This window comes from Ovis canadensis, chromosome 2, assembly GCF_042477335.2.
Source record: "Ovis canadensis isolate MfBH-ARS-UI-01 breed Bighorn chromosome 2, ARS-UI_OviCan_v2, whole genome shotgun sequence".
NCBI classification, from domain to species: Eukaryota; Metazoa; Chordata; class Mammalia; order Artiodactyla; family Bovidae; genus Ovis; species Ovis canadensis.
In genome coordinates, this window is record NC_091246.1 from 33,523,057 (window position 1) to 33,667,235 (window position 144,179).

The 144,179-nt window shown below is 39.9% G+C and overlaps 2 protein-coding genes and 2 long non-coding RNA genes across 37 annotated transcripts in view; 2 read left to right on the plus strand and 2 right to left on the minus strand.

Moving 5' to 3' along the window:
• The window catches only part of LOC138433332 (uncharacterized), a 974-nt gene extending 763 nt beyond the window's left edge, over nt 1–211 (minus strand). The window contains exon 1 of the long non-coding RNA XR_011254263.1: nt 139–211. This is a non-coding gene — a long non-coding RNA (uncharacterized lncRNA). The remainder of the gene's footprint in view (nt 1–138) is intronic.
• A 42,112-nt stretch (nt 212–42,323) lies between these two features.
• Nucleotides 42,324–100,874, plus strand: TUT7 (terminal uridylyl transferase 7). 33 transcript variants are annotated; one of them, XM_069575762.1, is made up of 30 exons: nt 42,324–42,815; nt 43,970–44,520; nt 48,720–48,901; nt 49,238–49,354; nt 49,841–50,018; nt 51,724–51,812; nt 53,949–54,000; nt 54,996–55,065; nt 55,858–55,984; nt 57,347–57,466; nt 64,318–64,470; nt 67,226–67,406; nt 68,817–69,913; nt 70,257–70,407; nt 71,503–71,589; nt 72,137–72,237; nt 74,029–74,086; nt 78,171–78,274; nt 78,892–78,981; nt 79,778–79,891; nt 80,066–80,143; nt 80,763–80,940; nt 83,490–83,537; nt 83,623–83,714; nt 84,923–85,038; nt 86,486–86,811; nt 89,503–89,579; nt 89,920–89,983; nt 91,115–91,201; nt 99,871–100,874. In XM_069575762.1, exons 2-29 carry the CDS (start codon nt 44,001–44,003, stop codon nt 91,195–91,197), a joined length of 4,653 nt encoding a protein of 1,550 aa, XP_069431863.1. In that variant the 5' UTR covers nt 42,324–42,815; nt 43,970–44,000; the 3' UTR covers nt 91,198–91,201; nt 99,871–100,874. The 33 variants fall into 33 exon arrangements, 31 of the variants coding, with proteins under 31 accessions (XP_069431863.1, XP_069431869.1, XP_069431864.1 ...); XM_069575768.1 differs by having other exon boundaries at nt 89,518–89,579; XM_069575763.1 differs by lacking the exon at nt 99,871–100,874 and adding an exon at nt 94,575–95,579.
• A 3,625-nt stretch (nt 100,875–104,499) lies between these two features.
• LOC138433336 (uncharacterized) lies at nt 104,500–106,194 on the minus strand. The gene is made up of 2 exons (XR_011254266.1): nt 105,536–106,194; nt 104,500–105,111 (listed from the first exon to the last, which is right to left on the minus strand). It is a non-coding gene; the product is annotated as an uncharacterized lncRNA (long non-coding RNA).
• On the plus strand, nt 105,633–119,945 carry ISCA1 (iron-sulfur cluster assembly 1). Of its 2 annotated transcripts, XM_069575796.1 has the most exons (5): nt 105,675–106,612; nt 110,027–110,131; nt 112,897–112,950; nt 116,897–117,002; nt 118,112–119,945. In XM_069575796.1, exons 2-5 carry the CDS (start codon nt 110,111–110,113, stop codon nt 118,258–118,260), a joined length of 330 nt encoding a protein of 109 aa, XP_069431897.1. In that variant the 5' UTR covers nt 105,675–106,612; nt 110,027–110,110; the 3' UTR covers nt 118,261–119,945. The 2 variants fall into 2 exon arrangements, with proteins under 2 accessions (XP_069431896.1, XP_069431897.1); XM_069575795.1 differs by lacking the exon at nt 110,027–110,131 and having other exon boundaries at nt 105,633–106,612.
• Nucleotides 119,946–144,179: the final 24,234 nt, after the last annotated feature.

The following is a 144,179-nucleotide window of genomic DNA, read 5'->3' on the forward strand; positions in this document are numbered from 1 at the left end:
TTGCTCAGCCCACCGCCCTGTTGCTAGGGGAGAATAACCCTGCGGGAGTGAGTCAGGCAAGAAAGGAGAGAACAGGAGGCGTCCTATCTCTGCTAAGTCAGCTGTGGAGATAAAGTAGCCCAGACACTGGAGACTCACGGAATGGAAGCTGATGAGCCAGAGGGGAAGAATGCATCCCAGCTCCCAGTCAGCAGCCACATCAAAGATTTCAAGGATTAGCAAAAATGCCCAACCCATTACGCAAGCAATCCTGGATACCCAGAATCTAATCTGGTTGATGAGTTTAATCAGGCCAGTTTTTTGTGGACTTGGTACAAAATGCTCAAATGACTTTTCACCAGGGAAGCAAAACAGAAAAACAGTCTTCATAAAGCACCCTCCTCAGCATTCTCCAATGGTAATAAAACAATTATATATATTTGCTAATTCCTGAACATAAAATCGAGATCACCAAGGACCAAATCATAGTCCCAGGCTCCTTTCTCTCTAGATGAAATGAAGTCTTGTTCATCTAGGCTATTTGAGGAGTATCCAACCTATGCACTTATTTGCAATCCCAGAAATCAAGGGATAGGTACACTGCACCCTCTACTGGCTTTGCAACTGCAGTTCAGTTCAGTTCAGTTCAGTCACTCAGTCGCTCCCACTCTTTGCGACCCAGTGGACTGCAGCTCACCAGGCTTCCCTGTCCATCACCAACTCCCGGAGCCTGCTCAAACTCATGTCCATCGAGTCGGGGATGCCATCCAACCATCTCATCCTCTGTCGTCCCCATCTCCTCCTCTGTCGTCCCCATCTCCTCCCAACTTCAATCTTTCCCAGCATCAGGGTCTTTTCAAATGACTCAGTTCTTCACATCAGGTGGCCAAAGTATTGGAGTTTCAGCTTCAACATCAGTCCTTCTAATGAATATTCAGGATTGACTTTCTTTAGGATTGACTGGTTTGATCTCCTTGCAGTCCAAGGGACTCTCAAGAGTCTTCTCCAACACCACAGTTCAAAAACATCAATTCTTTGGTGCTCATCTTTCTTTACAGCCCAACTCTCATATCCATACATAACTACTGGAAAAACCATAGTTTTGACTAGACAGACCTTTGTCAGCAAAGTCGGCAAAGCAATTGCAGTTAAAGAGAAATTTAACCTCAACTCTCAGTCTTTAGCTAGATTCCTTTCTCCAGTGGCCAAGAAATCAAAGGATGAAGCAAGTTTTTTTATACAACATAAAATTTATAAATATACAAGATTTATACAAGATTTATCTAATTAAAGAGTTAACATAAAAATGTTCAAACGCTTAAAAATAAACTCTATTCATGTATTTTTGCTGATATTTGCTGGAATTATTGAAGTTTTCTGCTGCTGATGACCCTGGAGAGTCAAGGACTAGAAAGTGAATTAAAGAAAGGAAAGTAATAATAGAGCCATTTCAGATTTTTCAAAGCAGTGTTCCCACGTATTTCTTATTATCTCTCTTCTCAATATTTGCAGAAATTTTGTCACCCTATTCTTCTATCACTGAAATTTACAGACACAAAAGTATCTACCTTCAATTTCTCTGAACTCCCAGAAAAGAGTTTAGAGTACAGGTTTTAAGTAAAAGTGAAAATTTTCCAGTGTCCCTAATAATTGAAAATGAATAGGCTATTTCCCTCTTATCAATTACCTAGCAAATAGTCCAAAGGTGATGTTTCAGAATGTATCATCTCTCTTCCAAGGTTGCAGTTACACCCCTAACTGACGTATGCAACCAAATTCACTCATTTTGTCATCTGGTCAATATTTACTAAGCACCTATAATGTGTCAGGCAATGTTCTGGGTGCTACAGACAAACAGTAAACAGATAGACTCATCCCCTGTATCACTGAAAAGACAGAAGACAGCTTAGAGAGTTCCCATTCATTCTCCTCACATTTCAGTGAGTTGTTCACCTCCACACCTACTAGACCAAATTCCAGCTCCTTAAAGTCTTTGATCATCTTCACACCAACTCTGATTTTCCTGAAATGTCCTATTATTAAGCCACTACACATTTCCTATCTAGACATGTGTAGGTGTACAACTGTAGGTCAATAAGTTAGTTGTTACTCATGTCTGTTATTGTCTTAAATTAATATTTAAATATTTCATTGTCACTGGGTTTGACATATATCTGTGTTTTTTCCTCAACTAAATTAAAAGTTCTTTGAGGCAAGACATATATGACTTGACATGGAATTATATAAGAAATGTTAAAAGAATATAAAAATAAATCATATTTAACAACTCATGTGTTTCGAAAAAAATATTACATTAAATACAATCCATCAGCAGGGTTTTATATACTGTGAAAAGTAAGCTGGTTATTAATAAAAATTAGATTGTTTTATGCTAAGATGTTAACTATAATCTTCAGGGCAACTTCTAATAAAATAATGCATCAGTTCAGTTCAGTTCAGTCACTCAGTTGTGTCCGACTCTTTGCGACCCCATGAATCACAGCAGGCCAGGCCTCCCTGTCCATCACCAACTCCTGGAGTTTACCCAAACTCACGTCCATCGAGTCAGTGATGCCATCCAGCCGTCCCATCCTCTGTCGTCCCCTTCTCCTCCTCCCCCCAATCCCTCCCAGCATCAGGGTCTTTTCCAATGAGCCAACTCTTCGCGTGAGTTAGCCAAAGTACTGGAGTTTCAGCTTCAGCATCAGTCCTTCCAAAGAACACCCAGGACTGATCTCCTTTAGGATGGACTGGTTGGATCTCCTTGCTGTCCAAGGGACTCTCAAGAGTCTTCTCCAACACCATAGTTCAAAAGGGTCAATTCTTCAGTGCTCAGCTTTCTTCACAGTCCAACTCTCACACCCATACATGATAATGCATAAAACATAGTAACAGAAACAACAGCAAGAAAATTTAAATGGGATACTAGAATCTATCTACTTAATACAAAGAAGGCAACAGAGAAATTAGAAGAACAGAAAGGATATAAGATGTATAGAAAGTGAAAGTGAAGTCGCTCGGTCGTGTCCGACTCTGCGACCCCGTGGACTGTAGCCTACTAGGCTTTTCTGTCCATGGGATTCTCCAAGCAAGAATACTGGAGTGGGTTACCATTTCCTCCTCCAGGGGATCTTCCCGACCCAGGGATCGAACCCAGGTCTCACACATTGGAGGCAGACTCTTTAACCTCTGAGCCGGCATAAATCCTAACTTAGCAGTAATTGTATTAAATGCAAATGGACTAAACATTCCAATCAAACCCACTGGATTTTTTTAATGATCCAATTATATTGTGCCTACAAGAGACATTTTATCCAAAGACACAAATATATTAAAAGTTTAAAAATGGAAAAATGATATAGTATGCAACCAGTAACAAAAAGAGAGCTGGAATCCTATATTAATATTACATAAAATTGACTTTAAGAGCTGGAGGAATCAACCTTCCTGACTTCATATTATACTACAAGTCATCAAGACAGTATGGTACTGGCACAAAAACAGAAATATAGACCAGAGGAACAAAATAGAAAGTCCAGAAATAAACCCATGCACCTATCGGTACCTTATCTTTTACAAATGAGGCAATAATATACAATGGGGCAAAGACAGTCTCATCAATAAATAATGCTGGGAAAACTGGACAGCTACATGTAAAATAATGAAATGAAAACACTTCCTAACACCATACACAAAGATAAACTCAAAATGGATTAAAGACCTAACTGTAAGAGGAAAACATAGGCAGAACACTCAATGACATAAATCAAAGCAAGATCAACTATGGCCCACCTCCTAAAGTACTGGAAATAAAAACAAAAGTAAACAAGTGGGACCTGATTAAACGTAAAAGCTTTTGCACAGCAAAGGAAACTATAAGCAAGGTAAAAAGACAACCTTCAGAATGGGAGAAAGTAATAGCAAATGAAACAACTGACAGAAGATTAATTTCCAAAATATACAAGCAGCTCATACAACTCAGTCCCAGAAAAACAAACAACCCAATCAAAAAGTGGGAAAAAGACTTAAAACAGACGTTTCTCCAAAGAACACATACACATGGCTAACAAACACAAGAAAAGATGCTCAATATCGCTCATCATTAAAGAAATACAAATCAAAACTACAGTGAGATATCACCTCATACCAGTCAAAATGGCCATCATCAGAAAGTCTACACACAATAAATGCTGGAGAGGGTGTGGAGAAAAAGGAACGCTCTTGCACTGTTGGTGGGAATGTAAACCGACACAGCCATTATGGAAGATGGTATGGAGATTCCATAAAAAACAAGGCAAAAAAACACCATATGACCCAGCAATCGCACTCCTAGGCATATAACTTGAGGAAACCAAAACTGAAAAAACACACGTATCCCATTGTTTACAATAGCTAGAACATGAAAGCAACTAGATGTCCATCCACAGATGAATGGATAAAGAAGTTGTGGTACATATGCACAATGGAATATTATTCAGCCATAAAAAGGAATGTATTTGAATCAGTTCTGATGAAGTGGATGAACCTAGAACCTATTATATTATATACAGTGAAGTGAGTCAGAAAGAGAAAGATAAAGATCCTATTCTAACACACATATATGGAATCTAGAAAAATGGTACTGAAGAATTTATTTACAGGGCAGCAATGGAGAAACAGACATAGAGAATAGACTTATGGACATGGGGAGAGGGGAGGAGAGGGGAAAAGGGTAACATGGAAACTTACATCACCATATGTAAAACAGATAGGCAACAGGAATTTGCTGTATGACTCAGGAAACACAAACAGGGGCTTTGTATCAACCTAGAGGGGTAGGATGGGGAGGGAGATGGGAGAGAGGTTCAAAAGGGAGGGGATATATGTATACCTATGGCTGATTCATGTTGAGGTTTGACAGAAAACAATAAAATTCTGTAAAGTAATTATTGCCCAATAAAAAATTTAAATATTAAATAAATTTATTTTTAAAAATTTTTAATTAATAACAATAAGAAAAATACTCTAGAATGAACTTAATAAAAGAAGTGCAAGAATCGTACACTGAAAACTACAGAACATCATTTAAAAACTTTAAAAACACCTAAATTAATTGAAACACATCCTGAAGTCATGAATCAGAAGACTTACTATTATAAGGTGACAAAACTCCCCAAACTGATCTACAGGTTCAACACAATCCCTTTCATAATCTCGCTATCTCGTTTTGCAGAAATTGATGAACTGATAGTACTAAGACTCAAATGGAAATGCAAGAGACCCAGAGCAGCCAAAGTAACATTGGAAAAAAATAAAATTAAAGAACACATGTTGCCCAGTTTCAAAACTTACTACAAAGAATTCCCTGGTGGTCCAGTGGTTAGGATTCTGTGCTTTTACTGCAGGAAGCAAAGATACAATAGCCAAAACAATGATATTTGGAACAAAGCTAAACATATAGATCAGTTGGATAAGTAAACCAATACCTGTACTGTCTGGTTTATATACCAGAAATAAACCTATATATCTATAGCCAACTGATTTTCAATAAGAATGCCAAGGCCATTCTTTCAGAAAAGAATTGCCCCTTCAACAAATGATCTTGGACAGTTAAATGTTCACGGGCAAAAGAATAAAGTTGGACCCTTACCACACACAATACACAAACATCAACTAAAAATGGATCAATGTCCCAAAGAGCTGAAACCATAAAACTTTTAGAAGAACACCAGGGGGTTACAAAGAGTCGGACATGACTTAATGACTAAACAACGACAATAACAACAATATTGACATATACATGAAAGCATTATGCTAAGTGAAAGAAACCAGGCATGAAATGTCCCATATTGTACTTTTTAAAGATATTTTGGCTGTTCTGGGTCTCTTAATTTTCCATGACTCTTAAGATCATCAGTTTGGCCATTTCTGCAAATAGAATAGATTTCATAAACATGAAATCCGTTTATCAAATAGGCAAATCTAGAGATAGAAAGTAGATTAGCGGTTGTCAGGGGCTCAGTGAATTGTCAGGGGGAAGGAAAAATGGCCACTGATGGGTGAAAGATTTCCTTTTGGGGTGATGAACATGTTCTAAAATTATCTAGTGGTAATCAAGATTGCTGGGAGAAATATCAATAACTTCAGATATGCAGATGACACCACCCTTATGGCAGAAAGTGAAGAGGAACTAAAAAGCCTCTTGAAGAAAGTGAAAGATGAGAGTGAAAAAGTTGGCCTAAAGCTCAACATTCAGAAAACTAAGATCATGGCATCTGGTCCCATCACTTCCTGGGAAATAGATGGGGAAACAGTAGAAACAGTGGCAGACTTTATTTTGGGGGGCTCCAAAATCACTGTAGATGGTGACTGCAGCCATGAAATTAAAAGACCCTTACTCCTTGGAAGAAAAGTTATGACCAACCTAGATAGCATATTCAAAAGCAGAGACATTCCTTTGCCAACAAAGGTCCGTCTAGTCGAGGCTATGGTTTTTCCAGTGGTCATGTATGGATGCGAGAGTTGGACTGTGAAGAAAGCTGAGTGCCAAAGAATTGATGCTTTTGAACTGTGATGTTGGAAAAGACTCTTGAGAGTCCCTTGGACAGCAAGGAGCTCCAACCAGTCCATTCTAAAGGAGATCAGTCCTGGTGTTCTTTGGAAGGACTGATGCTGAAGCTGGAACTCCAATACTTTGACCACCTGATGCGAAGAGTTGACTCATTGGAAAAGACTCTGAAGCTGGGAGGGATTGAGGGCAGGAGGAGAAGGGGACAACAGAGGATGAGATGGCTGGATGGCATCACTGACTCGATGGACATGAGTATGAGTGAACTCCGGGAGTTGCTAATGGGCAAGGAGGACTGGTGTGCTGCAATTCATGGGATCGCAAAGAGTCGGACACGACTTAGTGATTGAACTAAACTGAATGGTTGCAGAACTCTGTGAATGTGCTTAAAACTGCTGAATTGCACTTTCAAAGAGTGATTTTTATGGTGTATGTGAATTTTATGGTATATGAGTATATTGCGTATTTTAATAGAGCTGTCATTTTTTAAAATCCAGTCCATCCCAGAAAATTGGGATATCATAGTTACTTCATTTTTCTTTCTAGCCCTTGGAATTTACACAAGATGCCTTGTATATAGAAGTGCCAAAAATACATACATTAAAAAAAATACATACATTTATGAGTGTCTATTATTTCACATTGCTCATGAAATGCTCCATATATTAGTTGGAGTTTCTCAAGTGGTTCAAGCTACTTGAGGCAAAGTTCATGTCTTAGATTTCATGAATATTCACCATAATCATTAGACGCAATGATTACATTGGGGGCTTCCCAGGTAGCTCAGTGGCAAAGACTCCACCTGCTACACAGAAGACATGGGTTCAATCCCTGAGTCAGGAAGATTCCCTGGAGAAGGAAATGGCAACCCACTCCAGTATTCTTACCTGGGAAATCCCATGAACAGGGCAGCCTGATGGGCTACATCTATGAGGTCACAAAAGAGTCAAATGTAACTTAGTAACTAAACAACAACCAATGATTACATTGAGCATGGAAATACATAGAGTAGGTAGAAATGCTCAACATCTTGATCCAGCTGTAACTCATGATTATTCAGGAGGCTGTACTATCATGGGATGTACCAATCCCAAAGAAAGCCAATGCCAAAGAATGCTCAAACTACCACACAGTTACGCTCATCTCACACACTAGTAAAGTAATGCTCAAAATTCTCCAAGCCAGGCTTCAACAGTACATGAACAATGAACTTCCAGATGTTCAAGCTGGTTTTAAAAAAGGCAGAGGAGCCAGAGATCAAATTGCCAACACCCGTTGGATCATCGAAAACACAAGAGAGTTACAGAAAAACATCTATTTCTGCTTTATTGATTATGCCAAAGCCTTTGACAGTGTGGATCACCACAAACTGTGGAAAATTCTGAAAGAGATGGGAATACCATATCACCTGACCTGACTCTTGAGAAATCTGTATGCAGGTCAGAAAGTAACAGTTAGAACTGGACATGGAACAACAGACTGGTTCCAAATTGGGAAAGGAGTACATCAAGGCTGTATATTGTTATCCTGCTTATTTAACTTACATGCAGAGTACATCATGAGAAACACTGGGCTGGATGAAGTACAAGCTGGAATCAAGATTGCCAGGAGAAATATCAATAACTTCAGATATGCAGATGACACCACCCTTATGGCAGAAAGTGAAGAGGAACTAAAGAGCCTCTTGAAGAAAGTGAAAGAGGAGAGTGAAAAAGTTGGCCTAAAGCTCAACATTCAGAAAACCAAGATCATGGCATCTGGTCTTCAGTTCATGGCAAACAGATGGGGAAACAGTGGAAACAGTGGCAGACTTTATTTTGGGGGGCTCCAAAATCACTGCAGATGGTGATTGCAGCCATGAAATTAAAAGATGCTTACTCCTTGGAAGAAAAGTTATGACTAATCTAGACAGCATATTAAAAAGCAGAGACAGGGGGGTTCATGTTTGGGAATGCATGTAAGAATTAAAGATTTTAAAATTTAAAAAATAAAAAACTAAAAAAAAAATAAAAAATAAAAAAAAATTAAAAGCAGAGACATTACTTTGCCAACAAAGGTCCGTCTAGTCAAGGCTATAGTTTTTCCAGTAGTCATGTATGGATGTGAGAGTTGGACTATAAAGAAAGAATTGATGCTTTTGAACTGTGGTGTTGGAGAAGACTCTTGAGAGTCCCTTGGACTGCAAGGAGATCCAACCAGTCCATCCTAAAGAAAATCAGTCCTGAATATGCATTGGAAGGACTGATGTTGAAGCTGAAACTCCAATACTTTGGCCACCTGATGCAAAGAACTGACTCATTTGAAAAGACCCTGATGTTGGGAATGATTGAAGGTGGGAGAAGAAGGAGATGACAGAGGATGAGATGGTTGGGTGGCATCACCGACTCAATGGACATGAGTTTGAATAAACTCCAGGAGTTGGTGATGGACAGGGAGGCTGCAGTCCATGGAGTTCCAAAGAGTTGGACACAACTGAGTGACTGAACTGAACTATCAAGGGAGGACTCTGAAGTCAGACTATCTATGTTGAAATCCAACTTCTACGGGTTAATAATGCTATGGTCTTAGATGAATAGCTTATCCTCTGTGAGGCTTGTTTTCTCTAAGGACAGGATTAATGTTAATAGTAACCACCTTCTAGGGCTGTGTGAGGCTTAAATGAGGCAAGGTGTATAAAGCACTAACATGGCCTTATTCATCATAGAGCTGCTCAACGTTCATTGGATATTGAATGTAATGTTCTGTCCTCAAAGGACAGAAGTAGAAGATATGTAAATCAATGCAGTGAAGCACTCTAACTCTGAAAGACATCCAAAGAACACAGGAGGGGTTCCCAAGGGGTGAGAGACCCTGTGTGTAAGTGGGATGGTCAGGGGCACAGGATATAGGAGTTTTATGGAGGAAGTACCACTCAAACAGAGCATTTATTTAACTTCAAAGGAAATTATTCATTCCCCAGGTTGAGAGAAATAGGGAGATATAGGACATTTCAAGTGAATGGAGGGAGTGATAAGAGGAAATCACCATTTGTTCAGGGGGCTGTTATTAGCTCAGCATAAAAACAGATCCAAGGTGAAGAGCAGTCACTCTTTGTGACCCCATGGATTGTAGCCTGCCAGGTTCCCATGTCTGCAGGATTCTTCAGGCAAGAATACTGGAGTGGGCTGCCATTTCCTTCTCCAGGGGATCTAAGGGATCGAACCTGGGACATCTGCATTGCAGGCAGATTCTCTACTGTCTGAGTCACCAGGAAAGCCCCAAAGGCTAGGTAAGCAGGAGCTAAAGTGCTTGTTTTCCCCCTCACGAGGGCAAAATGAATCAGCTCTTTCCCACTCCAACAGAGGCGTTTTCTTTGGCTGGTTTCTTTCCAAAGATCAGAGAGCAAAACAGAGGAAGGACCAAACCTGGAGACAGCTTGTGCATTTCCAGAGTGTTCTGGTTATGTCAGTGCTGATAAGGAGAGTCATTTGTTGGCCTGTCATCACTGAGCGTTCAAAGGCCACAGGACAATGCTTACGGGTGACAAATTGCCTTGATCAGTGCGTCTGCACTTTGCACAGTCCCCAGTTTCCCTTGTGCGTTTCCAGCATGCACTGCTTCCACCAGACACCAGAGGTTGAGACAAGATGGCAGCTCCCAGAGGAGGGCCTTCAGTTACCGACAGCAAATACCTAGGCATAATCATGGGTGATTACGGCCACAGGTCAACCCAGCGGTTTCTCCTAACTAATAGCTTGGAGTATTGAAGAAGCCAAAACTGACCGCAACTCTCCAAGTTTTTGGGAAAGCCCAGCTGGCTGAGTGTCAGCCTTCTGCAGACCTAAGCCTCAGTGTGTGTTTTAACCACATCACCCTTTCCTGGAATCTGGCCCTTTGGCTGACACTCCTCTGTGGAGACACAGTGTCCCTCTTGTGGTTCAGAAATGCCATTTAGGTTTTTCTTCTGCCTCAGCATTCCCAGTTCTCATTCTTTCGATTTCTTCCAACCCATTCTTCTCTCAGAAATAAGCTCAGTCTTTTCTCACTCATTTCTTCAGACTTGCTTTATTTTTTTCTTTTCCCTCAAAAGACCTTATGTCCCACTCTTTTCTGACTCTGATTTTTCCATTTCTCTTTCCCTCTGCCCTCTCTCTCACTTACCATTTTTGTTTTGCTTTTTTTCTAAACTGACCTCAGATGAAAACAAATAGATTATGTTATATGTTTCATGACACTCTCAGCACATTCTATGTACAGCCCTCTTTTTTTTTTTTTGGCTCATGCTTTTTCTAATTTCTTGTTTTTAATAATGTAATAAGCACCAGTGAATCTAATAACTGCTGAAACAAAAAGGGGGAATCTCACGGTATTCTACAGGACAACATTTGGTAGCCTTCTATCCTACCCCTTGGTTCCCCAACCCAGAATGGCGGCCATACCAAATCCTGGCCATCATGCCTTCCTTTAATACAGTTTTATTGTTTCTACATGTAGTTCTTCTTTAGAACATCTTACTCTAGTATCTTAAGTCTATGGAAGGTATAGTGCTATATCTACTTTTTTGTTTTAGCTTTATTTTATAGATTTTTCCTTTTTATTTTGAAATAAGTTCAAAATTACAAAAACATTTCAAGGAAAGCACAAAGAACTCCCCATATAGCCCTAATATACTTTATTTATATTTGACTTATATATTTGTTTATAGAGAGTTATTATTCTCCAACTCTTTTGAAAGTAAGTTGCATGTATCTTGCCTCTTCACCCCCTAACATACCAGTGTGTATTTCCTAAGAACAAGGCAAATCTCCTACATAACCACAAATGAGAACATGTAACATTGATTCTATACTTATATTTTAGCAACAGTCCATTTTTAAGTTTTCTCAACTGTCCCCACAATAGTGTTTATAGCAATTTTTTCAAGTACAAAAATCTGATCCAGATTCCAACAGCGTTCAGTTGTGTGTCTCTGGTCTTCTTTAATCTCAAACATTTCCTTCACCATTCTTTGCTTTTCATGACATTTAATATTTGTCTGGTATTTTATTAACATCACTCAATTTGGGTTCTCCTGATGTTTCCTTTCTATTGCATTCAGGATTTATATTTTGGCAGGAATATCACAGAAGTGATGCTATGTGCTATGTTTTTCTCAGTAAATCACATTCAGAGGCCCCTCACTGGTGACATTAGGTGCCGTGTTTCTCCAGATGATATGTTAGCATATATTCTTTGGGAAATCACTATTGCACTTAATATTATACTGCTAAGATTCACCCACAATGATACATGTCACTTTTCTCTTTCTCTCCCACACACACCTATTTTCTTATCTTCTTTCTCCCTGTCTTTCATTTTCCAGCCACATTCTTACTCAAAATCAGTTTGGAAGTATACAACTCTTAGTTGAAGTATGTACATTCTGTTATTCAATTACTACAGACTAAATCTCCAAAGATTGGTATATAACATGCCAAAGATATGTGTTGTTATGAAAACAGGTGGCTTAGCAAAGCAACAGATGACAAAGAGATCAAAACCTGTCAACATTTATTAACTGAGTAACTATTATATTCCCAGCACCATGCTTGACTACAAGGGGGCATATAAGGCACAAAACCACAAAGGGCTTAGAAGTCCACTGTGTTGTGCACCTCCTGCCACCAGCATGCACCATGGATGCCTTTCTCACACGTCAAGGCTCAGCTCAAGGCTTTCTCCATGAAACTACCCATCCCCGCACCAATCCTGGGTACGTAACTGAGAACCTACTACTTGCCAAGCATAGTATTACCATATATGCTTTCCTCACAACAGTTTAAGAGGGCTCTGCCTTATTTCAGCTTTCATAATACAAACTGTGTCCTTTTCTGGGTCTATGTAGTGCCATGATTTTCACAACTTTTTGCTTTTTGTTAATGCTTTCACTGTTTAAAATGACCCCTGAGCATAGTGCAGAAGGGCTGTCCAGTATTCCAAAGTGCAAGAAGGCTGTGATGTACCTTACAGAGAAAGAATATGTGTCAGATAAGCTTCCTTCAGGCATGAGTTTTAGTGCTATCAATGTGAATTCAATTTTAATAAATCAATAATAATATATTAAATAAAATCTCCTTAAACAAAAACACACATAAAACAAGTTTATGTATTGACCAATTTACCTAGTTGTGTAAATATTATGACCAGAGATTGTTAGGACCCTGTATTTTTCCTAAGAGTAATGCTTTGGTATTGCTAATTCAGTGTTCCTGGTGACTGTAGAAATTAACAAACAATACTGTAATAAAAATAAAAGATGAAAACATGAAGAAAAGAAGCCATTTGTTGGAGAAATGACATTAATAGATGAAAAGTTGCTTTATGAACCCACACAAAGCCCAACATATATAGATTTTATTGTTGATATGATAAAGAAGTGTCAGAAAGTGGATTATCATATAATAAAGAAAACATACAAAGGGGAAGGAGTACATGTCCTACTCAATGGGAAGAAAATATTCTGTAACAATTTCTTTCCTAAAGAGTGAATATTTATCATGCAAATTGAAGTATATCTGGCTGCCCTGAATTTAACACTCCATAATTAACAACTTTTCTCTTTGTATCTCATTGAGCACATTAGAAATCTGAACGTTTCACATTTGCAAGAATATAATAGCACCACACTTTTAACCACAAGTATTTTCAAGGGCCCACTATAACTCTCTCCCAAATTTTTATGAGTACTTTTTTCTTATGAAAAAAAATCAACAAGATTATCTCTGTTGTTTTAAAAACAATGCACTGGAATATTTATCTCTGACCTCTTCATAAAGCAAGAAGAGAGTTTTCCATTGACTTTGTAAAGCAGATTCTACATTGTGGCATGATGGGAGAGGGCCTGACCTGACAGTTCCTTATCCATATGATTGTGGTAAAAGCAGACATAACATTATGGATCAAAGAGAACAAAGACGAGCTTCCAAAGTACATGGTTTAAATAATTCCAGAGCTTTGGGACACAGATCTCTTTTTTTTAAGACACGAATCTCATGTAACCATAATCATGGTTGGTGGTGGGGAAGTTTAAAAACAGAGTGTCCCCCAAAACCTCCAGACTTAGTTATACCACAGCTAAATCAGGTGATTCCAACACATGATTCACATCCCACAAAAAATGAAATGTTTACAAAAAAAGGCTCCCAAAGTAGCCTTTTCTCAAAATCCATTCAAATTTTTAAGCCAATCTTTCTATATTTTGTTTGCCATAACTACCATGTTTCCTATTCTAAAATAAAAGGTTCATTCAAACACACACACACACACACACACAATTTTCACATCTAAGTTTTAGCATTCTGACATATTTTAAAAGCAAATTTGCAGATGTAGGTCGCAAGTCAAGCCTATTGCTATAGTGATGTGTATACACATACATTTTTTTATCATGGAAACTTTTCAGTTCAGTTCAGTCGCTCAGTCGTGTCCGACTCTTTGTGACCCCATGAATTGCAGCACGCCAGGCCTCCCTGTCTATCACCAACTCCTGGAGTTTACCCAAACTCATGTCCATTGAGTTAGTGATGCCATCCAGCCGTCTTATCTTCTGTCATCCCCTTCTCCTCCTGCCCTCAATCCCTCCCAGCATCAGGGTCTTTTCCGATGAGTCAATTCTTCGCGTGAGGTGACCAAAGTATTGGAGTTTCAGCTTCAGCATCAGTCCTTCCAACGAACACCCAGGACTGATCTCCTTCAGGATGGACTGGTTGGATCTCCTTGCAGTCCAAGGGACTCTCAAGAGTCTTCTCCAACACCACAGTTCAAAAGCTTTACACATACACAAAAATGGAAGAGGGAATAGGATAGCAAATTTCCATACACCAATCACCCAGTTTCAAAAATTATTAGCGATATTAGCAATTATATTTTTAAATGCAAAGAAAAAAATCTCATAGCATCATACCTTTTCCTACCTGCAACTGTAGAAACAATAACATGATCACCAACACTGAATGCTTTGCAGAATATGAGCTGTATTTGACCTGCAAACACATTAAATTTTGACATGAAATGCCCAAGGGAATAGCTGCAGAGAGCAATTTTCCTAAATCCTTTATATAAAATTCCTTAAATCCCTTGTATAAAATTAATGCTAAAAATTCATGTTTACTCTAACAACATCCGATTTTTTAAAGAAATTTTTTAGTGTTACAAAGTTATGCATTTTCATTTTGTGAAGTTTGCAAATCCAATTACACAAATTTGCATATAGATGGGTATTCTATGGTATTATAAAATAATTGTTCATTTCTTGGTACAATAATATTACATTTAAGTAAGTACTGTTTTGTTCTTAGGAGATGCATTAATAAAGTAACTGAGGGAGCAATGTTATAATGTCTGCAACTTGCTTTTCAAATGATTCAGCAAAACTCTGCTTGTGTGTGTGTGTATATACATGTGTCTGTAGATCCAAGGCTGGCAAACTTTTTCTGTAAAGGACCAGATAGTAACAGTTTTAGGCTTTGTAAATCAAAAGACAAAATCAAGGATGTTTTGGAGGCAACTGTGTAACTAGTTAAAATGTTGCTGCTTAAAAATGTAATAAACTTTCATTAATTCAGGGTTGTACAAAAACAAGTAATGAGCCAGAACTGGCCTTGACTTTAGTTTGCCAACCTGACACACAGATACACACAGATAGATACAGTTAGGGCAAACATGAGAGAGCTAACTATTGTTGAAATTATGAATACATGGGGGTGTTCATTGTATTAGTCTTTCAAATTTTCCAAATGTTTGAAGAATTCCATAATAAAAAGTTGGAAAAATGCAAATACATAAAAACACAATGAAAATAAATCTCTTCCACAGTATAAGCACCTAGAGATTAACATCATGGTAAAGTAGCTTTTATTTTTAGTTCCTGGAATGTGTGTTCTTGCAACTATAATGAGATCCTACTCCATATAAAGTTTTATAGCCTGCCATTTTCATTCACCATTTAGTCATAAGCATTTTCACATATTATCCACTTCAGTCATGTCCGACTCTGTGCGACCCCATAGACAGCCTCCCACCAGGCTCCCCCATCCCCGGGATTCTCCAGGCAAGAACACTGGAGTGGGTTGCCATTTTCTTCTCCAATGCATGAAAGTGGAAAGTGAAAGTGAAGTCGCTCAGTATGTCCAACTCTTAGCGACCTCATGGACTGCAGCCTACCAGGCTCCTCTGTCCATGGGATTTTTCAGGCAAGAGTACTGGAGTGGGGTGCCATTGCTTTCTCCAATTATCATATGACATATATTCTATTGAACAAATGTTTTAAGATGTTTTAACTATCTCCCAATTATTGAACATTCTACCCACACTAGTTTGTTTTTGTTTTGTTTTGTGTTTTCTATTTTCTACTCTTTGAAAAATTTTAAAGCTCTGGAAAAGTTATAAGAGCAATATAACCAATGAACATCATATACCTTCCACCTGGGTTCACCAACTACTAACAGTTTAACAAATTTGCATTATCTCCACTCTGTATAATTATTTTTATTGCTATTTTGAGACTCAGTAAATTACTCTTAAATTTCTTACTAAAATATTTGAAAACCACTGAGGAGCTGATTTCCTCAGGGTTTCCAATGTTCACATTAAATGTCCTCTGAGACCTAACTGATCTCGCGGGAAGAAGAGTCGAAAATACCCATATATATTAACAAACCCAGGAACTATTTTTAAAGGCAAACTCAAAATCTTCACCTTGCCAACCAAAAGTTACATCATGATTTAGGAGTTAGATTTAACAGGTCTCTAATGCTTTACTTACTCTGTAAAGAGACACGGCCCCAAACATATTTTTCCAGAATGAGCATGTGACATGTCAGAGTGTCATATCACACCTCTGTAGTAATTTAACTTTCTCTTTATACTATTTGTCTTGGTCCCCATCTTCATCCCAGCCTTGTGGAAAAATTCACCTAAACTGCTTTGAATGTTTCTCTTTGACTCTACTGCCACCTAGCGTTGAGAAAAAAGAATTCTGGGCTCTGTAAAAAGAGAAACTGAATGTGTACTATTTGCTTGTCTGGATTCAAAGCCTGTTTTAGTGCAGAATAAATTCTTGGGAACTAAACCCACCATGGTCTTCTTGCTTTGCATCATGTAAAATTTCTAAGAAAAAAGTCACACTTGAAAAATTAGACTATATTTCACATTATGGTGCGGAGAAGGAAATGGCAACCCACTCCAGCACTCTTGCCAGGAAAATCCCATGGATGGAGGAGCCTGGTAGGCTACAGTCCATGGGGTCGCGAAGAGTCAGACACGACTGAGCGACTTCACTCTCACTTTTCACTTTCATGCATTGGAAAAGGAAATGACAATCCATTCCAGCGTTCTTGCCTGAAGAATCCCAGGGAGGAGGAGCCTGGTGGGCTGCCGTCTATGGGGTCGCACAGAGTCAGACACGACTGAAGCGACTTAGCAGCAGCCGCAGCACACTATGGTGAGACAATTTAGATGATAAGGCTTTGTTTTTCCAATGTCATGTGGCCTGTTTGGCCCTTTCACTCCAATCATGTACTTGTGCCTTTCAGATGGTATTTTCCTTCTTTACAGTGTAACAAGTTGGAAGGAGGGAGGAGAAAAGAGGGAAAGGAGAAATTCAAAGGAAAGAGAAGAATGAGATAGGGACATAGATGACAGGAAAAAATAACACTAAAGATGGGGTATAGACACAGGAAAGAAAATGGGAGAGGGAAAATACAGGAGAAAATGCCAAAGAGCCAAGGTATAAAGAGGAAAGGAAAGAAATGGAGAGGGCGAGGGGGCCAAGGTCAGGTGATCATTCACTGATCAGCCTTGGGAAGGACCACAGGGCCAGGCCTGCACACACTGGACAGTTTAGAGAGCTCAGGCCTCGCTGAGGCCCCATATCCCACCCCAGCGCACACTGGCTCCTGCTCCCCCTGACTCTGCTCCATCCTTTCCCTCCCCACCTCCTTTCCCACAGGACAATGGTATTATTTGTTACACATGCTGTCCTCCTGCAAACTAAAATGCAAATTCCAGGAGGGCAGAGATCTTGGCCTTCTTTTTCTTCCTGTTTTGTTCTTTGATGTATCCCAAGTGTGTAGAGCAATGGATGCTACATTATGACATGATTTAATAAACATTTATTAAATAAATGAAGACATGGGGAGCACTCTAGAAATGGACAAGATGTATTTATAACATTTGTTTTGCTTTATGACAGTGATACCTGTTCTCCTGAGTAGACCACATTTTCCATCACAGGTTACCACCTAGTTTTTAACACATCCTGCTACAGACTGAATATTTTTGCCCCCATCTCCCATTTATATAATGAAACTTAATGCCCAACGTGATGGATGGTATTAGGAGGTGGGGCCTATGGGAGGTGCTTAGCTCATGAGGGTGGAGTCCTCAAGAATGGGATTAGTGCCCATATGAGTGACCTCACAGAGCTCCCTCGGCCATTCCACCACGTGAGGACACAGCGAAAGTCTGCCCCACCATGCTGGTGCTTTGATCTTGGGCTTTCAACTCCAGAACTGTGAGAAATAAACTAACTATTTTTCATAAGCCACACAGTATATCACTATAGCAGTCCACATTTCCCTTCTGAGGAGATAAGCACTTCCTAGAAATTATCTTTGGAACATTGTTTTTAGTCACTAAGTTGTGTCTGACTCTTTTGCAACCCCATGAACTGTAGCCCACCAGGCTCCTCTTGTCCATGAGATTTCCCAGGCAAGAATACTGGGGTGGGTTGCCATTTCCCCCTCCAGGGGATCTTCCTGACCCAGAGATCAAACCCACCTCTTCTGCATAACAGGTGAATTCTTTACCACTGAGCCACAAGGAAGTCCAATTGGAAACATTAGGAGCAGCTGAATTCACAAGTCAAAAATCAATGAAAGAATGTTTTCAAGTATCTCATGGGTGGATATTCACTAGATAGATATACAAAGGCTGATCTGGAAATGTGGCCCTTGAGGCATGCTTGTAAAATGATGCTGACTCGACAAGTGCTCACACAAGAAAGTCTTGCCAGCCAGATGCTAACGCTACTTTCAGATCGCACATCATAATTTTCAGCTGCACTGTTTTGTGGCTTTAAAGGAGGGGAAACTGGATTTACCCTATTTCTCCCTTTCCATCTTGGCCTCCCATGTCATGGACATGATAGTCTTGACAGCCCAGGGCCAGGGGTCTCTCCCACCTTCCACCAGACCACTGTGGGTCCTGCAGCAACTATCATGGTGTTACCAATCCTAGTGGGTGAATATAGTGGGGTTCTATAACTCAAATGGGACTTGTAAACAGTTTGGATGAAACTGCCAGCAGAGTTTGGCAACTGTCTGTGACCATGTGCAAGTTAAGTAAACTCTTTAGGCTTCTTATTTCTCATTTGTAAAGCAATCATGTAGTTCTGTGTGGTTTTTAAGATAGTGGATTCCAGACAATGAGTCCATTGGTCAGTTAGAAAAAAAGGTTTTTTTTAACTTTAAGGATTCATATGGGCTTGCCAACCCTTTATGTTCAAAATAGATTAAAGATGTCGACAACTACAATCATCTATCACCCTTCCTCTCACCCTCACTCTCAACCAGTGAAGAACTGACAGAGATCCAGAAGAGGACCCAAAAGTAATTTTATTAGGGGATTGGTTAAGTGCCAATGCCCCACATAGTAACAGGGAGCCTCACAAAGCTGAATAAGGGGATACTGGCTGGCATCTCTGGAGGAGCTGGGCTTAGCAACCACACCTGATGCCAAATTAGAAGCAGCGCAGCCTATCAGATAAGTGCCTCCTTTGCCCAGACAAGCTGGGCCTTGCTCTCCACACCTGCCCTAGGGGCTATAAAGTGGGCACCTCAGCTACTGCCCCAGATGACCCCAAAACAGGTCAGAACAGAGTGTTAAGATAACTTCAACGCCACACACACTGTAAACCAAAATTCATTGCCTTTTCTGTTTTCCATTCCACATGATATTCCATTTAATGCTCAACATCACTCACCAGATGTCCTGCAATGAACATCAGACAAAAGTCTAAAATACTCTAAATAACACAAAGCCTGTGACACAAAAACACCCAAATATTAACATAAGCCTACATTAATGATTCAGAGAAAGCAATGGCACCCCACTCCAGCACTCTTGCCTGGAAAATCCCATGGACAGAGGAGCCTGGTAGGCTGCAGTCCATGGGGTTGCTAAGAGTCGGACACGACTGAGCGACTTCACTTACACTTTTCACTTTCATGCACTGGAGAAGGAAATGGCACCCCACTCCAGTGTTCTTGCCTGGAGAATCCCAGGGACGGGGGAGCCTGGTGGGCTGCCATCTATGGGGTCGCACAGAGTCAGACACAACTGAAGCGTCTTTGCAGCAGTAGCAGCAGCACATTAATGATTACATATCCAGAGAGGTTGAATTGTTCTGTGGTAGGAATCTTCTCAAGAACTGAATCCTGACAGCAGAACTGTCCCTTTCATGAGTGTTACAGACAAAAGGTCCTGGATCCCAGTAGCACAAAAGGCACTTTTAGGTCAAGTCAGAAGTTAGAGGTACCATCCACATGCTAGCTTCCCAAGGGATAGATCCTGAGAGAGGAACCATAGAAATGGTGGCACCTCTGTATCTCCTTGATCACTCTGTGCTTCTCAGTTGAGGGAAAGAATGTATGTTACATTGGGTTTTTTAGGTCACATGAGGCACCTTTGCTCATGACCTAAGCATTGTGATATACAATGTGTGATACATGAGTGATATTATAATATACCAGTGTGTTGGGAATGAACTGTCACAGGTGGTGTTCCTGGCCCTGAAGAGTGTTTCAAGACAGCAGGTGTTGATGGTGGACAGTGTAAATGTGGGTGCTGTGATTCAGAGACCATGTCAGTATGCAGGGTCGTCTTCCACTGTTCTCTGAGCCACAGGTCCACGCAACACCATCCATCCAAACAGGAGCCAGATCACAAGACTGAGATCTGCACCTGGATGACAAGGACTGGAGGGTAGATCCCATGGGTGCTTCCGTATTTAGCCTGACAAGTATTGTCATTTTTGCTTTTATACATGAATATATCCATGTAACCACAATTCAGATCAAGACAGAACATTTTCACCAATCTAGAAACCTTTCTGCCCCTTCCCATTCCATATATCCCGCCAGAGTAGCCACTATTCTAAATTCTACCACTGTATATTATGTTCTCTGTTCTTAATTTTCTCAGCAATGAAACCATATAGTAACTCTCAGAAAAAATAAAAATGTACCCTACAACTCCCAGTCCCCAGCTCTATGCTCAGGAAGATGCTAGGACTCTGGCATTTTTAAGCCATTCCTAGAACTATTGGTTCAACAGGTACCAGCTGCCAGGTTGAGGGTCTGGCTCAACAGAGAACAGTCAGTTAAATACATACAATGGAATTATTCAGTTCAGTTCAGTTCAGTTCAGTCGCTCAGTCGTGTCCGACTCTTTGCGACGCCATGATCGCAGCACGCCAGGCCTCCCTGTCCATCATCAACTCCCGGAGTTCTCTCAGACTTGCATCCATCGAGTCAGTGATGCTATCCAGCCATCTCATCCTCTGCCATCCCCTTCTTCTCCTGCTCCCAATCCCTCCCAGCATCAAAATCTTTTCCAATGAGTCAACTCTTCACATGAGGTGGCCAAAGTACTGGAGTTTCAGCTTTAGCATCATTCCTTCCAAAGAAATCCCAGGGTTGATCTCCTTCAGAATGGATCTGAAGGAGGATCCCGGGTTGGATCCCAGGTTGGATCTCCTTGCAGTCCAAGGGACTTTCAAGAGTCTTCTCTAACAACACAGTTCAAAAGCATCAATTCTTCAGCACTCAGCCTTCTTCACAGTCCAACTCTCACAACCATACATGACTACTGGAAAAACCATAGCCTTGACTAGACAGACCTTAGTCGGCAAACTAATGTCTCTGCTTTTGAATATACTATCTAGGTTGCTCATAACTTTTCTTCCAAGAAGTAAGCATCTTTTAATTACATGGCTGCAATCACCATCTAGGCTTAAAAAGGAAGGAAATTCCAATACCTGCTACAGTAGAAACCAGCCTTGAAGACATTATGCTAAGTGAAAGAAGCTACTGACAAGAAGATATACAAGGAGCAGCTGAACTGAACTGAACTGAACTGATAGGGCATTTGGCCACCTGATGCGAGGAGCTGACTCATTTGAAAAGACCCTAATGCTGGGAAAGATTGAGGGCAGGAGGAGAAGGGGATGACCGAGGATGAGATGGTGGGATGGCATCATCAACTCAATGGACATGAGTTTGGGTAGACTCCAGCAGTTGGTGATGGACAGGGAGGCCTGGCATGCTGTGGTTCATGGGGTCACAAAGAGGTGGATAAGACTGAGCAACTGAACTGAACTGAGAAGAAATATACATGATTCCTCTTACATGTGGTACTTATAATAAGCAACTTAATAGAGACAGAAAGTAGAACAGTGGTTGTCAGGAACTGGAGGGAGGAATGAGTTATTGTTTCATTGGTTCAGTTCAGTTCAGTCGCTCAGTCGTGTCTGACTCTTTGTGACCCCATGAACTGCAGCACGCCAGGCCTCCCTGTCCATCACCAACTCCCAGAGTTCACTCAAACTCATATCCATCGAGTCAGTGATGCCAACCAGCCATCTCATCCTCTGTTGTCCCCTTCTCCTGCCCTCAATCCCTCCCAGCATCAGGGTCTTTTCCAACGAGTCAACTCTTCACATGAGGTGGCAACTCTTCACATGAAGTATTGGAGTTTCAGCTTTAGCATCATTCCTTCCAAAGAACACCCAGGACTGATCTCCTTCCAGTCCAAGGGACTCTCAAGAGTCTTCTCCAACACCACAGTTCAAAAGCATCAATTCTTCAGTGCCCAGCTTTCTTTATAGTCCAACTCTCACATCCATACATGACTACTGGAGAAACCATAGCCTTGACTAGATGGACCTTTGTTAGCAAAGTAATGTCTCTGCTTTTCAATATGCTATCTAGGTTGGTCATAACTTTCCTTCCAAGGAGTAAGTGTCTTTTAATTTCATGTCTTCAGTCACCATCTGCAGTGATTTTGGAGCCCCAAAATATAAAGTCTGACACTGTTTCCCCATCTTTCCCCATGGAGTGATGGGACCAGATGCCATGATCTTCGTTTTCTGAATGTTGAGCTTTAAGCCAACTTTTTCACTCTCCACTTTCATTTTCATCAAGAGGCTTTTTAGTTCCTCTTCACTTTCTGCCATAAGGGTGGTGTCATCTGCATATCTGAGGTTATTGAGAGTTCTCCCAGCAATCTTGATTCCAGCTTGTGCTTCTTCCAGTCCAGCGTTTCTCATGATGTATTCTGCATATAAGTTAAATAAGCAGGGTGCCAATATACAGCCTTGACGTACTCCTTTTCCTATTTGGAACCAGTCTGTTGTTCCATGTCCAGTTCTAACTGTTCCTTCCTGACCTGCATATAGTTTTCTTAAGAGGCAGGTCAGGTGCTCTGGTATTCCCATCTCTTTCAGAATTTTCCACAGTTTGTTGTGATCCACACAGTCAAAGGCTTTGGCATGGTCAATAGTTTCATTGGTACAGAGTTTCAATTTGAAAAGTGAAAAAGTTCTAGAGATAGATGATGGTTATGGTTACCCAGCAATGTGAATATACCTAATATCACTGAACTGTGCACTTAAAAATGGTTGAGTCTGTAAATTTCATATATATTTTACAATTTTAAAATTTTTAACTATGAAAAATCTCTTACTCTGATTGTGGAACTACAAACTCCATTCTATGATTCTCTTCTATGATTCTCTCCAACTCTCAGCTATGCAGTAATGCCAGACGCAATGAAACTGTCAAAGCATTGAGGCTCTTTCAGTAAATTCTATAGCCAGCCCCGCCCTCCTGAACTCTCCATTTTGGCTCATGGAGGATCTTCCTCCAACATTTCCACATCTAGGCCAATGCTGGAAAGAGAGTTTCCACTCCACACTCATGCCATCCAAAAGGAAAAGCACCAACAGATGAGCTGACATTTACTGGGCATGGCTCATTGGTGGGCGAGGTCTGGGTAAGAGTTCACTGCACCTATGTCTCTTTCAGTGGTTAAGCAGGCTAAGCCCAGCCCATTATGTTGTTGTTTAGCTGCTAAGTCATTTCCAACTCTTTTGTGACCCCATGGACTGTAGCCCATCAGGCTCATTTGTCCATGGGATTTTCCAGGCAAGAACACTGGAGTGGGTTGCCATTTCCTTCTCCAGATCATCTTCCCAACCCAGGGATTGAACCCACATTTCCCACACTGCAGGCAGATTCTTTACCACTGAGCCCCCTGGGAAGCTTGGCCCACTCTATCAAGCCATAATTCTGTCTCTGCTCCACCTCCTCTGATTGTGACTGGGTATGAGTCAGATTCGCCTTGTGGAGAGGATCTGGTTGAATCTGGTTGCAAAGGAGGGAGAAGGAGACTGCCCTCTGGACTGGATTTACAGTGTTACTGAGCCCTTGCGCAGCCCAGGGCCAAAGTGATACTTTGGGTCTGACCCACTTGGGTCTCAGTTTCTTGAGCCTCTTCTCCTCTGACAGGTGCAAGAGAAATAAAACTTTACCTCTATCCATCTTAGGTTTTTAGCTGGGGCTCTTAACAACAACAACAAATTAACAAGAGAAAAACAAAGCATGCAACTCACATCAGTCAGGAGAAACCTAAAAGAAGAGTAACTCAAAGCAATGGCTTAGAACTCCAGATTATATAGCAACTTCAACAAAGCACAGTCTTTAGAGAAATGGGACAAAAGAAAGTAGTTTTAGGCTTCAAAAGTGGCAAGCTGAGGGGAGGTAACTGTATGGGAGGGCACTAGTGGAGTAAGGTTTGTTCCTACATTTCTCTGGTGTCTCTGGGCTGCTAAGAGCCCATCTCCAGTAAAAGGAGAATTTATACCCTGACTTTAGGCACAAAAGGCGGAGGCTTTCCTACATTTGTGCTTAATTGCTTTCAGCTTAAAATAATTTTTCCTGTCAAAGAGACATATTTTGGGGTGACATATTCTAGTTTCATTCACAGAAAAGGGGGCAGCAAAGAAAAGGTAGAAGATGAAGGTTTCATTCCCCCCAAACTAGAAAAGTAGGACAGATATTTTCTTTAATCTTCTTTTAAATTGAATACATGTTGCATTACACAAAATATACTTTATTTGCTTTTCATTTTGTTCAAATGCTGAAAATCTAATTATCATCAGTTCATGAACATACATCTGAGGGACATTTGAGGAGTATTTCCTCTGAAGCACACTTTGACCTAAAATTCTGTGATACTAATATTGTTGCCTCTTCTTCCACTGGGGCTTCCCTTGTAGCTCAGATGGTAAAGAATCTGCCTGCAACACAGGAGCCCCAGGTTCAATTCCTGGGTTGGGAAGATCCCCTGGAGAAGGAAGTGGCAACCCACTCCAGTATTCTTGCCTGGAGAGTCCTATGAACAGAGAAGCCTGGCAGGCTACAGTCCAAGGGGTCACAGAGTCGGACACAACTTAGCGACTAAACCACAACCACCTTTTCCACCACTCCTCCCAGAATCCCAGGAAATGAGGTGGTCATAAAACATGGTGGAAACCAGGATTTAGTGCCTTACAGAATGCTTTAGTAAAGACGAACACTTGACAAACAGAAGAATAAGCTTTTCTCCTGTGCTAGCACAATCTAGGACCTCATCTGATTTATCTAAAAAGAAACCGTCTGTTTATCTAAATCCAGGATCTGCTTGGACTGGGACACTCTTATGTAGATGGAAAAAAATACCAGGAGTGACACAGCCCTGGGGCATACTGCACCAAAAATGATTTCGCAATAGATACCCGGTTTATTTTTGCTTCACAAGACTATTCGCAAATTCAGGTTTCTCTGGTTCATCTCCTTTGTGTTAGTATTTATCTATTAAAGTGAAATAACCATGTCTTCATCACTTTATACACCCCAGGACTAAAGTTAAAATGAAATGACTTCATTTCATGAAGTTCTCTAGGTATCTGGGTTCATAAGAACTCATCTATTTCTCTGAGAATTATTAACTCATTCTCATCACCATGTTCCCACATGGAGAGGAAGAAAGAGAACTCTGTGTCCCCATCCCCGCATAAAAAGTATGTGCAAAGTACTCTCTGCAAGTAACTTTTCTTTCAGCTGACATGTACTAGATTGTTCTAAAAAGAGCAATGGCATAAGAAAATATAAGAACAGATGATTCAAAGACTCCCTGGGAATTGCCACAGCCTGCTCCTAACTTCAAATGCAAGGGTAGGCGAAACATCTGTATTCTGAGTCATTCCATTTTTCAAGAAGGGAGCCTGTCATTAGCCATCCCGTTGCATAAATCTTTGTGGTCTGTAAGTGGGCTCCAGAGCTGGTTCACAGTGTGCTCGATCTTGACACTGCAACTGACCCCCACTCCGCTCTTACACAAACTCAACGTATTTTGAAGTCATTTTAATAGACTAACTGAACCCAAGAGTTTTTAAGTCTATATTTTTAATAATAACTATGCAAAGGTAGTGTGGGTGTGTGTGCGCACGCACGCACACACACGCACAAACACACATGTATGGGGGGGAGGCGGGGAGAAAGAAGTCATTTACCTTAAAAACCAACACAGGTTTCTCTTGTAAAAGAATGAAACTAGATCACTTTCTAACACCACACACAAAAATAAACTCAAAATGGATTAAAGATCTAAATGCAAGACCAGAAACTATAAAACTCCTAGAGGAGAACATAGGCAAAACACTCTCTGACATAAATCACAGCAGGATCCTCTATGATCCACCCCCCAGAATTCTGGAAATGAAAGCAAAAATAAACAAATGGGATCTAATTAAAATTAAAAGCTTCTGCACAACAAAGGAAACTATAAGCAAGGTGAAAAGACAGCCTTCTGAATGGGAGAAAATAATAGCAAATGAAGCAACTGACAAACAACTAATCTCAAAAATATACAAGCAACTCCTGCAGCTCCATTCCAGAAAAATAAACGACCCAATCAAAAAATGGGTCAAAGAACTAAATAGACATTTCTCCAAAGAAAACATACAGAGAGCTAACAAACACATGAAAAAATGCTCAACATCACTCAGTATTAGAGAAATGCAAATCAAAACCACAATGAGGTACCACTTCACACCAGCCAGAATGTCTGCGATCCAAAAGTCTGCAAGCAATAAATGCTGGAGAGGGTGTGGAGAAAAGGGAACCCTCCTACCCTGTTGGTGGGAATGCAAACTAGTACAGCCACTATGGAGAACAGTGTGGAGATTCCTTTAAAAATTGCAAATAGAACTGCCTTATGACCCAGCAATCCCACTGCTGGGCATACACACCAAGGAAACCAGAATTGAAAGAGACACATGTACCCCAATGTTCATCGCAGCACTGTTTATAATAGCCAGGACATGGAAACAACCTAGATGTCCATCAGCAGATGAATGGAGAAGAAAGCTGTGCTACACATACACAATGGAGTATTACTCGGCCATTAAAAAGAATACATTTGAATCCATTCTAATGAGATGGATGAAACTGGAGCCGATTATACAGAGTGAAGTAAGCCAGAAAGAAAAACACCAATACAGTATACTAACACATATATATGGAATTTAGAAAGATGGCAATGATGACCCTGTATGTGAGAGAGCAAAAGAGACACAGATATGTAGAGTGGACTTTTGGACTCTGAGGGAGAGGGAGAGGGTGGGATGATTTGGGAGAATGGCATTGAAACATGTATACTATCATGTAAGAAATGAATCGCCAGTCTATGTCTGATGCAGGATACAGGATGCTTGGGGCTGGTGCACGGGGATGACCCAGAGAGATGTTATGGGGAGGGAGGTGGGAGGGGGGTTCATGTTTGGGAATGCATGTACACCCGTGGTGGATTCATGTCAATGTATGGCAAAACCAATACAGTATTGTAAAGTAAAATAAAGTAAAAATAAAAATTTAAATTAAAAAAAAAAAAAGGAAAAAACAAAACAAAAAAAAAACCTACACAGGTTTCTGACCCTGGTTCACTAATGCCAGGAATGATACAAATTCAAGGATTTTGCCTTTTGTGGGAAGAGACCTTAGAAAAAAGTGAAAAGGGAAGCAGATTTTTCTCTAGAAAACTATAGACAGTTTTTCCAGATGAGAGCTTGGTTGAGACACTTTGATTGACAAACAAAAAAAGATGATGGCAAAAGAAAAGACACTGATGCACAAACAAAGCTAATAGCAGTTAAGACAGTCAAGTTCACCAGTGTGCTTTTAGGACTTACTGCCTCTTCTGATGTGACTCCTATGGGGAAATTGCACTGTTTATATGGAGAGTGCAAACATATCTGTTGACCTAACAAAATACTGGTTTTCATTCCTCATCCCCTCCTCCCCCAACCATGGTAAATACCTTCACATTTAGGCTCACAGCCTTTGGGGTGAGTTGGAGGTTCATAACCTGGCTGTGCTATTAATAGTTGTGTGTCTTAGAACATGATTACTATCCCCTCTGAGTCCCAGTTTCCACCCCTATATGATGGGGATAATGGTCGGGTCTATCTTGAAGGGCAGTTGTAAGGATATAAGGAGATAACGCAGGTAACCACCACAGTTCAGCTCTTGGCACACAAAAAGGGCTCCATGATGGTTTAAAGTGGAGTGAGATGGCAGTTGTTGATTTGTCTAGATAAAGGCTCACTCTTACAAGCACCTGGAACAGAATAAAACTAAAGCTCTCCAGGGTAGGCACCAAAACCTCAGACCCTAAAGTGACAGTAACACAAGACATGCTTATTAAGATCGCTTTGGATGAAGAAATGCAACAAAACTTGAAAGAAGAACTGAGGATGGCAGAAACACCTACTTTGAAAATTCCAGCAGGCTCAAATGATTGCAAAAGGAAGATGGAACATTACTGCCTCAGCAGTACCTGAACCAAGAATTATCAGAGGTACAAGCTGGGTTTTGAAGAGGCAGAAGAACCAGAGATCATATTGCTAAGATTCACTGGATCATGCCAAACACAAGGGAATTCCAGAAAAACAACTACTTCTGCTTCATTGACTACCCTAAAGCTTTTGACTGTGTGGATCACAACAAACTGTGGAAAATTCTTAAACAGATGGGAATACCAGACCATGTTACCTGTCTTCTGAGAAACCTGTATGCTGGTCAAGAAGGAACAATTAGAACTAGACATGGAAAAATGGATTGGTTCGAAACTGAGAAAGGAGTATGACAAGGCTGTATATTGTCACCCTGCTTATTTAACTTATATGTAGAGTACATCATGAGAAATGCCAGGCTGGATAAGTCACAAGCTGAATCAAGATTGCTGGGAGAAATATCAATAACCTCTGATATGTAGATGATACCGCTCTAATGACAGAAAGTGAAGAGGAACTAAAGAGCCTCTTGATGAGAGTGACAGATAAGAGTGGAAAAGCTGGCTTGAAACTTAACATTAAAATAAACTATCACTTCATGGCAAACAGAAGCATAAAAAGTGGAAACAGTGGTAGATTTTACTTTCTTGGACTCCAAAACCACTGAAGACAATGACTGCAGCCATGAAATTAAAAGATGCTTGCTCTCTGGAAGGAAAGCTATGACAAACCTAGACATCATATTAAGAAGCAGAGACATCACTTTGCCAACAAAGGTCCATAGAGTCAAAGCTATGGTTTTTCCAGTAGTCATATACAGATGTGAATTGGACCATAAAGAAGGCTGAGTTCCAAAGAACAAATGCTTCGAATTGTAATGCTGGAGAAGACTCTTGAGAGTCCCTTGGACTGCAAGGAGATCAAAGCAGTCAATCCTAAAATAAACCAACCTGAATATTCATTGGAAGGACTTTTGCTGAAGCTCAATACTTTGGCCACCTAATGCGAGGAGCCAACTCACTGGAAAAAGACCCTGATGCTGGGAAAGATTGAAGGCAAAAGGAGAAGGAAATGGCAGAGTGTAAGACTGTTAGATACCATCACTGGCTCAATGGACATGAATTTCAGCAACTCTGGGAGTTAGTGGAATACAGAGGAGCCTGGCGTGTTCCAGTACATGGGGTTGTAAAGAGTCAGACATGACTTAGTGACTGAACAAGAAAGAACACGTTTTAGGAAGTGTGAGTTATTCACTACCCTCACTTCCTCTCATCCTCCCTTCCACCAATCTCTCCCCAGATGCCACGGGCTACAGCACTGGACAGTCTTCGAACTTTGACCAGAAATGATATTCTAATATAGCATAGCAACATTGTATTTCTTTGTTATTACTTACTTTTAATAGCTGGTACTAGACTTCATCTTGCACCTTTGTTGGGAAAGGGTCTGGGGGGTCACAGATGTTGGTTGGTATCATGGCTTCTGCTAAATGACCCTGCATGGGGTGAGATGCCTGTTACACTGCTGGAGTGGAAGAAGAGTCAGGAGGGAAGAGGAAACTGGGATAGAGAGAGAATAAAGAAGAGTCAGTGGAATGATGCGAGGGTAGGTAGCCATGGAAGAGATAGCTCCTCAAATTCTCACCAAGACGGCTAAATCTGTGAAAGCTTATGAGTGGGTTATGGTATGTATGGGGTTTATGTCTGAGTTGAGAAGTTACAAAAGAGAATATATCTGCAGAATCAGGAGCTAGAGAGGCAACATGGTTACACAAACATGTATCTACTAAAGACCATGTCTTGAGCAGATATGCAAAAGTCAAAAAGACCTAGAGAAAATGAAAATGAAAAGTGAAAGTGAAGTCGCTCAGTCCTCCAACTCTTTGCAACCCCATGGAACATAGCCTACCAGGCTCCTCTGTCCATGGGATCTTCCAGGCAAGAGTACTGGAGTGGGTTGCCATTTCCTTCTTCAGGGGATCTTCCCAATCCAGGGATCGAACTCTGGTCTCCTGCATTGCGAGCAGACGCTTTACCATCTGAGCCACCAGGGAAGATGGGAAGGTATGAAAGTGGTGCATCAACCAAGGGAAGTGCCCAGGTTCATGCATGCATGCAACCATGCACACCATCACTGATACATCAGTACTGGCTGAACTCTCTATTATGTGCTGGGCACCGCACCAGGCTGTGGAGCACCATGGAGACAAAACCAGAGTTCTTGTTCTCCTGGTGTCTGTGCACAAGTGGCAAAGATGGACATTGACCAAGTAATTGCAAACTTTGGTAACATTGTGACTATGAGAGGACCTATAAAGGAGGAGGACACGACACTATGAGAGAAGATAACAGAGAGACTGGCCCAGCCAGAGAAGTCAGAGAAGCTTCCCTGAACAAGTGATCTTACTGATGTGAGCATTGAGTGATGAGACATTAACTTGGTGAAGAAAGGAGAGAAAAGTGCCCTGGGAAGACAAGGACGTACACAGGCCCTGGGTGGCAGGTTTGAAGACTGAAAGAAGGCAAAGTGTGGCTAGGGCAGACAGCCCAGGAAAACGGGCAACATGGCATTGGAAGGCAGGGAAGGACCAGACAGGTTCCTTGGGGCCTGTGGATTATGTGATGGTACGTCTTTACTTTAAGGGCAAAGGGAAATCGACAGAAATCCCCATAAAAGTTTGAAAATGGCAAATGAAACACATTTATACTTTATTTCCAGTTATCTCATCATTCCTACTGACTACCAATCAATGTGTAACAGTACACCCCAAATCAGAAAAGTAAACATTTAATTGTTAACCCAATAATTGCACTTAAATCACTGGTATTTTTAAATGAACTTTCCATCAACATGCAAGGAAAAACTCCCAATTTTGAGTTGCCATCAAAACATAAACTCCAAGTGTGTAAACTCATAATTCAGTATTTAGTCATCAGTTGCTGAAAGAATACTGAATTAGAAATCAAACAACCTGAGATTTTAGTTCTGACCCTGACACTTATTAGTCACATGGCTTTGGATTAGTTCCCAAAACTCACTCAGTTTCAATTTCCTCCTCTATATACTAGGGCAATAACTCTTGCCCAATGTATCTCACAGAATTAAAGTGAGAGCCTTTTGTAACACCAAGTAGATTATTATTAACCTTTCATCAAACTGCAAAGCAAATACACAACTTACTCAAATCAGAAAATGTTTTATTTTTAACCTATCAAACTGTTTTGCAATACTGTTACAAAATGAAGCTTCATCTTGAAGGTCATTGCCCTCAAGATCCTTATAAAAGTTACTCTTTTGTACATAAAATTACTGCTGCTGCTAAGTCTCTTCAGTCGTGTAGGACTCTGTGCGACCCCATAGACGGCAGCCCACCAGGTTCCACTGTCCCTAGGATTCTCCAGGCAAGAACATTGGAATGGGTTGTCATTTCCTTCTCCAATGCATGAAACTGAAAAGTGAAAATGAAGTCACTTAGTCATGTCCAACTCGTAGCGACTTCATGGACTGCAGCCCACCAGGTTCCTCCATCCATGGGATTTTCCAGGCAAGAGTACTGGAGTGGGGTGCCATTGCCTTCTTCACATAAAACTACAGAGAGACTGAAAATTTTGTCTCATTTGATTGTAGCATAGTTCTGTTCAAAGTTCTGTTCAAATATGTAGTAGGACCCTGTTGGTTAATTTTTATGTAGTTGGCCTTCCAAGGTGGCTCAGTGGTAAAGAACTCATCTGCCAATGCAGGATGCAGGTTCCATCCCTGGGTTGGGAAGATATCCTAAGGAAATGGCAACACATTCCGGTATTCTTACCTGGAAAATCCCTTGGACAGAGGAGCCTGTCGGGGTAGACATGATTTAGTAACTAGAACAAAACAAACAATTGTATATGTTAATTCCAAAATCCTGACTTGTCACTTCCCCCTCTCCTCTTTGGTAGCCATAACTTTGTTTCTATGTCTACAAGTCTATTTCTGATTAATTTGTATGGTAATCTCTAGGCTCATCCATGTTACTATAAATGTCATTATCTCCTTCTTTTTATGGCTGAGTAATATTCCTGTGTGTGTGTGTGTGTGTGTGTGTGTGTGTGTGTATGCTACATATTCTTTATCCATTCATCTGTCATTGGACATTCAGGTTGCTTCCATGTTTGGCTATTGTAATTAGTGCTACAATGAATGTTAGGATACATGTATCGCTACTTTTTACCAAAAATAAACACAGAAAAGATTAACAGGAAACAAGTTTGATTATCTATGGGGATTGGGAAATGAAATGGAAAAGATGGAAAGGGGACAGGACCTGTCTGAATATAATTTTTATGTAGTTTCAAATTTTGAACCATGTTAACATTTTATATATTAAAACAATAAATTAAACAAGAATGGGTGGGTAGGAGGACCTGAAAGTGAAACAAATGAATAAGCTTGATTATAACCAAGTTAATAAGACAATTACAAAGAAAAAAAGAATCCAAAAAACATCTGAACATAATAACAAATTATTCTAATGATACACTTTCAGTGGGATATATTCTAAGGACAAAAAATCTTGACCTTTACTTGGTAAGCTTGTTTTGGATGATGTTGATGAAGCAGTTCTGAAACTGTTTTGTGTACACTGTAGAAATGAGCAAAGGAGTAAACGGTGATGTTCTAAGGAAGCAGGGGGTTCACTGTGGGAGAACAAACATGAAATGGAGGTGGAATTCCATCAGATTGGGTATCAATTACAGCATCATTATGAACTCATGATTTTTAAGAGTTTCTAGTACTGTCCATTGAGAGGACCTAAAAGCAATTTCACTCCAGAGCAATGAGCACACAAGGGCGTGTTTTCTAAACACCATTCTCCAAGCCCTTTGGAAAATTCCTAATTTCAAGGTGAGCATGGAGCATTTTCTTGTGCCAGAAATTAAGGAAGTACCCCAAACTGAGGAAGATATGTCAGAGATATAAGAACACATTTAAGGGGCTGCCACTTGCCAAATTTTGGACAATATGAGCATCAAGGTAAATAATGACAGGAATGGATTATAACACACTAAATAAAATAGAATCCATGAGTCCACAGTTAGTGTTTTTTTTTTTTTTGAAGTGATTAGAAGAGAAAGCCCTCCTTTAGAAAAGAATGCCAATAAAGATAAAAGAGATGAGAAATAGAAAAGCACTATTTCATAACCACCACAGTAATACATGATAGATACTAAAACCATTGGGTGAAATACAATGAAACAAGATCTTCACATAGCCCGAAGTATTCCATCACAAGTCACTTATTAATGACAAAGGGAAAAGGAGTCTTTATAACGGAGAAAAACAGTAGATAACACCTTAATCAAATAATCCAACCTATCATCATTAAAAGGACATATTCATGTCTTATGTCCTCTGTTGTGACATGCGCAGATGTGTGATACATCACTCAGATGTTGTGACACTCAAGATGTGTGATACATCATCTACGCAGCACTCCTGCCAAAAATGTTTAACATTAAGTCTAACCGCGGGGAAACACTTAAGACATCTGCAAAATAATGGGCCTGGACTCTTCAAAAGTATCAATATTATGAATGAAATACTAAAAAAAGGAAGAAAAAAATACTGTCAACCTGTACTACAATAAAGAATACTAAAAAGACATGAAAATAAATCCAATACAATGTATGATCCTTTCTCAAATCTTTAATACAAAAAAATAATAAAACAATGCTAAAGAACATTACTGGAACAATTGCAGAAATTGAAATATGGACTGCATATTTAAAAAGTAGTATTACATCACTAATACTGAGAGTGGTAACTGCATTGTGGTTACACAGGAAAATATCCTCACTTTTAAAAGACACATGCTAAGTCTGGGGGCCAAGGCATCCAGATATCTGCAACTAACTCTCAAATGGGTCAGCGAAAGAATATACATATGTACAAAGGGAAGAAAAGAGGAACAGCAAGGAAGAAAATGTGACATCAACAAGTAACTCCAGTTTGATGGATCTTTGCCCAGAGTTTAAGCTCTAGCAGAAAGCCTCCCAAAAATATTGGAGACAGCCAAATTTAGCAACAAAAAAATTAACTAATTAATACAGGACACCCAGTATAATCTGAATTTCAGCTAAACAAGAAATTGTTTTAATATAAGTATGTCCCAAGTATTCATATAAAATATATACAATAACAAAGTTGTTTGGATTTTAAAAGCACCTTATCATATAGCTAGAGTTAGGTTTTTTTGGTAATGAACTGAAACAATAAATTTTAAAACAATATGTGCCCTAGTTCAAGTATGTGACACTCGGTATGAAATCCGTAGAGTTGTTAATTTCTAATTCACAAAAACCAGTTTATCCCTGCTTCTTGGGAACCCATCTTATATTTACTACATAAACAAAGCTTTTTAAAATCCAGCACATGTGGCTTAGACGGTAAAGCGTCTGCCTACAGTGCAGGAGACCCGGGTTCAATCCCTGGAGAAGGAAATGGCAACCCACTCCAGTACTCTTGCCTGGAAAATCCCATGGATGGAGGAGCCCAGTAGGCTACAGTCCATGGGGTCGCAAAGAGTCAGACATGACTGAGCCGACTTCACTTCCAAGTATTTTATCTGGCAGCCCCACCCTGAGAAGCACTTTAGACTGTTCCATGCCTAGGGGATAAAGTACAACAGTTAAAGAATACTAAGACAGTTCAGGGAGAAGACAATGGCACCCCACTCCAGTACTCTTGCCTGGAAAATCCCATGGGCAGAGGAGCCTGGTGGGCTGCAGTCCATGGGGTCCTGAAGAGTCGGACACGACTGAGCAACTTCACTTTCACTTTTCACTTTCATGTTTTGGAGAAGGAAATGGCAACCCACTCCATTTTCTTGCCTGGAGAATACCAGGGACGGGGGAGCCTGATGAGTCTGTGGGGTCGTACAGAGTCGAACACGACTGAAGCGACTTAGCAACAGCAGCAGCAGCAGGACAGTTCAAGATTAGAGCCATTAATATTTTTTACTATTTTTATCAAACTCTACTCCATTTTCTTTAATAAAGACTACTCTTCAAGCTATAATTTATCCTTACATATTGTTGGTACAATCCTAATTTAGGCTTCATTTTTCTCACTGCATTGCAAAACTTTTCCACACTTCCACCAACTTTGACTTCTAAATACTTTTCCCATCCCCTTCATTTTTCTCTCTTCCCCGTTTCCACCTGTTTAGCCCAGGACAGGAGAGTTACAAAACAATAGATGTTACTTGGCAGGACTGCTTCAGGAAATTTTTGTTAACCCCACCCAATATTGGGCTTCCTGGTGGCTCAGATGGTAACGAATCCGCTTGCAATGCAGAACTGGGTTCAATCCCTGGGTTGAGAAGATTCCCTGGAAGAGAGTATGGCAACCCACTCCAGTATTATTGCCTGGAGAATCCTCATAGACAGAGGAGCCTGGAAAGTCCATGGGGTCGCACTGAGTCGGACATGACTGAGCAACTAAGCACAACACAGCACAGCACCCAATGTTATTAAATGTCTTGACCGAGGCTGGTTAGGGATCTTCGCCTCCTAAGGGGACGTAGCAGTTTTGGTACATTTGGCATCCATCAGGCCAGAACAGCTCATTACACTCTCTTAAAAGCCCTCTTGTCACCATTTCTCTTCCTTCTTTGGTCTTATCAGCTTCTTATTTTTCTTAATGTCTAAATGTTGGACAGCCTCAGTGTTTTAATTCTGGGCATTTTCTCTCTCCATCACTGGGTCCAGTGCTTCCCAAAGTTCAATCATATGTATATCATCTTCATGATTTTTGACATCCCTCAATAATTATTACATTTTCTTTAAATGGATAAGGTTTTTTAAACTCATATATTTGAAAAAAAGATTTTATATCACAGCTATAGAGAAAATTTTAATATCATAAATAGAAAATAATCTAAAAATAAACCTCAAAATACATAAATGCAATCTTGTCAGATTTAAAATAATCAATAAAGACAAGTCATTATTAATATATATATACCCCAAAATTAGTTACTAATGAGAACTGAGCTGTTCACAATCAGTCAAGAATACTGACTGGATGGTTGGCATCATGTTTCTTCTCATGCTTACAGTCAAGGAACCTGAAGACCATGAGGGAAGATAATTTGCCGAAAATCAAAGTAAAGGCAGAGCTGGAGCCATGGCCCAAGACGACTGGACTGCAGTTTCAGAGAGTGGTCTCAAGGACAGAGAATTCAGAAACACTGGCTCCTGGGGGTATTGAAAGGTTGTTGCTGAATCATGCAAAGATGCTGGGATTCTTTGCCTCTGGAGAAGAATTCAATCTGGGGCCAGAGACAAGGCTTGATCACTCAGAGCTTTTGTATAATAAAGTTTTATTAAAGTATAAAGGAGATAGAAAAAGCTTCTGACATAGACATCAGAAGGGGTATCCACTTGCTACTATTAGCAATGGAGTTATATACTCTCCAATTAATCCAAAGAATGTCTGGAGGTTGTAAAGACCTCACCAGACCTACTCCCATAATTTACATTTTAAGATAACAGAATTAGCCAGAAGGTTTAATCCAGAGACTGTCCTCAGGCAGGATACATTATTATTATATAATCCTGGAACTAAAAAGCCTCTTGACGAAACTGAAAGAGGAGAGTGAAAAAGCTGGCTTAAAGCTCAAAATTCAGAAAACGAAGATCATGGCAACCAGTTCCATCACTTCATGGGAAATAGATGGGGAAACAGTGGAAACAGTGTCAGATTTTATTTTGGGGGGCTCCAAACATGAGTTTGAGTGAACTCTGGGAGTTGGTGATGGACAGGGAGGCCTGGCATGCTGCGATTCATGGGGTCGCAAAAAGTAGGACACGACTGAGCAACTGAACTGAACTGAACTGAAAGACCAGACCTACTCCCATAATTTACATTTTAAGATAACAGGATTAGCCAGGTTTAATCCAGAGACTGTACTCAGGCTAAGATACATTACTGTTATATAATCCTAAGGAATGTAGAGGAAAAAAAGTTTATCCTTTCTTCCTCCTTGAGAATTCCAGACCCCTCTCTCCTTGGGGACCCCTAGACTTCTTATCAACCTGCCTAGGAAATGACTCAGTATCAGGGTTCAGTCAGCGGGGAGAAACTTGGTGCATGGTAGAGTAAAAAAAAAAAGAAAAACAAAAAATTAAGTGCTAAAGTCCAAAAAGGTTGTGGTCACCTTGCAAATAGGCCAGTTAAGCCATGTTACTATACGCCTATGACTTTACCCTTTGAACCTGTTTCCTGGCATAATTCAGGAACAGTGGAATTGTGAGAAATCAGACACACAGTACTGATTACTCAGCCCAGTGGTTACACAGTTAGTAGCAGTTTCCTTTCTTCCTCTCCCATTTTTGTATCACCAACATTGCCACAGACCTACACACCAACCAGCTCTATGTCCTTTTGAAAACATAGCTAATTTCCCTCCATCACTGCCTTGTGTCCAGTGCTGGAAGAAAGGACCTCATCTGTGCTGGGCTAGTTGGTAAGGAGATGCAGCAGCTTCCTGGTGTCTTTTGCGAGTTGAGCCTGTAAAGATGAAGATGGCCTAGAAACAAATTCTGCAGCCTCAGATAACCCCCAATTTTCAGTTGCAACGGGAGAGCTGCAGGCTCTAGGGGCAAGTATATGAGGCCAAGGATATTGTCACGTTGCTGACTCAGTGAATGCTGAGGCCTCTTGGGAAGTTACACCCAAAAAAAGCCCTGGCAGAGCAGGGCTGTGGGGAACCTAAAGTCAAGCAGAGGAAGCTGAAATTGGCACTTTCGGACATATCTTGAGATTCCATGTGTCCCTGAAAAGAGTCAAGATGTTTCTGGATTCTTAATACCAAGGAAAACAGATGGTAAAGCAGCCAGTTCAGTTCAGTCGCTCAGTCGTGTCCGACTCTTTGCAACCCCATGAATTGCAGCACGCCAGGCCTCCCTGTCCATTACCAACTCCCACAGTTCACTCAAACTCATGTCCATCAAGTCGGTGATGCCATCCAACCATCTCATCCTCTGTCATCCCCTTTTCCTCCTGCCAATCCCTCCCAGCATCAGAGTCTTTCCAATGAGTCAACTCTTCGCATCAGGTGACCAAAGTATTGGTGTTTCAGCTTTAGCAGCATTCCTTCCAAAGAACACCCAGGGCTGATTTACTTTAGAATGGACTGGCTGGATCTCCTTGCAGTCCAAGGGACTCTCAAGAGTCTTCTCCAACACCACAGTTCAAAAGCATCAATTCTTCAGTGCTCAGCTTTCTTCACACTCCAACTCTCACATCCATACATGACCACTGGAAAAACTATAGCCTTGATTAGACGGACCTTTGTTGGCAAAGTAATGTCTCTGCTTCTGAATATGCTATCTAGGTTGGTCATAACTTTCCTTCCAAGGAGTAAGCATCTTTTAATTTCACGGCTGCAATCACCATCTGCAGTGATTTTGGAGCCCCCAAAAATAAAGTCTGACACTGTTTCCACTGTTTCCCCATCTATTTCCCATGAAGTGATGGGACCAAATGACAGGATCTTCATTTTCTGAATGTTGAGCTTTAAGTCAACGTTTTCACTCTCCTCTTTCACTTTCATCAAAAGGCTTTTTAGTTCCTCTTCACTTTCTGCCATAAGGGTGGTGTCATCTGCATATCTGAGGTGATTGATATTTCTCCCGGCAATCTTGATTCCAGCTTGTGCTTCTTCCAGCCCAGCGTTTTCCATGATGTACTCTGCATATAAGTTAAATAAGCAGGGTGACAGAATACAGCCTTGACATACTCCTTTTCCTATTTGGAACGAGTCTGCTGTTCCAAACAACAGAATTGGAAAGACTAGAGATCTCTTCAAGAAAATCAGAGATAACAAGGGAATATTTCATGCAAAGATGGGCTCGATAAAGGACAGAAATGGTATGGACCTAACAAAAGCAGAAGATATTAAGAAGAGGTGGCAGGAATACACAGAAGAACTGTACAAAAAAGATCTTCACGACCCGGATAATCACGATGGTGTGATCACTCACCTAGAGCCAGACATCCTGGAATGCGAAGTCAAGTGGGCCTTAGAAAGCATCACTACCAACAAAGCTAGTGGAGGTGATGGAATTCCAGTTGAGCTATTTCAAATCCTAAAAGATGATGCTGTGAAAGTGCTGCACTCAATATGACAGCAAATTTGGAAAACTCAGCAGTGGCCACAGGACTGGAAAAGGTCAGTTTTCATTCCAATCCCTAAGAAAAGCAATGCCAAAGAATGCTCAAACTACTGCACAATTGCACTCGTCTCACATGCTAGCAAAGCAATGCTCAAAATTCTCCAAGCCAGGCTTCAGCAATACGTGAACCGTGAACTTCCAGATATCCAAGCTGGTTTTAGAAAAGGCAGAGGAACCAGAGATCAAATTGCCAATATCCGCTGGGTCATGGAAAAAGCAAGAGAGTTCCAGAAACACATCTATTTCTGCTTTATTGACTACACCTAAGCCTTTGACTGTGTGGAACAATAAACTGTGGAAAATTCTGAAAGAGTTGGGAATACCAGACCACCTGACCTGCCTCTTGAGAAACCTGTATGTAGGTCAGGAAGCAACAGTTAGAATTGGACGTGGAACAACAGACTGGTTCCAAAGCAGCCAGGAGACTGCCAATTAGGAAGAAGTAGTTGACCACGCACATTGAAAATCTCCTGTAATTTGCAGCTAGATCTCAGGAGAGATGCATGATGACATCAAGTGAAAATGGGTCAAAGTTGGCAAACCACTGGAGATGGACTAAGCTGGGTGAACTAACCACGAGTCCCTGAGTATCACTTCAGTATCAGATACCCAGCAACAGGGCAAAGAACAGAAACTGGAAAGACCAGAGAAGCAAGAAAACCCCTGAAAGAGCTTGTGGATATGCATCCAGGGACACTTCTTTTCAATCATTATGACTCTAGATCATCACAACCCCACATGGCATGCAAAGGGAGTAGAGAAAGAAATGTGAACTATGGGGCATATATCCAAGAAACCAAATCATCAAAGATGTGACTGGAATTAGCAAAGACTTGAGATGTGTTAACTGACAAGTTAAAAATTTTTTCCCCATAGTTCCCAGAGGGAAGTAGAGCCCAGGGTAAGATTAGCTCAGTTGTGGGGGTTCTTGCAGGGTGGGGTGTGAGTACATTCATCTAAGCAAATTCCTAAATTTTCAATTTCAGGGCATTCTGTACCTTTACTGTATTTTTCAACACTTTGAGAACCGAGACTATTTCCATATATCAGGCACTTATCAAGCGTTCAACATTTGTTGAAAAAATGAAAAGGATGAATGACCCTAAATAAATGGCTGATTTTGGAACAGCACAGTCTAGGTTTTAATTATTTGCATATACCAACTCACCAAGGTTCAAAAACACATACTGGAAATAAAATTCTTTCACTTTACACAACTTCTTATATCATAAACATAAGATCCTGGAATAATTTACCTAAGAGATTTTAGAGCAGGCAGAAGCAGGAGATTTTGTTAAGACCTTTCCAATTTGTTAATGACCTCTAAACCAGATAACCCCCACAATGCTAATTCAAATTGTTGGAAACACGTCTGAACCATGAAGCAATCACCTCAAAGATTCAAAGTGAAAGTTGCTCAATCATGTTGGACTCTTTACGACCCCATGGACTATATCGTCCATGGAATTCTCCAGGCCAGAATACTAGAGTGGGTAGCCTTTACCTTCTCCAGAGGATCTTCCCAACCCAGGGACTGAACCCAGGTCTCCCGCATTGCAGGAGGATTCTCTACCAGCTGAGCCACAAGGGAAGCCCTCAAAGATTCAAAGAAACTCAGTATTCCCTCCATATAACACCCCCAAAGTAATCAAACCAAACTTAAAAATGCAAATAAAAAATACTTTAGACCCTTAAAAAGATGTATCCTCTACTACTCCTCCAGAACTCTAAACAGTCAAGACCAACTTTTCCTAAACCAGTTCTTCCATACAGAATTAGTCGACTAGGTGTGGTGGCCCATGTAATAAATGCAGTCATGTATCATCACACTCCCTTTGGACTCTTTATAAAAGGTCAATGTCTGCCTGTCAGAGCCTTGGCTTATCAGGTATTTTCAGAACCAAAGCATCTAGAAAAAACATTATACAAAAGTTGTACCCACCTGTTTTAAATCACATTTAGTATAGACAGTGGTTAAGAACAGATTGTCTTATCAGTGTTTGGACTCCAGTGGCTCTATTTACTTCACCATGAACACTATTTCCCCACCTTTAAAATGGGGATAATGATATTTTCCCAGTGGAGCTGTCGTGAGGATTAAATGAGTAATTATTTGTAAAGCACTCACAACGTTGCCTGGCAACAGCCAGTACGAACGTGTGGGGATTAAGACCATAATCCCCACAGAATCTCATGGATTTAAATTTAAATGCTCTTAAAAAGCAGATAAATTAAAACTGTCGCATTTTCTAGACACTCCCTAATTAGTTGCTCGAGGCTTTCAAAGTATTTATAACACGGCAGATAGACAGCAAGGAAGATAAACTCAACAGAAAAGAGACAGAAGGGGGAAAAAGGAATACAGGTTAGTTGCTAATTCCATTAGAAAGTTATCCGTTCAAAAATTCACGTATGAATGCCCTCCTTGGTCATTCTATGCGATTATACATTTTTTTCAAAACAAGATTTTGTTTTTAAGAGAAACTAATCCGCACAATCACAATCTAAGGGAGGGAGGGAGGGAGGGACGGCATTTCCCTGAGCCACATGGAGACCTGGGTGAACAGTGGACGCTTAAACGTTAGCGTTTCTAGAGAGTCGGTAACTAAGACCTCACAGAGACGGTCAATCATTCGAATTATCAGAAAAACAGCAAGCGCTACGAGGCCTCAGACCCAGGCTGAACTTGCTCACAGACAACCCCAAGCATCCAGGGGTAAAGCCGAGCCTCCGAGCCGACCCGGGCGTATTGCTGCGCCCAGACCACGAGCCCCGCGTCTCCCCGTGGAGAACCAGAGGCTTCCTCCGAACGCTTTCCCGGTGCTTTAGAGATCCAGGAGAAAGAGGAAGCGAGGTAAGGACACCTCCAAGCGAACAAGAGCTGATAGCCGAAGCCCCGAACCCGACCGAACCCCCGACACCCATTAAGCGCGGGGGCGCAGCAGCGTCTGCGACGGCGGAAGCGGGAGGGGCAGGGCGGTGGGCGGCCCTCCGGGTGAGGCGGGCGTTTCCGGCGTGCGCGACAGAGCGCTCGGGCGGGGGCACCGCCGCCTCCCAATCGCGCACAATGAGACAGCGCTGAGCGCCGGAAGTGGGGCTGAAGGAAAACACGGAGAGGGAGCCCGGCCGGGACAGGAAGAGGCGGGGGGCCGCGGCGGAGGTGGTGAGTGTTCCTGGGCGCCTCTTGCCCTGTGTCCCTTTCAGACTCGCGTCCGGGGTGGCTCTCCGGTGGGTTCTCCGGTCTCCAGAGTTGAGGGCGGGCCTGGCCCGAGAGGTACGTTGACTCCATCCTCTGCCGGCCTCCTCGCCTCAGTTGCGAGGACCAGGGATCCCCCAGGCCGGCGAGGACTGAGCTCTCAGGCTTGAGTCCGCACCTTCACTTTGTGTCAAACCCTGCGGGGACTGGAGGAAAAGGGATAGGGGTGAAGGCACTCGCCCCCAACCCCCTGTCCGGCTGGGGGGGACCCCGGAACCCCATCGAGGAGGCGGGTCACTTCCTGCTTCCTGGTCCCCGCGGTGGCTTCGTGGCCAGGAGTGCGGAGACGCCTCCTGTTTTTCCGTCTCCGACTCAAAGGATGGAAACTGAGGCAGATCGGGGGTGGGGCGGTCACTTGGGGATCGAGGAAGGAGAATTGCTGTTTCATGACAAAACCAAAGTTGTTTGGGGTGGGGAAATGAGGACTGGGGTGGTTAGCGGGAGTTGACCCTTGGTCGTAACCAGCCCCTCTGACCGGAGCGGAGCCTTGGTCGGAAGCCCAGGCTCTCCGTAGCCCAAGCGATCGGAGCCTGTCGGTCTGAATAGTGGCGAGCGGAGCCGAGGCCCCAGGGTACCGAGAAGGGACTGAAAAGTGAAGTCGAGAGATGTACTGCCTCCACAAAGTTTCGGTTACTCTCTATTAACACTTGAAAGTAATTGCCAGCTTGTTTTTTCAAAAGACTGGGGAGTTCTCTGAAGTACAGGCTCGGGGTGAGGTATTTGGTTTTTTTGGCGGGGGGAAAGGTTCTGAAGAAAAGAGCTTTCGTTATATAGGTAAACGCCAACCAGCTTGGTATGAGTGACTTTTTAATATTACAGTTTTTAAGACATTTAGTTTTCATCTTCATATTAAATAGTACTAATTTCTATGAAGATATTCTAAAACTAAGCCTCCCACTTCTAATGTAATGCACTGATTATTGGAATGTGATGGAAATTAGGAAAAAGGTTTCTTGCAGGCTTTTATACATCTGTACAATGAGTGTGTGATATTTTGTGAATTTGATATGATGCCTTGTTATATTGATAGTTTGATGTTTCTCCAAAACACCTTCTTTCAGGTGAAGAGGAAGAAAACTGAAGTCAAAGACCATGGGAGATGCCACAAAACCTTATTTTGTGAGGCGTCCTAAAGAGCGAGGGACTACAGATGATGAGGATTTCAGAAGGGGTCACCCCCAACAAGATTATTTAATAATGGATGATTATGCTAAAGGCCATAGCAGTAAAATGGAAAAAGGCCTTCCCAAAAAAAAAGTAACACCAGGGAACTATGGGAATACTCCCAGAAAAGGACCGTATGCTGTTTCTAACAATCCATATGCATTTAAGAACCCAATTTACAGTCAACCCACTTGGATCAATGACAACCACAAAGATCAGAGTAAGAGATGGCTATCTGATGAACTTGCCGGTAATTCAGACAGTTGGAGAGAATACAAACCTGGACCTAGAATCCCTGTTATAAACCGACCAAGAAGAGACTCTTTTCAGGAAAGTGAAGATGGATATAGGTGGCAAGATGGAAGAGGCTGCAGAACTGTAAGACGACTATTTCATAAAGAGCTGACAAACCTGGACACCATGTCAGAAATGGAAGCGGGAAGCCCTGGTAATGTTTCCAACTTGTCAAGTTACAACCCTGAAGTCAGCAATGTCTTATTTTTCATTCAGAGGAGCTTTATTATTTTCAGCAATGCAGTTCCAATTTTTCATAGTTTTGGCTTATTTAATGTGATTATTTTAAGGATAATCATGTTATTTGGGAAGCTTCAACACACTGCATATATTGATCCCTTTAAAAGTTAACTTTGCCACAAGGCTCGTTTTACCTTAGTAAAAGTATGTTTCCCATTGGTGCTTTTTACAGAAGAGGGTGATCATATCCCCCTAGGGATATATCATAATTTCTGAGTGGTATGTATGTGTTTTCTAAATTATATATTGTAATTTTGTACTTGAATTATGTATGTATCCATAATATAAATGACAGAATGTAAAGCTTAAAAACTTATTTGATACAAAAACATAGTATAGACTGCATGTATCTCCTGGTACAGAGGGATACACATTTTTTTGTGTGAAGTATCAATGTCTCCAGGAGGAGAGTGCAAGATTCTTTTTTCCTCAAAAGTGAACATGGCAAACAGGTTGAAACACATTGGTTAAAAAATTGGAAATTCAGTTAAAAGCTTTGCCTTTTAGTTTAAGTAAAACCAAAACCCAATTCTAAGGATCCTATGTGCTTGATAATTGCCCCAAAGTTGTTATTTATCCCTTCTTCCAAAAAACAGATAGATTTTGTCCACGTAGCAGAGAAACAGAAGAATCAAACAGCCTTATAAATCTTTAAGCTGAAAAGAACTTGAAGGAACTGCAGTGCTGTCATGATGTATCAAAGGTAGAAGCACAGTTTTACAGAGCAGGTAGCTGTGTCTCCGGTGAGGTTAAATTTGTCCCCACTTGTTTACGCAAAGTGGTAGATGAGGAAGTGGAACTGAAATCATGTACTGTGCTGCTCTGGCCATGAACTCAGCCTCACTGACCTGGAATCTGACAGAGAGAAATGAACATGTATTCAAAATTTCTGGGCTTTTGAAGTTTGTGTATATTTAAGTAGTTCTTTATTACTGTGTCCAAGTGGGATATGGACATTTTAATTTAGTTACTAATCGTTGGTCTTTAAGAAAAGGTTGCTTTTGAGCAGCATTATAAAAAGAAAGGTTTACAGGTCAAAAGTTTGCCGCCAGATAGATATTATAAGAGACTGAAAATCAGTTTTTCTGTATTCCTGTCTAGTCTTAAAAGGAAACCTTAAGTGATATTGAATGGGACTTGCATTTTTACTATCTTTTTGTTGAAGTCAATTCAAAATGCCAATGTTTTCTCTATATGAAATTACAGGTGTTTGCTTTCAGTTTGGAAATTAAGGACTGTTCAGTTTTTATTCCTTTAAAAATCTTCGCAAAGAAAATATTAAGCTTTGGCATAATATTACTTACTGTAGCAACAAGTTCAGTTTAAAGTATAAACTTTTATAAACTTTAAAGTATAACCTAAGGATACTCAGAGTATCCTTAAAAGGCTCTCATTAAAGGAACTGAAATTTTCTTAAATCAAAGAGCCAGACACAACTGAGCGACTGAACTGAACTGAATACCTTAATAACAAAGGTTCTTATTAAATGATATGAAAAGATGTAATGAAAATTATCATAGCATTGCTTTGTTTTTTGATACTAAGTTTCTCTTTTCCAGTTCACTTTACTGCTCCTACCTACTTCATTCCTCAAATATCCTAGGTTGCCAACTTAATATAGTTGGGACAGTGCCATTAATGATCTTAGCTAGAAACATCCATTCAAATTCATGTGTCTTTTGTAAATGGAATAATGGATCATATTCAAATAAAATATGAGAAACTTGGAATACTGTATGTAGAGAATACATATTACTACCTAGAGCCTGGGAGGAGCCAGGTAGTCTTCCTCTAAGTAATTATGGAAATTTGTTTTAGCAATACCCAGCTTTGCCTTCCTCGATTCCCTCCAGTGAGATTTCATTTGACTGTTTTTACCATGCAGGACTATGAAATTCAGTTTAGGATTTTGTATAACCTTGTCAGTTCTGGTTAATTTAATTTTTTTTTTTTTTTTACAAAGTAAAAGGGAGTTCTATATTTTAGATGTGAATAGCTTTCCTACAAGAAAGGATTTTTCTTGTATTGTTAGATAGATGAATTTCAGAATTCCATCCATGCTCTAATCTCTGTTTCAAATCCCTTTATTTGCTTTAGTCATGTATGCCTGGACAAGATACTTTCTTGGACCAGCATTTTATGCATCTGTATCCTGGGGATAATATTAGCATCCATGATAGGATCACTTTAGAGATTAATCTGAAGCCACCTAAAGTGCTTATGTTGCATCTGTTGCATGAAAAAATACTCAATATTGGTAGCTGCAGTTGTCATCATCAGGCAAAATTTCTGCAGCCCTCCACTTCTCTTTGTAAAATAAGTTAACTGTACTTTTGGAGAGAAACTAAAGTTACTCTTTCTAGAAAAATTACATAGCAAATACAGCGAGAAGCCTTTGTAATCGAGAGAAGTGAAAAAGTAATTTGGTTCCATATCAATTTTTGTTTTGGTGAACCAACAGTGGATCTTTCTGATTGTGTTACATGTTTCAGTGTAAATCTTTAAAGAGAGTTTTGCCTAAGAAACTCCTGCCTGGAATACTAAAGTTAGATGCAGTTATTCAGAGTTTGTAATGATAAACAAATTAGAATAGACACACCTCTGAGTTAAAAGAATTGCTTATCTCAAAGCTTTATGCAGACCAGGAGTACTACCCTTAAAAGATTGTGCTTATTTAGTTGTGAATAGAGGGCGTGTTAAAAAGCAATAGACTGATTTTAACTATTTGTCTTTTACTATTTTGTTTGGTCCATTTTGATTCCTATTAAAATAAAAACTTTGTCCCAATACTTCTTTATTTTTTTAATTGCTGCTTTATCATATCGAAGCTGTTGGCAGAATTTCATTATATTCATCTCAGGGTAGTTTGAGTACATTGCATGCTGCTTTTCCTTCAGAGCTGTTGGTGATAGCTTTTTTAAAAATTAAGAGTCCTATACCTCCCTTTCCCGACATAATTTCTTTTCAATCAACTGATTCATTGTACCTGCTCTACAAGTAATGAGTTCCACTGAAAACCCGTCGTGGCAGCTGCTTCATGCAGAGCATTTCAGTTGGTTTATATATTCAGAGAATAATTTTTGGTAAGCCATTTAAAAACTATTCAGTCCACTTAATCATAATTTTAATTGAGGAAATGAATTTCATTTTACTTTTATATGGTACTAGCAACTTCATTTTCAGAACTTGATGGAAATTACCGAAGCTATTTAGAACATTTTTTTTTGTAGATGAATTGTACAAACGTCTTCAGTTTTACTGAGGTTGAAAAGTCCTGAGTCTTAAAAAAGGAACAGATTTGTTTATTACTTATAAGGACTGTAGAACTAACAGCAGAGTTTATAAGCAGATGAATTAGTCTGTACTTGCAGAAAGCTTTTATTTCAATTGCTAATTTGTTTTTGTTTTTTCATTTGAAATGTGCTCTGTGCAGGCTCATCAAAGAAGTTAAAATGAAAGTAAAGATAAAATGGTTAATAGTTATCTTCAGTAAATAAAATTTTGGCTTCAATTTCTTGAGGTTAACATGGGGGAGGGCCCAATTCTATGATTGCCCGATTTACAATTCAGTGATGGATTTTTACTCCAGATAAGAATAAAGTTGTATTCTCAGTTCTTTGGAGATAATACTGTCCATCTTTACTCCAGTGGGCTTGTTTACTTACAAAAATGAAAGCAAATGTGGACAGTTTTCTTTTGAATACCAAGTATCCTTACAGGTATATTAGAAATTATTAAATATATGTACATTATATGTTATATTATGATATATTAATTACATTAGGATTACTGATGTACTTGCTTTCAAGTAATAATTTTTACTATTGTTGAGTAAACTCAGCAGTATACTAGGAAGAAATGATAGAATCAGATTTTATGGTTGAAGTAGAAGTCTTTTGTTTTCCAAAAAGATGGCTTCTGTGGATTAGTGTATCCACATGTTGAGGCGCTTAATGAGCATTTAAGCTTTTTATCCATGGGAGAGGTGTACCTTCCCTTTTGCTCTGTGTTCAGGTGTCATTCAGCTATCACGTGATTTCATGAATAAATATGTAAGTTCTGCTTTTGGCTTGGGGTTATTCAGTATCACCAATATTTTCCCCCTAACTTAAGAAAACAAGAAACCGAGGTCCAGACCTCGGAAGCCACGGAGAACTAGAAATGACGAAAATGAACAAGATGGAGACTTGGAAGGCCCTGTGATCGATGAGTCTGTGCTTTCAACGAAGGAGCTGCTGGGCTTACAGCAGGCTGAGGAGCGGCTGAAAAGAGACTGCATCGACAGGCTGAAAAGGGTAACAGCTTTATTTGTTAGTTAAAATCCTTGTTTTGGTTTAAACTATGTTACTAATCGGAACATGTGCTCCAATGAATTATATAGATCAAAAGTGATATTCAGTTTGTTAATATAGTTTCTTTTTCTTTTTTAGAATTTCTTTTAAAAAACAATTATTAGCATAATGATAGTGACAGTAATTTATTAACAATTTAGTAAGTGTCCAGGAAATCATCTTCTGGCCAGCTTTTGTTTACCTGTATTTTGTCTCTGTACATCTTTCTCTCTACATGTCTCTCTAAATATGTATTTATATACAAATATATACATGTCTGTAAATCTCTTCAAATTGTAGCGACCAAGAAACTACCCTACAGCAAAGTACACCTGCAAACTTTGTGATGTTTTAATTGAATCCATTGCATTTGCTCATAAGCATATCAAAGAGAAGAGGCACAAGAAAAACATTAAGGTAAGTGTAAAGTAACCTAAACACATATGTTTGTCAATTATTACTTGTCATCTTTATCACTTTCCTTAAGACTGTGATACTAATTTGGTTATTTATATTACTGAATTTATATTAACCAGAATACTTTATACTGGTCAGATATGTTTTGCTGGGTAGTCTTGTGAATTTCCGTAGGACAGTATCAGGACGAATGAAGCCAATGCTAGGACCTAGGTTTGTGTCCTTATGCCAGTAATAACAAAGTAAATAATATGCCATTACTGTTTCTAATGTTCTTTCCTTACACTTTTTCCTTATTCCTCCCTTCCCTCTATTTTATGTACATAAAGAAGTGTGTGTGTGTTTGATAAGATGAAGACTAACAGCTAAAGGGAAAAGGAGGGCTGAGAAAAATATTCGAGGGTACTGTGCAGGGTGTTGTCTCAGTGACTGGTAGAAGGTAAAAATGGTGTGAGTCATTTTTAATCTCAACATTGATCTTAAAAGGAGAAGCAAGAGGAAGAGTTGCTCACCACGTTACCCCCGCCTACACCCTCCCAGATAAATGCAATTGGTATTGCCATTGACAAAGTGGTACAGGAGTTTGGCTTACACAATGAGAACTTGGAACAGAGACTAGAAATTAAACGTATCATGGAAAATGTGTTCCAACACAAGTTACCAGGTATTTTCTAGATTTGTTTTTCTTTTTAGCTACCTAAAATACCCCATTCATTTTTCTTACCGTTAGTAATTTTTGCCTAATAGAAATCAACTTACCATGTTCTAAAGCTCTCAATTTTTTGTTTTTTATGTTTTTGTACTGCAGATCTTTGTTTTTGTTTTCCTGGCTTACCCTAGGGTAGCAAAGACTTTTACATATGTTGTTAGTAACCTGTCTTCATTGTGAATTTCGTTGTGTTCATTTACATGTCCCATATTATTAGAGCACCGTGGGACTCTTGTGTATGTGTTTTGTTTACCTTTCTATTTTCCATCTCTCAGTTCAGTTCCTTTTTTAGTTGAAGTATAATTGACTTACAGTATATCAGTTTCAGGTATACAGCATAGTGATAACAATATTTTGTATACATTACAAAATGATCACCACATCTTTCTACCTATGTACATTGACAGAATATTTTGAGTTAAAATAAAGTGTCCTGGAGTCATTTTCAAGTTATCTCTTTCCGGAAAAGGTTCTGTTTAACCATGCTTAAAAGAATTGCACCATCTAAAACGAGCTTTGAAACTAATGTATAATAAATTTTGTGCACTGTTGAATTTATGTTTCCAAGTTATGTCTATGGAACCATGAAAGACTATTTTTTTATAGAAAGCTCCACAAGTGATTCTAATCCACAGCCAGGGTTGAAATCACTATTTGAATTTATCATTGTACTACCCATCAAACTATTCATTTTACTGAAATATTCATATAGTATGATTCATATTCATATATTTGTGTTCAGAAAAAATAAAGAACAAGAATCTATTCATTTCCTTATATAAGGTATCTCATCTTTGATGTTGTAGACAAGCTCCTGAGATGTCATTTGTAATTTTGATTTTTGTCATAGATTTCCAATGTAAAATTGAGTGTACTTTGTCTTGGAAAATTGTTAAAACCCAAATAAATTACTTGACTTAACCTGGGAAAGAAAAGAGATACAAAGTTCCTTTTTTTGGCCCAACAGTAGTAAAACATTGGGGGGAAAATGCCATAAAATAAATATACGTGGTACCCATACACACATTTTCCTCTAAAGAGTGACTCGCTTGCTGCCTAACATTTTAAGTTATATCAGTGATAAATCACTTTCTAAAGTTTTCCTCAAAAGATTGTATTATGTTAAACTTTTTGTTCATAAGGAGTATTTATATTGGAAATAATATAATGCTGATTTTTATGATTATTGTGTTACTGAACCATGATCTTTATACTAAATTACACCTGTGTATGCTTTCAAAAAGGTGAATGAAGTATCTGCCTTAACTCTTCAGTGTACTCCGAGGTTTATAAACATATAACAAAGTTAGACATCTCTTTTCGACTTCCATATTTTAAAAATCATTTTAGCTAGTATTTTCTCTGCAAAATATGAATAAAGGAAGTATTAATGTATTTTACAACTGGTATGAAAAGAGTGGCTATTAAAGTAAACTGCATTCAATGTAGTCTTCCCTTTTAAGTAAAATAAAAGTGAAAGCAAGAGCAGAGAGTCACCCATTCGTGTCCTTTCATTGTGTCAGACTTGAATACTGTTTTTCTTTTGTGTGTAGTTTTAATTGATGGTTCCATTTCTGAAATAGCAGTGTCTTGCATTAACTTTTGAGAAATTTTACTTTATAAATGACTTCTATTTATTAAAAAAATTTTTTTTTTTTAGATTGTTCTCTGAGATTATATGGGTCATCCTGTAGCAGATTGGGTTTCAAAAATTCGGATATAAACATTGACATTCAATTTCCAGCCATTGTAAGTACAAAATAAATGTTAGAATTTTCACAGAGTGGTATGGAAGTTCTGTTTTTTTCCTCTAAATGTGAGCTATATATGGATATATTTTAGATGTTTGAGGACAGTTTAAGTGTAATTTTTTTTTTCTAAAACTACTTTGTTTTTAAAAGTATAATTTTTTCCTGAAAAATCTTTTTTAATGTTCTTCTGCATGCCTTCACTTTTAAAGAGTATTTCTTCTTTTCTACATATCTTTCATGCTTTCTTCAAACACTGGTTTTTTTTAACCATGTGAATCTGATGGCGTTACTTAGCTCTATTAACTTGAAAAGATTGCATTATCTTGACAATTATCTTGACAATTCAACTTTGCAGTGGCAGCGAAGGATTTTAGATTTCAAACGGGTGTGGTATGTGTATATATACACACACACACATATATATATATACACACACACACCCATACATACATATAAACATTTAAGACCTGCAAGCTCACACACACATATATACACACAGACACACACCCATACATACATATAAACATTTAAGACCTGCAGGCTCGATTTGTTCCTGAGTTTCCTCTTACATACACCCACCTTGTAAAAATAATTACACTTTTGAAGAACTGCACCTAGCCTAGATTTCTGGTTTAAACATGGTTCAGAAAGATGTTGATGAGTCAGAACTTTAAAACTGGAAGGCACTTTAATGGGTTATTCATTTACTTACTGGTGGTTCCTGCAGGCCAGTTTGCAAATGGTTTATGCCATTTACTTGGGTTACTGCTTAAAAATAGAAATAAAGATTTCTGACCTCCTCCCCCAAATTTCGTATTTCACACTCTCTCATTCCTTGCCATCCCCAATTGCTATAGCTACCTGGTCAGTTGACCAAGATTTTACTTTTCTTTTAACCTTAAATTCTAATTAATATTTTAGCAGCATGGCAGTTATTTTGATTTCATGTCATTCGTTCATTCCTCAGGTCTGTGTGATATGCCAAGACTATACTAGGTTCTAGAGGCCAAAAAAAATATGATTGCTTCTTCATGAAATTCATACCTAGTGAAGGAGATAAGTAATTATGTATAGATAATTAATTATAATAAAAGCAATTCAGACAAACAAGGTTCTGTGACAGAAAACAAGCAGTCTTGATGCCCCTTTGAATGGATAACATTTAAGCTGAACTCTAAAAGGTGAAAAGGGATGGAGAGAGTGAAAGAGTGTTTTGGCTTTAGAGCACATCATATGTAGGCATTGAGCATGGCCTGTTCAGGGAGCTAAAGGGAAAATTGTTAGGGCTGTGAAGGGACCTAGAGAAAGAGGAGCACAAGATTAGGATAGAGATGTAGCCTGGATCCCAAAATACAGGAAGCTGGAATTTCATTTTGACCTAAGGGCATTAAGTAGCCAGACAGAGAGTTTTAAGGATGGCCAGGACTGGATCTAAGTGGTTTTAAGTGGTTTTGGTTCCCAGTGTAGCAAGGATTAGAGAAAGGCAAGACAGAAGTGAACACCAGTAAGCAATCTGTTGAAGTAGTCTCACAGAATAATAGTATAGTATTAACAGTTTGACAGCTTCTAGCCACAGCTTCGGAGAAGGAAATGGCAGCCCACTCCAGTACCCTTGCCTGGAGAATCCCATGGATGGAGGAGCCTGGTAGGCTGCAGTCCATGGGATTGTGAAGAGTCAGACACGACTGAGCGACTTCACTTTCACTTTTCACTTTCATGTATTGGAGAAGGAAATGGCAACCCACTCCAGTACTCTTGCCTGGAGAATCCCAGGGACAGGGGAGCCTGGTGGGCTGCCGTCTCTGGCGTCTCACAGAGTCGGACACGACTGGAGCTACACAGCAGCAGCAGCCGAAACTTGGAGATTTGCTGAGAGGCTAATTAACTCATGAATTAGTGAATCAGGAGTTAACTGAGTAGTCAGTCTCTTTTTGCCCACAGTCGTCATCTTTCAGTGCTCATCTCTCCGTGTCTGACTGTGTGCACATAGCACAATGATTAGTTCCTTTACTCAGGTAGTAAGGTGCTTTCTAGTTTGGAGAGGCATTTGGGTAACTTCAGATGACTGTGTGTTATCTCAGTGAAGCCAAAGTACTTATGAATTATTTGATGTATTCATTGATTTATTTCCTAGATGTCTCAGCCAGATGTTCTCTTACTTGTCCAAGAATGTTTAAAGAACAATGGTAAGGCCAAATTCTTTCCACATTTGGTTGTTAAATTTTTCTTTTGTCTATAATTTTAAATATATCTTATTTTTCAAGCTTTGAAAATAGGAAGTCATGTTTTTTGATTTACTTATATGAGTAATAGCCAAGCAAAAAACTAAAGCAAATGCCCATGAATTATTAGCAGGTTAATTGGAGTCTTGTTAGTTGTTCTGCTATGCAGAATAACTATCTTGGAAGTAAAGCTTTTTGCTTGGTGATAATGTCACAACTTGTAAAGATTATACAGGCCCTAGCCAAGACTGATAAGAGTCAAAATATACCTTTTCCTCTTGGGTTAAATTTTCCTCTTGGTAAAATTTACTCTTGAAGTTAAAACCAAAGGATGTTCATCTATATTCCATGGCTCAAATTAATACTTTATGAATAATAAATAGTGTGGCTCAACTCAGATTAATGAATCAACAAATAATTATTCCCGGGTATGTTATCATATGTCCAAAGTAATGTCCAACTGGGACTTGACAGCTTGTGTGCTTTCCATAGGCCTGGTTAAATTGTCTCATCCCTGAATTAGTCTTTCCCATCCTTTTTGTTTTGACTGAATGAAATGTTTAAACTTTTCTTCTTACTTCAGTCAGTACGTATTTTGATCCCACATGTTTTAGTAGCTTTTGCAGCAGTTTTGTTTTTTATTGTCCTGTCCGTATTTATAATTATGTTAGTGACCTAATATTTAAATGTTCTAGTTCAATAATGTAGCCATTTCTAATCAGACATTAATTTTATAAAATAAGAGTTTTAAATTAATGTGATTACTTGATTGTTGAATATAATACTTTTTCCTTTTCAAGTCATTTTTATTTCATAATCATCTCTTAAGAGCTTTATTGCATAATGGTCTTTCAAAAGACCCAACAGATGATACGCAGCTGGTACTTGTACTTTATCTAATTGTGCTTTTAAACAAAGGCTTAATTAACTAATCTGTGTAATATTCTTTTCTTTTTCAGACTCTTTTATTGATGTTGATGCAGATTTCCATGCTCGGGTGCCAGTGGTAGTGTGCAGAGAAAAGCAAAGGTCTCTGTTTTTTTTAGCTATTTATTAAGTATCAGCTTGCCAAAAGCACTTGTACTTTACTACATTTTAATGTCCAGTTTCTAGAATTACAAGCTCCTATGTGGTTAATTTCATAAGCTTGCTATTAGCTTTCTCTCTCTACTGTTGGTATTTAACCCAAGAGGAAAAGGTATTTTATTTTAAAAAGAAGAAAAGTACTTAAAAGGAAAAAATATAGAAAGGAAGCATTTTGATCCATTTCGTAAAAAAAAAAAAAAACAAACAAACTATCAAATAGTTACTTGCTCTGATCACCTTTATTTGCCATTCTTTTTAGCAGCATTTTAAACAGTACTGAAAACAGTTGGTATGACTTCACCCAGCTCTCTCTCTCCATCTGGAAACACTCCCATTCCCACTGTAGATGGGTGGTTTGTAGGCTGTAATGAGTCACCATCAAGCAGATTCCTCCAGCTAGAGAAAACACTTTTGCTCCTACTAAGATGAATTTGTACTCCCATTTGAAACATTTTATATTTCTTTGCATTTCCCCCTAAAAACTGTTTTAATATAAGAAAATGTGACAGTTTTGGTTCTTACAAAATAAAGTTTACCCAGAAAATAGCTGCCCTATCTTTTTTAAGCCAGTTATTTAAATGACCCATAAAGGTTTAATGAGTTTTTTGTTTTCATTTTTAAGGTATTTATTATCAGTGTAAATTAGTTGATGGTAGTGTAAAAGAAACCTGATACCTGTATAACACTTTATCTTTCTCTTTTTCCTTCTCATTGTCACCCTCTACGCCCCACCAGTGGTCTTCTTTGTAAAGTGAGCGCAGGAAATGAAAATGCTTGTCTGACAACAAATCATTTAACTGCCCTTGGAAAACTAGAATCAAAGCTGGTTCCTCTGATAATTGCATTTAGGTACTGGGCAAAGGTAGGTTTGAGTTCTTTAAATGAATGAATACATTCTACGTATGCTTAAGCAGTACACTTTGATTTTTACATGGTTCATTTAATATTAAATGTTTGGATGCATATTTATAGACATCAAGAGAGTTGGCATCTTGAGTATTAGAAATTTTAATGTATATAGAAAGAAAAACTTACTGTTTCTGTTTGACTATAGCATATTGTTCAAAAGATCAATGATTTATGATACTTATTAAAAATTAGATTTGTAGGTCAAATCTGAGGTATAGCCTACACGTTTACATTTTATCTAGTTTCCTGAAGTGAGTCTCAGAAACAGGAGAGTTAAGATAAAGCCTCTTATACCATCCAGTGATAAACCCTTGCTTAGTCATGTTGACTCTTTGCAACCCCATGGACTGCAATCCTCCAGGCTCCTCAGTCCGTGGAATTTTGACAAGAATACTGAAGTGGGTTGCTGTTTCCCCCTCCAAAGTATCTTCCCAACCCAGGGATCGAACCTGCATCTCCTGTATTGGCAGGTGGATTCTTTACCACTGAGCCACCTGGGAAGCCCCAGTAATATACCCAAAGATTCCCAAAAAATGAAAGCCACTATCTGATCTTGCTTTACATTTCTACAGTATTTTAAACATGGTATCCTAATGAAATGCTCAGATGAACACGAGAGCATCACATTTCTCCAAAATGTAAGGTCCCATCACGATTATAAACTTGAGATTCTGTATAGAAAAAAGCCAAAAGCTTTATGGATTAGGACATGGCAGTGACAACACATAATTCCTGTTGCTTGAGTCGAAGATATAACAGAGACAGAGGATGCCCCACTCTTAATTGAGTGAATTGGTAATCACAATATGGTGTGCTTTGAAAGCAGCCTCCTACTTCATCACTAAGTTGTTATTTTCTCCTAGTGCTAATTGGTTTGCCTGCTTTCTTTCCTCTAATTATGTTTCTGACCAAAGCATGCATTTTTGAGGTAGCAGCTAAGCATGAGGGGGGCCATTAAACTGAGCAAAGCCAATTGGTTTATGTTTGGGATTGAATCATTATTTTGACTTCATTAACAAGTTTTTGAACCAAGTGAATGGATTTACCATGGATATCAAAAAATAAATAGATTTTTAGAGCCTTTCACAAGTGAGTTTAGTTAACAAATGAAAAATTTGAAGTGGAAACTCACTGAAAACCACAGTATGTGTTTACAACACAAGTATAAGGAAGTTGGGTATTTTGTCATTGTGGAATTTCATTTTGAAGAGTAAATCACATGATAAATGGAAATGAATTAACAGATTTTAGACCAAATTGCATAAATGACAAGTTGGTACAAAAGAATGCTTATCCTCTTTTCTCTCATTTGTAGCTTTGCAGTATAGATCGCCCTGAAGAAGGAGGTTTACCACCTTATGTGTTTGCTCTGATGGCCATTTTCTTTCTTCAACAGAGGAAAGAACCCCTTCTGCCTGTTTATCTAGGATCATGGGTATAAAACATTTTTTGCTTATGTATCCAATATTGATTTTATTATGGAGCCACAATCCCTTGAGCATAATTTCAAAGTCTAAAAACCTAACCAGAACTGACATGAATTTATTTATCCTATTATTGTGAAAATTCATGCCTCTCACTGCTGAAATATTAATGTATTTGGCTACAAGATGCTGCCATATACTCTGCTAGGGAGACTGTTACTTTTCTAAACTGAAGAAACTTATAATTTATGGAGCACATGATCTTGAGGTTTACAGATGAGAATGTGAACCTACATTATCATTTGCTACACAATTCTTTGGGTACAGTTTTATAATTTGATACTTGAATTTATATATCACCTCCAGACAGACTGTAGAAAGCATTCAGTTCACTATCACTTTCTTTTACTGATCTTTTTGTTCTCTTTCTACCCTGTTCCCTGTGAAACAAAAGAAAATGTAAGTGCTGAGATTGCTACTCATACCACAGATGCAGAACTTAGAAGTCACCTCTTAAATAATATTTTGCTGTAATCTTTAAGATGAATAAGACTTCAGTAAGGTGACCACTCTTTCTTTCTGGATAAATTAAAGTTGAGCTGATTTATTCAAATAGTAAGATTTAAGAAGGAGCCATCTCAAAGTCAAAACGAGGTTATTTTCATTCTCTTGAAATGCCTCACTTTTAATCCCTAGGTGAAATTCCTTGATAAAAGTCTTATGTATATCCTTATTTTATAAAAAAGCTTCACTTGGTGAAAGATACATCCAGTATTTTAACTACTTGTCTTCTTACCATATGCAGGATTCTCATCATTTAACGAGGAGATGTTCCAGAGCCGTAGTTCTTATATATATATAAAATAAGATTTTAGGGAATTTTTTTCTTTATACTAAATGTGTTGAGAATTAAGCAAGGACCTTTATCAGGCAGGCCCTGAGAACAAAGGCTGAAGCAGAAACACTGTCCTGGCTCTAGGAATTGCAGTCTGCTGTGCTGCAACCCAGTTGCCTAAAGAGAGTTCTCCTTGTGCTTGCGGTACTGAAATGAAAAAATTCAGGGTATCCTTGCTAGTCTGTTCTGGTGGAAAAAAGGGTGAGAGAACAAAGTCAACCCTTAGTTGACAAATAACCCTTTTCATCAGACCTAAGTCTGATACGAAAGTCTTTGAAAAAGTCTTTGAAGTTTTCTTTTCACTTTGATCCAAGAGAGATAGGAGTTTAAGATAAAACCAAACCAGTTGGACTCCTGGGCCAAAAAAATGCCTGAGAAAGAGGTCGGCTGTGTTGCCATATCACTGCTGTCTTAGTGAAATCTGCCTTTTCTTGTGTCTTCATCTTCCCTGAAGTGGGCATCTGTCACTGATGTGAAGATGCAGGGGGAAAAAAGCGCTTCTCTTCTGGTGATGGGAATCTCCTCAGGATTTGCTTAAGAGAAACATGAATACCTTTGTCTATAGCCAAGTGTATTATTTCCTTGGCAGTGATACTAGAAGTTCTCTAAGATGACAGAATTTGGTTTTGATTATGCCATTTGTTTTTGCAAATTTAATGACAAAAGTATATAGTGGTCAAACACTGGATTGAACTGTATATATCAAATAAGGCAGACTACTGCCTGACCCAAAGTGATCTTAGTCTTCACCTTTTTAAACTAGTTAGGTATCAGTGTGCTGGTTTCTGCTAGAGTATTAATCAAAAATATACAGCAAAAATACAGAAAAGAAATTCAGTGCCTTGTTCATGCCAGATATTATATATCACTGTTCATGTAGAAAATCTATTGAAAACCTCAAAATTATGTGTATGAAAGTATCCAAACTGTTAATTCTTCAAAATCTTTAAATCACTCTGTATGTTAGTCATTGTACTAAGCCCTGAAAGTAATACATGGGTGAATAAGATTAGATTCTTTGTCAAGAAGTTTAGAGTATCATATTTCTGTGCTCTGATCTGTGTTTTCAAAAATCTTTTGGCCATTCTCTCCCAACCTACTCAGATCTCTTTCATGTTGGAGACTATCTCTCTGACCTTTTACTCCCAATTAAAATTTCCATTTTATTATCATTTGATACTGATATGTGAGTTGTGAATGATGACTAGCTTAACCCTGTCTTCTTAGCCTCTTTTATCCCCTACAACAATATTTTGCTAGTCTCCAAGTAAATATTTTTTTGAATCATTCTTATTTTAGATTATATAAACTTAACTCTTAGGAAACAATTATTTTCACTTTAAGAATGCCAGATAATACAGTAGAAAGAAGAGTAGTGTCAAGTGTTAAAAGCTTGCCAGCCCTGAAAGTCACCCAGGATTTGCCACTAAAATCCTTATAACCTTGAGCAAGTTGTTTAATCTCTGAGCCTTGGGGAAAGACTCACCTGAGAAATTTTGAAATGAGATCATGAATGTGGAACTCCTAGAACAAGATAGGAGAACAGATGTAGTCCTTTTCCCCTTCAGTAGAAAGTCAAGTTCCTCTTATTGGGTGGAGGTTTGAACTCCTAAACAAGTGATCCTTCTGGAAATAACAGCTGTAAATTCTCAACAAAACACATAAAATAACAACCTGAAGGTTCTGGAGACTGAAAAACTCAGACTTTAGAGAGAAGCCCAAAATTAAGCAAATGACCAACCCAGAGTGAGTTCCTGTTTTTCAGTGGCTTTACCGTAAAGGCTTTACTAGTAGAAAAGCCACTCCTCTTTCTGGGCAGAGGACCTAGGGCCACCAAATAATAAGGGGAAAAAGAACAAAGAGGGAAAATACAGAGAAGTGGAACCCTTAATTCTTTCTGGCCACTCAGCACATCTCTGACTGATTGTTGATCAATCCAGGGCGCCATATAAGGATCTTGGAAGTTATCGCTCCATCCTCACAAAAAGAAAAAAGCTGAGCATGCTGAAAATCAACAACTCTTACTAGATCCTTCAGAGAAGTGGGGTCATGGGAAAAACCACTGTTCCCCAAGTTGGAGAGCCAGGCAGGTATATAACTTGTCAAAGCAGAAGCCTCTGGAACCATTACCAAGCTAAGAAAACTGTGATTCTGGAAGTTCAGTTTGGATAAGTGTGAAAATGGAAAAACAGCAGAGGGCCCATTCATAAGGTGCTCCTTTCATGAGTTTTATCTCCAGAAATGCCCACCAGGTTCTCAGGGTAAAGATCCAAGAAAAATCCTCTATCCAGGAAAAAGGTTGTCAATTTGACATTGCCTAGAACATTCTGCTGTCTTAGGTAAAAGCCTGCCCTCAAAGGCAACAATTTTACCAGAACCAAGTTGGACTATAAAGAAAGCTGAGTGCGAAAGAATTGATGCTTTTGAACTGCGGTGTTGGAGAAGACTCTTGAGAGTCCCTTGGACTGCAAGGAGATCCAGCCAGTCCATCCTAAAGGAGATCAGTCATAAGTGTTCATTGGAAGGACTGATGTTGAAGCTGAAACACCAATACTCTGGCCACCTGATGCGAAGAGCTGACTTATTTGAAAAGATCCTGATGCTGGGAAAGATTGAGGGCAGGAGGAGAAGAGGATGACAGAGGATGAGATGGTTGGATGGCATCACCAACTCAGTAGACATGATTTTGAGTTAACTTGGGGAGTTGGTGATGGACAGAGAGACCTGGCGTGCTGCCGTTCATGGGGTCACAAAGAGTTGGACATGACTGAGCAACTGAACTGAACTGAACCTCCTTGTTAAAGTGCTGAACTCAATATGCCAGCCAATTTGGAAAACTCAACAGTGGCCACAGGACTGGAAAAGGTCAGTTTTCATACCAGTCCCAAAGAAAGGCAATGCCAGAGAATGTTCAAACAACCCCACAATTGCACTCATCTCACACACTAACAAAGTAATGCTCAAAATTCTCCAAGCCAGGCTTCAACAGTATGTGAACTGTGAACTTCCAGATGTTCAAGCTGGATTTAGAAAAGGCAGAGAAACCAGAGATCAGATAGCCAGCGTCTATTGGATCATCAAAACAGCAAGAGAGTTCCAGAAAAACATCTACTTCTGCTTTATTGACTATGCCAGAGCCTTTGTGTGGATCACAAGAAACTGGAAAATTCTTAAAGAGATTGGGAAAACCAGACGACCTTACCTGCCTCCTGAGAAATCTGTTGCAGGTCAAGAAACAACAGTTAGAACCAGATATGGACCAATGGACTGGTTCTAAATTGGGAAAGGAGTACATCAAGGATGTATATTGTCACCCTGCTTATTTAACTTATATGCAGAGTATATCATGTGAAATGCCGGGCTGGATGAAGCACAAACTGGAATCAAGATTGCTGGGAGAAATATCAGTAACCTCAGATATGCAGATGACACCACCCTTACGGCAAAAGCAAAGAACTAAAGAGCCTCCTGATGAAAAAGTGAAAGAGGAGAGTGAAAAAGTTGGCTTAAAGCTCAACATTCAGAAAACGAAGATCATAGCATCTGGTCCCATCACTTCATGGCAAGTAGATGGTGAAACAATGGAAGCAGTAAGAGACTTTATTTTGGGGGGCTCGAAAATCACTGCAGATGGTGATTGCAGCCATGAAATTAAAAGACGCTTGGTCCTTGGAAGAAAAGCTGTGACCAACCTAGATAACATATTAAAAAGCAGAGACATTACTCTGCCGACAAAGGTCCATCTAGTCAAAGCTATGGTTTTTCCAGTGGTCATGTATGGATGTGAGAGTTGGACTATAAAGAAAGCTGAGCACCGCCGAATTAATGTTTTTGAACTGTGGTGTTGGAGAAGACTCTTGAGAGTTCCTTGACTGCTAGGAGATCCTAAAGGAAATCAGTCCTGAATATTCGTTGGAAGGATGATGCTGAAGCTGAAACTCCAATACTTTGGCCACCTGTTGTGAAGAACTGACTCATTAGAAAACACCTTGATGCTGGGAAGATTGAAGGCTGGAGGAGAAGGGGATGACAGACTGAGATGGTTGGATGGCATTACTAACTCAATGGACATGAGTTTGAGCAAGCTCTGGGAGTTGGTGATGGATAGGGAAGCCTGGTGTGTTGCAGTCCATGGGGTCACAAAGAGTCGGACATGACTAAGCAACTAAACTGAACTGAGCCACCTTGAGATTTATCAGGGCCTGACTGACCTGGGGCAAGGAAAAATAGCCGACTCCAGCATTCTGTTGTTCCCTGTCTCACCTCTGATTGGCAGGACTGAGAAACACGAAGTGACGGTTGCAGCCCAGGATCCAGTCTCACTAAAAGACTGAGACCTCATAGAACTATAGGATATCTCGCCTCTCTTCACAGCTTATTGCAGCATTATTCGGCCTCCTGTGTAATAATGAGGTTATAGTAGAAAGATTTCATTTAAGAAGTCTCTTGGGAAACCCAAAAACAGTAGAGGAGACAAACAAGGATACCAACAGAAGTTATAGCCCCTTGACATCTACAGCTACAACAGTACATTGCCTGACTGCAGTCAGATAAAGGGGAAAAACCTCACACCACAGGGTTTTACCCAGCTTTCAACAAAAAAACTATAAGGCGTACTAAAAGGCAAAGTCATAGTTTGAAGAAACAGAGCAAGCACTGGAATTATTTCACCAGGAGTTTTAACAATATGACTTAATATGCTTAGGGCCCTAGAGGGAAAAAAAAAATCAGTAAGCTTTACTCAGTAGAAACTTCTTAAACTGAAAAGCAAGGACAAAGAAAAGAATGAATAAGAAATAGAACAGAATATCGAAGAGTTGCACAACAATTACTAAGGGTTATAGGCCCCACTGTCTGGGATTTCCTAGGCAAGAATGCTGGAGTGGGTTGCCATTTCCTCCCCCCAGGGATCTTCCTAGCCCAGGGATTGAACCCACATCTGCATTTCAAATGAATTCTTTTTTTACTACTGAGCCACCTGGGAAGCACCACTTAGGCCCTAGAAACGACCACATTTCATCCTGAGTTGGAAGGAAATTTTTATGAGCAGGGGAGCTTATGTTTAGGATTATTCTGTCAGGTAAACCACAGAAGTTGTCCATTTAATGTGAAAATACATTGGAGAATCAGGCTACCACAGTCATACCCTAATCCATAATTTGTTACGTACGTTAGCATGTTTAAAGGCTATGAAAAATCCCACTATACCTACAGTAAAGAAATCTGTTCACATTTGTTCCACATTTCTTAGACCTTTTGAGCCTATGCTTTTCTTTAGCATCTTAACCATGTCCAAAGAAAAACTTTATGTTTATTTAGCAATTACTATATGCCATGCCCTGTCTGAATGCTTTATGTCCATTATTTTTTTCCATTAACTATCCCATTAAGGAGATGCTAGTGTTACCCCTTTTTACAAGAACCTGAGACATAAACGAAAACAAGGACCTTACTGAAGGTCTCACAGCTAGTGCCTGAGAGAGTGAGGTTTGGGCCTAGGTGGTTTTATACCAGAACCGTGGCCTTAGGCCTAGGACGTGGTCTGTTAGACTGTTTACAAAAAAATATTTCCAAAAGGGCTTCCATTGTGGCTCAGCTGGTAAAGAATCCTCCTGCAATGCCTGAGACCTGGGTTGGGAAGATCCCCTGGAGAAGGGAAATGCTACCCACTCCGGTGTTCTGGCCTGGAGAATTCCATGGACTGTATTTTCCGTGGGGTCTCAAAAAGCTGGACATGACTGAGCAACTTTCACTTCACTATTTCCAAAAATCACCATTTCTTTTGCAAATGAAAACCTTGATTTTTTATCTCTTTAAATTTACAGATGTCTCAAAGGTAATCTTTTGATAAAAGATGCCTTTCATATTTTGAGTGAACTGTGTCACTTTTCATTTCTTCCAGGATTAATATACTCTGATTGTTTTAAAATCATTTCTGCCTTATAATGTGTGTTTAATTTTTCCTAGATTGACGGATTCTCACTAAACAAATTAGGAAATTTCAACCTTAAAGAAATTAAGAAAGACTCTGTGGTCTGGGAATACACTGATAATGTTGCAGGGGATGTGGACTCAGCAAAAGAGGAGGCGCCAAAGGAGATGGCCGTTAAAAGGGGACAGGTCTGTTCTCTCTCATGTCTGGTCTTACTGTTTGTTTTTAAATCAGTAGTTAATTGTGGAGTTTATGAGTTAATCTTCCTCTCTTCTTTCCTCAGCTATCTTTAACTATTTCATAACTGTTTAATTTCTAGTCTGTTCAGTTCTTTGAATAGACAAGGAATAAAAGGTAAAATTGCAAATCATTGAATCCATAGTTACGTGGTTTCTTCTCTGTGTAAGGTGCTGTGAAAGAGGCTGAGAATTCAAAAATAAGTTCCTATCTATCCTCCAAGAGCTTAGGTCTTAGGTTATATTATGAGGCTTAAATATAAGAAAAGTTAACTAACCTCAAATTGCTAAAATAACAGTGAATAAGCCTATGGTAGTATACTTGTCCTTACTCATAGGTTAGTAGTGAGAAGGAGAATTTATGAACGAGGAACAAGCTGTCATTAGAATTTCAAACAACAGATCTAAGCAGCCTAACAGGAGGATTCTGACCCAAATTGGTAAACAGTCCTTGACTCCATGAGCTTTCCCATATCCCTTTGGGATAAAATGACAATAATATCCACAAAATACCTCTGAAACTGGGATTCTAATCCCAGCTCTTCACAAACAGGTCATGTCACTCCTGTAGTCCTTGTTTCCTCTGGCCTAAAATGGGGAGATATTGGTGAATCACATATTCTTGGTTTTGTTGAAGGGAAGAGAATGGTGGTGGCACCCTACCTGAGCTGCCACCAGAACACACCAATTGTGTCATTTGTCTGGGGTTCCAGCGTTGGCTAAGAGCACAGACTGTGGAGCCAGAATATTTGAATTTGTATCCCAGCTCACCCACTTCTAGCTATGTGTCTTTGGGCAGGTGGCTTAATCTTTCTGTGCCCCAGTTTCCTCACCTGTAAATGGAGATGATATTGGTACCTTCTCATAGGGTCATCGATTTATAGAATGCTTAACTCAGTGCCGAGCATATGGTAAGCACTCAGTAAATGCTAGCTACTAGTCTTACTTTATTTGAAAAACACAGTGTTCTCCCATGTTTTTTTAAAAAAACAGCAATGTAAGTACCACTAGTCTAGGTATGTCAGAGGTCTCTTAAGTTCCATGTTATGATATTGTGAAGTCATTTCAGTGAGATGTTGAATATATGAATAAAGAGGTGAGATCTAATGGAACTTTCCATTTCTGGGGTTTTCTCCATGTCCTTAACTGTTGTTTGTGGGACCAAAACAACTACATTTTTAATCAGGTTTAGTTTGTAAATCCACCTGATGACTTTATCTTATTTCACAGAACCTTTGTGTTGAGATTTACTGAATAAATCTATGACCACACCACTTATTTTGAAGCTTGATATACTAAAGTGCAATTGGAGGCAAATTTGTTTACCCTAGAAGGAAAGGCTACTGCTGAAAGACCGCTTAAATACTTTTATCTTTGCATTTGAATGCTAATTGCAGAGATGAATCATGCTGCCACTTCTAAAATTAAGTGAGGTCTGGACAGTGTTGACATTGCATAGTGTGGTGAAAGAGCACTGGCCTGGGATCAGGAGACATTGTTCTTTTGCCACGCAAGCCACATAAACTCTTTGGGTTTCAGTTCCTTCTCTTGTAGCATATGGGAGTTGAATTAATTACCTCTTAAGAGCATCTTACAGTTGTGACATGGTTTCAATGATAAATGGATTTCTTGTATTTAAAAAGACTATACCTAAATGAAAAAATACAGACAGCAACCAGTCTACCAGATGCTTTCCCTTGTTTCTGATTTAATCCTCATAACTATCCTGTGTTATAGGTGGTATCATCCCTACTCTGCAGATAATGATAGCGACCATTTTTTGAACATGTGTGCCAGGCACTGTGCTAAGCTCTTAACAGACTCTCTCTCACTCAGTCCTCCCAACAGCCCTATGAGGTGGGTACTATGATCCTCATTGTTCAGATGAGGAAACCGAGGCTTAGACAGCTTATATACCATCACCAGGATCAGACACAGCTAGTAAATGGAAGAGCTGGATTTGAAAGCTTAGCATGTCCCATTCAAAAGCCAGTTCTCTTCGCTTCTGAGTTATACTGCCAGTCCAAGAATGAAGAAGCTAAGTCATGAAGCGGTCAAAACCTGTGAAGTGACAAAGTCAGTATTTGGACCCTCTTTTTCTTTTCTAAGTCCTTTGAACTTTCCACTCTATTGTATCACAGTATGTCACATCTTATCATGAGTCTGTGAGTGGAAAACTTGTATTAATTTCTGAAATCAAGGGTTATTTATTCGACTTTAAAATCAGTTGCTGCTGGAAGAACCAATGAACTTAATGTAACTTCTCAAAGCAAGTGAGAGGAGCATTTTTCCTTCCACTCTTTGCAAACAACTGCAGTCCATTTCTGTGTCTTAACGGCATAAAGGCGCCCTCCGGCGGCAGGAACAGGGAGAACTCAGTGCTGAGAGGAGTAGCAGTGAAGCCCAGTTCTCGCCACCTGCCCTTAAGACTTCAAAATTAGAAGTGCTGCCTGGTTATGTGCTGCCTGTCTATTCCTATGGTACTGACTAGGTGTTAACATAACTTTAATCCCAGAATTCAGTGAAGGAATGCTGCTTGCTCACAATCAAAATAGAACCTAGAATGTGATTTATCAAGATAGATTGCCGATTCATATCTTTGCTAAGGTTTTCCAGATATATTTAATTTGATGCTTGAAGATCGCTGATTTTTCAGATTGTACTGACATCTGAAATAACCTGTATATTTTCTCTTTGCTGTTAATAGGTATCATTAATATTTGATTCAAAACAGCAGCCTTCAGTACCAGTTGGGCAACTCTGGGTAGAATTGCTTCGATTCTATGCTTTAGAATTTAATTTGGCTGATTTAGTGATAAGTATCCGTGTCAAAGAATCGATATCTCGTGAATCAAAGGATTGGCCCAAAAAACGCATTGCCATTGAAGGTATCTCAAAATATTTATCTTTAATCCCCATCCCCACCCCGCCTTTTTTTTTTAAGGTATCAGTCTAACAGCATGCTTTTTATTTCAGTCTTTTTTCAGCTTCTACATGTAAGGTAGGCCTGACCCCAAAGGTGAAGTAGATAGCGAGAATCTTGCATGCATTACAGTAGATCTTTCCAAGGGACCAAATTGTTCATCTGAGTTTTTTAAGTGCTGTGATAAAAAAATCTTAATTATTTATGCAACTAAAAGGAATAGCTGTCTGTGTCCTTATTTTCTTTGTAAATTGCTTAATAACTTTAAATGCTTAAAAAGTCTTTTCCAAGTGACATGTAAATCCCCCTTTCCTCTTTGCTGTTCTCATTTCTGAATCTTTAGATTCAGTCCTTTCATGAATTGTTATTGATGTTGTTTAGTTTTCAGAGGTTGAGGAAAATACCTTTTCTCATAAAAAACAGCATTCTTCATTAAATTTCTCTCCATGGAGAGAGTTTATTTTTGGAATACCTGCAGTAATATTTAGAACTTATTCATAAAAACACCTTTCTCTTTAAAAACACTTAGCTCTTAAATGAGTTAAGTCTTATTTAGCTGAAACCATTATATGAAAGACATACTGGTGTGCCCTGTAGATGCCCCTAAATGGACGAGCTCCTGTCAGCTTTACAAAGTCAGGAGATGGGAACCCCTCTAGAAATCTTAATTCTCCTCCTTAAAATAATTTAAAGAACCTCCTAAATGGAATTCTCTTATTTTTGCTTGATTTTTTTCAAGCCTTATATTGCATAAGAGGGTTTTTTGCATTTTGCATAAATTCTGTGTGCAGTCATGGGGATCTCACATTTTTAAACCCTCCCCTGCAGTTTCTCTGGCTCAGCTCTTCTGGCCAATTGCCTAACCTGCTGGAGTTCTAGGGGAGGAGAAAAGATTGAGAGAAGTGGTGTCTCCTCCTGGTGCCTCCCTCTCGCCCCTGAATTCAGTCCAGCCAGTTCAGTGATGGGGCTTCCCAGGGCAGAAGAGTGGAGGTAAGCTCTACAAACCGCAGGGCCTGGCTGAGTGGGGAGGCAGAGCACTCAGCAGAGCCCGGAGGGAAGACCCCGCTTCCCGAGGGCATGAGAGCCACACTGATGACTTTTTTTTTTTTTTTACCTCCACAGTCACAGGACAGAGTAGGGAAGGGGTAATGGTTTTGAATAGAATGGGTTCTCGTCATAGAGCAGATGTTTAAGAAAGCATTTCTTTTTGTTTTTAAAACTGTATCTTCTTACTTCCCATCCCCCGTTTTTAAAAAAAGCACATGAGATAAATGATAAGTTGTACTGTTACTTATTTGTTGTCTTTATGTAGCAGGTTGGTTTTTAAATGTAAAATAGAAATGTGTGAAGTAGTGTATTTTTTTTTTCATTACAGATCCCTACTCTGTAAAAAGAAATGTGGCAAGGACCCTAAATAATCAACCTGTGTTTGAATATATACTTCATTGTTTAAGGACAACGTATAAATATTTTGCTCTTCCACACAAAGTTACGAAATCCAGTCTTCCAAAGCCTCTGAGTACTGTCAGCTGTACTTCTGAATGTTCTAAAGAAATAGCAAAACACGATCCAGAGGTACAAGCGAAAGGTGATAAACTCAAAAACTCAGTTTTGGCTCAAGGTTCTGGTGCTGCCAGTTCAACTGCAAACACCTGCAAGGCACAGCCACTTACTCTTAAAGAGACTGCTAAAATCTTTGAAAGCTCATCAGCAGAGAAAATGGGAAACTCACACATCACTGTCCACCTGGAAAACTCTGACTGTATTAAGGCGAAAGTCAGTTCTGGTGACTCTAAGGACGTTGAAGTACATCATCAAGAAACAGGAAGTAAAAATAAGAAAGAAAAAAGTGGAAAGGAAAGCAAGCATCCTTTGACTGTTGATGATCAAGCTTTAAGTAGTAGCAAGTGTGGAGCGCTTGTCACCTGTGACAGCCCAGGAAATAAGGAGACAGATACCACTTTGGATCTAGAAGGCTTCAGAAATCCTGTAGCTAAAGAGTATGATGAATTTCCTACTTCCTATGCCAAGGCTGATGTTGATGAAGAAAGCATAGAAGGTACCAGTGAACTTGGAGATGCTGTAAGCCACTTTACCCCTTCAAGACAGAGCCAGATATCAGGAATCCTTCACTCTGATGAGGAAGAGGAGGACGAGGAGGAGGAAGAAGAACCCCGGCTCTCCATTTCCCGAAGGGAAGATGAGGATGACATTGCCAATGGAGATGAATTAGACAACACCTTCACTGGGTCAGGGGATGAGGATGCCCTGTCTGAAGAGGATGTGGAATTAGACGGATCTGCTAAGTATGAAGACTTGAAAGAATGTGGAAAACACCATGAAGATGGAAATCTACTAGTGGAACTTAATAAAATCAGCCTTAAAGAAGAAAGTGTATGTGAGGAAAATTCAACTGTGGACCAGTCTGATTTCTTCTATGAATTTAGTAAACTCACCTTCACCAAAGGCAAGGTAATCAGTGCCACTTCTATACATGGAACCAGGAGATTTGAAAGAATTTTAATGCATGTACTTTGGATTTTCATGTACTAAACCAGGGCTCTCACCTGTCTGAGTAGTGGTTCACTCGAGTGCAGCCACAAGGTCCACTGCCCTCATTAATCTCTTGGGAATTTGCAGAGGAGAAAAGAAATGCTGTTGGTAGTCAAAATAACTACCTTTTTCTCCTGAGTGTGTTTGGAGTGGCCATGCCACTATATTTTCATTCCTTTGGAATGTGAGGTGGAGGATGTGTACTTCAGAATAAAAAGGCTCCTTTATTTAAATCTTGTTTTGCTTTGCCATCTTCCTGCAGTCTCCTACAGTAGTTTGCAGTTTATGCAAACGAGAGGGTCATCTAAAGAAGGACTGTCCTGAAGACTTCAAAAGAATCCAGCTGGAACCTTTGCCACCATTAACACCCAAATTTTCAAATATCTTAGATCAAGTTTGCATTCAGTGTTACAGTAAGTTATTAACATTTCTTTTTATTTGTCAAAATATTAAATTAATGTTTTCTCAAGAGTTAATCTGATTCACTAACCCATTAGCTTCATTATCCAGGCTAAGTCTTTTGCTTTGTCTGTTTGTCAGAGTATGCATAGTACTCTGTGTATCATGTTCCATTTGGGACATGCAATAAGTACTTGTTAAAGAAAGACAGGGAAGGAGAATCTTTTAAGGCTTATGATTGGAGTACTATCATTTCCTAACTGGTGTTCCTTGAAATGCTTTTCTAGGTACCTGCCATTAATAGTATTTAGTAACAAAAAGTATTCCAAAGGTCAAGGGGGAATAACTGTATATCCTGCCCCCTCCCTTAGAGATTTTCAGGGCATATTAGCATAATAAAGGCTCCTGGAAATGTTTAGGTAATAAGCTTATTTAATAACTCCTTTATCTAACGTTTCTAAAATTTGAGCTTAGAATACTTTTTCATTAATGTTAGCTAATAACCTTTAAGGAACATCAGTTTGGGGAAGTGTTGGTGTGCAGAGCTTTAAGTTCTACAAGGAAAACTATTTGATGGAGAGGCATGCAGCTGCTAAGAGTGGAACATTATGACACATCACATTGCTGCATGTTAAGATGTCTGTCTGTGCCATAAGTCACTTGTTCTTAATCAGAGATTTGTTCTTCAAATCTCTTTGGAGAGAGTAAGTGATGAAAGAAAACTATTACTTCTCCTTAGGAGGGAAAATGTGAATAAATATATATATATACACACACACACCTATAAAATGTGTTTTATATATATGTATAAATACATACTCACAAACTTTGTTATGTTCACGCTCTGCCTTTATCAGGCTCTGGGCCTCTATGAAACCCAGGAACAGAACCCTTGTGCAGACTGGTTTCCATCTCAGGAACAGTTCTTGGTGATAGACTCTTTGAAAAAGGCATCTTTATTGTACGTTGCTTAATACTGTCTACTGAGAAGACACAAAATTTAGGGTTTGGTTGGGTTTTTTTCTTTAGCTAACTAGGTTTATTGAAAAATACTTTTCAGAGAATGTGAACAATCTTTGTTTCTGAATGTATCTGTTTATTTTAAACAGAGGATTTTTCTCCAACTGTTGCAGAAGATCAGGCTCGTGAACATATTCGGCAAAACCTAGAAAATTTCATAAAGCAGGAGTTTCCAGGTAAATAATTATTTAGCTTTAATAACATTAACTTTGAGCATAAGAAAGCAGTCTTGCAGTGATGGTGGGGACCAGGGCTTCTTTGTTTTGTGATACTCCTAGGATGGCTTTAGGTCTGTCCAGTCCTAGTTTGCCAACAGAGAAGACAGTTGCAGTGTAGTATTCCACTTAGCAGATACACGTGAACTTCATTTATTAGTTGAGAGTCAAGGTTCAGACCTCTAAAAAGTGAATTCATTTAGAAAGTAGTAAGCTTACGTTATTAAATATGCTGAGGTGGATCCACATTTTCCTTGGAATGTCCTTGCATCTAAGAATAAAGTGACATTTGATAATCTTTTGTGTCTTCTATAGCTTGTATTTATTTATAGTAAATTTTGAAAGGCAGTAATTTATAATAAAAGACTAGTTAATAAAAGAAAATAATTATTATGAGATTATTATAGAACACTTAATAACTGAGTATTTTTGATTCATAAGAGAGTTGCTGTGGTCAGAAAATTAAATGTACTCAGGTTAGTTGTTACTTTTCATATATCCCTAACAGGAACTAAATTGAGCTTGTTTGGCTCCTCCAAAAATGGATTTGGGTTCAAACAGAGTGACCTTGATGTCTGCATGACAATTAACGGACTTGAAACTGCTGAGGTATAGTAACCACATAAAACTTGCATTTGCTGTGGGGTGTGTTTCGACAATCTTGATTCACAATTCAGCATGGTATTTTCCAAATTTATCAGGGTATATCATATGGAGTATGCCATTTGGCATAATCTGTCTGGGCAAATATATACATTAGCAGTTTATAGAGAAAAAAAAGCTTATAGAGGTGAATGTGAGGAGTAGAAAGGCTTGTGCTTCCAACCTGTAATACAAACTGGATATGAAAGCGACATCTGGGAATTCTAGAACACCAAACTAGCCTTTCCAGTGTCCCTTTGGCATAGCCACCAGGCTGACTCAGGTGCATAAATACACCCACATAAGGTTTTCTGTGAAGTTTTAGAAGGCAGCCAGTGTGATACAGTGATGAAAGTGAAAGTCACTCAGTTGTGTCTGACTCTTTGTGACCCCATGGACTACACACTCCAGGGAATTCTCCAGGCCAGAATACTGGAGTGGGTAGCCTTGCCCTTCTCCAGGGGATGTTCCCAACCCAGGGATCAAACCCAGGTCTCCCGCATTGCAGGCAGATTCTTTACCAGCTGAGCCACCAGGGAAGCCCATGGTACAGTAATAAAAGAGTACTAAACTGGATTCAAGACAGGCGTGTCCATCTTTGGTTGCTTATCTCTAATACAGAAATGAGATTTCCTTTGCCTCAGAAAATTGTTGTGCACCTCAACTTGGATCATGTATGTCAGGAATCAGTGAACTACAGCCTACTGCCTGTTTTGTTTTGTTTTTTAATGTCAGTTTTATTGGCATTCAGCTGCACCCTTTCATTTATGTATGGTCTACATCTGCTGTCACTCTAACTCCAGGGTTGAGTCCTTGCAACAGGCCATATGGCCCACAAGGCAGAAAAGATTTGCCTCCTTGATGGCATTTGTCAAATATAAAACACTGTGAAAAGGTGTAAAGTTTAACAAGTACTAAATCCATCCCCTTTTTATTTACAACAGTAGTCCAAATGCTGCACATCCAAATCAGTGGTGCTGCTGTTGCTCTGGATGTTCTTATGCCTTTTCTGAGTTTCAGGGTTTTGTCCCTTAAGGATGCATCTGATTTAAGAAAACAGCCACAGGTTATCTGGCGTGACTTTGGTGAATAAGGTGGATAAGGACGATTGGGTCCAATATGTGAATGACCTGATTATACATCATTAACATTGAATTTTTACATGATTAATAAACTAGTTGTGGGGGCATTTCTAAATTAAATTCCAAATTCTGGGAAGTATATAACCAACTAACCAACAAGAGTATTTAATGTTAAAAAGGTCAGCCCAAATGTTTTTAAATATTTGAAATGTTACTCATATTTGCTATATAACTTTCTTTTTGTGCGTTATATGCTTGACTAGTCCTATGGAGAAATAATCAAGCTTAATCATACCCCAAAGCAGTTTATCAGCTCTTAATTAAGCTATAATGAAGATCTACCCAGAATGAATAAGACAGGCCACAGGAGCTCTCTCTTATTAATTCTGTCACATAGAGGAAAAAAATTGGAGGTTCTTGGTGGTTCAGAGACTTTTCTGGGGACACTGATTTCAGCCTTTCCTGCTCTTCTAAGAGCAGTTAGTAAGTAGGATGCATGAGGGTTTCCATATTCTTAAGATATTTCTGTGAGTAGGGATTAATGCTCACCTAAAAAAGAAAAATGAATGTAAAGCAAATTGAATTTAATTTTGTTATTTCTGGTGGAAATGAAACGAAAACAGGGTTAGGAACCTGTCTTCTGTTTTTGATTCAGTCTGTGCCATTTTTGTTGCAGGGGTTGGACTGTGTAAGAACTATTGAAGAATTGGCAAGAGTCCTCAAAAAGCATTCAGGTACCTCTATAAGCTTTATCTAAAAAATATTCTCATCTTTTTTATTAGTGTTTTGCATACTTAAAATTTACAAATGACTGAAACAGTGTACTGGCTCATATAACATTTATAGCATTGGTGTCTTTGAAAAAAATCTGTGTGGTTAAGTATGAAAAACTGAGGAATTGGTTATAATTTGTATGCATATTGTTGCCTTGGTTTTATTTCATGACAAAATGTATACTATACACACAAGAAACTTTGGGAATCATTTTGCCTTATCAACATAGTGTAAGTCAAAGTGTAGGTAAGGTTGCTGGCCATGACGTGAAGTATAGCGGAAAGCGCTATGGACTGGGGTGATGGATTGTACTTGGCAGCTGTTCAGCAAGTTGTGCATGACCCTGAACAAGTATTTACAGCTGCAAAAAATGTACAGGTTTTGTAATTGTGCACAGAGCTGAAATGCCATTAACATATTCTTCTGCCTCTCTTTGTCAGAGGTAGCTGTGGATGCTGTTAACAGTGAGAGTCTTTTAAAATGTGGTACATCAAACGTCTGTGCGAAGAGTTAAAAATGAAAATGAGCAAGATGTGGTCCTTGCCTTTGTGAAACTTAGAATCTATGGACCATCCATAAAACGCTTTCTTATATCTTGGTCAAGAGTAGGTTTAAATCCACAGCATGGGCATGCGCACATAAGTGTCCACCTGGAGTACCCCTTTTATTTGCATTTTTTATTTCCAGGAGTTTAAAGAGGATACCATGTGATTTTAAATAACAGGGGCAATCTTAATTTTGTTTTATTCCTAATGAAAAGTGACGTAGAACATCAGTATTTTTTTTAATGTGCTTTGATATCATTTTTATGATCATTGAAATAAGCATTATGGGAATTTTACCTCTCAAAACTATATGCTTTTTTATTTTTGTTTTTGAAGATTATGCAAAGAAACTAGATTGCTACGTTGCCATGACTATTAGGTATTTCATAGTGAGGTAGGTTTTATTTTTGATTTTGAAATAATTTCATATGTAAAGGAAATCAGCAAAAATTGTACAAAGAATTCTGTCTGCCCTTCGTTCAGATCCACCAGTTAACATTTTATCACATTTGATTTATCATCCTATCTCTTGCTTCCTTGTAATTTTTTTCTGAACCATTTGCGATTAAGCTGCAGACATCACTTCCCTTTCTCCTAAAAAACCTACACTTTCTAAGAATGAACCATGTTAAAAATAGGTCATTTTTAGACTAAAAATGACTTTTTAAAAATGACTTTTATATATAGATTATAATGTAATACAGATTGCATGGAGCAAAAATTGAATAATAGCTAGAAAGCAATGATTAAGAAAGCAGTTTTCCCACATATTTTATTGGTTGCTTGTTATGTGCTCAGCACTGTGTTGGGCATGTAGGTAGGATAGAAAAATAAGTCTACAGGTCTTTCCTTTGACAACTTTCAGATCTCAAAGGTAAGATGCTCTCATAGGGTATGGAACAATGTATGGTGGTATTCATTTATTAAAATAACTTGTAGAGCCTACAGTAAGTATTAAATAACTTCTGAGGAGAGAGAGATTTGGGGAAAGAGTTGGGTAAGGGAGGTTCATGGAAGAGACGGCCTTGTTCTGATCTCATGATATTGATGAACATGATTTGAAAAGGATAAATGAGAAGTCATTCCGAAGATGCATGGATGTGACTGTGAGAATCACTATAATCGATTTTGTAGGACAATGAGAAGATTGATACATTTTGAGAGGAGTTTCAAGTAGGAACTAGTAGGAAAATGTGAACTGTGTTCAAGAGAAGAAACACAAAGCAGAACTTTTTAGGCCGCTGGTATGCTCTTAGGGAAGATACAGTCTAAGGGACAGGGCAGAAGGGTCTTAACCAGATGCCAGTGATCCTAAAAGGAAAAGAATATGAGAGATTCCAAAGGGAAATTTCCTAGATTCAAAACCTGCAAGGAGGAAATATGGGTTCAGGCTGATATCTGAACTAAGAAATGGGAATGGGAATGTTTGCAGAGAATACCAGTGTGGAGTGATAGTTGCCATGAAGCTATAATTTCTAAGTTAACAGTCCAGCAAGCAGTTAGAAAAGTAGAGTTAGAAACGTAGAGTTGCCAGTTAAGACTGAAGAATAAAATGAAACAGTTTTGTATTGAAAACCTTGAGGGAAGAGGCCAAGAATAAAACAATTCCATGGGATTATGAGAGAGGTTGAGGACCAAGCTTTAATTTATAAGTGTAGAAATTAAGGAAGGACACTGAAAAAGTAGCTGTTGGAATGGTAAAATAGGAACCAAGATGATGTACTGTGAGTAAATCCTAGAGGACAGGTTTATAAATATCATAATGGTGAGTTAACAGTGTCAGATTCTAGAATTTCTCCATCTAGGAAGGAGATGGGAAAAAAAGGATACTCAATTTAAAGCCACCATAGCAAAGTAATTAATGGTGGCTTCTGAAATCAGACTCCTTAGTTTTAAATCTTGGGTCCCTGCTTGCTGGCTGTGTGATTCCAAAAAGTCACTCACCTTCATCGTAAGCACTCAGTTTCTCATCTGCAAAGCGGGAACAACAATAATAGGATTTAAGATTAAGAAAAATAATACAATACAAGGCCTGACTTGCTGCATGTTCAGTAAATAGGAGCTTCCTTGCCCCTTCTCCCCATCAGTATAAGTTAGACTTCTTCTGTCTCCCATGCAGACCTTTTCTGCTGAAATTCCTTTCATCTGCATACTTTTTTTTTTTTCTGAATTCCAGATCACTAGGCATCTGTCCTTCTAGATGTCACCATTTAACTCTCTCAAAAAGGAGCTCGGACCTCAGCACCCAGAATAAACACATCTTTCTCGCTTCCACTTCTCTTCTGCTACAAGCGCCACTAGCTGTTCTTCCTTCTACATCCTCTTTCTTGCTTGTTGACATTGACATCCTTGGAATCACTGAAATGAATGAAGTGATAATTAGCCTGTCCTAGACTAGGTTCAGTAGAGTCAGACATACCTAGATTTGAATTCCCACTCCACAATTCACCAACTGCATATTCCTAAGCATGTTCATGTCTCTGGGTCTGTGTCATCTTTTGGGTAAGGGTGAATGGTCTTAGATGGTGATGTTTGTAAAGGAATCTGGGTGTTCAGGGAGTCTTCTTTCTGTTATAGCCTTCCTTTTCCCTATATGTTCTTCCCCAACCCATCCAGTTAGAGATGCTCTCAAACATGTCTTGCTGCTTCTCTGCGTTCCCATGCCACCATTGTAGTTCAGTCCCAGGTCAGTTTTTATAATGGTCATCCTGTCTCTCTTCCAGGTGCCTCCAATGGTCAGTGATTCTTCCCAGATTTTGCCAGTTCATTGGCATCTCTTTGCCTCCAAGGATATATTTGTTCCATATTTGGGCTCTTCTCAGTTTTACCACTTCTCCTGTTACTCATTATTTCTTTCCCTCAAGTCTACTCTGTAGCTTGCACAATTCCATGGAGGTTTCCTGAGCTTGTCATTCTGTTTCAGGCAGCTACCTTTTCCCTGTGCAGTTTTCCTTGCCTGGTAAATTCCCTCAGCCTTCTCTTTTTTTGCCTGTAGTTTTTCAAAACCTAGCTGAGGCAATATCCTTCTCTCCTGTTGACACTGATTCTTTTGTTATACTGACATGGCTTCTAGCTCCATGATGAGTAACTTTTGTTTTGGGCATTCAGATGATTACTCATATGATGTAGGGCTTTTCTTCATATAATGTATGTAGTCATACAGAGAATAGGTAGGGTGCACGTAGTCCAGATTCTATAGTAGTTTCCTCTGTTTTGAAGTTTATCAGACTGACAGCTCTATACACATACACAAGATCCAGTGTTTTCCTGAAGAGCAGTGGCTGCCTTGTTGATTCTTGTACTCCAGATATTCATGTGTTTAACAAATGTAAATTTTGCCAAAAGAATCTTGTTTGTTAATAACAGAATTCTTTGACTAGTCTTAGTGACTCACTGAGACAAGCCAAAGCCAGGTTTACTTCATTCTATGTTGGAACATAAGAGCAACTTAGACCCTCTGCTATTGGATTTAATAACACTATCTTGTTTCCCAACCTAGGACTGAGAAACATCTTGCCTATTACAACAGCAAAGGTGCCAATTGTAAAGTTCTTCCATTTGAGAAGCGGGCTGGAAGTGGACATCAGTTTGTATAACACATTGGTAAGATTTTCCCTAGACTTTTTCTTTCTGGAGATTAAGGGGAAGAAGTATCTCTTAATTTACTCAATCTTTAAGTAAAATTAAGCCATTCATTTCATCATATTCATTCTTTTAGTAGTTGTTAGTGCTTACTAAGTGTCTGGCAGTGTTCTGAGACTGGGGATATAACACCGAATTGAGTTAATATTAGTATTCATTAAAATGAGGTCAGAGTGGCAAGTGTTTGTTTGTTTGTTTGTTTGTTTGCTTGAACTTTGTGGGGGGTGTGTGTGTGTCTTTGGTCTCAGACCTGGTTTGTTTTCGAGGCTCTCTGGAACCTCTCTGGCCCCTAAGGACATTTAATATGAATACTAGGCAGGGATACAGATCTTACGTTGAGTTAAAGGGAAGTGATTATTTTTATAGCCCATATTTTCTAGGAATGTTTAGACTAAGGTGGCCTGAGATCAGATGTCACTTGTAATTATTGTCTAGTAAGTTAGTGAAGCTACTCTATAGGGGAAATATATAGTTTCAGTCTAAATGTCTTCATCTTAAAAATGAATTACACTGTAAACCTATTCAGAATATTTCACCTTTAAACTGTTTTTAAGGTAGTATAATTTCCCTTTTAACAGGCCCTTCATAACACAAGACTCTTATCTGCTTATGCAGCCATTGATCCCAGAGTGAAATATTTGTGCTATACTATGAAAGTATTTACAAAGGTAAGTATCCTTACTCCTGAGATTTCCTCAGGAAATTTCTTTACATCTTTAAACCTTGTTGAAAACGTAAGAAACAAACTCAGTCATGTAGAAAACCAACTAGTGGTTACCAGTAGGGGAGACAGGGATATTATGGGATTAAGAGACACAAACTACTATATGTAAAGTAAATTAGCAACAAGGATATGTTGTACAACACAGGGAATGTAGCCACTGTTTTGTAATAACTTTTTTTTTTGGCCACACCGCAGAGCTTCTGGGATTTTAGCTTACTGACCAAGAATAGAACCTAAGCCCTCCACAGTGAGAACACAAAGTCCTAAACACTGGACCACCAGACAGTTCCCTGTTTTGTAATAACTTTAAATGGAGTATAATCTGTAAAAATATTGCATTACTGTGTTACACACCTGAAACTAATATAATATTGTAAACCAACTATACTTAAAAAAGAAAAAAGAAAACATTGGCCTATATTTTTAAAGAACCATAGCCAACTATTTGAGAAGCCCTACTGAACAAACTAAAATGCTACCTTAATTTTACATGATAACCTAATATTGCTTGTGGCTGATAGTTCCACAGCTTTGTTGGGGTTTGTTTTACTTTTTGATTTTTTTGGGGGGGCGGGGTTGGTCTTATTTGGTTTTGTTGGCATATATTAGCATTTGAAAAGTACGACTTTTATATTAGTGCCCTCTAGAAGCACCTTACTTTTAGTGACAATAGAATAGCTGTAAGTGTAGCAGAAGACATCGGTGATCTTTCGTTTGTTCCTCCTTTTCCTTACCCCCAGATGTGCGATATTGGCGATGCTTCTAGAGGCAGCTTATCGTCATACGCATATACGCTCATGGTGCTATATTTTCTACAGCAGAGGACTCCACCAGTTATTCCTGTCCTTCAAGAGGTATTAGTAAAGGAAATTGTATTTGTCATCTGTAGAGCTGGATGATTTTTGAGCCCTTTTCCTTCTCTAAAATTCTGTGGTTCTATAGTTAAAATTTTTACTATTTTCCTACAAGTTTTTGTATCAATGCGCTAAGTTTGTAATCCATACTAATAGTTTAAAAATTAATTTCAGATATACAAAGGTGAAAAGAAACCTGAAATATTTGTTGATGGCTGGAATATTTATTTTTTTGATCAAATAGATGAACTGGTACGTATTTTAATAGTAAAGATTTTTTACATCCTTGACTGAAAGTTAGCTATACTGTGCTGTAGTGTAGATGGTCAACAATTATATTATCACTTGTTACATTATATTTATTTATATTGTGATAGTAAAAAAAAAACTAGCATATACAGATGATTCCTTTGAAGTTGAAAATATTTTTTAAGCCAGGTGAGTTTCTAGGGACTGTATCCAGGATTTCTTTACTGACTAATAATTCAAAATGGTTAACTAGCTTTACTCCACATGAACAGATAATTTGTTCTGTGATTTCCTACAGAATTTAGAAAAACTCTTGAGTTACAGAGGTATAATAACTAGGTGTCACCAAGGCTCTAAAATTTATTTCTAGATTCTTCCACAAACATGCATTCTGAGGTTTGACATTTAAAACCCAGAGCACTTTCTGTCTCTGGGTCATAGGTTAGAGATTAATAAACTCATGTAAATGATACTTTAAAATAGAAAAGTTTTATAATTGTTTTTATATATTTAAATTCTAGTTAATTAAAATAAATCCAGATTTATTCCCTAAGATACAAATGACTATTGATATTAACACTTTACTATAGAGCATGAAATCTCTTGTTCCTTCTATTTCTAGCCCAACTATTGGCCAGAATATGGAAAAAATACAGAATCTGTTGGGCAGCTATGGTTGGGACTTCTTCGTTTCTACACAGAGGAATTTGATTTTAAAGAACATGTAATTAGCATCAGGAGAAAAAGTCTGCTTACAACTTTTAAGAAACAGTGGACATCAAAATACATTGTTATTGAAGGTACTAATAAAATCTAACTTAAAACTGAATAGAATATAGAGATTGAACTGTTGAGGGTATTCTTGGTCCTTGCAGAGCTCTTCCCAAGCCACCATGAGCCACTGATCAGGACGCGCCAGCAATTGCCCCGTTACTGTCCATGTCAGGAAGACTTATCTGTTTCCTTTTTTTTTTTGAATGACTGATGCTTTCGTGTGGGATTTCTTACAAATCCAAAAATCTTTGTTCACCATAAGTCTTTTATCTTTGTTTAACAAGTTCTGGAGAATAATTATCTCTCTGCTATAGAGATAAGCCAGCTTCAAAAATTTGTCATTTAGTTTGCCCATGCTGAATGCTAGGATTCATGGGCCATATGTGTTTGTATTTGATTGTTTATTTCCAATTTGGGGGATTTTTGTTTTTATCTTTGTAGATTTTTTTGCATTAACTTTATATATATTTGTATGTACCCAGATAAATATATATATACATAAACTTTTTTCTTTTAGATGTTTGTGGTCATTATTCTGAGACTTGCTTTTTACACTGAATGGTTTTACTCTAATTCTCTATTCTGTCTATACACCAGATTATTTTCAGTGGTTGTTCAGTATTGATTTGTATAATTGATTTACAATGTTATACTAGTTTTGTGTACAAAATAGTGTTTCAGTGTTTTTATAGAGTATACTACCTTTAAAGTTATTATAAAATATTGGCTGTATCCCTTGTGCTGTACAGTATATTCTTGTTGCTTATTTATTTTATACATAGTAGTTTGTGTCTCATAATCTCATAGCTCATCTCGCCCCTCCACACTTCACTTTCCCTACTGGCAACCACTAGTTTGTTCTCTATATCTGTGAGTCTGTTTCTGTTTTGTTACATTCATTTCTTTGTTTTATTTTTTAGATTCCACCTGTAAGTGATCAATTTGTGGGATTTTAATTTTAAAGACAAAATGGAGTTTAAATGCTTAAAAATGGAATTGAAAATGCTTAAGAAATATTTTGTTGATTTTAGTCTTCTATAATTTTTTTAACTGTAATCACCTAAATGTGTTACTTTAGATGCTCTATTGTCATTACTTCTGCTTATTGACATTATTAAAATACGATGACTGCTTACAAAATTAAATTCAGATGACCATGGATTATGGATATGGTTATAACTTTTTAGTATCCCGTAGCTAAAAACAGAACTTTGTCTTAAACATTTCCATTATCACAGTGGATTCTTATGGTCTGCCAATTAATTTTTTTTTTTTAATTTTTTGATGCCTCATTACCTTTTGCTTTTAACTTTATTTTATAAATGAGCCATTAGTAATAGGCTGTCTTAGAAGGAAGACTTCTGACTAGTTTTTCTAGAATCGAGAAATTTCAATGGTGGTAGTTTGTAGTGTTTGTACAGTAACTAATACTGTAGCATCTCTGCTGCACCAAGCAAACACCAAAAATACTTCCACATAGCACACACGTAAAAGTCACCAGAGGAAAGCATGACCAAACCTACTAGAAAGGTAACCTTATACCAATTATTAGTATAGGATTAAATTGAGTGAAGGGTGCTTCTCTCCAGTAAACTCATAGTGGGTCTAAATCCCGAATGATATACCCCAGTTACTGTACATTAGAAGCATAACAAGACAACCAGAAGGATGCCTCTTTTTACTTCTTTCTCCTCTTATATGTACTGTATACATCCTCCGTTTTCTTAAGTAATGAGATGATCCTCAAAAAAGGTTTTGTTTTGTTTTGTTTTCCCTTTGCTTGTCTTTGGTTTTGTTTTGTTTTTGGTTGGTTGGTTTTGTTTTTAAGATTTATTTATTTATTTTTGGCTGCATGGGTCTTGTTGCCATGCACAGGCTTTGTCTAGTTCTGGAGACTGCAGGGCACTTTGCAGCTGCAGAGAGTGCAAGGGCTTCTCATTGTGGTGGCTTCTCTTGTTGTGGAACATGGCCTCTAGGGCTTCAGTAGCTGTAGTGTGTGGGCTCAGTAGTTGTGATACACAGGCTTAGTTGCCCTGCAACATGTGGAATCTTACTTCCCCAACCAGGGGTCTAATCTTAGTCCCCTGCATTGGAAGGCAGATTCTTAACCACTGGACCAACAGGGAGGTCCCAATAAGTGTATTTTCCAAAATGACTTTTTGTAAGGCTGTTAATTAGCAGAAACATTCAGTGGTAAAATGTTTTAAATGTATTTGTGTCCTCTGTATGCCTCTAAAACTAGTATGATTTGGTGATATCAGACTAATATGTCTTTTCCAAATAGTATTTTGTTGTCCAAAATGAAGCACTTTCTCATAATATGAAGGACTCTTTTAAGAATTCAGATATAAAGCAATATCCTCATTTTTGATGGATACTTTTAGGGAAAAACTTTCCATATATTTAGAAATATATAGCACTTAGCTGTATTATAGACTTGAAGCTCATTAAAAAGGCACTCATTTTAATACTTTTAAGTATGTAACACTTTTTGTTACATAGACTTCACTTAATGTATAAATAGTGGTATTTCCTATTTATCTTTTTTTTGTTTTCATTAATTTTCTTTACTTAGATCCATTTGATTTGAATCATAATCTTGGAGCCGGATTATCAAGGAAAAGTAAGTTTTGCTTTGTTTATAAATAATAATGCTTTCTCTTTTCCTGTTAATCCATTTAATTGAGACTTTACTCTTTTTTTCTAAGTGACAAATTTTATAATGAAAGCATTTATTAATGGGAGAAGAGTATTTGGGATTCCAGTCAAAGGATTTCCAAAGGACTACCCCTCAAAAATGGTAAGTGTCTGTTGGAAATACCAAAAAACCAGTTCCAAAAGCCTTTTAAAGCACCTAATTTGTATACATTACTTCAGTAATAACCTAAACACTTGAAGATTTGGTGAGTCTAGCCACAATTAAAGCCTTTTCATAAACAGCTGTTTTGAAGCCATTTGTCAGCAGCATAGGGAGAGATAGCCAGAAGTTAAGTTTGGGTGGATTTTCTTAGATTTAGGAAAATCTAAATTTTCTAGTCTGCTTGCAAAGAGTAATAAATACCTTAATGAAGCTAGAAGAGACACAGTGCTCCCTGTGCTAAAAATCTGTCCTCATATAACCTGATACTCAGGTTTTTATGGAACCACACTCAATAAAAGTAAAACAAAATTACTATAAATTATAAAAATTCATTTCAGTGAGAAAAAAGGGGAAGGGGCTAGGAACTAGAGTGTTTTGTGTTAAAAATAAAGGGGGTTTTCTCATGCATTAATTTTCCTAATTAAGACTTTTTAAATGAACCTCAAGTTATCAGATGTATAAGCATGTTCAGCATTTGATTACATCTCTGCATCTAGTTTTTGCTAGATATTGCTGTGGCAGTCTTCTACACCCTGCTTCTGAAACTTGTTCTAATACATCACCTGGGGATTTTGTTAAAATGCAGATTCTAATTCAGGAGGTCTCGGGTGGGCCCCAAGACTGCATGTCGTGCAAACCCCCAGGTGATGCCACCTCTGCTGGTACCCAGCTTCATGACAATGGTAAGGAGGCTAGAATCCAGGCCATTGTCTTTCCTTTCCTCTGATACTTTCCTTCAGAAGCCACAGCAAAGCAACAACACATAGCTTCTTTCTTTTTAGGTTTTAGCCTTTTCTTTTTATGAGAAAATGAAGTTTTTTTTACCTGGCCTCAGTTTTCCCCAAGTCCTAGGAAGCTGACTCACAGGCATATGTAATGCTCTTGTTTAGAGTTGTGCTGGGGAAAAAGGTAGGGTTAAAGTGTTCTGCACGGTGAAAAGGAATGAACCAAAATGAATTCAGGTAAACCTATCCTGAATTACACCTCTTAGTGATTTTAGATTTTTTGATCTAAACAGTATGATAATAATTATTAAAAATAATGATTTGTCAATGTTGAGATATAAGATCCCTGATTGATACTGGTTAGTTTTTGTGTTTGGATCTGATATTAGTCATTCAGGTTTTTATGTATTTATATTCTGCTAGGAGTACTTTTTTGATCCAGATGTACTAACTGAAGGAGAGCTGGCCCCAAATGATAGATGTTGCCGAATTTGTGGGAAAATTGGACACTTCATGAAGGACTGTCCTATGAGGAGAAAGTAAGTGAACATTCAAAAGGGTGGTTTTGTTTTTATTTTCTTACTGTACCAGTTTTCAAATGAGGTTGTCTTGTACCAGGAAATAAAACTTATATTAAACCCAGAAGTTCTCAGATAACTTTGAGATTTTTTACAAGGAAAATGAAGTGATTTAAAACCTGACTCTAAGTCAGATGGCTAGGATTAACTTGAGCATACAGGAGACAGTCTTCCAGGCCTCATCCCTTTTCCTAATTTTGGGCACATCCCTAATCACCCCTTGATCATTTGGTTATTACACTCTCCAGCAAGGATGGAAGAGCAGAAGAGGAAACTGAAATTCTTCCATTTTACAGCAGTGAGAAGTCCAGAATCATTTCAGTCATTGAAAAGTAAAATGGGGGTGTTTTTTTTTTTTTAATCTCAGTTATATTTCTGATATACAATAACGAGTGTACTGTGTGGGAATTTAGACTCAGTAATACTGTACTGCACTATAGGACCCTTCACTTGTATGCATTTTAATTCTTACTAATTGTTGTGGTGACCTACTCGATTTGGTCATCATGCTTTCTTCTAATAATGTTTTCAGGAGGGCAGAGGGAGATGTTTTTGGTTGCTTGCTTGGGACATATTCTTGTTTTGTGGTGGTGGTATTTTTAAGTGGACGATAACATTCTCATTTAAAAACGTGATACTTAAATCACCATCTGGAATTTGAGGCTCTTATTTATTACTTTATTTTTTATTCAGATAATAGCCACTGATTCTGTAGGGCAAGGAAAAAATAATTTTGACAGTTTAAGAGCGCAAAACTCCTTGTAACCATTGTTCTGTTGTGAACCTAAAGTTTTATGTCTCAAGTTTCCAGCGCTAGTAAAGAATGCTGCTGCTGCTGCTGCTAAGTCACTTCAGTCGTGTCCAACTCTGTGCAACCCCATAGACAGCAGCCCACCAGTCTCCCTGTCCCTGGGATTCTCCAGGCAAGAACACTGGAGTGGGTTGCCATTTCCTTCTCCAGTGCATGAAAGTGAAAAGTGAAAGTGAAGTCGCTCAGTCGTGTCCGACTCTTAGTGACCCCTAGTGGGCCAGAAAGTTTTAAGAAATCGTGCCAAAGATAATTTGAGTTTCATTACATCAGTACCAGAGTAGGTATTAAATTAAGGAGTTCTGCTAATTGCAAAAACTGGTTTCATAGCATTAGAGTAATTGTGAAAATGAACAACTACACCCTTAAGCTCTGAGGGTACTTCTTAATACATTATTGACCAGAGACATATTAATGCCACAGGTGATAGTTTCTGCAGAAATCCCCCAGTCAAAAATGTGTTAGTAGAGAAGATGGGCTAAAATTCTTATTTTTCCCTCTGATGCCTTCTGTATCTAGTTGTCTCCTAAACCTAGAGGGGTCTTAATACTTTGTTAGGTTTCTGTTCAGATTTTCCTACTAGTATTATATCTTCTACAGAGTGAGGCGACGGCGAGATCAGGAAGATACCCTGAACCAAAGATACCCTGAGAACAAAGACAAAAGAAGCAAAGAAGATAAAGAAATTCAAAACAAGTACACAGAGAGAGAGGTATCCACAAAAGAAGATAAACCCATGCAGTGCACACCTCAGAAAGCCAAGCCAGTGAGGGCAGCTGCTGAGCCAGGGAGAGAGAAAATCCTCAGGCCGCCAGTGGAAAAGTGGAAGAGACAGGAGGACAAAGACTTAAGAGAAAAACGTTGTTTTATTTGTGGAAGAGAAGGGCACATTAAAAAGGAGTGCCCTCAGTTTAAAGGCTCTTCAGGTATGGATGCCCATCATGCCTTGATGTTTGCACTCACATCTCAAGGGAAATCTCTTTTTTAGGGTTCTTAACTATTTTAGTTATATGTACAGATCTATTTACTGGATAAGATTTTGTTTTTCAGAAGGTAAACCCACCTCCCCCATCTTTACTTCTAATTCTCTGTGTGTTTTTAAACACTTATTCCTGGTTTTTTAAGAGGCTTGTCAATCTGGTTAACTCTGATAAGTTTGGTTGACTTTTCAGATAAGATTATCAATGAATTGAAGACCTAGTAATCCCCAGTACTTAAAAAATGTAACTTAAGACAGGGATCCCCAATACCCCCCAGGCCATGGACCAGTACTGATCTGTGACCTGTTAGGAACCGGGCTGCACAGTGGAAAGTGAGCAGTGGGTGAGCAAGTGAAGCTTCATGTGCTGCTCTCCATCACTCCCCATGGCTTTCATTACCTCCCGGACTACCACCCTCCTGCCCCCCGTCCACCGCCCCCCAGCACCCAGTCCATGGAAAAATTGTCTTCCATGAAACTGATCCCTGGTACCAGAAAGGTTAGGGACTGCTGACCTAATTGACCAGAAAACAAGCTACCACTTACTTGAGCTTTCCCAGCTCAGTATGTACACTTCTGAGATGGAAGAGCCATGGGTAGGCGTAGCTGAAGTGATCTCAGGACACCATACTTTGTGTGCAGGAGCCACTTACATTGTTGTTTAAACACATGTGCTCACAGGCCTAAAAAGGGGAGTAGAAGAAGGGTGATACAGTTAACAGTGCCTCTACCTGCAGAGAATTACCTTTGCATTTCATCATTTTCTTCAGTGAGCATGGTTACTCTTAGAGTAAGGAAAAATGTATTTTCTGTCTATAGTTGAACATCATCCATAGATCTTGCCCCTGTGAGTTGTTGGATCTTAATCTGCTTTTTCTGTGAAATGGGTGAAGCATCCATTTGGGGCATATTTTTAACAGACTATTAAAAGTAAGGGTACCTTGAAGAGGGGAGGGTAACTTACAGTTTACAAGGCAGTTTATACACTCTCACTTTTTTTCTCAGAGCAAACCTGTGAAAGTGGATGAAATTTATTTAGCATAAAAATGAAACCCTGAGAAATAATGTTGCTTATTAAAGTAGTGACCCTGTTCGTGCCCTCAACTGTTAAGTGTTTATGGACAGCATAAAAAACGTCAGCACTGAAAGTTTCCTTAAAATACTCACTCTAGTCCTTGTCGTTCCTGGAACACTGATACCTCTCTTCCACTTTATGATACCATGTCAGCAATATAGTATCTCTTTTTTTAAGATAGGAAAGTTTTAGATCAGCCATCCTTATTTTTTTAAATGAGCTTTATATGAAAAATAAGTTCTTAAATTGTTTTATTATCAATTTTAAAATAGAATGTAAATGTTAATGGAATGTTTTTACAGCTTCAGCTTGTCCTACTTCTAAGGAATTCAAACTTTTATTGCCCTCACAAGGGACATATAGCAGAATAAAATGATGTTACAATTATATGGGTAAAATGTTTAAAAGAAATTAAAAGCAATAGCTAACTTTCATTGAGCACTTTCAGTGGGTCAGGCACTATTTAAGTGCTTTACATGTGTAAATTCATCTAATTTTCACCAGAGCCCCATTAACTGTGGTGTTATTTTGATATCCTCAGTTACAGATGAGGAAACTGTAAACAGTATATGTAGATAAGATGTAATACAGTCTCATCAAAATTCCTTTTGTAGGCTACCCTTCAGAACAGCTCACTATCTGCTTTTACTCAGAGCAGGAAGTACATGGGCATTGCCTTCCTCTTTGTTACAACAAAGTGGTGCAGGGATGCCCCTGCACTCCCCCAGCTTGGATGGATCTCTTCTTTCTAGCTAGTAGCAAGTTGTAAGTTGCCAGTAGTAAGTGGAGTAAATAAAATAAGTAAAGCTCTCAAAATAGTAAACGTAGGGAATTCCCTGGTGGTCAAGTGGTTTGAGCTTGGCACTTTTACTGCTGTGGGCCTGGGTTCAATCCCCGGTCAGGGAACTAAGATCCTACCAAAATTTTTAAAACAGAGCAATGATCCTGGCCATCTAGAGGGCAGCAGCCAATCAAGAGGGACAGGGGATGTCCTGGGACAGGGATGAGGTATTATCAAACATACAGAAAACACTAGAATCTTGGTTCCTTCAGACTGCTATGTTTTCATATTAAATCAAGTAGTCATAATGTAAAACAAAAAGAGGAGGGGCTTCCCTGGTATCTCAGACAGTAAAGAATCTGCCTGCAATGCAGGAGACCTGGGTTCAATTCCTGGGTCAAGAAGATCCCCTGGAGAAGGGAATGGCTACCCCCTCCAGTATTCTTGCCAGGAGAATTCCAGAACAGCCTGGCAGGCTACAGTCCATAGGGACAGAGGATCAGACACAACTGAGCGACTAACACACACACAGTAAAAAGAATTAAAAGAGGAGTGGGGCTAAAGTATGGTGAATTTCCTCCAATAGCAATTAAAAATAATCAGCTTTTGTCTAAAGATTATGTTCTTCCATCTCATTTCTTCTAATACATTAGAATTTTGTCCACATAATATTTTGAGTAGAGCTTCTGTCATCTCAACAGAAAATCTTTCTGTGAAAGTTTGAAACAGGGCCACTGCTTTCAATTTAAAGTAGGAACAAAAAGTGCTCATTTCTTTCTCAGGTCTGTCTAAATCAGATTGTGTATTTGGATCCCCTTCTTCATCTAACCCTTTGAGACCAGCTGGCACATTTGTTCAGGTAAACCTAGCTCAGACCTGAGCAGGAAACCCTCCCATCTCTGCCTCTCCCGCAAACACTCTGAGCACAGGCAGCTCTGGGCCATTTGCTCGGGAGGGGCTGGGCAGTTCAGGTGGCTCCTCTGCTCTGCCCAAGGTGCCGTGTGCGGTGAGCTTGCTGTGCACCGGCTGCCGGGCGTGTCTTTCGGGGTCCTGCAGATGTGTCTTGCTTGTCGATTAACTTGCAAAGTTCTGCCACCCACATGCCTAATTTCAGCTCTCCTTGGATTTGGTTACAGTTTTCAGACTGTTGCGGATGCTGTTCCTTTCGACTTTGTAAACCAGTCTATTTCGTTTTTTAGGCAGTGCTTTTACATGAAGACCAAAAGAAACAAAAAACATCTATATTTTTGAGTCCCCAGTCAGGTATGTGGGTTTTTAAAAAAACAAATGTGTGTTGTTTTATTTACTGCATAGTGTACCACATGCCTTTTGAGGTACTTCCTTTGAATAAGTGGTTTTAACAGCGATTGGACATTAGAATAACTTGGGGAGCTTTTAAAAAACACTTGCCCTGCCCCCACTTTTCATTTCCTAAATCAGATTCTTCAAGGGTTAGGCTTAAGCCTGTTTGTTTGTTTTTTTTTAATTTTCTAGGTGATTCTTACACCATTCTTGAATAGGAACCATAGTCTCCAATTATTTGTTTCTCTTCTACACTTTTTGTTTCTGCTTTGAAATTGCCACTGTCTTGTCAGCAGTATATTCTCCTCATGGAGATTATTTGCCACCAAAGAAAGTAATTGTGGGCCTGAACACTCTGTCTCAACTATGTCATTTACTGGTTCCTTCAGCAAATAGTAAGCCACACCTCCCACCCATCCGCCCCTTCCAAGTGTGGAGTGTGGGCCTAAATACTGAAGATAAAAGCCCCTTCTCTCATTTACTCTGCCTTCTTGTCAGAAAAGAGACAGACATATTTATTTCATGTAGCCACAGATGTTAAGAAATATAAAGAAGGAAAAGGAAAAGAGAATGTTGGGAAGGAGGCAGCCTCTGATAAAGTAACATTTCAGCAAAGAAAGTAAAAGGAAGAACTTGGATTTAGACTCTTACAACAGAGCTGAAAACAGTTTTGTCCCAAGTGGTGACGCTAAGCCGGATGAGGGAGAGGAGGGTAACTGGAGGTGAGGTCAGGGTACACGACTGTGGGTCACACAGCTCCTTCAGCAGTGGTAGAGATGGTTTTTTTCCTCTATATGAGATGGCAGCTGTTGGAGGCAAAGGAGTGGTAAAATTGTCTTAAAATGTTCACTATGACTGCTGAGGAGGCAAGGGTGAAAAACCAATAAGGAGGCTCCTTCTTCTGTAGTTCAGGGTAGAAATGAGGACAGCTTGGACAGGGGTGGAAGGGATGGAAGTGAGGTCTGCTCGTGTTCCTGGAGACTTTAAAGGTAGCGCCGACATGATCATTGATGAGTTGGATTATAAGACATGACAGAAAATCATGAGATTTTGAGACTCAGAGTTGACACTGTGATTTTTCGTTCTGAGCAGCTAGAAGAGTGAAGTTTGAATTTCCTGTGCTGAGGAACCATCAGGAAGAACAGATTATGGGGAGACATAGAGTTCAGCTTTAAATGTGTAAGTTTTAAGAGACCTGCTAGATATTGTGGTAGAGGTGTTGAATAGCCAAGTAGATAATAGGAAAGAGCCTGGCATTTAGAGCAGAAGTCCCATCTGCAAATATAAATTTGAGGATGATCAGTATGTAATTGATAGTAGTTAAGCCCTGGATCTGACTGCAATCACGTAGGAAATACAGGCAGATAGAAAAGCATGTAGAGGCTTAGGCAAAATAAACCAAGGAGACAGAAACACACCCCCAGAAAAGAATGTTTAACAGTGGGGATGGAGAAGCAGCGAGTTTGATCTTTTAATGGAGTTTTAATGGAGAAAGTGCCTCAAAGAGGGGGCAGTTGGCTTTGTGCAAATTGCTTCTGATAGGCCTGTTCAACAAGGACTGAGAATGCTGCATTTTATTTGGCAAAACAGAAGTCCCTCACTGTGACTTTGAAAAGAGCCGTTTCTTTGAAATAGGGGTAGAAAAACCTGATTGTAGGGAGTTGTGCTGAGAAGTGCTGGAAGAATTGTAGGGTACCTGACCTCAGCTATGGCTGCATAGTGCCAGGGCCCCCATCCCTACCCAGTCCCCCCAGGCCCAAGGAAAGATGCTAAAAGGGAGGGGAAAATAGGATGCTATGAAGGCCTTTCTTGGTGTTTCAAGAGTAGTTTTAATCCTGAAATAGAAGGGAGAAATTTGAGGAGTAAAAGAAAAATCAAAGTAACATATAATGAATCACTTTTTCAGCTTTTTTTTTTTAAGGGGATGAAACTATAAATCATGATGCAAACAGCTGGCCTTTAGATACTTAACTAGTTTTGTTTAGTATCTCTTTCTCTTCCTCTCTAATTTTCAATAAAGTAGGATTAAAGAAGGGAAATTGTTTTTAAAAAAATAGAGCATGTGTACTCTTTAAGCTGATTGTATAGGTGATGAGAAAAGTTTTTGAAATTTTAAAAGCTTCATTGATAAAACCTGACAGTTTTATAATGTAAAACAAGCTGCCTATTTTGTGGTCAGCTTTTACGTGTTGTATGTTATTGCTAAGGTGCAAACAATGTTTGCTTGTAGATTGGAGAGCTGCCTGTGTTAGTTATAAAGAATGAAGAGGCTAAGCCGTTCCATCAGGTGTCAGTTTCTGAGAAAGAGTGCCTCCAGAGCCTCGGCAGCCTCCCCAGCCCCACAGCAGATAGAGCTCTTCCCTGCTGTCACCAGCCCAGGCTGCAATAAGCCAGGGCACAGTGGTCTCACCCTGGGAAAGCTAAGGAAGCTCCAGGCGAAGGGCATTTGGTTGTCTCTACTTTGAATCTTAACAAGGAAAATAAATTGAATTATTAAATTATTTAGGTACTTCTGTTTCTGTTAGTACCAAGATGAATTATCTCAAGTATATAAAATGATCTACTTAGAAATAGGCATTTATTTTTATAATATGTGAATATTTTACAGTTTTGTTTTTTTAATATTGGGAAAAACATTCGAAATGGCATGAAGTTTCTCTACAATCAGACTGAGGTAGAATATCCCAAAGAGAAACAGAAATCTTCAAAGAATTGTCACCCTTACCCAAGAGGGGAACATGGTATTCATGAAAGGTGAAGACATAGGAGATTCTGTAAGAACAGGCAAGAGCAGCTCTTTCCTGGGAAGGTTTTGTAATTGTTCTCATTAGAATGCATGGACTTAAAAATAAGAAAAGTTCTACTGGGAAAACCCTCAAAATGAAATAGAGTGAAATGAGAATGAGGTCTGTTCTGAGAGGATTTGATTGACAGTGGGAGTAGCCATGAAACATGGATGAGGAGATTGACAAGCTGCTCTGGAAGCTGCTTCAGCAAGTGAAAGTGTTTTGGAGACAAAGTCCACTGCAGTTTGTGGGGTTGTTTCCCATAGATCCTCTGAGAGTTTGAAGGTCACATAGTTACCAGATGTAAAGCCAAAAGACTTGCTTTTACAAGCTTCAGCCTTGAATAGGCATTTCCAGAACACTTTACTTAAGAAAATACTGGTCCTTACTTAGTTGAGATTTGTTTTGTCAAAGATAAGATGTTTATGAATATCAGCTTTGCCGTCAGATTGCATGGTGTGATTTCTAGCTTTGTGATCTTATCCTCCATTGCTTCAGTTTCCTCATCTGTTAAAGGGGATAATAATAATACTTATCTTGTAGGACTGTTGCAAAATCTATGTAAAAGCACTTAGAACAGTACCTGCATGATGTGAGAGCAGAGGTTGGTGGGCGCCAGTGGCGTTTGGTGTTCTGCAGGACATCTGTCAGCATTGCTTCTGCTAAAGATTTTACGCATCTTGAAAGTAAAATGTTAATATAACTTCTTAAGTGGGGGAAAGGTACAGATGTTAGACGTATACCTGGAAATGGCAATACCAATTGACAGGTTAGGATTTCAATAAATTATCTTCTGAGTGAAAGATTTACATATTTATAAATCTTTTGAGTAACCATAAAATTTAAGCTTACTACAGAAAAAAAAAAGTTATTGCAATAAATAAGGTTTGCTTTCTACCAGAAAAAAAAAATTATAGGTGGTTAAAACTTATCTTTTCTAATAAACTCTTCAAGTTAATGACAATTGTTAATACTGTCAGATTTATCCATGAAAAATTTATACAAGTTATGTATGTTGTTATGTGAAATGTCTCAACATTAAGTAGGATTAAGTTTCCAGAAAGCTCTTTCTTTTCACAGACTTTATTTATTTGTGATGCATGGGTGGTTTCCTAAGGAGAAGCTGCTAGTGTGTACAGCCCCTGTTCTTCCGCAATAGCTGAATTGACCTTAGAAGAAAGAGGTGAGCTCCTCTGAGCTCCAGGTGTCCCGTTTATAAAATTGGCAAAAGCACCATCTGTCTCGTGCTGCTGTGCTAAAAGCAGCCACCCACATCAGATAATCAACCAAGTTCTCTTTCCTCTCCTGATACTTCCTCCATTCCACTAAGCTACATATAGTTCCTGACTCTCAAATGAGACAGCAGTAGATAGAAAATCCCACAAGTTTCCTCCCTCCGTCACATACACACAGCTAACAGTGCCTTAGATGTTCAGTAAGTTTTATTGATTAGAGGTGGACCCATTTTGACAGAGTAAAGAAGAGTGGGAGAGTGATCAAGAACAAGAGCTTTAAAGTCAGACTTACTCTAGTTTGACATCCAGTCCAATCATTTACTAGCTCCATTACCTCTGTCAAGTTAGTGGACCTCTCTGCCTCAGTTTCCTTGTCCATAAATTGGGGCTAATAGCTCACAGGGCAACTGTAAGGATTAGTTTCATATATGTAAAGCCCTTAACACCATATCTGGCACACATCACTCGATAAATTATTATTACTCTTACTGCTGTAGATAACAAAGTCTCCAACTATGCTCTAACTTCTAGGACAAATATATAATGGAAATTTTTAACAAAAGAAGAGTATGTGGAGATTGAAGAACCATAGTCATAAACCGTTCGATATGAGAATCTCAAGAAACTAACATTTTTCTATTGCTTAATCTACTGTTTATTGGAAAGAAAATTATTTTTCAAAAGAAACTACCTCTGTGTCTTTGTTTATTCCATTTTAATCCAAGGGTTTGAAATCTTAAATATTGGAGATGCTATAAGAGATTGGTTAATATCTTTTCTCCTTTATGATAATGTATACTTTTTTCCTTGACCAGAATGTTAAAGTTTACTTATTAAAACAAAAGCACAGTAGTCTTTATGATAGCAAATTTAAAATAATAGAAGCACTTTTTGAAAACCATATGGGGAAGATCTTATTATCAGTGAATATATGGATCATTGTTTTCCATACCCTTCTTGATATTCCAGTATATGAACATACATTATGTATTTAACTATTCTTTATTAATGGAACTAGTTCTCTTCAAATGTTTGTTATATCAGTGTCTTCAAAACTTTTTTGCTTGCATACTCGCTCCCAAAATGTTGAACCACCCATATATCTCCTTGTATGTATTTAAGTTGACATTTCAGTTTTTCATCATAGTTGCAAAACATATAATTTCTGGAGGTTTTTTTTTAAAATATTGGCACTTTTAAAGCAAAACTTTTAAATCAGTCTTTTTAAATGTATCAAATGAAATATAAATATTATTGCAGAAATTTTACATCTTTTTTTTTCTCCTTGAATTCTTTTGTTTCACTTCCATGGAATTTTATCTTAAGATGATATATTTTTATCATATATATTTCAAGCATTTTATTGACTGGCCACAAAAGTGTTCATATAAATTGAATTTTTCAGCTTTTTGTTAAATCTCAAAGTGTAAAAATGTCTTCTAAATTGTTTTTTTAGTTGTTAGAAGAATATAATTGACCAAAACCAATGTTACAAATTTTGATTAAAAATTGCTTCCTGTGTTTACTTACTGAAAATGACTGTCATTTAATTAGGTGAGATTTTTATCCCATGCATTCATTTATCTTTGGAGTAGTACTACTTACTGCATGAATGAAACAGTGAATCATTTCTATTCCTAATCTTTTTGTTTATACTTCATAAACATTGTGAAGCCTCATTAGTCTTTATAATGGCAAATTAAAAGGGATAGAAATAGGTTTTGGAGTCTGGGAGGGAAAGAGACACAACAGTGCCACTCAGTTATTTCCATTCCTTTTTAATCAAATCACCAAAAAATCGCATAAATCAGAAGTTATTCTGATGGTCATCAGCTATCAGTGTAATTTTATGAAAGCTAAAAATTTGGGCTTTTATTAGATGTATTCCCATTTTGCTACAGATCCCAGCATTTTGTGTGCTTCTCTGCTTCCCAAGGCTTTTTTTTTTTCACCCTCGGGTAATGTGCCACATTAAGAGGTGAATGGTTAGAACACACGTGTCTCTCTCTCTGTGTCTTGTGAAAGAGTAAAGAGAAAGTGGTATGATTCCTGAGAACCACCCCAAAGCCTGGTCCACAAAGACATTCTCAGAAAAAACTCAGATAAAAATTGAAGCACTGTGGTCAGCTCTCTTAAAACTCTACCCACTTGTCCTCTTAAGCTATTCAGGAATAGCTTAATACCATGTACCCAAGGTTGAAGACCACTGTCTATATAAAACACTGCAATGTCAGTTTGCATATTTGTGTAGTTATTTCCTCAGGATAAATTTCCACTTAGAAGAATAATAGATTTAAAAGCAACCATATTTTGACAGTGATACCACTAATGCCACATTGCGATTGTGGACAGTTTCAGAGAGTCAGTCACAATTTTTCCATATCCTTGCTTCATTGAAGATAGTCTTTTTTTGCCAGTCTGCTTGAAGTTCTGTTATTACCATTGAATGCTAACAATTTCCCACATTTTCATTTGTGTTTCTTCATGTTACATCTTGGTATTTTTGAGTGTTCATTTTTGTCTTCAGTTCTTTCTACTTAGAAATTTATTCATGCTTTGTCAAATATGTTATAGTATCCTTCGTCACCAGTTTATTATTTTTTCTACCTCATTTATGATTTATTTTGCCATGCATACATTTGTTTTAGTAGTTTAATCCAGCCAACTTTATGGTAGTTTCAAGTCATGCTTATACATTTTTAAGAATTTCATGTTCTTCCTCCAGATTACATAAAAATTCATATTTTATTTATAGTAGTTTTATCTTTTTTTCTTAACTGAACCATGTGGCATCCAAGTTCTTAGTTCCCAACCAGGGGATCAAACCCTGCAGTGGAAGCAGAGTCCCAACCACTGAACCAGGGAAGGCCCATAGTTTTATCTTTGTATGTGTGAATTTTTTTACATGAAGCTTCTTCAGGTATGTTGAGATTTTTAAATACATATATACACACACACCCATATATATATACATATACATATATGTATATATATGTATACAGGGGATTACATGTTTATGTGATAAGTAATAAAACTATAAGTATTATTCTTAGAACAGTTTTTTAACATTTGGGCAAAAAAATTTTTTAAGATCTAAATAATATAACAACAACTCATCTACTAGAGAATTGGCTTTATTTTTTCATATTTTCTTTTCAATCATTTATTATTAATAAGAATTCAGGTACCCATTCTTTACATATGTACCCTTTAACATATATATCCTTTAATATACATATCCTTGGTGAATTTTTAAATGTAAATGACTCACACTATATCATATGAATCTTTTACAACTTGATTTTTATATCCAACAAAATGATTTTGAAATTTATATATGTTGTGTATGGATTTAGTCTCAGTATTGCATCGTATAAATACAGAATACTTTATGTAAAATCACCTAGTACATGTGCATTTAGACTATGTCTGATATTTCGCTGTTAGAAGCAGTGTTGTAGTGAGCACTCTTGTGTGAGTCTTCTTGAGCATATTTGAGAGATTCTGTAGGATTTGAGTTCCTAGAAATCAATTTGTTGTGTCGCAGAGCATTTTCATATGTGCATATGTGCCTTTTCAACTTAGTTAGGTACTGTCAGATACCCCCTCATTGGCTGAAACAGTTGCCACTTACATCAGCAGTGTTTATTCATACAATATGAGTGAAAAAAACACTGTGGTGTTCTAATGGATATTTTTTTTTACCCTGGTGATCCTAAGCATCTTTTTATATGCTTACTGGCTGTGAAGACCATGTATTTATTATTACATACATTCTAAATATTTTCCTCCAATATATCTTGTCTTACACCACTTCAGTTTTTAATTTTGAGATAATTAGATGATCGGTTTTCATGAACATGTGATTCATGATTTTAGGGTTGTCTTTCAGAAATTGTTCCCTCACCTGAAGTTGTAAAGATATCCATCTATATTTTTTTTCTAATAGCTTTAAAACTTTATTTTTCTTATTTAGATCTTTATTCTATCTGGTTGTATGTAGAGTATGAGATACTGACATAAATTTTTGTCCCTTAAGTGAAAAGCCTTTCCTCAGTACTCATGCAGTTTAGAATGTCAAAGACAGATATTTTTGATCAGTAGACTCTATGTGGTATGAATATGGTATTTATACTCAGAGTGCTTTGATTCTTCCTGTCATATCACTGATTTTTCACTGTGAGTTGACTCTCGGGATATCTTGCTTTGGAAAGTTTGCTTTTGAGGGGACATAAGTTTGTTTGCATACTTAATAAGTTGACTTTGGACATTTTAGAAAGTATAGTTTAGGCAAATTGGAAGTAAAAGCCATTTATACTTGTTCCATTTTAGAGCATTAACTATTTGAGTTTGAAGATAAAATCTTCCCATCTTTTTACATCAATGTAATGATAATAGTTAGCATTAACTGAGCACTTTCTATGTGCCAGGTACTGTGCAGTTATTTTACCTATATTAATTTATTTAATCTTCACAATAACTCCAAGGGGATGGGTATTATTGTCTTCATTTTACAGATAAGCAAAATGAGGCAATACATATCTGATTAGTGGTGTTTTTCAAATGTGTTTTTTTGTTAATTTTTTGTTTTAATGAAAATACTATTCATGAGGATTTATAACCTTCATTTTTCATGTTATTAAGTACCCTCTGCATACCTAATATGTTACTGTGTTTATAATATAATTAGGCATATCACAAGTTTTGGACATGTGAGTTTTTGCATACTTTACAAGGTTTCTGTGGTTTATATGAATATTCCTTTAGCAAAGTTTGTGCACACCTGCCTGTCCTTCTGCTCTTTCAGCAGTTAGTGGTTAAGAATTAACCCCTTGTTTCACTTTGCATTTCTTTGCATTCCCACTGATACTAATTTTTATCTATTTACATGCTTTCTTTTCTCTTTCATATGTTGCTTTTTCTTTCACCAGCTGTCTATTAGTGTTTGTCTTTTTTCTGTGGATTTGTAGTTTCTTTAGTGCTAAGAATAGAAAGCCCTTTTAATAAGTAAAGCATAATGTGGTATACTTAGGAAACTCTTTCCCCACTCCAGAATATTCACTACCTCTTATACTTTGACTCTCTCATATTTAATTCTTAATTCATTTGAAATTAGGTGAGGAGGAAAAGTATGATGTGAGGAAGGGAACTTATCTATCCCTTTCCTTCCAAAATTACTTGTTTGACACAATACCAGTTATTGAACAATCCATACTTTGCACCATTGGTTTAAAATGTGTATATCCTTTGTTAGATACTACTTTCTTGTAAGTAATCATTTAAGAAATTGTCAGTTTTCTTGTTTCATTGAACTATTTGTTTGACTCCAGAACAAAATTTATTAACTGTTCTGTGGTGTGCATGTAATTAGCAGTCCTCATTTCTGTCCTACAGCTGTAAATACAATAAATTTCGTTTTTTCTTTTAAATCAATAAGTTATGGCTACCATGTCACCATTTACAGCTTCATGTCTGCAGAGGAATGACTCGAGATATTTATTTCTGACCAAAGAATTCTTTGGAGTTTATTCTGTTTGGTTGCAGATGCCAAGCAGAGCTTTAAAAAGTTCTCCTGGCCTCTGTACCAGTATGTAGTGAGCATGCATGTCATAACATGACGTCACTCTAGCAGCTCATCTGCGTTTAGAAAGATTATGACGAGGCTTTTGTTATACCTTTTTATATCTAGCCAGATGACTTGATTCAAAACAAGTGACAAGTATGAGGTTTCTGTAAATAATTAACCATAAGAAGTAATTGTATAGCATTTATGATACAGTGAGGCCTGTTTCATTTATGTTGGGTTTTGTTTTTTCCCCTCCTCTAGGTAGCCTTTCCAGTAAATATATGACTCAGGGAAAAGCCTCAGCGAAGAGGACCCAGCAGGAATCATGAGGGAAGGAAAATGCCGCATTCTAAATGGCCACTCAGGCGTTCCTATTCACTTTGAAAATTAGGTTCATTTCACAGGACACAGCAGCATAGATCAGGCTTCAACTTAACATTTAAGGGAAATGTCAGATTTTTTTAACTTAATGAAATTGTTAATGAGGAAAAAAATGTTTAATATAGTCTTACCTACTACAGATCCCTATAGATTTAAGGATTTTAATAGAAAGCCATGATGTATGTATTTAAGACAGGTTTTAAAAAAAAAAATGTAACTATGGGCCAGTATTCATTGAATACAGTTTCAAGCTTTTTAATTATTTCGAAGCACACTAAAAATAGTGGGCTGATAAACTCCAAGTAAATTAATCCTTTTTTTCCTTTATAAATCCTTTTTGTTTGTTAAAGAGGGGAAATTATATTTATTGTTGTCAACTGAATCCTTGTGTGAAAGCGTGTCAAACGTGTGAACTGCTACTGCTGTATTTACGATTTACAAACCTTATTTTATTGATATTTGTAGAATTGATAACGTGAACATGAGTACCTATTATGTGAGCCTCCTACAGATGAGCAGTGCCACTGAAGGGCTTTTGGTTTTTTTCCCTCTCTAACTTTAAGTTGACATATAACTACTATGGTCATAAAAATGAAGTAAGGAAAACAAGAGTCCTGTTTGCTGCTAAAAACATTTGCAAAGGAAAAATGACAAAATAAAAGTAATTTTTACTTTTTATGATACTCCAAAATCAGGGTGGATGACTTTTAAAATCCCTGATGATTAAAGAGGCTATCTCTGCCAATCACAAGTTTGATTGGTATCATTTTGATCTGACTGGAGCCTTCATGGAACTGTTTCTCTAATTCATGAGCCCTTCAGAAATGGTCAGAACCATGCCTCGGATTATCATTTTGAAATAAAATCAAGATTTCAACCTGTAATTTTATCCATCTTACTTTCCAATGAGAGTCCTAAATTTCATGAGGAAACTAGGTGAAGGATTAAGGGCGGTACAGCTCTGCTCCCCTTTATTCCACGCTCCATCTCCATGTGCTCGTGCTGTCTGGTGTTCACTGCCAGCCAGTGCCTGCCAAGTCCCGGGAGTGTGCAGATGAGTCACACAGACTTAAGGGCATGAATGTATAGGGAGGGCTGCTGAGGGTGCTTGCTGGGCAAGCGTTCCCAGATAGAAGAGGGCTTGAAAGGAGCATACCTGTATGCTTTTCTTTTAAACAAATTCCTTGAAGACATTTTCCAGCTAAAGAAGAATCATATCAAAATTAACTTTATTTATTTGGGGTGGAGGCGGGTGGGGGGGGGGGGCGCTTCCCAGAGGACTCAGTGGGTAAAGAATCGGCCGGCAGTGCAGGAGACACAGGTTCGATCCCTGGGTCAGGAAGATCCCCTGGAGGAGGGCATGGCAACCCACTCCAGTAACCTTGCCTGGAGAATCCCATGGACAGAGGAGCCTGGTGGGCTACAATCCATAGGGTCACAGAGTCTGACACAATTGAAGCCACTTAGCCTGCACGCGTGCACACATTTTATTTTTTGGCTGCGTGGCTCTGCAAAGTCAACTGGACATAAAATTCTCGTCACTTTCTTTGAAAAGATTTGATACCATTCTATTGTCTTCTGGCATAGTCACAGAAGACTACAGCCAATCTTATTTTTGTTCCCTTATAGGTTTTATTTTTCTGTTTGGATGCTTCTGTGTTTATTTCTCCTTACACCTTTTGTATCAAACAAAGGTTTGACATTAACTTTTGTCTGAAACAAAAGTGAATCCAGTGTCTCTCCCCACCTAAGTATTGTTTCTCTTAGAATATATCTTTTTCATAATTTTATTTCTCAGAAATTTTTTTTTTCCTCAAATGCCTCTCCTAATCATCTCTTTCCTTTCTGTTGGGAAAACTTGTCAAGCTTGATCTCCATGTGACTGGCTTAATTTTTAGTGTCATTCTGCCATTTCTCACATCAGTTTTTTGTTACTGTACTTTTAATTTTCTTGAACTTACCTAACCTACCACCCATCACCTTCCTGTTCCTGTCTTTTAGTTTTTTCTTATCTTCCTTTTCAGGATGCCATATTTTCATATATCCTTTTAAGAATATTTAAAAGTTCCCTACATTTTATTCTGATTCCTAGAGTAGATTCTGTCCAACGAATTTGATAGCTTTTTCAAGTCCTCACACTGAATCATTGGGACAGTGATGAGTGCTTGCCAGCAGACCTGGATAATGTGTTGCCCTTGGTTCTTCACTCCCTTTACTTGGGTGCTTGTCCCAGCCCCTTCTCAGCACCCCAGCTAGGGGAAAGGTACATCTGTTCCATGTCGAGTCCAGTTTCCAGGGCGTGGCTATCTTGCAAATGCAGCTGGCCTGTCTCTTACAAGCTCCAAAAATGCCCCACTACCAGGGTTCTCCCTTCCTCTTTCTCTCAAACAAAAATATTGAAATCCATTTTAATACCCCCAGTCTGCACTTTTTAATCTCTTGCTGAGTGTTCACAATAGCAGCAGTATGCACAGTCAGAGGTACTATTAAGGTGTTCTGAGATACTTCAATTTATTTAAAATAAATATATTACCCTAGTGGAAAAAATCCTGTGTAGGTAAGTCAATAGGGTTCATGTTACAGGCAGAAAATTGTTGAAAAAGCTAACAATTTAACAAACCTCTCTAAAACTGCAAAGATGTGCTCAGTACTTATTTTTCCTTCTAAAGCCAGCTTATTTGGATAGCAGCAGTCAAGAATTTAGCAACTTTGCACTGACTGGAATTCTCGGCTTAATTAGGTTCTGGCTCTGCCATTTTTGTAGCTGAAGAGTGTAGAAAATCCCCCTGACCTCTAAGCAGTTCATTTTCCTTGCCTGCAAAATGGAAATCATACCTGCCCTTCCACAGTAGTGAAGATCCAGTGCAGTCTTACCCAGAGGACACTTTAATGTATAGAACCCTGAAATTAAATCCTGAAGTGCAGTGTTGAACATTTCCCCATTGTAAGTTTTTAACCTACTAGTGGAAATCTAGACGTGGTTATACCTTGCAGCCACTTCCAAATACATGCCTTATTTTGACCCCACAGGACAGCTGCTGCTCTGAGATAAGCACACAGTTTTTACATAGTCATGAAGACACTCTTCTAACATGTCAGTTTCTTTCAGGGATCTGCACCAGTTTCAAATAACATGAGGTATACCTCATCCACTGACAAATAGATTATGTGATTGAGTATGTACATGCAAAACAGCCAACAAGTTAAAAACTGAGCTGTTCAGTCCAGTTGCTAAGTTCTGTCTCACTTTGTGACCCCATGAACTGTAGCACACCAGGGTCCCCTGTCCTTCACTACCTCCCAGAGATTGCACAAATTCATGTCCATTGAGTTGGTGATAGTATATAAAAACTGAGTAGTGTATTAAATATTAGGTTGGTGAAAAAGTAATTGTGATTTTGGACCTTGAATTTTAAATTATTATAACTAGGCTCAAACATCTTAATCAGAATAGGAACCATTACAATCAACACAGTTTTGCCAACAAATAAGTTTGTTTACTCCTGTAGCATAAAAATCCATCCTTTGGGATTCAATGAACTCTTGCAAAGCATTTCCTGCATCCTGAGGGTTGTGTAAGTGTTTTCCCTGCAAAAAGTTACCATGATACTTGAAGACGTAGTTGGTTGCTGAGAGGTCAGGTGAATATGGTCAGTGAGGCAAAACGTCATAGCCCAGTTTGTTCAACTTTTGAAGTTATTGGTTGTGAGACATGAATTGTCATGGGGAAGAACTGAGTGCTTTCTGTTGACCAATGCTGGCTTCAAGTGGCTGCAGATGTTGCAGTTTTCAGTGCCTCTCATCAATTTGCTGAGTATATTTCTCAGATGTAATGGTTTCACCAGGATTCAGAAAGCTGTAGTGGATTAGACTGACAGCAGACCCGACCACCAAACAGATCATGACCCTTTTTTTGGTGCAAGCTTGCTTTGGAGCTTCTAGGTCCAACCACTGAGCTAGTCACCGCTGGTTGTATAAAATCCACTTTTCATCGCACGTCACAGTCTGATCCAGAAATGGTTCGGTACAGTTGCATAGAATAAGAGAAGACGACACTTCAAAAAGACAATTTTTTAAAATTTGCAGTCAGTTCCTGTGGCACCCACTTACTGAGCCTTTTCACCTTTCCAATTTGTTTCAATGCAGAATGACCATAGAACGATTGATGTTGAGTTCTTGGGCAACTTCTCATGTAAGAGGATCAGCTTCGATAATGCTCTCAATTGGTCGTTGTCAGCTTCTGATTGCTGGCCACTGCTTTCCTCATCTTCAAGGCTCTGGTCTCCTTTGCAAAACTTCTTGACCCACCACTGCCCTACATGTTCATTAGCAGTTCCTGAGCCAAAGGTGGTATTGATACTGCGAGTTGTCTCTGCTGCTTTACGACCCATTTTGAACTCAAATAAGAAAGTCGCTCAAATTTGCTTTTTGCCTAACATTTCCATAGTCTAAAATCAGCAAGAAGTAAGTCATTAGCAAAAAACATAAACTGAGAAATGCACGTTAAAATGGTATGTAACATAACCACATTTATTTAAGAATGTATCCCAATATCAAATGGCAGATTTCAATAATACAAAACCGCAAACACTTTTGCACCGACCTAAAAAAGCTTTCCAGTTGGCACTGGTGTTAAAGAACCACTTGCAAATACAGGAGAAGACATAAGAGATGGGACTTTGATTTCTGGAAGATCCCCTGTAGGAGAGCATGGCAAGGCTTTTTTTTTTTTTTTTTTAACTTTTTTATTAACCAACTTTACTTTTTAGAGCAGGTTTAGGTTCACGGTGAAACTGAGCAGAAAGCAGAGTTCCCTTCAGTGTGGTGCAGTGCCCCAACTTCCACCACTGTCCACATGCTGTACCAGAGTGGGACGTTTGTTAACAATCCACGAACCCACACAGGCACATCATTATCACCCAGAGTCCTTTGTTTAAGATTCATTCTTGGCATAGCACATTCTGTGGGTTTAGACAAATGTATAATAGTATTGTACTATATATAAAGTATTTTCACAATTTATGGCATCTTCCAGTATGCGTTACCCATTAGCAGAGTAGATGGAGTGCTGCTGTATGCCCTGTACTCTTCCAAGAGCTTTTCGTTTAATTTTCACCGTATCTGTAGGAGAAAGGGGATGAGAAGGAACGTGCCTTGACCTAGATCACCCACCTAGTCAAAGATGAGCCAAAATTCCACGCTACCATCGCCTAATCCCAGTTTCTTCTGTGTATAGCGGGGCTTGGAAAAATAACCATCCTCTTACTGTCAGTGCGATTGCATCTCAATAGCAGAGAGACAATCAATGAATTCTTAACTAACCAATTCTGTAGGATCTAAGGGATGAAATATAACTGGGCTCTAATAAACACTTCACACTCCACTCGCGGTGGCGTGCACAGCGAGGGACGAGCGGGAGCCCTCTCCTAGCCCAAACTCGTCACTCCAGCCCTGGCCCGGTATTTTTAAGTTAAAAAAAACAAAACACTGCTCAAGAATCCATCCTCCCCAGCACTACTCCACATACCCTCCTTTCCCCCTTTACCTCTAGCACTTCCACGAGAAATGCCTCCTTTCCTGGTGGTATCCTCCCATCTGTAACCGCTGCTGCACTTCCTACCACGATCTCTCTCCTTCCGGTTACCCGGCTTCCTGTTAATAATGCCCGGGTATAGTGCCTGGGATGGAGAAGGCAATGGCAACCCACTCCAGTACTCTCGCCTGAAAAATCCCATGGACGGGGGAGCCTGGTGGGCTATTTATGGCGTCGCATAGAGTCGGACACGACTGAAGCGACTTAGCAGCAGCAGCATAGTCCCTGGGGCTCGGGAAATATTTGTGGATTAAAAGGGAGCCACAAAATCTGACAAGCAACAGGTATTCAATAAAGTTATCGACTGATACTCGCTATAAAAGAGTATCCCCCGAGCTGCCCAGTCACATCTTACAGTAAGACTGGAACTTTGCATTAGTATCATCTTTCAACCTCCCGAGCAGCTTGGGGAAGGCGGAAGGGTTGTTGTTTATTGATCTGCAGTAATCCTACACTCCTAAAAATTGCCTCGCTGAACCGAAAAGGAAGATGGGAATGTGTGGAGCTGCCGGGGTCTCGGATCCATTCTGTCCTTGAAAGCTGCAGCTCCCCGGCCTGTGGACTTCTCTGAGCTCTTAATCCGCGGCGCAGCACCTTGTCCAGAGGGCAGGGCGAGGTGCCGCGCGCCCCGAGTCCACAAGGCGGAGCTCATTCCACGTGCCCCAGTGCTGCTAGAGACTGCGAGCCAAGACACCCGGCAAAGTGACGACCTTTCTTTTGACCCCTGCCCCCCGCGTCACCAGACCGAGGCCCTAGCATCGCGCCCCGCCCCCCGCCCGTCACTCACACGGACCGCCCAATAGCGGTCGTGAGGGCGGGCCCTCGAGGGGCGGAGCCTAGGGCTCCGTGCGCCGGAGCTTGTGGCGTCAGAGCGCCCGCGGTGTCCATGGAGAGAGGTTGAGATGGCCGACCTCCAGCCCTAAACACCGGGGCGGCAGGACGGCGAGGATGTCGGCTTCGTTAGTCCGGGCCACTGTCCGGGCTGTGAGCAAGAGGAAGCTGCAGCCCACCCGGGCCGCCCTCACCCTGGTGAGTGGCTGGGGCGCGTGGCCGGGCCGGTGACATTGGTTCACCTCTGCCCTCCGCAAGGTGGGAGGTCAGGGTGGCGGGGCACTGCACGGCCCGACGACTGCGCCCTAGACCCGGCCCGCAGCCGCCGCATCGCCCTCACCGCCTACTCGCCCCTGCTCCTGAGATAAACAAGCGCGGGCGGGTGCGGCTCCGGGAACCTAGGCCCGGGAACTACGTTTCCCAGCAGGCCGCGCGCTGCCGCGTGCGGAGGGGGGAGGGGCGGTGTGAGCGTGGCCCCCAGCAGTCCAGCGCGGCTTTCCGGGACCCTGGGGCCGCGCAGGTTCTTGCAGGGGCTGCATTGCTGGGGATCGCGGGTGGTTTAGAGGTTGGTGTGCCAGGTTCCAGGCGTAACGGGTGAATGAACCAGCTTGAGGCCCTTATGGAGGAGCCGAGTCGAGCCCAGCCGGAGGATCTCAGTGGTGTGCGTGAGCGCCGGTGAGAGCGCAGACAACAAAGCCCACCCCCCTTGCGGAGATCAAGGCTGCAGTGCACAAAGGGTTGCTTCCTGATGTCTGGGGTGGAAGAGGCTTTGAGGTACTCTATGCCTCCAGCAGTCCTAGGTCGTGGTGACTCTCAGAAAGAACAAAGAAGGTTACGTTTCTACCCTGAGTGAGTTTCCAACGTACTCAGGGTGGAAGGTCAAACACACTCAAAGGGGACCAGAGTACGTGCTGTAGCTCCTTAACAGAATTAACTGTGCATGCTGGTTCCTTGACGTACTGCCCAGTTTTGTTTTGTTTTTAACTGAGGGAAAATTCACAGAAAATTAACCATTCTTAAGCGTTCGATTCGGTGACGTTTAATACATTTACAGTATTATGGAACCGTAGTTCCTACACACACCCGGCCCCAAAGGAAAACTCCTTTCCCATTAAGCAGTCACTATGTGCAGTTTTAAAAGATTAATTTCATAAGAAAACTTATAATCAGCATTCTTCTCACACACACTACTCTTGGTTAAGAAACCTTTGCGCAAGCATTTCCTGAAGACTGGGAAAAAAGATGAGAATGAATCATGGATTTCGTTCAGTCTGATGCCATAGAAGGCTTGCTGCCGGAAAATTAGGATTTAGCAAAACCATGAAGTCACGATCAGGTGGGAGAATTTGTTTTCCTAATGGGTCACTGTTTTAGGTCCATAAAGAGGTGATCCTGTATTCTACATTGCTTTTTTCTGTGCCACCAGCCCATTTTCATTTCTGAAGGATACACCATTAAGTCTAAGACCTACATTTCCCACCCTCCAGGGACACAGTCGTGGGCCAGGCCTTTGGCACCTCTAGAAATGACTGGGAATGATAACCTAGCTCACAATCCGTGCTTGCTCCTTTATACCCTATTACTTGTTCTAGCTTACCAGGCCAGTTCTGTCACCAGCACTGCTTTATCATATCAGTGTTCGGTTCACAAGGACTCTGCATTGCCTTATATCAACATTTCCAGTTAGCATGCAGGAGTCCGTTGTGTGAATTTATCCGACTTAACTCTCTAGTACACTTCGGTCTCTTTCCCTGTGATCTTATCTGGTGCCTAAGCACACCCCTGTTGCTTTCCACCAGAGGTCTGTGGTAGCAGGCTTGCAGTCATTTTAATCCTGGCATGTGTTGCCTAGTCTTAACACTGGCCTTAACACATGTATTGGTGTCTGCCTAATTTTCAAGTGTTTTTGCAAACATTTAACACCATGTTCATTTAAGTGCAAAAGGGATGAAATCATCAAAGGACCAATAAGTGAAGAGAGATAAGAGCAAATTTAATGAGATAATAAAACTGATAAGACAGAAATGTTAGCTAAATATAAAAGTTTTGACATAGACGTATTATGACAAGAATTAGATGTATTGCAACCTTGGAGAAGTGCTATACCTGTCAGCAAGAAGTATGATTCCATGTTTTCAGCACCAAATTATCAGCAGTAACTGATGTTAATCCAGGAGAAGTTGGCCGTGTCCTGGAGAAAGACTTAAAAGACTAGTCCCAGGCACTTTTATGCAGCCCAGGGTAGGTCTTTGATAGAATACCGTAAGATTTCAACCCACCACATCAAAGGCGGTACCCTTGACACCTGCAGAGAACATCCAGGGTGGATGATGTCCCCTTCCCCTACTTCCCGCCAGACCAGGAATTGAAAGGTGTTGAACATACAGGAGCCAGAGTAATTTTACTTTGGCTAACCAAAGAACTTGAAGATTTTAACATTCCACTGTTGACATGCGTACATGCTCAGTTACTTCAGCTGTGACTGACTCTTTGCGACCCTATAAACTGTAGCCCTCAGGCTCCTCTGTCCATGGGATTCTCCAGGCAAGAATACTAGCGCGGGTTGCCAGGCCCTCCTCCAGGGGATCTTCCCAACCCAGGGATTGAAAACATGTCTCTTACATCTCCTCCATTGGCAGGCAGGTTCTTCACCACTAGTGCCACCTGGGAAACCCCCACTGCTGGCAGAGCCCTTTATTTCCATTATACAAATTAGAATCATTGCAGCCCTAATTTACTGTTAGAGATATACCCACAGCTGGCCGAAAGCTCAGCTAAAGCTATAAAGATTAATGGCACATAGCCAGCATCACTCTTGATGCTACGGAGAGAGGTTAATTTATTATATACAGTGAGTGTCTTAAGGCTTAATTTTTAGCTGCACCTGGTTGAGAAGGGTATGGAAACAATGTAAGTTAAATACACTGGGGGCTCAAGGAACTATTCACTGAAGGACTAGCCCAGAAGTCCTTTGGAACAGTGACCAAGCTATGGGACTTGTATATGGAGATAGTTTCAGGGGCACTACACAGGAGACAATTGGAAGTAGCCTGAATGTCTAACAGTGAAAGGTCAGTTACATTAGAGTAAATCCTGTTGGTGAGATTTGTAAATCATGATTTTTTTTTAAGGTTTGGGAGTCATAATTCTTCATTCTTGACTTGGTAGTCCTGTGCAACTTTTTGAATATTTAAACTTTAATACGTAAATCACAGAATCGGAAGAATAAAACGATGATGCATATAAGCCATTAAGCATCTGGAAAGTACTCAGCAAACAGTGAATATATGTATGTTGTTATACTATGTGTCAAGAAGCATGTTAAACTTTCAAAAGTAGGCTACGAATTGTGAATAGATAACAATGATTACCTGCAGACACAGGAATAGTAAAAAGCAAAAGAGAAACAGCACCATAATGCCATAGCTGTTAAAGAATGAATTAAACAGAGTATACTGTAATATATGCATTGGCTACTCCTTATCTGCCATCTTTTAAACTGTAAAATGTCAGATTTATTATGAAACTAAAATAGGTTGTAGCTGTTGGCTCATATTTAGTATACGTAATCATGGAGTTAACTTTGGGTTTTAATCTTGTTTCCTTAAACAGCAAAAAATGAAAATTGCCTGGGGAATGACTAAGGAAATACAGTATTGAGGATGGAAAGTTTCTGCTACAAGGAATAGAAACCCTATGGCATTGGATAAAGTAAAAGTATGTTGCTATGAAGTAGTTAAAAAGTTTTTTCACCTACAGTGCTTTTTCCCGTAATTTCGGCAACAAAAACAGACTGGAACTCTTATTTTTTTAAGGCCAAAATATCTCACTCAAAGATACTCTCACTTGAAAGAATGTTTTGTTCTGTGATACACGTATGAAAGACATCATTATATTTCATTGAGTTTCAGGGGCTGCTTAAATTTTAATTCATTGACCAAATCTCAGGTGAATTAGACTCATTAATTATACGTAAATTTCTTGGACAGATGTGGGTTTCTTAATTGTTTGGGGGAGTATGTTGAAATTGGAGAGTCGTTAGGCATGCAGCATGTTGTTGTGAAATTTTTATATTATTTCCTGGAAGGATCTTAGGTCCCGAATGTTTCCTGTTTAGACATTCCAACTTCTGAAAATCTATCACTTGGAAGATTCTTTCCCCTGAATTGAGTACTCAGCAAGGTTATCCATCCTCATTAGTAACACTCCTCCCAGTGGAGTACGTTTGGTTTCTGCCTGACGCTAGACCGTTAAGACACATTTTGATTCCTGTAACAACAGTTCCCCGACACACAGGTTATTTTTCCCTCAAGCTCCTTTCAGTATGAGATGTTGAACATCAGCCACTTTGTGATAAGTGAACCACTGTCTCTGAATTGTTTTTGTTTGCTGCTTAAGTGTTTTCTACCAGGAGATGAGAAAAAAAGGAAACCTGTTACTTTTGCAAAGCCAAATTAGACAAGTGAGAAAGTTAGGTATAGGGCTCAGGAGTTGCCTGGTTGTCCAGTGGTCAGGGTTTGGTCCTTTTACTGCCAAAGATTGGCCCAGGTCCAGTCTCTGGTTGGGATGAAGAGAAACACCAGGGGGTGTAGGGGCAGCGTAGTATGCATGCCCTGATCTTATATCACACAGCGGCACACCTCCAAGCCACCAGCTATAAACCAAGGTTCCACAGCAGGTTGGACTTGCAGCAGATATTTTGCTGTGGTTGTGCCATTTTTTTTTAAATTTACTGAAAATCTGTTGATTGTAATTTGATAGTAATTAGGTTAATTTCTCACATGGGAAATTTGACCGGAAAATTTTGGAAATCTAGTTTTTACTGGCATTTAGAAGGGTAAATAAGCACTTAAAATTTTTTTCACTAATATTTCTGTAACTATTTGAAGCTGACATACTGTAATCTCAAAAAAAAAATCCATAATTCTTCTGCATTTCCTTCTTTCCCCCACCCCCATCCCACTCCAGGTTGTTGCTCTGCTGGCTCCTGTTCTGATAGAACCGTGGGAAATGGCCTTTTTAAACCTTAACCCACTGTGATTAACTTAACTTTTTTTTTTCAATGACACACAGTAAGAAATATGTACACAGCATATATTAATAACTGAAGTCAAAGTTTCACAAACTGAATCAAGTGCAGTGCATTGGTTTATCTTCTATTTTGAGGGGGAGAGAGAGGGTTGCTTTTTTAATGCTAGTCTCAACCTTCTAAATTGGTTTCATGAGTTCTCTTGGGTCCAGACTCTGCTTCAGCATCTTCATTTCTGGTCAAGCCCCCACAAGACGGAGTGAAAGAGCGCACCCGGGCCATCCATCGAGTCCGCTCCCCCAGCACAGGCCTGAGTTATGGCCACGGTGATGGTCATAATGTCCACTCAATTTCATAAACCAGGGAAACGCATGTATAGAAAATTAGAGAGCCAGCACAGCATGGCCAGCTGGAGGAGCTAGTAAAAGAAAAAGCAGGAAAGGTGTCTCTTCATGACAACACACTCTCATCATTGTGGTAACAGCTGGCTTATGTTGAGCTCTTTGTTCCTGGCACTGTTCTAGATGCTCTTCATTAATTTGCTCATTGACTCTTCACAAGAATCCTGAGGAAGAGGGACTTTTATCCCTTTTTAAGCCAAGTACTGAGCTAAGACACAGCTAAGAAATAGACCAAGAATACCCTGGGACAGGCTTTCTCCCTGGAAAAGCTTTTTCTTCAAGGAAGTTTATCTATACCCATGTAGTAAGTACATCGAGACATTTTCTTATTTTGAGAAAACTAGGCTCAGTTAAACAGGATTTCTCCTGAAAACTTGTGTGTGTCCTTCTTTGTATCTTTGACTAGCGTAGTTCTGGTCGTTTAGATAACCGAGATGCTGATTTAGGAATCTCTGAACATTTGGTGGGACTGGCATGAGAGGCACACTCTATGTTATTTGATGTGTTATTATTCTGTTACTCTTTCTCTAAGTGTGCATTTGTTGGCTCTGAATAGCTTTAGGGTAAGTAGAATGAACAACAGAGTTAATAATGATCAACAGGGAAAATGCCTGAAAGTTGTCTCTCCCAGTGCAGTGCTTGATGTCATTCATTGAATGTTGAGTGCCTTCTGTGTGTTAGGCAGAGTGCCTTTTGCCGAGCATAATGTAGGAATACAAAGTATATGCTGACCAGAAAAATTAAGTTTGTGATCTAAGTAGATAATACCATAGAGATTATGACAAGGAGCCCTCCTTGACCAGAGTAGAGGAAGGAGGGATGAAGAGGATGTTGCTAATAGATATTTTTTTTAAATTTTAAAGTGCTTTTAATTGAGTAGAGTTCATATGCCTCTATAAAATCCAAAAGGTACTTTGGCAAGAATGGAACATAAATTCATCACATGAATTTGTTAAAGATTAGTCCTGAATTCTTAAAGCCTAGGAAATACAATGCTTTGAAGAACATAAAATTTGTAACTAACAACTTAATAACCTTTTTTTTTTTTTCAGACACCTTCAGCAGTAAACAAGATAAAACAACTTCTTAAAGATAAGCCTGAACATGTAAGTAAAACCAATCAGACTAATATTTACTAACAAATTGAAGCTGTGTTTCCGCAATAAGTTTATCTTGAGATATACAGTATCAGTTCAGTTCAGTCTAGTCACTCAGTCGTGTCCCACTCTTCACAACCCCATGAATCCAGGACGCCAGCACGCCAGGCCTCCCTGTCCATCACCAGCTCCCGGAGTTCACTCAAACTCACGTCCATCGAGTCAGTGATGCCGTCCAGCGCTCTCATCTTCTGTCGTCCCCTTTTCCTCCTGCCCTCAATCCCTCCCAGCATCAGAGTCTTTTCCAATGAGTCAGCTCTTCGCATGAGGTAGCCAAAGTACTGGAGTTTCAGCTTTAACGTCATTCCTTCCAAAGAAATCCCAGGGCTGATCTCCTTCAGAATGGACTGGTTGGATTTCCTTGCAGTCCAAGGGACTCTCAAGAGTCTTCTCCAACACCACAGTTCAAAAGCATCAATTCTTTGGCGCTCAGCCTTCTTCACAGTCCAACCCTCACATCCATACATGACTACTGGAAAAACCATAGCCTTGACTAGACGGACCTTTGTTGGCAAAGTAATGTCTCTGCTTTTGAATATGCTATCTAGGTTGGTCATAACTTTTCTTCCAAGGAGTAAGCGTCTTTTAATTTCATGGCTTCAGTCACCATCTGCAGTAATTTTGGAGCCCAAAAAAATAAAGTCTTTCACCGTTTCCCCATCTATTTGCCATGAAGTGATGGGACCAGATGCCATGATCTTTGTTTTCTGAATGTTGAGCTTTAAGTCTGTTTCTGCTTTATTGATTATGCCAAAGCCTTTGACTGTGTAGATCACAATAAACTGTGGAAAATTCTGAAAGAGATGGGAATACCAGACCACCTGACCTGCCTCTTGAGAAACCTATATGCAGGTCAGGAAGCAACAGTTAGAACTGGACATGGAACAACAGACTGGTTCCAAATAGGAAAAGGAGTACGTCAAGGCTGTATATTGTCACCCTGCTTATTTAATTTATATGCAGAGTACATCTTGGGAAATGCTGGACTGGAAGAAACACAAGCTGGAATCAAGATTGCCGGGAGAAATATCAATAACCTCAGATATGCAGATGACACCACCCTTATGGCAGAAAGTGAAAAGGAACTAAAAAGCCTCTTGATGAAAGTGATGAACAGTATACTTTCATTAATTAGGGGTTTTTATTTAAAAAGTGAAATATGCTCATGATTGTTAAATCCAAATAACACAGGTCGTTTTGAAAAGGAAGTCACTCTCTCACCCCACATTCTTTGTTCACTCCCTTCTAAGAGGCAGCCTCCTTGTGTCCTTTCAGAGACATCTGTAGTTTATTTATACCCCGACCAGGGTTTCTCACCCTCAGCACCGGTGACACTTTGGACTGGGCAGTTCTTTGTTGAGAGTGGATTGCAGGATGTTTAGCGGCCTCTGCCAGAGTAATTCCCTGAGGGGAGCCACCAGCCTGGGCTTTGCTTGGTGCGTTTGCATGAGTCTCTTTTCCAGCCTAGGTGAAAACATGCCAGGCAGGCTGTGGTGACACTTTGCTTTGCCCCTGATGGTACAGCTTGAAGATCCTTCCCTGTCCTTATGTAAAGGTCCTCATTCTTTTCCATGGCTGCATAGACCAGAATATTCCACTGAACAAGTGTATTTAGCCAGGCTCTCATATAAAAGGTCTTTGGGGTTGTTCTCTTTCAATGCTGCCACAGATATTATTCAGCATATATTTACTGTCCGTAGCATGCCCATTGCTCTAGACCTGTAGGTGTAGCTTAGTTCATCGATGTAGACTATATTCTTAGATGTAGAATTGTTCAGTAAGGGCTATGCATATCATCTTAGTGCATCGTTAATTATCTAAGGGATATGTAAATGACTTCCAAGACAATTAAAATTTGGTGATTAGACAACAGAGTAATTTCTGGGTTCTTTTGCACAATCTGTGTTACAGTGTAATGGGAATTCTAGCATGTTCGTTCCTCCTAAGAATTATTAAATCTAAAGTGTATCAGTGTTCCAGCTCAGTTTGGGTAGACTAAAGACCAGAGCATAAATTGACCAGTTGACACAATTTTGTTTAGTGTTAAGGAATGTTTGTTCATGACGTGAAAAGGGTTGAGCAGACGTGAAAAGTGTCTGCTCAACCCTTTTATTTGTGGCATAAGCAGTTCCTTCTCCAAACTCCAGTTACCTAAAGTGCCTGAATCTATTCCTGATGGTTGAACTCCCTGCTACGTTGAGTCTTCCTGTTGTAAAGAGAAAAGCTAAGTTAAATATTTATGACATGTGCTCCAGAATTTCAGTCAGGCAGTTTATTATTATGTTGAGTATGTGAAATTTCCTCACAGATTCTCAAAGCTGTCACTCTGAAGGTATGAATAAGACTACTGTCTCCTTGTTTGAAGGCAGAAGAAAGTGCTCTGAATGCTTTGGTTCATCAGAACCCCCAGATGGCTTAACATCTAACTCACGCTCTTCACCAGATGTCTTCCCACGTTATATTGCTTTCCTGGAGCAGGCACGTGTTACTGCTTTTCAGGGAAACAAGATCAGCTTACTGAAATGATACTTCTTATAATAATGCTATATACACACATGAAAAAGAAGATGGCACCCCAAAATAGAAATTGGGGAAATGTTAGAAAATTACATAGAAGCAGACATTAGTATTTTAAAAGTGCTCTTTGATCACTTTTTAAATTTCTTTTGTCTGTGTTGACTGCAATCTTTTGCTTTCTGGTAGTCGAGAATGTTTGCAGAATTACGGCCCCATGTCATGTAGAGGCAAAGTAAGATTGCCAGGTGATGGCCTCTGAACACTGGTGAACCTAACCACAGGGAAACTTCTGGGAGCAGCTCACGTGATGAGGTGGAGCAAAAACATTTTTGAGAAAGTCCAATTTTCTTAGTCATCTCTGCCATTGGATATTTTTTTCCTTTAAAAAAGCAAAGGTGATTATTCCTTTTTGGAATTAAAATCCTTCCCTTAAAAATGGTCATTCTCAGACTAAATGGCTAATAGTAATCGTTAAGTAGTAAACTTGGGTTTAGGTATAGTGGAATATTATAAAGGCATTAATTGCAAATGGTAATTATACAAGTTAATTACATGGGGAAATGTTTTAAATGGAAAAAAAAAAAAACAGAGAAAAAACTTTTTTGTTTTTACTTCTAATAAAAGCTATGCTTAGGGAATTCCCTGGAACTCCACTGATTAGGACCTTGGGCTTTCACTGCCGAGGGTGCAGGTTCAGTCCCTGATCAAGGAAGTAAGATCCTACAAGCTATATGGTGTAGCCAAAAAAAAAAAAAATTTAGATTTTATATGACAGAGGCTGAAAGAAGGAGAAGGCCGTGGCACCCCACTCCAGTACTCTTGCCTGGAAAACCCCATGGACGGACGAGCCTGGTGGGCTGCAGTCCATGGGGTCGCTGAGGGTTGGACTCGACTGAGCGACTTCACTTTCATACATTGGAGAAGGAAATGGCAACCCACTCCAGTGTTCTTGCCTGGAGAATCCCAGGGATGGGGGAGCCTGGTGGGCTGCCATCTCTGGGGTCGCACAGAGTCAGACACGACTGAAGTGACTTAGTAGTAGTAGGCTGAAAGAAAACAGGAAGAAACACATAGCTCATTTTTATGGTAGTGATGACTGTAATTTGGGGGGGCAGTTTTCCCTTTATATTTTTTCTTTGTCTATAATTGGTTTTTATTCTTTTTCAGATCCCTGCCAGCATTGTAGTGATATGTGTAGATAATTGAGATTTTTATATGCTAGCTTCTCATTCTGCTTCCTAAAGGGACATTGTATAACAGAAATCTAATATTTATCTTTCACTTTTGAAGAAATGAATGTCAGATAGGGCTTTCATTAATATAATTGTTTAATCTGTGCTTCTTCAAAACCAGGTTTATTTTTACAATGCCTTTTCAGGTTGGTGTGAAAGTCGGTGTCCGAACCAGGGGTTGTAATGGCCTTTCCTACACTTTAGAATATACAAAGACAAAAGGAGACTCTGATGAAGAAGTTATTCAAGATGGTGAGCTTTATACAAACTTTTTATGGGCACTTTGTTCTACCTAAAATGTTTAGCCTTCTGAAGCCTGAAGAGTAATGATGATAATAGTAACAATGGTGTCTGATGCTCACTGTGAGGGAGGCGTGGTTTGACAAGTTTTCATATGTTAACTGTTTTATACACAGCAACTAAATGAGAATAGTTCTAAATTGCCCCCATTTGGCAGATAAAGAAACTGAGGCACTGAGAGGTTAAATATGTTTGCGTAAGGTCACACAGCTAGGAAATGGCCTTGTGAACATTTGAATCCAATCAAGTTTACCCCAGAGCTGTGCTCTTAGTAATCAGTTGATAGATTAGTAGATAAACTTACATGTTTCAGTTATGAAAGGTTATCATTGTGTACCTAAAGATTTTAAGATGATAAAACTTCAACCACTTGAATGAACCAGCCACTTTGGTGTGAAGCATCTATGTCAAATAAGTAAATATTATTTTTAAAATCAATGCATAAAAGTATCTTAATCCTGTAATCTTTTATCTGACTCAGTTTCTTATAAGGAAGACAGCTTTCTTAATCCATTTGTATTTATGAGGATACCCACCTCCACCTACATAGTAACTAGGAAGTTATGTTATTATCAGTTTTCCAATCCGTAAGTAGAAAGACAGAACTACTTGCCCTGATCACTCTGATTTCGTCTTATTAAATCAGTCCATTGTATCATAGTCCTTTGTGTTTCTCAAGGCTTGGCAGTTTTTTGTGTGCACAGATGTCATTTCAGGACTTTCATTAATTTTATTGACTGCATCTTTACAGCACTCTTACTGAGAATATACAGGTTTCCATCATGTGGCAAATTCCAGTTTTACATAGAATTGTCCTGGAATTTGCTTGTGTACAGTTGTCTAGCCTAATAGAATTGTTTTTGACATAAATTACTGTGTAGGAAAGGGGACAGACAGGAAACTGAGCACTGCATTCCTTTAAGGAAATGAGACAGATTCAAAAGCGTCTTGTTTGACTTCTGTTCATGGTTACTATTTAAAGTTCAGTTGTGCTTTGAATCAGCAGGTTCCAGGGTGGGCATGACTCATGTTCTATGACTCATCGTTTTCTTCTCCCTCAGGAGTCAGAGTGTTCATCGAGAAGAAAGCACAGCTAACACTGTTAGGAACAGAAATGGACTTTGTTGAAGACAAATTATCCAGTGAGTTTGTGTTCAATAACCCAAACATCAAAGGAACATGTGGCTGTGGAGAAAGCTTTAACATTTGACTCCTCAGGACTGCTTGGGCCCCAGGAGAGCTGTGGAAGCTCTGGGGCTTATTGAAGAAACCATGTGACTGTCACGTGCTTAAGGTGTGTAGTGCATGGCTGCCTTCCAAGGAAAATAAAGTGATGCATTTGAAAATAAAGCCAGTGTGTTAGATTCCAGAAGAATTGATACTTTTGTTCTTTATACGGGACAGAAAATGAGAATCCATTGCTCTCTTTGGGTCTTCTTTCTGATCTGTAAAGAAAAAGTTAAATTCTCCTTCCTGCATCCTTTCTGTTAGAACTGGTCCCATGGAGGTGGCCTTCCTGGGAGGATTTCAGAAAACGTATTCTTAACAGCTGTGCTTTGGTAGCTCTTTCACTTACCACCAAGACTGATGACTGGAAATTCAGAGGCAAGAAGTCTAGACTGCTGGCGTCCTGTGATGGTGCACTGTTTTCCTACCCAGACTTGGTATCGTGTCCCTACATTTTTTATCCAGAATTTCAGCGTCAGATGCCTCATCTGCTTATCACCCTGTAGCATCCCCAGCCATTAGATTAAAATACTGGACAAAGCTTTCCTTGAACTATAGTGCTGAACAGTTCCCAGTGATGAGATCAGAAGGTAAATACTTCACCCACCTGTTTTTAAGTCCATTTCTTTTGCCACTCTTAAGTGTCTGCCCAGAGGTGAGACCTCAGGCTAACTTAGGTCCTTTCTCTTGAAGTCTCTTTAAGGGACTTCCCTGGTGGTCCAGTGGTTAAGATTCCCCACTTCACTGCAAGGGTCACAGGTTCCATCCCTGATCAGGAAAACAAGATCCCAAAATGCTGCGTGGCGAGGCCAAAAAAAAAGATAGCAGGAAGTTCTCTGAAAAGCCATCTAACCCACTCACTCGATTCTTTACCTGGGGAATAAAACCCCAGGGATGCTGATGCGCTTTGTCCCCCGACACTGCAGGCCGGACTGGGGCAGAGCGGGGACCACCCACATCTCCTCTCTTGGAGGTGCCACACCAGCTCTGTGCTCTGAGGCAGTCAGTGGAGGTAAATGGGTGATCTAGCTTCTTTATCTGGTCAGCATTTTGATTAGATTTCCTTGTAATTTGGAGAGCATATTTAGCTTTATTTTATTTGGGGTGAGAAGAGTCTTATTTTAAAACCCATTTGTGTGAATTACCATCTTATTTCACTAGGACTTGGAACAGTAGTTCACACTAGCAGGGAAGAGGACACCGTAGCAACCCAGAATTGTTCTTTTGAAATGTGGTAGTGATTTTGAAGCAGAACATGGGGATCTTTTCTTGTAATTACCAGCATGTGTACACTTTCTGGACCCTAAGTCCAGTTGCTAAAAATTTAAGCCTAATATTTTAACCTAACATTTTTATCACCACCCTTTCTTAAACAGTGTTCCTTTTGTCCTTTAGTTATCGATTTTCCTGGATTTGACTTATTAAGTGTTCTATGAGATGACATATTTGCCACTTTTGAAAGCCTGTTCTTATGAATTGGAGTAGCTGAGTTCCTTTATGTTTGTCATATTTACTAAGGTACCTGGCACAAAATGCACCAAAACCTAGAGCAGCAGCTTTATGTAAATGCTTATGAATTTATATTGTTACTATAATTGTCAACCCACTTATAATTTATACAATACTGTATATATGTAGAGATTGAATTGCCAATAAAAAAAAAGAAAACTAGCCTCTTTGTGATCATAAAGTTGCCTTTTCTTTTAAGACAGCAGGATTTGGGAGGAGAGCCATTGTTGCTACTAGTAAGTAATGCTGGATTTTTCTGTCTCCCTGCCGCCAGGATTTTCCCCGCCCAGTTCTGTTCCATCCACTGTTTCAGTAGCTGGGTTGCTTGTGCAAGGCTGTTGACAGACCATTTCAGACTGCTCTGGGCTCCAGAGTCCTCGTCCTCATCCTCATCCTTTCTCTTCTGCATTGTCTTTCTCCCCTTTTCATTATAAGGGTCATTCGCTTCATCCAAACTGCTGCCTACACCCTCCCACACAATTTGTTCTTCACTTTCTCATGTGGTATGACTCCTGATATGGAATGCTTTTTCCAGCTCTGTCATTTGAGCTTTATGTTCATCTCCTACCCAAAGCTGCTTAGGAGTTACCTTCAGGCATATTTGTAAGCCCCTGGTCTCCCATCCCTGAAACTTCACAGATAACCAGAGACAGGCTCTGATCTCAAAGATCTCAGCATTGAGAAATTAGACAGACACCAATGAACAGGGTAGGTAAAATAGTAGATAAAGGCTGATAGTATTTATTCCATACTTGCTTAGTGCCAGAAACTCTGCTGATTAGCATACTCTTCACAACAGCCCAGTAAAGTAACTCTGATGATTGTCTTTTCATAAATGAAGAACTGAAGTATAGCATGGATAAAATATTGATAGTTGACCTAAGGTCACATGGTAAGTAGTTGAGTCAGGACAAGCCACAGCAGTCTGACTCCAATCCCATGACCCCCACAGTTAGGTCATGCTACACATGATAACTGAGATTGCAGATGCACTTCTAGAAAGGTATTTAAGGGGCTCAGAGGTTAAAGCATCTGCCTCCAATGCGGAAGACCCAGGTTTGATCCCTGGGTCGGGAAGATCCCCTGCAGAAGGAAATGGTAACCCACTCCAGTATTCTTGCCTGGAGAATCCCATGGACGGAGAAGCCCGGTAGGCTGCAATCCACAGGGTCGCAGATTCGGACACGACTGAGTGACTTCACCTCATTTTACTTCAGACAGTAAAGAATCTGTCTGCCATGTAGGTGACCTGGGTTCGAGGTCAGAAAGATCCCTAGAGAAGGGAATAGCTACCCACTCCAGTATTATTTTTTTTTCACTCGAATATTCTTGCCTGTAGAATTCTGTGGACAGAGGAGCCTGGCGGGCTGTAGTCCATGGAGTCGCAAAGACATGACTGAGCAACTAACACTTCAACTTTTTCACATGTGATAAGAACCGAGATTGCGGGTACACTTGTAAAAAGGTATCTAAGAGGTTATGACACCTGAGCTGAGTCTTAGAGGGGGAAAAGGGAAGAGAATGAACAAAAGTAAAAGGTTAAAAGCACGCTAGGAAACTAAGCACTTGGAAGACTGTGAGGCACAAGGTGCAGGAGATGGGCAAGGGGGGCCCAGGACCTGGGACTGACTAGGTTCTCTGGGTGTTGGGAGCTGCTAAGGCTTTCCCAAGGGGTTCATGAAAACAACTACATTGTGACGTGTTGCCGTGGCTGCACTGTGGAGCTGGAGAAGGCTACATGAGGAAGGCAGGCAGGAGGAAGCTACTGCAAAACCCCAAACGAGACCTGAGGGTGGGGCCAGCGTGAGGAAGGCTTTAGGTGCAGTGGGAGGGACTCCACTAACACACCAAGCCCAGCAGGCTATCATTTGGTGACTTGGCAAATCACATTAGCAGTGTTTGTGCTGGTGTCTGGGTTTTGGTTTGTTGCTTGCACTGTAATGAAAGGTTCTGGAAGACAGGAGCACTGCCATTTTCTTTGATATTCACTTAGCACCAAGCACATGGTTATTTGGCAGAATAACTCCTACAGCCATATCATGTCCTGTCTCTCCTGCATCCTATTCATCCCAGCGCTGCTTCAGCCCCTGGGTGTCCTGTGTGGTCACTTGGTAGGACCCTGTGTGACACATGGCCGTCAGCTGCTATGGGGGGAGCTTCACTGGGAGGCAGAGCTGATGGTTGATCATGGTCAGAAGATCAAGTTTAGAAGCCCAGTCAGTCTTCCATAACAGGACGTTAACTGTAGGGCTCAGGCCACTGTGTCTAAAATACCCCTTGAGGAATTCCTTCCATCTCTGGACCCACAAGAATGGCCCCCCACCCCCCACCCCAAAGAGGAAAGGGTAGAATAGGGTTGGAAAAATCCCTGCAAGATCAGATGTCCCTGAGGTTTCCAGAACTTCCTAGATTTCACTAGCAAGACATATCTTGAAAAAGCCTTTCTTGTTTTGGAGGCTGAGATCAAGAAATGCAGAAGCCTGTGATGTTAAGCACCTGATAATTTCCCTGCCATCTAACAGCTGTAAGGACACTCACTGCCTGCAAAGCTCTTTAACTACCATCTTTAACTACCAGCATCAGATTTGTGCCTAAGACAGACACACCTCGGGCCAGAGAGACGGCTTCAGGGTGGAATAAACACAAACGCGATACTGATGCTTAGTTTGTGCTATTTGTGGGAGGCTGGTGTGTACATATGTCAGGAGTAAGATACACCTAGATTGAATCATGAGTTCTGTCATTTTGTAGTCTTGAGACCTAGCACAGGTTAAGTAACTTCTCTCAGCCTGTTTCCCTTCTCTAGAACAAGCTCAGAATTGGGGTGAGTTGCTGAGCTAACGGAGGAGGCAGTGGCAGCCCACTCCAGTACTCTTGCCTGGAAAATCCCATGGACAGAGGAGCCTGGTAGGCTACAGTCCATGGGGTTGCGAGGAATCAGACACGACTGAGCAACTTCACTTTCACCTTTCACTTTCATGCATTGGAGAAGGAAATGGCAACCCACTCCAGTGTTCTTGCCTGGAGAATCCCAGGGACAGCGGAGCCTGGTGGGCTGCCTTCTATGGGGTTGCACAGAGTTGGACATGACTGAAGCAATGCAGCAGCTGCAGCAGCAGCTGAGCTAACTGCAGGCCAGCAGCATCAGCTTAGAGTGCATGCTCAGTGCATTACAGTCCTAGCCCCTCTCACCCATGGAAAAGTGAAAAAGTGAAATTGGTTCAGTCATGTCCAGCTCTTTGTGACCCTATGTTCTACACAGTCCATGGAATTTTTCAGGCCAGAATACTGGAGTGGGTAGCCTTTCCCTTCTCCAAGGGATTTTCCCAACCCAGGGATCAGACCCAGGTCTTCTGCATTACAGGTGGATTCTTTCTTTTTTCATTTATTTATTTATTTTAATTGGAGGCTAATTACAATATTGTGGTGGGTTTTGCCATACATTGACATGAATCAGCCATTGGTGTACATGTATCCCCCATCCCAAACACCCCTCCCACTTCCTTTCCCATCCCATCCCTCTGGATTGTCCCGGTGTACCAGCTTTGAGTGCCCTGTTTCATGCATCAAACTTGGACTGTTCAATGGATACACTGAACATGCATCGAGCCATCTATTTCACATATGGTAATATACATGTTTCAATGTTATTCTCTCAAATCATCCTATCCTTGCCTTCTCCCACAGAGTTCAAAATTCTGTTCTTTTTATCTGTGTCTCTACCGTCACATGTAGGATCTTCATTACCATCTTTCTAAATTCCATATATATGCATTAATATATTGTATTGGCATTTTTCTTTCTGACTTACTTCACTTTGTATAATAGGCTCCAGTTTCATCCACCTCATTAGAACTGATTCAAATGTATTCTTTTTAATGGCTGAGTAATATTCCATTGTGTATATGCACCACAGCTTTCTTATCCATTTGTCTGCTGATGGACATCTAGGTTGCTTCCATGTCCTGGCTATTGTAAACAGTGCTGCAATGAACACCGGGGTACACATGTCTTTTTTAATTCTGGTTTCCTCAGTGTGTATCCCCAGCAGTGAGATTGCTGGGTCATATGGCAGCTCTATTTCCAGTTTTTTAAGGAATCTCCACACTGTTCTCCATAGTGGCTGTACTAGTTTGCATTCCCGCCAACAGTGTAAGAGGCTTCCCTTTTCTCCACACCCTCTCCAGCATTTATTGCTTGCAGACTTTTTGATAGCAGCCATTCTGACCGGCAGAAGATGGTACCTCATTGTGGTTTTGATTAGCATTTCTCTGATAACGAGTGATGTTGAGCATCTTTTCATGTGTTTCATCTGTATGTCTTCTTTGGAGAAATGTCTGTTTAGTTCTTTGGCCCATTTTTTGATTGGGTCCTTTATTTTTCTGGTATTGAGCTGTATGAGCTGCTTGTATATTTTTTAGATTAATTCTTTGTCAGTTGCTTCATTTGGTATTATTTTCTCCCATTCTGAAAGCTGTCTTTTCACCTTGCTTATAGTTTCCTTCACTGGGCAAAAACTTTTAAGTTTAATTAAGTCCCATTTGTTTATTTTTGCTTTTATTTCCTTTACTCTGGGAGGTGGATCATAGAGGATCTTACTGTGATTTATGTCAGAATATTTTGCCTATGTTTTCCTATAGGAGTCTATAGTTTCTGATCTTAATTTAGATGTTTAATCCATTTTGAGTTTATTTTTGTGTATGGTGTTAGAAAGTTTTCTAGTTTCATTCTTTTACAAGTGGTTGGCCAGTTTTCTCAGCACCACTTGCTAAGAAATTGTCTTTTTCCATTGTATATCTTTGTGCAGGCAGATTCTTTACCAATGGAGCCATAAGATAAGCCCATGGATTATCAGTCAAAGAAAGAGTTTATGGAAATATAACCCCCAATTAGGTGGTTATCAGTTCACTTCAATCACTCAGTCTTGTCCAACTCTGTGACCCTATGGACTGCATCATGCCAAGTCTCCCTGTCCATCACCAAACCTGAAGCTTACTCAAACTCATGTCCATTGAGTCAGTGATGCCATCCAACCATCTCATCCTCTCTCATCCCCTTCTCCTCTGCCTTCAGTCATTCCCAGCATCAGGGTCTTTTCCAATGACTCAGTTTTTTGCATCAGGTGGCCAAAGTATTGGAGTTTCAGCTTCAGCATCAGTCCTTCCAATGAACACCCAGGACTGATCTCCTTCAGAATGGAATGGTTTGATCTCTTTGCAGTCCAAGAGACTTTCAAGAATCTTTTCCAACACCATAGTTCATTTCTTTGGCGCTCAGCTTTTTTATAGTCCAAATCTCACATCCATACATGACTACTGGAAAAACCATAGCCTTGACTAGACAGATATTTGTTGGCAAAATAATATCTCTGCTTTTTAATATGCTGTCTAGGTTGGTCATAGCTTTTCTTCTAAGGAGTAATCATCTTTTAATTTCATGGCTGCAATCACCATCTGCAGTGATTTTGGAGTCCAAACAAATTTTGTCACTGTTTCCACTGTTACCCCATATATTTGCCATGAAGTGATGGGATCAGATGCCATGATCTTAGTTTTCTGAATGTTGAGCTTTAAGCCAACTTTTTCACTCTCTTCGTTCACTTTCATCAGGCTCTTTAGTTCTTCACTTTCTGCCATAAGGGTGGTATCATCTGCATATCTGAGGTTATTGATATTTCTCCCAGCAATCTTGATTCCAGCTTGTGTTTCTTCCAGTCCAGCGTTTCGCATGATGTACTCTGCATATCAGTTAAATAAGCAGGGTGACAACATACAGCCTTGACGTACTCCTTTTGCAATCTAGAAACAGTCTGTTGTTCCATGTCCAGTTCTAATTGTTGCTTCTTGACCTGCATACAGATTTCTCAGGAGGCAGGTGAGATGGTCTGGTATTCCCATCTCTTTCAGAATTTTCTACAGTTTATTGTGATCCACACAGTCAAAGACTTTAGCATAGTCAATAAAGCAGAAGTAGATGTTTTTCTGGAACTCTCTCACTTTTTCAATGATCCAACAGATGTTGGCAATTTGACTTCTGGTTCCTCTGCCTTTTCTAAATCCAGCTTGAACATCTGGAAGTTCACGGTTCATGTATTGTTGAAGCCTGGCTTGGGGAATTTTGAGCATTACTTTACTAGTGTGTGAGATGAGTGCAGTTGTGTGGTAGTTTGAGCATTCTTTGGCATTGCCTTTCTTAGGGATTGGAATGAAGACTGACCTTTTCCAGTCCTGTGGCCACTGCTGAGTGAAAATTTGCTGGTATGTTGAGTGCAGCACTTTCACAGCATCATCTTTCACCATTTGAAAAAGCTCAACTGGAATTCCATCACCTACACTAGCTTTGTTCATAGTGATGATTCCTAAGGCCCACTTGACTTCACACTCCAGGATGTCTGGCTCTAGGTGAGTGATCACAGAATCGCGATTTTCTGTGTCACGAAGATCTTTTTGGTATAGTTCTTCTATGTATTCTTGCCACCTCTTCTTAATCTCTTCTGCTTCTGTTAGGTCCATACCATTTCTGTCCTTTATCAAGCCCATCTTTGCATGAAATGTTCCCTTGGTATCTCTAATTTTCTTGAAAAGATAACCAGTCTTTCCCTTTCTATTGTTTTCCGCTATTTCTTTACACTGATCACTGAGGAAGGCTTTCTTATCTCTCCTTGGTGTTCTTTGGAACTCTGCATTCAGATGGGTATATCTTTCCTTTTCTCCTTTGCTTTTCACTTCTCTTCTTTTCACAGCTATTTGTAAGGCCTCCTCAGACAACCATTTTGTCTTTTTGCATTTCTTTTCCATGGGGATGGTCTTGATCCCTGCCTACTGTACAATGTCATGAACCTTTATCCATAGTTCATCAGGCATCTGTCTATCAGATCTAGTCCCTTAATCTATTTCTCACTTCCACTGTATAATCATAAGGGATTTGATTCAGGTCATACCTGAATGGTCTAGAGGTTTTCCTTTCTTTCTTCAATTTAAGCCTGAATTTGGCAATAAGGAGTTCATGATCTGAGCCACAATCAGCTCCTAGTCTTGTTTTTGCTGACTGTATAGAGCTTCTCCATCTTTGGCTGCAAAGAATATAATCAATCTGATTTTGGTGTTGGCCATCTGGTGATGTCCATGTATAAATTCTTCTCTTTTGCTGTTGGAAGAGGGTGTGTTGCTATGACCAGTGCGTTTTCTTGGCAAAACTCTATTAGCCCTTTCCCTGCTTCATTCTGTACTCCAAGCTAAAAGTTGCCTGTTAATCCAGTGATTTCTTGATCTCCTACTTTTGCATTCCAGTCCCCTATAATGAAAAGGACATCTTTTTCAGGCATTAGTTCTAGACGGTCTTGCAGGTCTTCATAGAACCATTCAGCTTCTTCAGCATTACTAGTCGGGGCATAGACTTGGGTTACTGTGATATTAAATGACTTTCCTTGGAAATGAACAGAGATCATTCTGTCGTTTCTGAGGTTGCATCCAAATACTGCATTACGGACTCTTTCATTGACCATGATGGCTATTCCATTTCTTCTAAGGGATTCTTGCCCACAGTAGTAGATATAATGGTTATCTGAGTTAAATTCACCCATTCCAGTCCATTTTAGTTCGCTGATTCCTAGAATGTTGATGTTCACTCTTGCCATCTCCTGTTTGACCACTTCCAATTTGCCTTGATTCATGGACCTAACATTCCAGGTTCGTATGCAATATTGCTCTTTACAGCACTGGACTTAACTTCCATCACCAGTCACATCCACAGCTGGGTGTTGTTTTTGCTTGGCTCTGTCTCTTCGTTCTTTCTGAAGTTATTTATCCACTTATCTCCAGTAGCATATTGAGTACCTACCGACCTGGGGAGTTCATCTTTCAGTACCCTATCTTTTTGCCTTTTCATGTGTTGGATTCTCAAGGCAAGAACACTGAAGTGGTTTGCCATTCCCTTCTCCAGTGGACCACATGTTGTCAAAACTGTCCACCATGACCTGTCTGTCTTGGGTGGCCCTACATGGCATGGCTCATAGTTTCATTGAGTTAGACAAGGCTGTGGTCCATGTGATCAGATTGGTTAGTTTCCTGTGATTGTGGTTTTCATTCTGCCTGCCCTCTGATGGAGAAGCCTGGTGTGCTGCAGTCCATGGGATTGCAAAGAGTTGGACGTGACTGAGGGACTGAACAACAACAAATAATCCTCCTGCCTAAATCCTAGTTGACCTTGTTGCTAACGTTACTATAGAACATCCTCAACTCCTTGGAGGAAAGCACCTTAACAAACAAAAGAGACCAAAGCGACTTTGAGGAGATACCTCACATCCAAGGGTGAAGGAAAAGCCCCAGCATGACTGTAGGAGGGGCAAAATCATGTTTAAAATCAAACCCCCATACCCACCAGAGATGCTCAGAGGCTCAAAGGAACCTTGTCCACACCAGGACCCAGAGGCTACACAGAGGCTGAGACAGAACTGTGTTTGAGTGTCTCCTGTGGAAGAATGGGTCAACAGTGGACCGCTGCAAGGACAGGGGCTCTGGGTGCAGTAGACATGGGTATGGCATAAGCCCTCTTGGAGGAGGTCACCACTAACCCTTCCACAGAGCTGCCAGAACTTACACATAACTAGGGAAACAGGCTCTTGGAGGGCACAAACAAAATTTTGTGCACACCAGGACCCAGGAGAAAGGAGAAGTGACCCCACAAGAGACTGACTCAGACTTGCTCATGAGTGTCCAGGAGTCTCTGGTGGAGGTGTGGGTCAGAAGTGGCCTGCTACAGGGTCAGAGGCACTGAGTACAGCAGTGCCTGCATGGGACTTTTGAAGGAAGTTGCCATTATCTTCATTATCTCCATCATAGTTTGGCCTCAGGTCAAACAACAGGAAGGGAACACAGCCCAGCCCCTCAACAGAAAATTGGATTCGAGATTTACTAAGCACATCCCCATCCAGCAGAACAAGACCTAGTTTTCCCCCAGTCAGTCTCTCCTATCAGGAAAGGGGTTATGGTCCCATATTAAAATCTGGGGGAAATTTGCTGTGTTTCTCTCAAAGGACCATAGTAACTTGTTTGGAAAGAGCAAAAAATATAATAATACAGAGAAATTGTATTCTCTTATTAGCTGATTGCACTCGCCTGGTGGTACAGATGGTAAAGACTCTGCCTGCAATGCAGGAGACCAGGGTTCGATCCCTGAGTTGGGAAGTAGCTGATTTAGCTCTAAAGAGACTTCCTAGGTAGACAGAAATCTGCTTTAATCGAGGAACAGCTGAAGCCCCTGGGCCCTGCGGGCCACAGCGGATTCAGAGGGAGAGTAGGGCTGGAGGTCCACCCTACCCTCAGCCTCTTTGGAGACACACAGCCCATGTAGGGGATTAAGATACTGCAGGATGTGTGATATCCACTTCCTCCCTCACTCCCACAGAATCTTAGCTGATAGAGTGGAATTCAGCCTTCCCCAAGGCAAGGGACCTGTCCAGCAGTCGTTCCCCCAGCTTCAAGCTATGTTTTTGATAGCTTAGAAGTTTACTTCATGGTTTTACTTCCATAAACAAGTAATCTCCAAACTGTTCACTGGAAAGTACCTGTTTTGTTGTTCTCCATGGAGTTCGTGTCTTGAAGCAATTCCTCTCAAGCTTTAGGGTTGTAAATCACCTGGGAATCTGTCAGAACACAGCCCTAATTCCAAAGGTCTGAAGTCCTGCCAAGATGAGGCCATGCTGTTGCCCCCAGACCACCTTTGAGTGCCAAGTTTTAAACTTCAGTGTCTCTGGAAGAACCTGACTGTATTAAATGATCATTTGTGCCCATGTTTGTCTTTATTAAACACTCACCAATGTGCTCAAGGTTTCTGATTAGCATGAAATACCCATGAAGTGACAGAACTCAAAGGCCAGGACAGTCACCTGACAGTTTTAACTCTGTAGCTGCTGACTATGATTTCGTTAAGGTATTCTGAGATGCTAACACTATCTTGGGGACCCAGCCTCATTTCTTCTTAGTAGCTTCCTTGGTAGCTGGGGTCCCTGACTTGGCCACCCCTGCCTAACCAGCAGGACCAGGCAACATGGAGGGTCCCCAAGTTATTCTTATCCTGATGCACTTGACCTAGAACCTGGGAAGTCTTGTGTGGTTCATTGAATGGCCACATAAGATGGTACAGGAGGTAGGTTTTGTGGTAAAATATATATAACATAAAATTTACCATTTTAACCATTTTTCAATGTAAAGTGCAGTGAAATTAGGCCTTCGCAGATGGCACTAGTGGTAAAGAACCCATCTGCCCATACAAGTAGACATAACAGATGCAGGTTCCATTTCTGGGCTGGGAAGAGCCCCTGGAAGAGGGCGCAGCAACCCACCCCAGTATTCTTGGCTGGAGAATGCCATGTACAGAGGAGCCTGGTGAGCTGCAGACTGTGGGGCCGCACAGCAGTCGGATAGGACTCATGAATGCAATTTAGCACCCATGCGAGCACCTCATATAAATGGAATCCATTTGTCCTTGTGTCTGGTGATGTTTTTTAATCTCCTTTGTCAAGATTAGATGGCCTAAACATATTGACCAGTTATTACTATTGCTGTTTAAGCCATGATAATAAATTCTTAGTTCTCTACCTATGAAATGGTCCTTTGATGGTATGCCTGTTGATGGTTATTTATGAATAATTAGGGTCATTTTAAGAGAAGCATCAAAAGATGATATAATCCACTGACCTAGGTGAAATTCTTCATGAGCAGAAACCTGATCAACGATAACAATTTAAATATGTGAGACTTCCCTCACTCATGCGGAAACTGTCAGTAGACTAATTTGGTGCTCCAACAAATGTTTTCTTGTTCCTTATTCTCCAGTATTCAATCTCTTTATTCATTCATTCCATCAGTAAACAAAAACTTATTCTGGGCCTATAAGATGCTAGGACTTTTTGAGGTCCTGGAAATTCCAGAGTTGACAAAACCTATGTGGTCCCCAGATCTTACACATGTAATTTGCTAAAAGCAAGTAAAACATGCTGTGGAAAAATGAGTTAAACATGGTGTGTGTCCTCTAAAAGCAGACAGAAAAGGTTGTAACAGTTGCGGAGGCTGCCGTGGGAGGAGGGGCAGCCCCAGGTACTCAAGTGGAAAGTATGTCTCCTCCAATATTTCAGAAGAGGTCTGTACATGATGGGGCTTCCCATGCGGCTCAGCTGGTAAAGAATCTGCCTGCAATGCGGGAGACCTGGATTTGATCCCTGGGTTGGGAAGATCCCCTGAAGCAGGGAAAGGCTACCCACTCCAATATTCTGGCCTGGAGAATTCCATGGACTATACAGTCCATGGGGTTGCAAAGTGTCAGACACAACTGAGTGACTTGTCCTTATACATGATGAAAAAGTAAGATGAGATAGGTTTCTCCCTGCCTGCCAACTTGAGAGTCTGTAATCTCAAAATTTCATGTTAAAAGGTGAACTTTTCAGGGTACAGAAAGATAGCATTTATTTCAGTTGAGTTCAGTTGCTCAGGTGTGTCCGACTGTTTGTGACCCCATGGAGTGCAGCATGCCAGGCCTCCCTGTCCATCACCAACTCCTGGAGCTCACCCAAACTCATGTCCATTGAGTCGGTGATGCCATCCAACCATCTCATCCTCTGTCATCCCCTTCTCCTCCTGCCCTCAATCTTTCCCAGCATCAGGGTCTTTTCCAATGAGTCAGCTCTTTGCATCAGGTGGCCAAAGTATTGGAGTTTTAGCTTCAACATCAGTCCTTCCAATGAACACGCAGGACTGGTCTCCTTTAGGATGGACTGGTTGGATCTCCTTGCTGTCTGAGGGACTCTCAAGAGTCTTCTTCAACATCACAGTTCATAAGCATCAATTCTTCAGTGCTCAGCTTTCTCTATAGTCCAACTCTCCCATCCATATAAGATTACTGGAAAAACCATAGCCTTGACTAGACGGACCTTTGTTGGCAAAGTAATGTCTCTGCTTTTGAATATGCTGTCTAGGTTGGTCATAACTTTCCTTCCAAAGAGTAAAAGTCTTTTAATTTCATGGCTGCAGTCACCATCTGCAGTGATTTTGGAGCCCAAAAAATAGTCAGCCACTGCTTGCACTGTTTCCCCATCTATTTCCCATGAAGTGATGGGACCAAATGTGATGATCTTAGTTTTCTGAATGTTGAGCTGTAAGCCAACTTTTTCACTCTCCTCTTTCACTTTCATCAAGAAGCTCTTTAGTTCTTCACTTTCTGCCATAAGGGTGGTGTCATCTGCATATCTGAGGTTATTGATATTTCTCCCAGCAATCTTGATTCCAGCTTGGGCTTCTTCCAGTCCAGCGTTTCTCATGATGTACTCAGCATATAAGTTAAATGAGCAGGGGGACAATATACAGCCTTGACATACTCCTTTTGCAATTTGGAACAGATGTGTTGTTCCATGTCCAGTTCTAACTGTTGCTTCCTGACCTGCATACAGATTTCTCAAGAGGCAGGTCAGGTGGTCTGGTATTCCCATCTCTTTCAGAATTTTCCACAGTTTATTGTGATCCTCACAGTCAAAGACTTTGGTATCGTCAATAAAGCAAAAATAGACATTTTTCTGGAACTCTCTTGCTTTTTTGATGATCCAACGGATGTTGGGAATTTGATTTCTGGTTCCTCTGACTTTTCTAAATGCAGCTTGAACATCTGGAAGTTCATGGTTCAAGTATTCCTGAATCCTAGCTTGGAGAATTTTGAGCACTACTTTACTAGCGTGTGAGATGAGTGCAATTGTGCAGTAGTCTGAGCATTCTTTGGCATTGCCTTCCTTTGGGATTGGAATGAACACTGACCTTTTCCAGTCCTGTGGCCACTGCTGAGTTTTCCAAATTTGCTGTCATATTGAGTGCAGCACTTTCACAGCATCATCTCTCAGGATTTGAAATAGCTCAACTGGAATTCCATCACCTCCACTAGCTTTGTTGGTAGTGATGTTCCTAAGGCCCACTTGACTTCACATTCCAGGATGTCTGGCTCCACGTGAGTGGGAGTGATCACACCATCGTGATTATCTGGGTCGTGAAGATCTTTTTTGTACAGTTCTTCTCTGTATTCTTGCCATCTCTTCTTAATCTCTTCTGCTCTGTTAGGTCCATACCATTTCTGTCCTTTATCAGTCCATCTTTACATGAAATGTTCCCTTGGTATCTCTAATTTTTTTGAAGAGATCTCTAGTCTTTCCCATTTTATTATTTTCCTCTATTTCTTTGCACTGATTGCTGAGGAAGGCTTTCTTATCTCTCCTTGCTCTTCTTTGGAACTCTGCATTCAGATGCTTATATCTTTCCTTTTCTCCTTTGCTTTTCACTTCTCTTCTTTTCACAGCTATTTGTAAGGCCTCCTCAGACAACCATTTTGCCTTTTGCATTTCTTTTTCTTGGAGATGGTCTTCATCCCTGTCTCCTGTACAATGTCACGAACCTCCGTCCATAGCTCATCAGGCACTCTGTCAGATCTAGTCCTTTAAATCTATTTCTCACTTGTATAATCATAAGGGATTTGATTCAGGTCATACCTGAATGGTCTAGTGGTTTTCCCTACTTTCTTCAATTTAAGTCTGAATTTGGCAATAAGGAGTTCATGATCTGAGCCACAGTCAGCTCCCGGTCTTGTTTTTGCTGACTGTATAGAGCTTCTCCTTCTTTGGCTGCAAAGAATATAATCAATCTGATTTTGGTGTTGGCCATCTGGTGCTGTCCATGTTTAGAGTCTTTCTTGTGTTGTTGGAAGAGGGTGTTTTCTATGACCAGTGTGTTTTCTTGGCAGAACTCTATTATCCTTGCCCTGCTTCATTCTGTACTCCAAGGCCAAATTTGCCTGTTACTCCAGGTGTTTCTTGACTTCCTCCTTTGCATTCCAGTCCCCTATAATGAAAGGGACATCTTTTTTGGGGTGTTAGTTCTAAAAGGTCTTGTAGGTCTTCAGAGAACTGTTCAACTTCAGCTTCCTCAGCACTGGTTGGGGCATAGACTTGGATTACCGTGAGAGCAGCGAGGGGCTGCTGTGGATCGCTCCAGCAGTGAGGGGCGGTTGCACAGCGGTGGGGTGGCGAAAGGCTGAGAGGAGATGCCCCTTATCCACGCATTTATTTAAAGCAACTTGACAATCCCCTTCATGTATCAGTGCCTTTTCATGGTGAAGGGACTTGTGTAACTCAAAGAAGCTATGAGCCATGCCATGTGGGGCCACCCAAGACAGACAGGTCGCAGCGGAGGGTTCTGACAAAACGTGATCCACTGGAGGAAGGAATGGCACGCCGCTCCAATATACTAGCCGTGAGAACGCCATGAAATGTATAAAAAGGGGAAAAGATGTGACACCAAAAATGAGCCTCCCAGGTCGGAAAGTGTCCAATATGCTACTGGGGAAGAGTGGAAGACAACTCATTGACTCAGTGGACATGAACTTGGGCAAACTCCAGGAGATGGTGAGGGACAGGGTAGCCTGGTGTGCTTCAGCCCATGGGGTCACAAAGAGTCAGACTCGACTGGGCAACTGAACAACAACAACTTGGCATTAAGCCAATTTATAGGAGCTAAAACCTAGATCATTTTAGGGAGTTATGTTTTACTCTTAATATAGCAAACGTCTCTATATCCTAAAACTACTACAAAAATTCAAATATTTTTCCTCTTAGGGGAAGACAGCCACCACAATATCAAATCTGTATTAGAAAAATTCAATAAGCTTCAGTGCAGTCGCTGTCGTGTCTGACCCTTTGCAACCCCATGAATCGCAGCACACCAGGCCTCCCTGTCATCACCAACTCCCAGAGTTTACTCAAACTCATGTCCATCGAGTCAATGATGCCATTCAGCCATCTCATGCTCTGTCGTCCCCTTCTCCTCCTGACCCCAATCCCTCCCAGCATCAGAGTCTTTTCCAATGAGTCAACTCTTCGCATGAGGTGGCCAAAGTACTGGAGTTTCAGCTTTAGCATCATTCTTTCCAAAGAAATCCCAGGGCTGATCTCCTTCAGAATGGACTGGTTGGATCTCCTTGCAGTCCAAGGGACTCTAAAGAGTCTTCACCAACACCACAGTTCAAAAGCATCAGTTCTTGGGCACTCAGCCTTCTTCACAGTTCAACTCTCACCTCCATACATGACTACTGGAAAAACCATAGCCTTGACTAGATGGACCTTAGTCGGCAAAGTAATGTCTCTGCTTTTGAATATGCTGTCTATGTTGGTCATAACTTTCTTCCAAGGAATAAGCGTCTTTTAATTTCATGGCTTCATTCACCATCTGCAGTGATTTTGGAGCCCCCAAAAATAAAGTCTGACACTGTTTCCACTGTTTCTCCATCTATTTCCCATGAAGTGATGGGACCAGATGCCATGGTCTTCGTTTTCTGAATGTTGAGCTTTAAGCCAACTTTTTCACTCTCCACTTTCACTTTCATCAAGAGGCTTTTTAGTTCCTCTTCACTTTCTGCCATAAGGGTGGTGTCATCTGCATATCTGAGGTTATTGATATTTCTCCCAGCAATCTTGATTCCAGCTTGTGTTTCTTCCAGTCCAGCATTTCCCAAGATGTACTCTGTATATAAGTTAAATAAGCAGGGTGACAATATACAGCCTTGACATACTCCTTTTCCTATTTGGAACCAGTCTGTTGTTCCATGTCCAGTTCTAACTGTTGCTTCCTGGCCTGCATACAGGTTTCTCTGGAGGCAGGTCAGGTGGTCTGGTATTCCCATCTCTTTCAGAATTTTCCACAGTTTATTGTGGTCCACACAGCCAAAGGCTTTGGCATAGTCAATAAAGCAGAAATAGATGTTTTTCTGGAAATCTCTTGCTTTTTCCATGATCCAGCGGATGTTGGCAATTTGATCTCTAGTTCCTCTGCCTTTTCAAAAACCAGCTTGAACATTAGGAAGTTCACGGTTCACGTATTGCTGAAGCCTGGCTTGGAGAATTTTGAGAGTTACTTTACTAGCACGTGAGATGAGTGCAATTGTGCGGTAGTCTGAGCATTCTTTGGCATTGCCTTTCTTAGTGATTGGAATGAAAATGGACATTTTCCAGTCCTGTGGCTACTGCTGAGTTTTCCAAATTTGCTGTCATATTGAGTGCAGCACTTTCACAGCATCATCTTTCAGGATTTGAAATAGCTCAACTGGAATTCTATCACCTCCACTGGCTTTGTTGGTAGTGATGCTTTCTAAGGCCCACTTGACTTCACATTCCAGAACGTCTGGCTCTAGATGAGTGATCACACCATCGTGATTATCCAGGTCATGAAGATCTTTTTTGTATAGTTCTTCTGTGTATTTTTGCCATCTCTTCTTAATATCTTCTGCTTCTGTTAGGTCCATACCATTTCTGTCCTTTATCGAACCCATCTTTGCATGAAATGTTCCCTTGGTAGCACATAAAATCCACTGCAATCACTGCAGAGACCATGGCTATCTCACTGTACCTTGTCTGCTGTCATTCGTGGTCACCATTAACACCACCACCAACGCTACCCCTGCATACCTACAGATAAAAATGAGCCTGAACATTGGGGTACACATGTCTCTTTCAGTTCTGGTTTCCTCAGTGTGTATGCCTAGTAGTGGAATTGCTGCAGCACTCTCTATAATAGCCAGGACTTGGAAGCAACCTAGATTTCCATCAGCAGATGAATGTATGAGAAAGCTGTGGTACATATACACAATGGAGTATTACTCAGCCATTAAAAATGATATGTTTGAATCAGTTCTTATGAGGTAGATGAAACTGGAGCCTATTATACAGAGTGAAATAAGCCAGAAAGAAAAACACCAATACAGTATACTAACGCATATATATGGAATTTAGAAAGATGGTAATGATAACCCTGTATGCGAGACAACAAAAGAGACACAGATGTATAGAACAGTCTTTTGGACTCTGTGGGAGAGGGAGAAGGTGGGATGATTTGGGAGAATATAATTGAAACATGTATAATATCATATAAGAAACGAATCACCAGTCTAGGTTCGATGCAGGATACAGGATGCTTGGGACTGGTGCACTGGGATGACCCAGAGGAATGGTATAGGGAGGGAGGTGGGAGCAGGGTTCAGGATGGGGAACACATGTACAACCGTGGTGGATTCATGTTGATGTATGGCAAAACCAATACAATATTGTAAAGTAATTAGCCTCCAATTAAAATAAATAAATTTATATTTAAAAAAAATAAAAAATGATCTTCTTTAAAAAATTGTACTTAATTTTGTTTTTACTTTGAACTGCTTTTTTCTTCTGGCATTTGATTTCTCATGATGTGAACTGAGTGATTATAGATTTACCTAGTTTTCCCTTGGGTAATTTGTAACAATATGTTGACAATTATCTTGTACACATTGTCTCCATTAAAATTTGTCTTTTAATTAAAAAAAATGAGCCTGAAGCCTGATTTACCCTGACTGGTACTTAGAATCAGCCAAACCCGAATTCATTAACAATGGAATATTATTCAGCCTTAAAAAGTAAGGAAAGTCTGACTCAATGCTATAACATGGATGAACCTTGAAGACCCCATGCTAAGAGAAATAAACCTGTCACAAAAGGACAAATGAAGGGATGGAACCAAAGCAAAAACAGTTGTGGATGTGACTGGTGATAAAAGCAAGGTCCGATGCTGTAAAGAGTAATATTGCCTTGATTCATGGACTTAACCTGGAATGTTAAGTCCATGAATCAAGGCAAATTGGAAGTGGTCAAACAGGAGATGGCAAGAGTGAACATTGACATTCTAGGAATCAGCAAACTCAAATGGACTGGAGTGGGTGAATTTAACTCAGATGACCATTATATCTACTACTGCAGGAAGGAATCCCTCAGAAGAAATGGAGTAGCCATCATGGTCAACAAGAGTCCGAAATGCAGTACTTGGATGCAATCTCAAAAACGACAGAATGATCTCTGTTCATTTCCAAAGCAAACCATTCAATATCACAGTAATCCAAGTCTATGCCCCAACCAGTAACGCTGAAGAAGCTGAAGTTGAACGGTTCTATGAAGACCTACAAGACCTTTTAGAACTAACACCCCAAAAAAGATGTCCCTTTCATTATAGGGGACTGGAATGCAAAGGAGGAAGTCAAGAAACACCTGGAGTAACAGGCAAATTTGGCCTTGGAGTACAGAATGAAGCAGGGCAAGGATAATAGAGTTCTGCCAAGAAAACACACTGGTCATAGAAAACACCCTCTTCCAACAACACAAGAAAGACTCTAAACATGGACAGCACCAGATGGCCAACACCAAAATCAGATTGATTATATTCTTTGCAGCCAAAGAAGGAGAAGCTCTATACAGTCAGCAAAAACAAGACCGGGAGCTGACTGTGGCTCAGATCATGAACTCCTTATTGCCAAATTCAGACTTAAATTGAAGAAAGTAGGGAAAACCACTAGACCATTCAGGTATGACCTGAATCAAATCCCTTATGATTATACAAGTGAGAAATAGATTTAAAGGACTAGATCTGACAGAGTGCCTGATGAGCTATGGACGGAGGTTCGTGACATTGTACAGAAGACAGGGATGAAGACCATCTCCAAGAAAAAGAAATGCAAAAGGCAAAATGGTTGTCTGAGGAGGCCTTACAAATAGCTGTGAAAAGAAGAGAAGTGAAAAGCAAAGGAGAAAAGGAAAGATATAAGCATCTGAATGCAGAGTTCCAAAGAAGAGCAAGGAGAGATAAGAAAGCCTTCCTCAGCAATCAGTGCAAAGAAATAGAGGAAAATAATAAAATGGGAAAGACTAGAGATCTCTTCAAAAAAATTAGAGATACCAAGGGAACATTTCATGTAAAGATGGACTGATAAAGGACAGAAATGGTATGGACCTAACAGAGCAGAAGAGATTAAGAAGAGATGGCAAGAATACAGAGAAGAACTGTACAAAAAAGATCTTCACGACCCAGATAATCACGATGGTGTGATCACTCCCACTCACGTGGAGCCAGACATCCTGGAATGCAAAGTCATGTGGGCCTCAGGAAGCATCACTACCAACAAAGCTAGTGGAGGTGATGGAATTCCAGTTGAGCTATTTCAAATCCTGAGAGATGATGCTGTGAAAGTGCTGCACTCAATATGACAGCAAATTTGGAAAACTCAGCAGTGGCCACAGGACTGCAGAAGGCCCGTTTTCATTCCAATCCCAAAGACAAGCAATGCCAAAGAATGCTCAGACTACTGCACAACTGCACTCATCTCACATGCTAGTAAAGTAATGCTCAATATTCTCCAAGCCAGGCTTCAACAATATGTGAACCGTGAACTTCCAGATGTTCAAGCTGGTTTTAGAAAAGGCAGGGCAACCAGAGATCAATTGCCAACATCCTCTGGATCATGGAAAAAGAAATAGAGTTCCAGAAAAACATCTATTTCTGCTTTATTGACTATGCCAAAGCCTTTGACTGTGTGGATTACAATAAACTGTGGAAAATTCTTCAAGAGATGGGAATACCAGACCACCTGACCTGCCTCTTGAGAAACCTATATGCAGGTCAGGAAGCAACAGTTAGAACTGGACATGGAACAACAGACTGGTTCCAAATAGGAAAAAGAGTATGTCAAGGCTGTGAATCAAACTCATACAAGCAGAAAGTAGAGGCTAGGTGAGAGAAGAACAGGTAATTACTATTTAATGGGGTCTGTTTCAGTTTGGGAAGATGAAAATTTTCTGGAGGTGGATAGTCATGATGGCTGCACAATATGAATATACTTAATGCCACTAGACTTAAAAACTAGTTAAAATAGTAAATTTTATGTTATATTTATTTCACCACAATTTTTAAAAGCTGATGACTCCCAATTAGCCAGACTACTTAATTACCCAGTAGATGGACAGTTCTTTGTGTCAAATTGACTTGCCAGGAGGTGCCAAGATTAAACATATTTTCTGGGTGTGTCTGGGAGGGTGTTTCAGGATCAGGAGATCTGCCTCCGCAATGTGGGTGGAAATCACCCAATCCAGTGAGGGCCTGAATAAAATAAAAGACACCAGAAGGAACATTTTGTCCGCCTTTTTTCCTGCCTCACTGTTAAGCTGGGATATCTCACTTCATCTCCTGTTCTGGGACGGGGATTTACACCATCAGCTCCTCCAGTTCTCAGGCCCTTGGCCTCAGACTGAATCACACCATTGGGTTTCCTGAATCTCCAGCTTGCAGATCAAAGATTCTTGGCCTCCGTGACCGTGTGAGCCAATTCTGCGTAGTAAATCGTCTTTTATGTACACCTCTGTCTGTATCTGCGGGGAGTTGATTCCAGGACCCTTTACATATACAAAAATCCTCAGATGTTCCAGTTCCATATAGAAAACCTACTAGCACCCTCCCATATATTTTAAATCATCCAGAGATTACTTGTAATATCTGACACAGTATAAATGTTATGTGAATAGTTCTAAATACAATGTAGAAACTGTAAATAGATGTCAGCACAGATCATATTCAAGTTTTACTTTTTGAAACTTTCTGGAATTTTTTCCTAATATTTTTGATCCACTGTTGGTTGAATCTGTGGATGCAAAGCCCAAGCATAATAAGAGCCAACCCTGCATGTGTGTGTATCCTACTGGTTCTTTTTTTGTTTTTTGGCTGTATCAGTTCTTAGTTGCGGCACACAGGATCCTTCATTGTAGCACGAGCATTTTGTTGCAGTGTGCAGTCTTCTTTAGTTGTGGCACGTAGGCTTAGTTACCCTGCGACATGTGGAACATTAGTTCCCGGACCAGGAATCGAACCTGAGTCCCCTGCATTGCAAGGCAGATGCTTGACTAATGGACCACAAGGGATGTCCTTATTCTACTGATTCTGTGTGTCTAGAAAAGACTGATAATACTCCATTAGGTTCATTTCTGGGGAAATGGTCTTCGGGGAGTTTTCAGTGATGACGATAACCATCTCCTGAGCAAGGAGCCACATCAGGGTGAGAGCGGAGTCCAGAGCACAGCATCTTGGCTCACATCTTAAGTTAGTACAACCAACCCAGCCTTCTAAGGAGATGCAGGGAGCAAGGGTCTGTCTCCTATTATTTGACTGCTTTGAAACCTCCTTTGCACTTTGCCTATGTCTACAGAAGGAAAAACTCAACAGACTAGAAATTATATTCACAATTCAGTTATTTAAAGCTCAATTAAAACAAAAAAAAAGCCTCCTCAGACAGCTATTTTGCTTTTTGCATTTCTTTCCATGGGTATGGTCTTGATCCCTGTCTCCTATTCCATTGTATAGGAATACAATGTCATGAACCTCCATCCATGATTCATCAGGCACTCTATCTATCAGATCTAGTCCCTTAAATCTATTTCTCACTTCCACTGTATAATCATAAGGGATTTGATTTAGGTCATACCTGAATGGTCTCGTGGTTTTCCCTACTTTCTTCAATTTAAGTCTGAATTTGGTAATAAGGCATTCATGATCTGAGCCACAGTCAGCTCCTGGTCTTGTTTTTGTTGACTGTATAGGACTTCTCCATTTTTGGCTGCAAAGAATATAATCAATCTGATTTTAGTGTTGGCCATCTGGTGATGTCCATGTGTAGAGTCTTCTCTTGTGTTGTCGGAAGAAGGTGTTTGCTATGACCAGGGCATTTTCTTGGCAAAACTCTGCAAAAAAGCAAAATGGCTGTCTGAGGAGGCCTTACAAATAGCTGTGAAAAGAAGAGAAGCGAAAAGCAAAGGAGAAAAGGAAAGATATAAGCATCTGAATGCAGAGTTCCAAAGAATAGCAAGGAGAGACAAGAAAGCCTTCTTCAGTTATTAATGCAAATAGAGGAAAAGAACAGAATGGGAAAGATCCGAGATCTCTTCAAGAAAATTAGAGATACCAAGGGAACATTTCATGCAAAGATGGGTTTGATAAAGGACAGAAATGGCATGGACCTAACAGAAGCAGAAGAGATTTAGGAAAAGTGGCAAGAATACACAGAAGAACTGTACAAAACAGATCTTCATGACCCAGATAATCACAATGGTGTGATCACTCACGTAGAGCCAGACATCCTGGAATGTGAAGTCAAGTGGGCCAGAGAAAGCATCACTACAAACCAAGCTAGTGGAGGTGATGGAATTCAGTTGAGCTATTTCAAATCCCGAAAGATGATGCTGTGAAAGTGCTGCACTCAATATGACAGCAAATTTGGAAGACTCAGCAGTGGCCACAGGACTGGAAAAGGTCAGTTTTCATTCTAATCCCAAAGGAAGGCAATGCCAAAGAATGCTCAAACTACTGCACAATTGCACTCATCTCACACACTAGTAAAGTAATGCTCAATATTCTCCAAGCCAGGCTTCAACAATATGTGAACCGTGAACTTCCAGATGTTCAAGTTGGTTTTAGAAAAGGCGGGGGAAAGTGAAAGTGAAATCACTCAGTCGTGTCCAACTCTTGGCAACCCCGTGGACTGTAGACCTCCAGGCTCCTCCTTCCATGGGATTCTCCAGGCAAGAATACTGGAGTGGGTTGCCATTTCCTTCTCCAAGGGATCTTCCCGACCCAGGGATAGAACCCAGGTCTCCCACACTATAGGCAGACGCTTTAACCTCTGAGCCACCAGGGAAGTCCAACCAGAGATCAAATTGCCAACATCCGCTCGATCATGGAAAAAGCAAGAGAGCTCCAGAAAAACATCTACTTCTGCTTTATTGACTATGCCAAAGCCTTTGACTGTGTGGATCACAGTAAACTGTGGAAAATTCTTCAAGAGATGGGAATACCAGACCACCTGACCTGCCTCTTGAGAAACCTATATGCAGGTCAGGAAGCAACAGTTAGAACTGGACATGGAACAACAGACTGGTTTCAAATAGGAAAAGGAGTATGTCAAGGCTGTATATTGTCACCCTGCTTATTTAACATATATACAGAGTACATCATGGGAGACGCTGGACTGGAAGAAACACAAGCTGGAATCAAGATTGCCGGGAGAAATATCAATAACCTCAGATATGCAGATGACACAACCCTTATGGCAGAAAGTGAAGAGGAACTAAGAAGCCTCTTGATGAAAATGAAAGAAGAGAGCGAAAAAGTTGGCTTAATGCTCAACATTCAGAAAACGAAGATCATGGCATCTGGTCCCATCACTTCATGGGAAATAAATGGGGAAACTGGAAACAGTGTCAGACTTTATTTTGGGGGGCTCCAAAATCACTGCAGATGGTGACTGCAGCCATGAAATTAAAAGATGCTTACTCTTTGGAAGAAAAGTTATGACCAACCTAGATAGCATGTTGAAAAGCAGATACATTACTATGCCAACAAAAGTTCGTCTAGTCAAGGCTATGGTTTTTCCAGTGGTCATGTATGGATGTGAGAGTTGAACTGTGAAGAAAGCTGAGCACCAAAGAATTGATGCTTTTGAACTGTGGTGTTGGAGAAGACTCTTGAGAGTCCCTTGGACTGCAAGGAGATCCAACCAGTCCATTCTAAAGGAGATCAGCCCTGGGATTTCTTTGGAAGGAATGATGCCAAAGCTGAAACTCAGTACTTTAGCCACCTCATACAAAGAGGAAAAGACTCACTGGAAAATACTTTGATGCTGGGAGGGATTGGGGTCAGGAGGAGAAGGGGACGACAGAGGATGAGAGGGCTGGATGGCATCACCGACTCGATGGACATGAGTCTGAATGAACTCCGGGAGATGGTGATGGACAGGGAGGCCTGGCGTGCTGCGATTCATGGGGTCGCAAAGAGTCAGACAGGACTGAGGGACTGAACTGAACTGAACTAAAAAAAAAAAACAAACTCTCCATCCTCCACTCATTACCCTCAAGCAAGCAGATAATCCCCTGACAGTGTCACACAGCTGTTTCTGTGACCTTGAGGCTGTGCACATGTCACAATGGGCAGCCACACTCATCTACTCAGCACTTCCTCAGCTCTGGCATGTGCCAGGCGCTGGGCTGGGCATGGGGTTACAGGGTGAATGAAGCCCTGCCCTGGCCCCAGGCACACAGATTCATGATAGAGTTGGCCCCTTAAAGAGAGAACTGTAAAGCAAGTGGTAAGTGAGAACACAGAGGAAGGAAAATGAAACCCGTCTGGGCTTGGCAAGGAAGGGGTGGGTGAAGCAGGAAGGGGAGAAAGGGATGGAAAAGAGCAGGACTGGGGACAGATGGCAGCTGCGTCCAGGGCTGAGTCGGGTCAGGACTTTCAGGCCTCCAGGAGGTCATGGGAAGCTGGCCCCAGGGCCGAGGCGTGAGCCCGTACAGACCCCTCCTCCCTGGGAGCCCTCTCTTCATCTCTGCACAGCCTGCCTTCCCCACCCATGCCCTCGTACTGCTCTGCCCTCACCGTGCTTGGCCTCCCTTCTCCTCCCTCTCCCCAATTGCAGCCTTGAGCCTTACAGCCTCAGTAGGATGAAAATCTGAACAATGAAGAGATCAAAAAA

Excerpts from the sequence above, each read along its gene's own strand:
- TUT7 (XM_069575762.1), top strand. The coding sequence starts at position 44,001 with ATGGGAGATGCCACAAAACCTTATTTTGTGAGGCGTCCTAAAGAGCGA. Across the intron at positions 69,914-70,256 it reads TCACCTTCACCAAAGGCAAG|TCTCCTACAGTAGTTTGCAG; the intron begins GTAATCAGTGCC and ends ATCTTCCTGCAG. Across the intron at positions 78,982-79,777 it reads CTATGAAAGTATTTACAAAG|ATGTGCGATATTGGCGATGC; the intron begins GTAAGTATCCTT and ends CCTTACCCCCAG.
- ISCA1 (XM_069575795.1), top strand. The coding sequence starts at position 106,532 with ATGTCGGCTTCGTTAGTCCGGGCCACTGTCCGGGCTGTGAGCAAGAGG. Across the intron at positions 106,613-112,896 it reads CCCGGGCCGCCCTCACCCTG|ACACCTTCAGCAGTAAACAA; the intron begins GTGAGTGGCTGG and ends TTTTTTTTTCAG. Across the intron at positions 117,003-118,111 it reads TGAAGAAGTTATTCAAGATG|GAGTCAGAGTGTTCATCGAG; the intron begins GTGAGCTTTATA and ends CTTCTCCCTCAG.